The following is a 138,816-nucleotide window of genomic DNA, read 5'->3' on the forward strand; positions in this document are numbered from 1 at the left end:
GAACGGTAAAATAAACAATCAAATCATAATAAATAAAATATATTTTTCCACTTGAAAATGATAAAAAAAAAAAATTGACTATGGGGGATTCGAACCTGGGACCAGAAGTTTCGCAACTAATCACTCTATCGACTCAACCGAATCTATAAAGCAAATATAAGTAATTTTTTTACTTTATGCATAGCAAACTTTAAATAAAAATATCTCAAAAACGAAGAGTCATTTTCAAAAATCCTTTTGGGGTTTTTTGATGCTATGTATGTACTATAATTTGCACCTAGTATCGTTTCGAAATCGATGCCCACGATTGTTAAATCGCCTTTTTAGCGCAGATTGTGCAATTGCAATCAACGAACGGTAAAATAAACAATCTAACTTTTACAAATAAATTCCAACCGCGAGAAAGCATAGAACGACATTTCTTACTTGCTGGGCGGTCGACTCTGGCGCAATTTTAACTCTTACGATTCTCTAATAAGTCGAGAGTACGAGAAAAACGACTCGAAAGAATCCACCTTTCGCTTTCGCGGATATCTCGCATAGTTCCCCGGCTGGAAACTGTTGTAGTTTACGCACACGGTTGCTATAAATGATTCATTTCTGTTTCTTTCGGTGGAAAACATTTCCACGAGTTTCCACGCCGATTCATTTTACTGGTTTCTCTTTCGCGAGTTCTCGGTGGCACGAGGAATCTAGTAGATCGTTTAATTCTAGTTGCGATCCGTTATCTAGAAATATACGAGGGTGGATTAGGAGCTGAGATTAGATTGGAAGTCCACGGAGAAAGTTATGGTAATGACACAAACTTCTTGCAAACTTTTTGCAGACTTTTTGCAGTTCTAGTGGGGCAATTTCTGCAATAAATTTTAGTATGAAGATTTATATTCTAGTTAGAATTGTTTAGGATGCAAATTTTGAGAAATTGAGAATATTTTTAAGGAATTTATTCATACTTGATTTAATGTATTTTGTATTAGTTGGTTTAAAAAAATTTTTAAATGATTTCAATTTGAATGATGAAGATCCAAACTATGGTTATGATTTTTAATGCAAATTTTGAGAAATTAAGAATATTTTTAACGAATTTATTCATACTTGATTTAATGTATATTGTATTAGTTGGTTTAAAAAAATTTTTAAATGATTTCAATTTGAATGATGAAGATCCAAACTATGCTTATGATTTTTAATGCAAATTTTGAGAAATGAAGAATATTTTTAAGGAATTTATTCGTACTTGATTTAATGTATTTTGTATTAGTTGCTTTAAAAAAATTTTTAAATGATTTCAATTTGAATGATGAAGATCCAAACTATGGTTATGATTTTTAATGCAAATTTTGAGAAATTAAGAATATTTTTAAGGAATTTATTCATACTTGATTTAATGTATTTTGTATTAGTTGCTTTAAAAAATTTTTTAAATGATTTCAATTTGAATGATGAAGATCCAAACTATGGTTATGATTTTTAATGCAAGTTTCGAGAAATTAAGAATATTTTTAAGGAATTTATTCATACTTGATTTAATGTATTTTGTATTAGTTGCTCTAAAAAAATTTTTAAATGATTTCAATTTGAATGATGAAGATCCAAACTATGGTTATGATTTTTAATGCAAATTTTGAGAAATTGAGAATATTTTTAAGGAATTTATTCATACTTGATTTAATGTATTTTGGGTTTGAGTCAATCTTAGTTGCTCTAAAAAATTTTAAAAATTGTCAATGCTTGTACTATGTGTTTCCAAAATGAAAAGAAATGATTTCAATTTGAATGATGAAGATCCAAACTATGCTTATGATTTTTAATGCAAGTTTCGAGAAATTAAGAATATTTTTAAGGAATTTATTCATACTTGATTTAATGTATTTTGTGTTTAAGCAAATATTAGTTGCTCTAAAAGAATTTTTTAAACCATCAATGCTTGTATTATTTGATTCCAAAATAGAAAGAAATGATTTCAATTTGATTGATGAAATAATTAAGTAAAAGATTGTTTATTTTAAAAATGTGGTTAATTTGTACATGATCGACAAGCTCGAAAGAAAATTAAGTAAAAAATGAAGCATATTTGACTCTAAAAAATTTTAAAAATTACCAATACTTGTACTTTGTTTTTCCAAAATAGAAAGAAATGATTTCTAATTTGAGTGATGAAATAATTAACTAAACGATTGTTTATTTTAAGAATGTGGTCAATTTATACATGATCGACAAGCTCGAAAGAAAATTAAGTAAAAAATGAAGCATATTTGACTCTAAAAAAATTTTTTAAACCATCAATACTTGTACTATGTGTTTCTAAAATAGAAAGAAATGATTGCAATTTGATTAATGGAATAATTGATGAAATGATTATTTATTTCAATGATGTGGACAATTTGTAGATGATCGAAGAACTTGAAAGAAAATTAAGTAAAAAATGAAGCATATTTGACTCTAAAAAATTTTAAAAATTACCAATACTTGTACTTTGTTTTTCCAAAATAGAAAGAAATGATTTCTAATTTGATTGATGAAATAATTAACTAAACGATTGTTTATTTTAAGAATGTGGTCAATTTATACATGATCGACAAGCTCGAAAGAAAATTAAGTAAAAAATGAAGCATATTTGACTCTAAAAAATTTTTTCAAACCATCAATGCTTGTACTTTGTTTTTCCAAAATAGAAAGAAATGATTTCAATTTGATTAATGGAATAATTGATGAAATGATTATTTATTTCAATGATGTGAACAATTAGTACATGATCGACAAGTTCGAAAGAAAATTAAATAAAAAATGAAGCATATTTGACTCTAAAAAATTTTTTTAAACCATCAATGCTTATACTATGTGATACCAAAATAGAAAGAAATGATTTCAATTTGATTAATGGAATAATTGATGAAATGATTATTTATTTCAATGATGTGGACAATTTGTAGATGATCGACAAGCTCGAAAGAAAATTAAGTAAAAAATGAAGCATATTTGACTCTAAAAAAATTTTTTTAAACCATCAATACTTGTACTATATGTTTCTAAAATAGAAAGAAATGATTTCAATTTGATTAATGGAATAATTGATGAAATGATTATTTATTTCAATGATGTAGTCAATTAGTACATGATCGACAAGTTCGAAAGAAAATTAAATAAAAAATGAAGCATATTTGACTCTAAAAAATTTTTTTAAACCATCAATGCTTATACTATGTGATACCAAAATAGAAAGAAATGATTTCAATTTGATTAATGGAATAATTGATGAAATGATTATTTATTTCAATGATGTGGACAATTTGTAGATGATCGAAGAACTTGAAAGAAAATTAAGTAAAAAATGAAGCATATTTGACTCTAAAAAATTTTAAAAATTACCAATACTTGTACTTTGTTTTTCCAAAATAGAAAGAAATGATTTCTAATTTGATTGATGAAATAATTAACTAAACGATTGTTTATTTTAAGAATGTGGTCAATTTATACATGATCGACAAGCTCGAAAGAAAATTAAGTAAAAAATGAAGCATATTTGACTCTAAAAAAATTTTTTAAACCATCAATACTTGTACTATGTGTTTCTAAAATAGAAAGAAATGATTGCAATTTGATTAATGGAATAATTGATGAAATGATTATTTATTTCAATGATGTGGACAATTTGTAGATGATCGAAGAACTTGAAAGAAAATTAAGTAAAAAATGAAGCATATTTGACTCTAAAAAATTTTAAAAATTACCAATGCTTGTACTTTGTTTTTCCAAAATAGAAAGAAATGATTTCAATTTGATTGATGAAGTAATTAACTAAACGATTGTTTATTTCAAAGATGTGAACAATTAGTACATGATCGACAAGCTCGAAAGAAAATTAAGTAAAAAATGAAGCATATTTGACTTTAAAAAAATTTTTTAAACCATCAATACTTGTACTATGTGTTTCTAAAATAGAAAGAAATGATTTCAATTTGATTAATGGAATAATTGATGAAATGATTATTTATTTCAATGGTGTGGTCAATTTGTACATGATCGACAAGCTCGAAAGAAAATTAAGTAAAAAATGAAGCATATTTGACTCTAAAAAAATTTTTTAAACCATCAATACTTGTATTCTGTGTTTCTAAAATAGAAAGAAATGATTTCAATTTGATTGATGGAATAATTGATGAAATGATTATTTATTTCAATGATGTGAACAATTAGTACATGATCGACAAGCTCGAAAGAAAATTAAGTAAAAAATGAAGCATATTTGACTCTAAAAAAATTTTTTAAACCATCAATACTTGTACTATGTGTTTCTAAAATAGAAAGAAATGATTTCAATTTGATTAATGGAATAATTGATGAAATGATTATTTATTTCAATGATGTGAACAATTAGTACATGATCGACAAGTTCGAATGAAAATTAAGTAAAAAATGAAGCATATTTGACTCTAAAAAATTTTTTTAAACCATCAATACTTGTACTATGTGTTTCTAAAATAGAAAAAAATGATTGCAATTTGATTAATGGAATAATTGATGAAATGATTGTTTATTTTGAAGGTGTGGGCAATTTGTAGAACATAGATGGAATCAAAATGCATGTTCGTCCGTCAAAAAGATTGTTTTATGAATGTAGTATTTTGTTAAGGGCTGTCTAGTTCAGATTATGGAGACGTTTTGAAACGGTGTAGAGTCAACTTAGGATTATTAGGTATTTAGCTAATTTGGCTGGTATTTGTAGTGTGAAAACGGTGAACGGATTGGCGTGAATCAGCCAGCCCCCGCGGAGCCAGATGGTCCGACTTGGCCCATTAGTTTGGCCCTTGTTTCCGATAATTTTAAGGCGACCGACCATTCCGTGCTCTGATATACGATCAGACATCGGTTTCTCCCTCCTTTGAAAATTATCCGTTTCAAACAGCGTCGGTCGTAAAATATAGCCACGCGCCTCCCACGTTTCTACAAAAAAAAACACGCCTAGAACCATCTCTTTCTTACCATTTTGGCTTCTTTGAAAATAAAATAACATATTTGCTTATGTCGAGTCTCCATAAAAATTGGTGTAATATTTAATTCAAAATTTACAACTATTTCTTTAGTTTAGATTTTTTGACACAGCAATAAAACAAAATATTGAATTGAATTTGGAAATAATATATTTGCTTCCATTGAGTTCCCATAAAAATTAGTATAATATTTGAGTCATCATCTAAAACTATATCTTCATTTTTAATTTTTTGACACAGCAATGAAACAAAATGTCGAATTGAATTTGGAAATAACATATTTGCTTATATCGAGTCTCCATAAAAATTGGTGTAATATTTAATTCAAAATTTACAACTATTTCTTTAGTTTAGATTTTTTGACACAGCAATGAAACAAAATATTGAATTGAATTTGGAAATAATATATTTGTTTCCATTGAGTTCCCATAAAAATTAGTATAATATTTGAGTCATCATCTGAAACTATCTCTTCATTTTTAATTTTTTGACACAGTAATGAAACAAAATGTCGAATTGAATTTGGAAATAACATATTTGCTTATATCGAGTCTCCATAAAAATTGGTGTAATATTTAATTCAAAATTTACAACTATTTCTTTAGTTTAGATTTTTTGACACAGCAATGAAACAAAATATTGAATTGAATTTGGAAATAATATATTTGCTTCCATTGAGTTCCCATAAAAATTAGTATAATATTTGAGTCATCATCTAAAACTATATCTTCATTTTTAATTTTTTGACACAGCAATGAAACAAAATATTGAATTCAATTTGGAAATAAAATATTTGCTTGAATTTTCCTCAACAAGATCATATTAAAAATTCAATTAATGAAATAAACTTGGAATTTTGAAACTATTACTCAGAATTTCTATGCAAATAACTATAGAAATAACTATTAATTTAAATTTTTATTATAATCTAGTCTAATTTCGATTAAAATGAGTGAAATATTTAATAATATCTAATTCAATATCTAAACTCATCTTTTCTTTTTTAATTTAGATTTTCTTGACACAACAATAATAAAAAGTAGCCTCAATTTGGGAAATAAAATAAAATATTTGCTTATATCGAGTCTCCATAAAAATTACTATAATATTTAATTTCATTTTTTCACCATTTGGATGCAAATAACTCTGAAAATAATTATTAACTTGAATTTTCCTCTACAAGACAATATTAAAAATTCAATTTATGAAATAAACTTGTAATTTTGAAACTATTACTCAGAATTTCTATGCAAATAACTATAGAAATAACTATTAATTTAAATTCTTATTATAACCTAGTCTAATTTCGATTAAAATGAGTGAAATATTTAATAATATCTAATTCAATATCTAAACTCATCTTTTCTTTTTCATTTTAGATTTTCTTGGCACAGAAATAATACAAAATATCGAATTGAATTTGATAATAAAATAAAATATTTGCTTACATCGAGTCTCCATAAAAATTACTATAATATTTAATTTCATTTTTTCACCATTTGGATGCAAATAGCTGTGAAAATTATTAACTTGAATTTTCCTCAACAAGACCATATTAAAAATTCAATTAATGAAATAAACTTGGAATTTTGAAATTATTACTGAGAATTTCTATGCAACTAACTATAGAAATAACTATTAATTTAAATTTTTATTCTAATCCAGTCTAATTTCGATTAAAATGAGTGAAATATTTAATAATATCTAATTCAATATCTAAACACATCTTTTCTTTTTCATTTTAGATTTTCTTGACACAACAATAATAAAAAGTAACCTCAATTTGGGAAATGAAATAAAATATTTGCTTACATCGAGTCTCCATAAAAATTACTATAATATTTAATTTCATTTTTTCACCATTTGGATGCAAATAACTGTGAAAATTATTAACTTGAATTTTCCTCAACAAGACCATATTAAAAATTCAATTTATGAAATAATCTTGTAATTTTGAAACTATTACTCAGAATTTCTATGCAAATAACTATAGAAGTAATTATTAATTTAAATTTGTATTCTAATCCAGTCTAGTTTCGATTAAAATGAGTAAAATATTTAATAATATCTAATTCAATATCTAAACTCATCTTTTCTTTTTCATTTTAAATTTTCTTGGCACAGAAATAATACAAAATATCGAATTGAATTTGGAAATAAAATAAAATATTTGCTTCCATCCAGTTTCTATAGAAATTAGTATAATAATTAATTCAATATCTAAACCTATCTCTTCGTTTTAGATTGTTTTGACACAGCAATGAAACAAAATGTCGAATTGAATTTAAAAATAAAATATTTGCCTCCATCGAGTCTCCATAAAAATTACCATAATATTAAATTCACCATAAAACAAATAATCAAATTGAATTTGGGAATAAAATATTTGCTTCCATCGAGTAAAACATTGTTTAAATTTAGGAATGAATTCCCCTGATATTCACATTCCAATAAATTTTCTATTTCAACGAATAGTGTTTCTAGGTGCCCCCCAAAAAAATATTAAAAATTATTAACACTAGTACTAGGTGTCTGGAGAAATTGTTAAAATTTTGCTGGTCTTTGAAACTATTGAGATTAAAAACGTAGATTGCATCGATCTTTTCGCGTGGATCTTGCACGAGATCGACGCTCAGGGGCGAAGAAATTACTCGAAAAGTTATCGGCCCCGATTCGAGTTTCGGGAAAAGATTCACGCCTCGAATGCTAATTTCGGGGATCGATAGATCGTAGATCGCCACGGTTCGCGTCTCTAACTAGCGACGAGAGGGTGGGTCGAGGAGATCGGTGGCCGCGATACGACACTGTTTTCAATTTTGAAAACAGACCTTTCGCTATATGTATATCCTTTCGATCGTGATAAAGCTTTGGCCTTAATGAGCTCCAGAGCTGTCTCGTTAACGTTCTCACCGCGTGCATCTTCGTGATATAGATCTGCAATTGTCTCGAATGTAAGTAGATTTTTCCAAATTATTATTTCAACTGAGAAATTTCATTCGCGAGAAACGAATTTGGAGAATAATTTTTTCGGGGGCTGTCGATGGATTTTTTGGGGGAAATATTACGTTATAAAGTTCAGAGATGTATTATAAAATGAAATATGACGTTATAAATTTCAGAGATATATTATAAGATACAGACAATTAATTTATTTTAATCATAAAATAAATGTATTTAGAGATATTCAATTCTCAAGAAATGAGTTTGAAGATTAATTTTTTCGGGGACTGTCGATGGATTTTTTTGGGGGAAATATTACGTTATAAAGTTCAGAGATGTATTATAAAATGAAATATGACGTTATAAATTTCAGAGATATATTATAAGATACAGACAATTAATTTGTTTTAATCATAAAATAAATGTATTTAGAGATATTCAATTCTCAAGAAATGAGTTTGAAGATTAATTTTTTCGGGGGCTGTCGATGGATTTTTTTGGGGGAAATATTACGTTATAAAGTTCAGAGATGTATTATAAAATGCGAGCAATTAATTTGTTGTTATTAATCGCGAAACAACAGCTTCGAGAAAAAGAATTGAAATGCAAAGGAAAGTAGATTTTTGGGAATTAGTAATTTCAGAGAATAATTTTTCCATGAGCTGTTGATGGATTTTTAGAACAAAATATAACATTATAAATTTCAGAGATATATTATAAAATGCTGAATATTAATTCGTTGTCATTAATAGCGAAACAACAGCTTCGAAAGAAAGAATTGAAATGCAAAGGAAAGTAGATTTTTAGAAATTATTATTTCACGCAAGAATAATTTTTCCAAGGGCTATTGATGGATTTTTAGAACGAAATATAACGTTATAAATTTCAGAAATATATATTATAAAATACTGACAATTAATTTGCTGTCACTAATCGCGAAACAACAGCTTCGAGAAAAAGAATTGAAATGCAAAGGAAAGTAGATTTTTAGAAATTATTATTTCACGCAAGAATAATTTTTCCACGGACTGTCAATGAATTTTTAGAACGAAATATAACGTTATAAATTTCAGAAATATATTATAAAATAGTGACAATTAATTCGTTGTCACTAATCGTGAAACAACAGCTTCGAGAAAAAGATTTGAAATGCAAAGGAAAGTAGATTTTTAGAAATTATTATTTTCAAAGAATAATTTTTCCACGGACTGTCAATGGATTTTTAGAACGAAATATAACGTTATAAATTTCAGAATTATATTATAAAATACTGACAACTAATTTGTTGTCATTAATCGTGAAACAACAGCTTCGAAAGAAAGAATTGAAATGCAAAGGAAAGTAGATTCTTGGAAATTATTATTTCACGCAAGAATAATTTTTCCAAGAGCTGTTGATGGATTTTTAGAACGAAATATAACGTTATAAATTTTAGAAGTATATTATAAAATACTGACAATTAATTTGCTGTCACTAATCGCGAAACAACAGCTTCGAAAGAAAGAATTGAAATACAAAGGAAAGTAGATTATTGGAAATTATTATTTTCAAAGAATAATTTTTCCACGGACTGTCAATGAATTTTTAGAACGAAATATAACGTTATAAATTTCAGAAATATATTATAAAATAGTGACAATTAATTCGTTGTCACTAATCGTGAAACAACAGCTTCGAAAGAAAGAATTGAAATACAAAGGAATGTAGATTATTGGAAATTATTATTTTCAAAGAATAATTTTTCCACGGACTGTCAATGAATTTTGGGAACGAAATATAACGTTATAAATTTCAGAAATATATATTATAAAATACTGACAATTAATTTGTTGTCATTTATCACGAAACAACAGCTTCAAAAGAAAGAATTGAAATGCAAAGGAAAGTAGATTTTTAGAAATAATTATTTCACGCAAGAATAATTTTTCCAAGGGCTATTGATGGATTTTTAGAACGAAATATAACTTTATAAATTTCAGAAATATATATTATAAAATACTGACACTTAATTTGTTGTCATTTATCACGAAACAACAGCTTCAAAAGAAAGAATTGAAATGCAAAGGAAAGTAGATTTTTAGAAATAATTATTTCACGCAAGAATAATTTTTCCAAGGGCTATTGATGGATTTTTAGAACGAAATATAACGTTATAAATTTCAGAAATATATATTATAAAATACTGACAATTAATTTGTTGTCATTTATCACGAAACAACAGCTTCGAGAAAGAAAATTGAAATGCAAAGGAATCTAAATATTTGGAAATTATTATTTTCAAAGAATAATTTTTCTACGGGCTGTCAATGAATTTTGGGAACGAAATATAACGTTATAAATTTCAGAAATATATATTATAAAATACTGACAATTAATTTGTTGTCATTTATCACGAAACAACAGCTTCAAAAGAAAGAATTGAAATGCAAAGGAAAGTAGATTTTTAGAAATTATTATTTTCAAAGAATAATTTTTCCAAGGGCTATTGATGGATTTCTAGAACGAAATATAACGTTATAAATTTCAGAAATATATATTATAAAATACTGACACTTAATTTGTTGTCATTTATCACGAAACAACAGGTTCGAGAAAGAAAATTGAAATGCAAAGGAATCTAAATATTTGGAAATTATTATTTTCAAAGAATAATTTTTCCACGGGCTGTCGATGGGGTTTTTAGGACCATAAATTTCAGAGATATGCTGTGAACCACTGATAATTAGTTTGCTGTCATTAATTGCGAAACAACAGCTTCGAGAAAAAGAATTGAAATGCAAAGGAAAGTAAATTTTTAGAAATTATTATTTTCAAAGAATAATTTTTCCAAGGGCTATTAATGGATTTCTAGAACGGAATATAACGTTATAAATGTCAGAAATATATATTATAAAATACTGACACTTAATTTGTTGTCATTTATCACGAAACAACAGCTTCGAGAAAGAAAATTGAAATGCAAAGGAATCTAAATATTTGGAAATTATTATTTTCAAAGAATAATTTTTCCACGGGCTGTCGATGGGGTTTTTAGGACCATAAATTTCAGAGATATGCTGTGAACCACTGATAATTAGTTTGCTGTCATTAATCGCGAAACAACAGCTTCGAGAAAAAGAATTGAAATGCAAAGGAAAGTAGATTATTGGAAATTATTATTTTGTAAGAATAATTTTTCCACGGACTGTCAATGAATTTTCAGAACGAAATATAACGTTATAAATTTCAGAAATATATATTATAAAATACTGACACTTAATTTGTTGTCATTTATCACGAAACAACAGGTTCGAGAAAGAAAATTGAAATGCAAAGGAAAGTAGATTATTGGAAATTATTATTTTCAAACAATATTTTTTCTACGGACTGTCAATGGATTTTTAGAACGAAATATAACGTTATAAATTTCAGAAATATATATTATAAAATACTGACACTTAATTTGTTGTCATTTATCACGAAACAACAGGTTCGAGAAAGAAAATTGAAATGCAAAGGAATCTAAATATTTGGAAATTATTATTTTCAAAGAATAATTTTTCCACGGGCTGTCGATGGGGTTTTTAGGACCATAAATTTCAGAGATATGCTGTGAACCACTGATAATTAGTTTGCTGTCATTAATTGCGAAACAACAGCTTCGAAAGAAAGAATTGAAATGCAAAGGAAAGTAGATTTTTGGAAATAATTATTTCACGCAAGAATAATTTTTCCAAGGGCTATTGATGGATTTTTAGAACGAAATATAACGTTATAAATTTCAGAAATATATATTATAAAATACTGACACTTAATTTGTTGTCATTTATCACGAAACAACAGGTTCGAGAAAGAAAATTGAAATGCAAAGGAATCTAAATATTTGGAAATTATTATTTTCAAAGAATAATTTTTCCACGGGCTGTCGATGGGGTTTTTAGGACCATAAATTTCAGAGATATGCTGTGAACCACTGATAATTAGTTTGCTGTCATTAATCGCGAAACAACAGCTTCGAGAAAAAAGGTTTAGGTGCAAAGGAAAGGAGGATCTTGGCCCGAGGTTCTTTTGGAAAGAAATTGGTCCAAACCTCGTTGATTGCATGGGTGGGTAGCAAATCTGTAATTGCAGTAGCGTCTAGAGAAACCGAGGAGCCCGTATTTGAAACAGAAAATATAACAATATTAGAATAAATTCAACTAAAATAATTATTTGGAGATCGATGAAATAAATTGATATTTAAATCGAAGTTAAATTCTATTTCTACAGTTCTTAATTATGGATTAAATATTTTCATTGGAGGAGAAAAATTTTAAATGAAAATTATATTCTCTTAGGAGTTTGAATTAGAGACTATTTTTTTATTCACATGTCAATCTTTTACTATTTCTTGAAAATCACTGAAATTAGTGGCAAATTATTTTGTAAAATATTCAAACACTATTCTTTGCTCGAAATTTTGAAATTATTAGCGTTTGGCAATAGTTAGCAAATAACTGGGGGAACTAATTGATGATTTGAATTTTTAATATGGTCTTCTTGAGGAAAATTACATCTTGAAGATTGAAATTTTGAAACTATTACCTATCATTCGATGTTAGTAATTTAATAATTATTAATTGTTTTAGATGGGAACAATTAACTTGAATTTTTAATATGATCTTGTGGAAGAAAATTATATTTAGGATGTTAATTGAAATTTTGGAATTGTTACTCGGTATTAGGATGCAAATAACTGTGAAAATAATTATTGACTTGAATTTTTATTATGGTCTTGTCGAGGAAAATTAAATTTAACAAATAAATTGCAATTTTGAAACTACTAATCACCATTTGGATGCGAATAACTGTGGGAACAATTATTAATTTAACTTTCTAATATAATCTAGTCAAGGAAAATTAAATTTGGAAAATAAATTAAAATTTTTAAACTATTATTTAAATTTATAATTATAATTAAATTATTATTAAATAATAGCTTCAAAATTTCAATTCATTTCCTAAATTTAATTTTCCTAGATTAGATTATATTACAAATTTAAACTAATAATAATTTCTAATCAAGAAAAACTAAATTCAAGAAACTAATAATTATTTCTAAGCAAGGAAAACTAAATTTAAAAAACTAATAATTATTTCTAATCAAGGAAAACTAAATTCAAAAGACTAATAATTATTTCTAATCAAGGAAAACTAAATTTAGGAAATGAATTAAAATTTTGAAACAATTATTTAGCACTTGGATGCAAATAACTGTGAAAATAATTATTAACATAAACTTTAAATAACAATCCAGCCAAAAAGAAATAAAATTTAGTAAATTAATTAAAATTTTGAAACGATTACTCAACATTAGAATACAAATAACTGTAAAAATAATAACTAACTCAAATTTTAAATATAATCCAGTCAAAGAAAAATAAAATTCAGTAAATAAACAAGGAAAATAATTAATTTCAATGTTTAATATGATCTGGAGCCAAATTAAATTTAGGAAATAAGTTCTAATCGACGTTCTAATGCCTTTCGACACTTTTAGGTCGAAATGGTGGTAAATTTTCCTGCTTTGTCTCGCGATAGAATCTTTCGATACGCCCCTGGAGATGATCCTGCATTGTACGCGGTCGAACCACGTCTCTGACGAAAGTATAGGATGCTCGACGCTCCTTAAATTTCAAATCGCGGCTATCCTTTGGTTTGTTTTAAATTAACACCTACCCATGCGCGCTCGCGGCACGCTTTAACACCTTTTTAAAAGGTGTCTGCTCACCGAGAGGCCCGGTTCTTTCCACGGGCCCCGGTAATTACGGGTTTCGGAAACGAGCTGCGTCGACATCGACGCGATACTCGTTACAAGTTCCTTCGTGGCCACTTTCGTACCAGTTTCCATTTTTTTCTTATTCTTTTCGACTGGTCTATGATCTTTCTGCGACCTACATTCTCAGCCAAATCGACAGTGCAAGCTACCTTTACTTTTCATACGATTTTATATTGAAAATGATTATATTGGGAGATTGAAATATCAAAATTTATAAGTCAATAGAGAATTTGTTCTGTTTAGAATCTATTTAACTTTTTTTTTTATTGTTTTTGACTGGTTTATGGTCTTTTTGTGACCTACATTCTCAGCCAAATAGACAGTGCAAGCTACCTTTAGTTTTTATACGATTTTATATTCAAAATGATTATATTGGGAGATTGAAATATCAAAATTTATATGTCAATGGAGAATTTGTTCTGTTTAGAATTTATTTAACTTTTTTTTTTATTGTTTCTGACTGGTTTATGGTCTTTTTGTGACCTACATTCTCAGCCAAATAGACAGTGCAAGCTACCTTTAGTTTTTATACGATTTTATATTCAAAATGATTATATTGGGAGATCGAAATATCAAAATTTATAAGTGAATACAGAATTTGTTCTGTTTAGAATTTATTTAGCTTTTTTCTTATTCTTTTTGACTGGTTTCTGCGACCTACATTCTCAGCCAAATCGACAGTGCAAGCTACTTTTAGTTTCTATACGATTTTATATTGAAATTGATAATATTGGGAGATTGAAATATCAAAATTTATAAGTGAATACAGAATTTGATCTATTTAGAATCTATTTAATTTTTTTCTTATTCTTTTTGACTGGTTTATGGTCTTTCTTCGACCTACATTCTCAGCCAAATAGACAGTGCAAACTACTTTTAGTTTCTATACGATTTTAAATTGAAATTGATAATAATGGGAGATCGAAATATCAAAATTTATATGTCAATGGAGAATTTGTTCTCTTTAGAATTTATTTAGCTTTTTTTTTTATTGTTTTTGACTGGTTTATGGTCTTTTTGTGACCTACATTCTCAGCCAAATAGACAGTGCAAGCTACCTTTAGTTTCCATACGATTTTATATTGGAAATGATAATATTGGGAGATCGAAATATCAAAATTTATATGTCAATACAGAATTTGTTTTGATTAGAATTTATTTAACTATTTTCTTATTCTTTTTGACTGGTTTCTACGACCTACATTCTCAGCCAAATCGACAGTGCAAGCTACCTTTAGTTTCTATACGATTTTAAATTGAAAATGATAATATTGGGAGATCGAAATATCAAAATTTATATGTCAATAGAGAATTTGTTCTGTTTAGAATTTATTTAACTTTTTTCTTATTCTTTTTGACTGGTTTTTGCGACCTACATTCTCAGCCAAATCGACAGTGCAAGCTACCTTTAGTTTCCATACGATTTTATAACCCAAATAACAATATTGTAGATTGAAATATCAAAATTTATATGTGAATACAGAATTTGATCTATTTAGAATCTATTTAATTTTTTTCTTATTCTTTTTGACTGGTTTATGGTCTTTCTTCGACCTACATTCTCAGCCAAATCGACAGTGCAAGCTACCTTCACTTTCCATACCATTTTATATTGAAATTGATAATATTGGGAGATTGAAATATCAAAATTTATAAGTCAATAGAGAATTTGTTCTGTTTGGAATTTATTTAACTTTTCCCTCCTATTACATTATTGTGGATTAACAATTTTAAAGCTTGCAACAGTGCAAGTATATGCATAAACAAAAAATTGTATTTTAATTATGTTTAGTATATGTAAACGTATAAATAGAAAATACAATTTTCTATTAAATACAATTCTTTTTTTCTTTTTTCTATTGAAATACAATTTTCTATTTATCTACTTGCACTGTTGGGTGTTTTATCAACTTTCAGACCATCAAAACTTACACTTATTAATCTACAATAATGGAACACAGAAGGGGAAAATTAAATAGAAAAAATTCTGGACTTACAGAAACAAAAGTATGAGTTATTGAATGAAATTAGTTGAAATAACGAAAAGTGATCCTTTCGAGGGAATGGAATTCAAATCTGAGGGATTCTTGGAAGTAGAGGAAACGAATCTCTTAGTGCCATCTGTGAAGACTTGGTCTCATCAGTGAATTCTGAGCAAGGCCACAACGTTCGCCGATATGTTTGAAGTTCAGAACCACAGACGAGGTACACGAGTAGACCTTTCACCTTATGGACTGAAAGTGGCCCAATCTGACTGCCATACCGACCTGAAAATTCGGAGATGATTTCAGCGTCCTCTTCTCACGGATGGCGATCAGTTGAGAAACTATTCACTGAATTAATATTGAAATAAACAGCTCTATTATTGCGTAAATACAAGTGACTTGACTATGGAAGAGATTAAAATAAATTTCTGAATCTGTTGGTAACGTTGCGAATGACACGAAAATGGTAATGGGGGTTCGAGACCCCATAAAAATGAGTGAAAGATCTACACGTATACCTCGTCTCTGACAATACTCTAGGATCTTTGATGAATCAAAACTAACCTAGCGAAGAAGCTCTATATTTATGCTGACCTATGCAAAGCGGATCGCAGCCAATTTGCTAATATTATTTAGTCTTTAATTAATAATTGCATTAGCTAAGAGCGATACGATTATTAATTAAACGTTAAATAATATTACCCAGGTCTCACCGCGAGGAGGTTGCTGCGAATGGAGACCCGAAAGGAAATAAATGAGCAGTGACCTAAAAATTGGAAAAGGTGGACTTTTCGATAAAATTAAAAAATTTCAAATCGTTTTAGAAAAATTATACTCAATTGTGGGGGTTAATTACAATCATTTTTGGTCATTAGACATACCCCCGAATTCCTACGCAATTTCGAGAAAAAAATTGGAGAAGGTGGACGGATTTTTCGATAAAATTAAAAAATTTCAAATCATTCTGGAAAAATTATACTCGATTTTGGGGGGTAATTGCAATCATTTTTGGTCATTAGACATACCCCCGAATTCCCACGCATTTTCGAGGAAAAAATTCTTTACCGAAACTACAATGCCTGACCCAAAATGATTCCCTGAAATGTCATGCAAATCTTTAAAATGCCATAACTCCTGAACGAATTGAAGGATTTTAATTTTCAAAAAAGCAAACGATGCGTATTTTTCTATAGAATATGTACAAATCGCAAAAATATTCGAAAAGTTGATCCTTGACCCCGAAAAATGAGAAAACCCCCATAAAAGTGGTCCAATTTTCAAACAGCCATAACTTCTACAATAGTGAATATATTTCAATGAAACTTTTTTCTGAAGTAGAGCTTACGAGTACCTACAAAAAAGTATTAGACAACTTTTCTGTAGGACGTCAAACAAATTTATTAACAATCAAAAACTAATTTTTAAGAAAAATCGACAGGGGGTAGGTGCCTAAATTTTTCGACGAAAACAAAAAATTTCAAATCGCTCTAAAAAAATTATTTTTAATTGCGGGGGTCAATTACAATCATTTTTGGTCATTAGACATACCCCCGAATTCCTACGCAATTTCGAGAAAAAAATTGGAGAAGGTGGACAAATTTTTCGATAAAATTAAAAAATTTCTAATCATTCTGGAAAAATTATACTCGATTTTGGGGGTCAATTACAATCATTTTTGGTCATTAGACATACCCTCGAAATCCCACGCATTTTCGAGGAAAAAATTCTTTACCGAAACTACAATGCCTGACCCAAAATGATTCCCTGAAATGTCATGCATATCTCTAAAACGTCATAACTACTGAACAGATTGGATGATTTTAATGTTTAACAATGCAAACAACGCGTATTTTAATGAACAATATGTAGAAATTCCGAAAATATTGGAAAAGTACACATCCTTAGCCTAAAGGAGTTTAAAAAACCATTATTTTATACTAAAAGATTATCGAGGGTTTAGAAAATAATTGTTACAATTACAAGGGTTCTACACTGTGATGATTTTGAGTAATATCAATCTTCAATTAGTATATTCTGCTGCATATAGTAGTTGAACTGACAGTACTGCACTTATGCATTCTTAGCCCGAGGGATTCAAGAGTTTGAAAAGCCATTGTAGTTTGACGAACATACTCCATTGTAAATTTAGGCGAACAACCACGATAAAATCTGATGTTTCACGAAGCAATAGGCCTCGAGAAGTTGGGAGACTGACCACACGCTTCTTAAATTGGGGGATTCGAGAGTTTAGAAGGTCTTTCTAATTTAATGAGCAGTGATCTTCTGCGGTAACAATGCACGAAAATTAATACAACTTACAGAGTTACAATTTTCTCTGATATCTCGATAAGCTATTTTAAATTCGCAGCCATTAGCTCGGTGGTACCCACGATAGAAGAGTGTTTCTATCGTGGGTAACACCGATTACCAGGTCTCACCACGAGGAGGTTGCTGCGATTGGAGACCCGAAGGGAGATAGATGGAATCCAAGTTCCATCGATCTCCCTTTTACATTCTTACAAGCTAGATTACTAAACTAGAGAGATAGAAGGAAGCAATGTTCCTTCGATCTTCTAGTTTAGTTGTACCAAGTAATTATTTCGTTTAAAAAGGGATGAAGCTAAATTGTGGGAGACGCGACGCGACGCGATGCTGAACCGTGCAGCGGATCTTCGGATCGAATCGACACTGCCCTTGGTAGATTGATTTCTATTTCTAGAAATCGATCTATCATTGGCAGGCGACTAGATCTTTCGGACAAACTGGACGGTCGATCACATGTTTCGTTCGACGAAACAGTGGTGACCGAAGCAAGAAACGAGAGAACGAGTCGAGAGAAGCTACTTGCTAAATAATTACTTGGTAACATTGGGAGACGCATGCAATAGGGACTTAAAATTAACGTCGAAGCTCGAGTCTGGTCAAGTTGAAGCTAAAATTCGGACGATAGAAGGAAACAAAGTTCCTTGGATGTTAGTTCTACCAAGCAATTATGTGGTTAAAAAGAGGGATGAAGCTAAATCGTGGGATACGCGACGCGACGCGAGGCTGAACCGTGCAGCGGATCCGAGGATCGAACCTACTGCCCTTGCTAACTCGATCTCAACAAGAAAACAGAGAACTGCAACCCCGAATCGAGGTCTCCATTTCTCCAACGCACCCCGCCGGGAGCCCGAAGGACCCGACTTAGGCTGTCTGACAAAGAGAGAGTACCTGAGACAGGGTCGACTTCCGCTGGAAGGTGTGCGTTTCCGCAGAATACGGAAACTCCACACCTTCCAGCGAAGTGCCGTTTTCCCTCAATCAAGCTTACCAAGGGAAGGCGATTAGATCTTTAGGACCAGATACACGGCCGATCACATGTTTCAATCGATGAAACAGCGGTGATCGAAGCTAGGAACGGGGGAACGAGCGAGAGTGAAGCTACTTATTGAATAATTGCTTGGTAGAACGCGGAGTTACGCGCAATAAAGAACTCTTCGACGTTAATTTTAAGATTCGCGACGAAGCTTAAAGCTAACTGACTTAGAATTAAATGTCCCTCGGTGGTTGTTGGCGTCTTCCCTCGATGTCCTTGCGATTAATCTAACTTTAAGCTGGAACAAAAATTGGCACGTTTATTAGTAACATATTAAAGAAATTTAATAAACACCGTGCATTCCATGGACTATTAAGTAGCGGAATGTTGCGTTGATGTATGGAAAATCTCCGAATATTACACAAAACGAAACGCAAATAGAGAAATAAAAGTCCATTTATATCGAATAGTATTACATCACGAATCTCTTAATATGACACATACTAAACATTTTACAAGAAGTTCTGAAACAACGTCGAAATAGAAACTTTCGAACCAAGTATTCTACTTGTACCGGAACAACGAGAGACCAGAATTTCTGGAAATAACGCCAAAATAGAAATGATTGAACCAAGTATTCTACTTGTACCGGAACAACGAGAGACAAGAATTTCCGAAATAACGCCAAAATAGAAATGTTCGAACCAAGTATTCCGCCCATACCGTTGCAATGAGAGACAGAAATTCCCAAAATAATGCGAAAGTAAAATAACAGATGGTTATAAAAATGATTGAACACCTAGCTGAAGGCCCATACAAATTTTAGAAACGAACGGAAACAGAAATTGAGCAAATAAACATTCATAATAATCAAATAAAACCGGATAAATGGACAAAGTTGAATTAACACCAATCAAATAAAATCGACAAGTTGAATTCTGTAGTAATAATATTAGACTTACTTTAATAATGTACACTTACTACTCGCTGTCTGTACATAGGTAGTTACCAGTGGGTCATCTGTAAAGTAAAGAAACATTTCTATTGTAACACGTGTATTCAGGCAGTTCAGTCAAGTCAAATTGAGGACAAACAACAAAATAGAAGTGGGGAGAGGATTTTTGAACAGTTCTTACCGTTGGTCATCACGGTCCGGCACTGGTCAATAGTGGTCACTAGTGGTCAGTTCTGGTCAGTAGCGGGCAGCACTGGGCAGCAGTGGTCAGCAGTGGTCAGTCCTGGCCAGTGGTGGTCAGCAGAGGTCGCCAGTGGTCAGCCGCGGTCAGCACCCCTCGGAGACTCCCCTCTGGCCACGAGTACACTCCCGAAATCGCGACGAGACTGAAGGATGACATCAGCAGCGAGGCTACGCGAGCCCTCTCTGCGATGTTGGAAGGGTGGGGAGACTCATGATCAAAGCCAAAGGCAAAGTCAACGGTTAGGATCGTCTGATCTACAGAACTATTTCGATTGGTTCCACCTCTTGGCTATTCCTGATCCTTCACTGGACAGTAAACCTCACTATTGACCATCAATTTCGAGCAACAATTAACAAAGACAAATTGTTGCTAAATGGATAGATTGTAATAAATCTATTTAATAAAACTCTTCGTTATAAGTTACTAGAAACTCTGGACGATGTTTTCTGATAATGATGGCTATAATTCGATATTGAATTTACGATACGGTTCGAAGGTTTTCTTGCATTCCTTTCTCAATTGCTAAATATCGACATTTGAAAACTTGTTTTTCCCTTATTTTCTTCAGAATGTTTTCACTGAGTTGTCAATATATACGACACAGCTGACATGTTTCGTTCGATTTATTTCTGATTTATCTAACATCGTTCTAAAAACTGTCAGTAATGTTTATATCCACGTTTCTAAAAGGCACAAAGACAACTGAAATAAATTGCTCGAGAAAAGCAGCCACAGAATTCTCTGAAAAATATTTTCTAGTGACAGAATATTATTTTTAGAAATAATTAAACGTTTAATACAATATTGAATGCAATTATTTTCCTCCAAATGGTTTATTCAGTTTCATAATTCCGTGCAATCGATTATGAAAACACGACAACTCGGTTGTCGTTAAAATTTAATTATATAATAACACGACAGAGTATTATATATTAAATACGATACAGTTATACTACTTAATATTTTACATTGAATTAGATCTGTAATTTTTTAATATCCCTCGAGAAATTTACTTCGAAATTTCGTATTATTCCTGACAAATTATTCTTTCACGTGCTGGACACAAATATTTTGCTTACAAAACTCTCGTACATATTTTTCTGTTTCTTTTTCCACGTTTCAACACCACTGATGAAACGAATAATTCCAATCGAGGCAAAAACGCGTAAACGTTAAAATTTTATCCCAGAATCGCTTTCGGCGTAAACAAAAAACATTCGTTTTTCTATTGGAATTTTAATAGCAACTGGGGCGAGAATGCAGAATTATATTTTTGCTTTTTCCTTTTTCATACAGTTGTTCAATTAATTGTTCGCGACATAATTTCGTGATAAATTCGTTTCAGAAACGAAGAGTTCGCATTCAGTATCGTTTATTCTCTTTTAAACAATACTTTGTCCGGGAAAAAGTGAGTAAAAATTCGTTTCGATATTGTTGATATTCATAATTATCTATTGTGTTCTTTTTTTGATTTAATTAGGCTTTGTGTGCTCCAAATTTTCAGTATAATTTTTATATAATATTAGTAAATTTATTTGCCTAGAAAGAAAGTGAATGAAAATTTGTTTCAACTTTGGAATGAATTTTGTTGATATTGTGTTCTTCTTTTTTTAATTTAATTAGGCTTTGTGTGCTCCAAATTTTCAATACAATTTTTCTATAGTATTAATGAATTTATTTGTCTATTAAAAAGTGAATAAAAATTTGTATCAACTTTATTTTGTTGATATTAAATTTATCTCAACTTTAGATTGAATTTTTTTAAATTCAACAATATTTTGTGTGCTCCAAATTTTCAATATAATTTTTATAATTTACTGTAAAACAAGTTAAACAATTGGGTGGTTACTTAACGAAATTTCACACGACTTTGGCTTTTACAATTGGATTCTGCACGCTCGCTTTCACGTTTCGCAATAAATTCCGTTTAATTCGCGTTGTTCTCTCTTTTTTTTCCTCTATCACGCACATGCTACTGTACTCAGTAATTTAGTTGGCACTCGTGCAATGTTGACTCGTGCTGTTTACCACGAACGCCAATATAAATCCCATAAAAATAAATTTAAACTACTTTCTTGATAGTGTACAAATAATACATGTCAAAATAATACGTTTCAATTATACAATCTTGTTTCAGATGTCTCTTAATTTGTTTTACAAAATATTTTATTAGTATTTAGATTAGTTTTAGTTCTAAAAATATTTTAATTTTCACACTTTTTTCTGTGCTATTTTCTTTATTATTAAGAATTTTCAAAAGTTACAATCTAACATTAATTTCAGAGCTAATTTATCAATATTTAAATTAATTTCTAATATTTTAATTTTCACACATTCTATGCAATTTTTTATTATTAAAAATTTTCTAATGTCACAATCTAACATTAATTTCGAGGCTAATTTATCAATATTTAAATCAATTTTGAATATTTTAATTTTCACACTTTCTATCCATGCAATTTTTTATTATCAAAAATTTTCTAATGTCGTAATCTAACATTAATTTCGAGGCTAATTTATCAATATTTAAATTAATATTTAATATTTTAATCTTCACAATTTCTATGCAATTTTTTATTGCCAAAAATTTTCAAAAGTCATAATTTAACATTAATTTCGAGGCTTTTCTATATTAGAATTTCAAAAGACTTTCTATGCATTCATCTATACTTTTGTTGTAAAAATATGACCCTAATTTATCAATATTTAAATTGATTTGGAATATTTTAATTTTCACACTTTCTATCCCTGCAATTTTTTATAATAAATAATTTTCTAATGTCACAATCTAACATTAATTTCAAAGCTAATTTATCAATATTTAAATTAATTTTGAATATTTTAAATTTCACACTTTCAATTCATGCAATTTTTTATTATCAAAAATTTTCTAATGTCGCAATCTAACATTAATTTCGAGGCTAATTTATCAATAGTTAAATTAATTTTGAATATTTTAAATTTCACACTTTCTATCGATGCAATTTTTTATTATCAAAAATATTTAAAAGTCACAATCTAACATTAATTTCAAAGCTAATTTATCAATATTTAAATTAATTTTGAATATTTTAAATTTCACACTTTCTATCGATGCAATTTTTTATTATTAAAAATTTTCAAAAGTCATAATCTATCATTAATTTTGAGACTTTTCTATGTGACAATTTCAAAAGACTTTCTATGCATTCATCTATACTTTTGTTGTAAAAATATGTCCCTAATTGATCAATATTTAAATTAATTTCGAATGTTTTAATTTTCACACTTTCTATCCATGCAATTTTTTATTATTAAAAATTTTCAAAAGTCACGATCTAACATTAATTTCGAGGCTTTTCTATATTAGAATTTCAAAAGATTTTCTATGCATTCATCTATACTTTTGTTGTAAAAATATGTCCCTAATTTATCAATATTTAAATTAATTTTGAATATTTTAAATTTTACACTTTCAATTCATGCAATTTTTTATTATCAAAAATTTTCAAAAGTCACAATCTAACATTAATTTTGAGGTTTTTCTATATTATAATTTCAAAAGACTTTCTATGCATTCATCTATACTTTTGTTGTAAAAATATGTCCCTAATTGATCAATATTTAAATTAATTTTGAATATTTCTATTTTCACACTTTCTATCCATGCAGTTTTTTATTATTAAAAATTTTCAAAACTCACAATCTAACATTAATTTTGAGGTTTTTCTATATTAGAATTTCAAAAGACTTTCTATACATTGTTTGTAAAAATATACTTCATCAAGAAACTGCACCGTGAATGCCTTTTCCTTGGTTCAGTATTATTTACCCAGCTGATACAATATCGAATGATACATATGATTGACCACGTGTTTTCATTGAAACGTCAGAGCAACATAGTAATTTATAAATTATTTGCCTGGATGCTTAATGTGAAAGTGTATAGTGAGGTATATATTGAAACGAAAAATTTCGAAAGAAGCAAATTAACAATGTTATTTGAGCTTTCAGGGACAAATTAAGACTGAATAACATTCTTCGACAATTTTTTAACGAAAAATCAAAGATTCTTAGAAAAAATACGGAGGGGAAAGTTATTAAACGAGAACGAGTTTACTATTTGAAATTTATGACTTCTTTTTATATTTTTATGTGACATTGTGCTTGCAATGTGAAAATGCACATGCTTGAGGCTACGTATTAAAAATAAAAAGCAAATATGAGAACAGAGACTCTCATAACTCAATGCAAGGGAACATTTAAACTACTGTATACGACACTCATGCAATTAATTGTTTATAATATAGATGTGCAGAGGCAAACGAAACTCGCCTATGTTTACTCGTGTTAATTAAACATGACAGGCTAAACAGTATGCTGAATGTAAACAATGTAGGTTCGAACTATACGCAATTTCGAATAGATATAAACGTGCTTGCACTAAAATTCTCATCAGTTTTCGCGAATATATTTTCGAAAGAATAAGATCAAGATGTCGCGTCTTTTTCTTATTCTGTTCGCCATTTTGACCATTTTCTCCGTCTGTAAGTAACAAGATTTAAACTTTATCGATTGTACGGAGTATTTAAAAAATTTTCTTTCAAAATTGATGAAAATTATAGCTGAATAGTCTTTGATAATTTTAATATTTTCCATCATACTTGTAACGAGTTTTAGTATTTATTAGAATATGTGTGTTGATTTCTGCTTTCACTTTGATAATGAAATTCAAAATTGACGTTGGATTCATTTTTTAGTTAGATTTAGTTAGATTAGGTTTGGTTTTTTTATAAAATAAATATATTTAGAACCACACTAATGTGGAGTTAGATTTATTAGAATATTTAAATTTTCTGCTTCTAGTTTGGTCAGTGAAATTAAAAATTCATAAAATAAATATGTATAGAGTCACACTAATAACAATTTTTTTAATATCATTCATAGTTAGATTTATTAGAATAATTAAGTTTTCTGCTTCTATTTTCGTCAGTGAAATTAAAAATTAGTTTCAATTTTTCATAAAATAAATATATTTAGAACCATACTAACAACAATTTTTTTAAATACTATTCATAGTTAGATTTATTAGAATATTTAAGTTTTTTGCTTCTAGTTTGGTCAGTGAAATTAAAAATTCATAAAATAAATATGTATAGAGTCACACTAATAACAATTTTTTTAATATCATTCATAGTTAGATTTATTAGAATATTTAACTTTTCTGCTTCTACTTTGGTCAGTGAAATTAAAAATTCATAAAATAAATATGTATAGAGTCATACTAACAACAATTTTTTTAAATACTATTCATAGTTAGATTTATTAGAATATTTAAGTTTTCTGCTTCTATTTTCGTCAGTGAAATTAAAAATTAGTTTCAATTTTTCATAAAATAAATATATTTAGAACCAGACTAATAACAATTTGTTTAATACTATTCATAGGTAGATTTATTAGAATATTTAAATTTTCTGCTTCTACTTTCGTCAGTGAAATTAAAAATTGGTTTCAATTTTTCATAAAATAAATATATTTAGAATCACACTAATAACAATTTGTTTAATACTATTCATAGTTAGATTTATTAGAATAATTAAGTTTTCTGCTTCTACTTTGGGCAGTGAAATTAAAAATTCATAAAATAAATATATTTAGAACCACACTAATAACGATTTTTTAAATACTATTCATAGTTAGATTTATTAGAATATTTAAATTTTCTGCTTCTACTTTAGTCAGTGAAATTAAAAATTGATAAAATAAATATGTATAGAGTCACACTAATAACAAGTTTTTTAATATCATTCATAGTTAGATTTATTAGAATATTTAAGTTTTCTGTTTCTACTTTAGTCAATGAAATTAAAAATTGGTTTCAATTTTTCATAAAATAAATATATTTAGAATCACACTAATAACAATTTGTTTAATACTATTCATAGTTAGATTTATTAGAATAATTAAGTTTTTTGCTTCTATTTTGGTCAGTGAAATTAAAAATTGGTTTCGATTTTTCATAAAATAAATATATTTAGAACCAGACTAATAACAATTTGTTTAATACTATTCATAGTTAGATTTATTACAATATTTAAGTTTTCTGCTTCTACTTTGGTCAGTCGAATTAAAAATTAATAAAATAAATACTTGTATAAAGTTTTATACAAAACAACGAATTTTTAATAATTTTAGCTGCCCAAAGCACGAGATTTGGATGCCCAAAGCACGAAATTTGGAATGACTGTGGTACTTCGTGCCCACCCACTTGTGAGAACCCTAGACCTGAAATCTGTAACATGGTTAGTGCATAAATATCCACATATTAATAACTATTTGAATTAAATTCGTACTGTCAAATATTCTAAACAGAAATTTTTCTCCACATGGTCCATTCTGTGTTAAATTTTTGTAATTAAAATTTTTCTATTTCAGATGTGCAGAGAAGGCTGTGAATGTAGACCAGGTTTCCTAAGAAATAAGGATGGACAATGTGTCCATAGATTCAAGTGTTAATATTTTCTATAACTCGTCAAAAATTTATGTTTTTCAGTGCTGGCCTATTTCAATGTTCTCTAAAAAATGACTATTGTATATAAAGATTGTATTCCCTATGTTAAAAACGATTGAATAAACATTTCCACTGCATTGTAATTTTATAATAATATTTTTCAATAACTATTTATTCCTAATTACATAGATAAAATTAAACGAATTTATAATATGGAAAACTACTTGATTTTCATTTGATTCCTAATAAATTGTTTATAAATGGAATTAAACAAATTTATAATATGGAAAACTACTTGATTTTCAATATAATTCCTAATAAATTGTTTATATTATATAAAGGGAATTAAACAAATTTATAATATGGAAAACAACTTGATTTCCAATGTAATTCCTAATAAATTGTTTATAAATGGAATTAAACAAATTTATAATATGAAAAACAACTTGATTTCCAATGTAATTCCTAATAAATTGTTTATAAATGGAATTAAACAAATTTATAATATGAAAAACAACTTGATTTCCAATGTAATTCCTAATAAATTGTTTATAAATGGAATTAAACAAATTTATAATATGAAAAACAACTTGATTTTCAATGTAATTCCTAATAAATTGTTTACGTTATATAAATGGAATTAAACGAATTTATAATATGAAAAACAACTTGATTTTCAATGTGATTCCTAATAAATTGTTTATAAATGGAATTAAACAAATTTATAATATGAAAAACAACTTGATTTCCAATGTAATTCCTAATAAATTGTTTATAAATGGAATTAAACAAATTTCTAATATGAAAAACAACTTGATTTTCAATATAATTCCTAATAAATTGTTTATAAATGGAATTAAACAAATTTATAATATGAAAAACAACTTGATTTCCAATATAATTCCTAATAAATTGTTTATACATAGAATTAAACAAATTTATAATATGAAAAACAACTTGATTTTCAATATAATTCCTAATAAATTGTTTATAAATAGAATTAAACAAATTTATAATATGGAAAACTACTTGATTTTCAATATAATTCCTAATAAATTGTTTATATTATATAAAGGGAATTAAACGAATTTATAATATGAAAAACAACTTGATTTTCAATGTGATTCCTAATAAATTGTTTATAAATAGAATTAAACAAATTTATAATATGGAAAACAACTTGATTTCCAATGTAATTCCTAATAAATTGTTTATAAATGGAATTAAACAAATTTATAATATGAAAAACAACTTGATTTTCAATGTAATTTCTAATAAATTGTTTACGTTATATAAATAGAATTAAACAAATTTATAATATGAAAAACAACTTGATTTTCAATGTAATTCCTAATAAATTGTTTATAAATGGAATTAAACAAATTTATAATATGAAAAACAACTTGATTTCCAATATAATTTCTAATAAATTGTTTATATTATATAAAGGGAATTAAACAAATTTATAATATGGAAAACAACTTGATTTTCAAAGTAAAAACCTGAGAATTTTAAACTGTGTCGACAAAGATTAAAATAGATTTTATTATATATTTTATTATTCTATTATGTTTCATGTTATACTTTGTGTATTGTTATTTTTATTATATTCCATACTTTTGTTTCATTCCTCTTTCACTGAAGATTTTATGCATTGTAAGAATCTATCGAACAGAGAATCAAGCTTGTAGAGTTTAACAAAGGATATTAAACCTTGCTTGTTAGAGGGATTGACAAGCGACTCCATTATTATGTTTCTAAGTTAAATGCTTCAGACCAAACCACTAATAATATCTTAATTCCCCAATATGATTTTACTTAAGACTAACAAACTAAGCCAGGTACAGAATTGCAAATACCTAAAGAGATTATTAGTAATTATTAATAATTGGTACGTTGATAATCTTGAATCAATTGTTAGTATGCATTAATTATTGTTGTGAATTTACATTCATTGCAACGGTAATTTTACGTTTAAAAAATTAACGAGTACTATGCATTCTAAAAATTAATCTTTTCTTATCACCCTGTATATAATTAAAAAATCACGTTTTTATAATTCCATCACCATTAATTAAACTGATTAATTAAAGTTTCACTGGCTTCTTTCTACAATTTTTGAAATATTGCTTTAAGTTTTAGTATAAATAATAATATTAAAAAATTAATAATGGAGCAAGAATACTCGTAACTCGATGCAACATGTAAAAGCTATTATATATGACAGTTATGCAATTAATTCTGCATAATTTAGACGGACTAATATTTATGAATTTATCTATATTGACTCACGTTAATTAAACATGATAGATAGTTTAGTATGCCAAATTAATTCATCGAGTGCAAACGATATACGTAATTTCGAGTGCATATAAAAGTGTTTGCACTAAAATTTTCATCAGTTTCAGTGGAAACATTCTAGAAGGAACATATAGAATCAAAATGGCGCGTCTTTTTACTATTTTGTTCGCTATTTTGACAATTTTCACCGTCTGTAAGTAACAAAATATGAATATGAACTAAAAACTTAATTTCTATTATTCAAACTTAATATATTCGTATTCAAACGTAATATTTTCCATTGTACTCGTAATAATTTTGTTGATAATATTTATATGTATTTCTTTTATGAAAAATCTAACACCAAGCATTAATTGAACTTTGATTTTTAATTTCGCTAATTAAATTGAATATTCTGATAAATATAGAATATTTAGAATTAGACTCAAAGAATTAAATCAAGAATTTAGAATTAGATATTCTGATAATTGTAGAATATTTAGAATTAGACTCAAAGAATTAAATGAAGAATTTAGAATTAGATATTTTAATAAATGTAGAATATTTAGAATTAGAATTACAGAATTAAATGAAGAATTTAGAATTAAATATTCTAATAAATGTAGAATATTTAGAATTAGACTCGAAGAATTAAATGAAGAATTTAGAATTAAATATCCTAATAAATGTAGAATATTTAGAATTAGAATTACAAAATTAAATGAAGAATTTAGAATTAAATATTCTAATAAATGTAGAATATTTAGAATTAGAATTACAAAATTAAATGAAGAATTTAGAATTAAATATTCTAATAAATATAGAATATTTAGAATTAGACTCAAAGAATTAAATGAAGAATTTAGAATTAAATATTCTAATAAATATAGAATATTTAGAATTAGACTCAAAGAATTAAATGAAGAACTTAGAATTAAATATTCTAATAAATGTGGAATATTTAGAATTAGAATTACAAAATTAAATGAAGAATTTAGAATTAAATATTCTAATAAATGTAGAATATTTAGAATTAGACTCGAAGAATTAAATGAAGAATTTAGAATTAAATATTCTAATAAATGTGGAATATTTAGAATTAGAATTACAAAATTAAATGAAGAATTTAGAATTAAATATTCTAATAAATGTAGAATATTTAGAATTAGACTCGAAGAATTAAACGAAGAATTTAGAATTCAATATTCTAATAAATATAGAATATTTAGAATTAGAATTACAAAATTAAATGAAGAATTTAGAATTAAATATACTAATAAATATAGAATATTTAGAATTAAATGAAGAATTTAGAATTAAATATTCTAATGAACATAGAATATTTAGAACATTTAATTTAATTTCTCCTTTTATATTTTGGTGTTTGATTTTTCTTGAAATGATTATATTATTATAACTAAATAGTAATTTCAGTCAGTAAATATTAAACGTGACGCTTTATTGGTCGTTGGAATTTTCCCCAGAAATATATATAGAATTTTATATAAAATAATGAGTGTAAATATTTATTACAGCGTCCTTGGCATGCTCAACAAATGAAGTATGGAAAGAATGTGGCTCTTCGTGTGAACCAACTTGTGAAAATCCAGCACCCCAAATTTGTCAAGAGGTTTGTATTTTAATTACAATATTAACATAATAATATTACACTCTATTGAATATATTAGTTCTCCATTAAAATTCACAATTTTGGTATTAAATATTTTTAATTTTCAGTGCTTATGCAAAAAAAAGTTTAAATTGCATAGTTATAACTCATTATACAATACTAATATAATAATATTTCACTCTATTGAATATATTAATTTTTTTCTCAATTAAAATTCACAATTTTGGTATTAAATATTTTTAATTTTCAGTGCTTATGCAAAAAAAAATTTAAATTGCATAGTTATGACTCATTATACAATACTAATATAATAATATTTCACTCTATTGAATATATTAATATTTTTCTGACGATTAAAATTCATAATTTTGGTATTAAGTATTTTTAATTTTCAGTGTTTCTTAAAAAAAAGTTTAAATTGCATAGTTATGACTCATTATACAATACTAATATAATAATATCTCACTCTGTTGAATATATTAATATTTTTCTGGATTAAAATTCACAATTTTGGTATTAAATATTTTTAATTTTCAGTGCTTATGCAAAAAAAATTTAAATTGCATAGTTATAACTCATTATACAATACCAATATAATAATATCTCACGTTATTGAATATATTAATATTTTTCTTGATTAAAATTCACAATTTTGGTATTAAATATTTTTAATTTTCATTGCTTCTTAAAAAAAAGTTTAAATTGCATAGTTATGGCTCATTATACAATACTAATATAATAATATCTCACTCTATTGAATATATTAATTTTTTTCTCAATTAAAATTCACAATTTTGGTATTAACTATTTTTAATTTTCAGTGCTTATGCAAAAAAAAGTTTAAATTGCATAGTTATAACTCATTATACAATACCAATATAATAATATCTCACGTTATTGAATATATTAATATTTTTCTTGATTAAAATTCATAATTTCAAGTTTAAATATTTTTAATTTTCAGTGCTCCTTAAAAAAAAGTTTAAATTTCATAGTTATGACTCATTATACAATACCAATATAATAATATTACACTTTATTGAATATATTAATTTTTTTTCTCGATTAAAATTCACAATTTTGGTATTAAATATTTCTAATTTTCAGTGCTTCTTAAAAAAAAATTTAAATTGCATAGTTATGTCTCATTATACAATATTAATATAATAATATCTCACTCTATTGAATATATTAATATTTTTCTTGATTAAAATTCACAATTTCAGTATTAAATATTTTTAATTTTCAGTGTTTCTTAAAAAAAAGTTTAAATTGCATAGTTATGACTCAATATACAATACTAATATAATAATATCTCACTTTATTGAATATATTAATATTTTTCTGGCTCAAAATTCACAATTTCAAGTTTAAATATTTTTAATTTTCAGTGCTTCTTAAAAAAAAGTTTAAATTTCATAGTTATGACTCATTATACAATACCAATATAATAATATTACACTTTATTGAATATATTAATTTTTTTTCTCGATTAAAATTCACAATTTTGGTATTAAATATTTCTAATTTTCAGTGCTTCTTAAAAAAAAGTTTAAATTACATAGTTATGACTCAATATACAATACTAATATAATAATATCTCACTCTATTGAATATATTAATTTTTTTCTCAATTAAAATTCACAATTTTGGTATTAAATATTTTTAATTTTCAGTGCTTATGAAACAAAGTTTAAATTACATAGTTATGACTCAATATACAATACTAATATAATAATATCTCACTCTATTGAATATATTAATTTTTTTCTCAATTAAAATTCACAATTTTGGTATTAAATATTTTTAATTTTCAGTGCTTATGCAAAAAAAAGTTTAAATTGCATAGTTATGACTCATTATACAATACCAATATAATAATATTACACTTTATTGAATATATTAAAATTTTTCTGACAATTAAAATTCACAATTTCGGTAATAAATATTTTTAATTTTCAGTGCTTATGTAAAAAAGTTAAAATTGCATAGTTATGACTCATTATACAATACTAATATAATAATATCTCACTTTATTGAATATATTAATATTTTTCTGACGATTAAAATTCATAATTTTGGTATTAAATATTTTTAATTTTCAGTGCTTCTTAAAAAAAATTTAAAATTGATAGTTATGTCTCATTATACAATAGTAATATAATAATATTACACTTTATTGAATATATTAATATTTTTCTGACGATTAAAATTCACAATTTTGGTATTAAATATTTTTAATTTTCAGTGCTTTTTAAAAAAAAGTTTAAATTGCATAGTTATGACTCATTATACAATAGTAATATAATAATATCTCACTTTATTGAATATATTAATATTTTTCTGGATTAAAATTCACAATTTTGGTATTAAATATTTTTAATTTTCAGTGCTTATGAAAAAAAGTTAAAATTGCATAGTTATGACTCATTATACAATACTAATATAATAATATTACACTTTATTGAATATATTAATATTTTTCTTGATTAAAATTCACATATTCAAGTTTAAATATTTGCAAAGTGTTCACGAAAAAGAGTATAAATTGCATAATTATGAATCATACGTTTTCTGTATTCTCAGATGTGCGTGATGGGCTGTGGTTGCAAACCAGATTTCTACAGAAACATGTTTGGACAGTGTGTCTCTAAGGATAAATGCTAATTCTCTCTACGACTCGTCAAGAATTGATTTCTTTCGGGCTATTTCAATGTTTTCTTAAAAATGAATATATTTAAAGATTGTACTTCCAAAGTTGCTATGTTAAAAATTATCGAATAAACATTTTCACTGCATAACCATTCCTAATAAATTGTCTACCACAGAGAAAATTACCCAGAAATATTTAATTGTACAGGGAAAATGATAGATTCTAAAAAGATCGTTACGAAATTATTATGCAGTATTATTTTCACACTCAGACAGCATTCTCGAATTTCTCCATATTTACTCATATTAATTAAACACCAGAGAGACGTGCAAATTCGCTAATCAAATGTAAATAAGATAGGGTGAATTACAAGCAATTCAGAACGCATATAAAAATACTTGCATTAAAATTTTTTTATCAGTTTTTGCGGAAAGGTTTTACGATAAACATACAAAATCAAAATGGCGCGTCTCTTCATCGCTTTATTCGCTCTCTTAGCAATTTTCTCTATCGGTGAGTATTAAATTTAATTTCAGATTCATTTTATTCTTAATTATATTCCTCTTCTATTAAACACTTTCTGAGATATGTAATTTTATTTATAGAATTAAATAAATATTACTGATATCGAAATTAATTAGATAGATACTCGAAGAAATTTATAATCCTTTGGGAAATAAATGTTTAGTCGTAATTTCGTAAATTTTTTAGAAAATTTCTTTTGAAATTAATCAATAAAGAATAACTAATTAATAAAGATATGATAATTAATTTCTGATGTGATATACAGGGTGTTCAACCACTCTTAGGAAGAATTTTAATGGGGTTAGAGCCCAAAATAAGACGAAAATCAAGAATACCAATTTGTTGATGGGGGCTTCGTTAAATAGTTATTAACAATTAAATTCAAAAATTTCAAATCGTTCTGGAAAAATTATTTCCGATTGCAAGGGTCGATTATAATCATTTTTGATGAATAGATATATTCCGGAAATCCCACCCAGTTTGGAGAAAAAAATTCGAGAAGGTGTGAAATTTTTCAACAAAAATTAAAAAATTTTAAATCGTTCTAAAAAAAATATTTTTGTTTGCAGGGACCAATTATAATAATTTTTGGTCATTACACATACCCTCGAAATCCTAACCATTTTGGAGAAAAAAATTCCTTAGCGAAAATATAATTTCAGGCCCAGAAATTTTCATGCGAATCTTTAAAACACCATAACTTCTGAACGAATTGGACGATTTTAATGTTCAAAAAGCCAAACGCCGCATATTTTAGCGTAGAATATGTAGCAATTATAAAAATATTCAAACAGTTGTTCCTTGAGCCCGAAAAATGTGAAAAACCCCATAAAAATGGTCCAATTTTCAAACAGCCATAACTCCTATAATAGTGAATATATTTCAATGAAACTTTTTTCTGAAGTAGAATCCATGGGTACCTACAAAAAAGTATTAGACAACTTCTCTGTAGGACGGCAAGCGAAATTACTAAAAATCAAAAACGAATTTTTAAGGAAAATCGAGAGAGGTAGGTGCTTAAATTTTTCGGCGAAAAAAAAAATTTCAAATCATTCTAAAAAAATTATTTTTAGTTTCAGTGGTTAATTACAATCATTTTTGGTAAATAGACATATCCCCGAAATACTACGCATTTCCGAAATAAAAATTCAGGAAAGGGGACGAATTTTTCGACAAAATTAAAAAATTTCAAATCATTCTAAAAAAATTATTTTTGACTGCAGGGACCAATTATAATAATTTTTGGTCATTACACATACCCCCGAAATCCTAACCATTTTCGAGAAAAAAATTCCTTAGCGAAAATATAATTTCAGGCCCAGAAATGCTTCCTTAAACATGCGAATCTTTAAAACACCATAACTTCTGAACGGATTGACGGATTTTAATGTTCAAAAAGCCAAACGCCGCGTATTTTAGCGTAGAATATGTTGCAATTATAAAAATATTCAAAAAGTTGTTCCTTGAGCCCGAAAAATAAGAAAAACCCCATAAAAATGGTTCAATTTTCAAACTGCCATAACTCCTACAATAGTTAATATATTTCAATGAAACTTTTTTCTAAAGTAGAACCCATAGGTACCTATAAAAAAGTATTAAACAATTTTTCTGTAGGACGTCAAATGAAATTACTAAAAATCAAAAACTAATTTTTAAGAAAAATCAAGAGAGGGTAGGTGCTGAAATTTTTTGACGAAAAAAAAAAATTTCAAATTATTTTAAAAAAATTATTTTTAGTTTCAGAGGTTAATTACAATCATTTTTGGTAAATAGACATATCCCCGAAATCCTACGCATTTCCGAAATAAAAATTCAGGAAAGGGGACGAATTTTTCGACAAAATTAAAAAATTTCAAATCATTCTAAAAAAAATATTTTTGACTGCGGGGACCAATTATAATAATTTTTGGTCATTACACGTACCCTCGAAATCCTAACCATTTTCGAGAAAAAAATTCAGGAAAGGGGACGAATTTTTCGATAAAATTAAAAAATTTCAAATCATTCTAAAAAAATTATTTTTGACTGCAGGGACCAATTATAATCATTTTTGGTCAATAGACATACCCTTGAAATCTTAACCACTTTCTAGAAAAAAATTCAGTAATGGCGGAACTTTAAATATTAATAACTTTTTAACGAAATCTCCATTAACAAATTAATATTCTTGATTTTCGTCTTATTTTGGGCTCTAGAATCCCCCATTAAAATTTTCCCCAGGGGTGGCTGAACACCCTGTATATATAGAATAAAAAATGAATTTTTAAAAATTCCAGCGACCTTGGCGTGTCCAAAAAATGAGGTTTGGAACGATTGTGGCTCTTCGTGTCCACCTACTTGTGCAAATCCTGACCCTAAAATTTGCGTTAAGGTTTGTATTTAAAAATTAATTTTAATCATGAATATCAATCATTAATCATACCACTATAAAATTAAATTTAAAAAGTTACTTATGTTTGTTTCTTTATGTTGATTTGAAACTTTAAATATCTTCTTCTATCTAAATTCTTTAACATCGAACCACGAATTTGAAAATTTTCATTGCTAATAATAAAAGTTTACTCGTAATTTCGTAAATTTTTGAAAATCTAGTCGAGTGAATTTTTTAAAATATTCGTTAAGGTTTGTATTTAAAAATTCAAATATATTGTACGATATTGATTGAATATTTTTGATTTTTTTATTATGTATTTCATGAAATATATTTTATTCATATTTGTTTTTTGTAATTATGAAACAATTTTTATTTCAGATGTGTAAACCAGGATGTACTTGCAAAGCAGGTTTAGTGAGGAACAAATCTGGACAGTGTGTTCTCCAACGCGATTGCTGAATTTGGAAAATGGTTTCTCAAAAATCGACAATGTTCTACGATTGGCTAACCATTTGAAAATTTTTGTAAAATTGATCTTGCTTTGTGATGTGTCTAATTTCAGATTATCTAAATTCTATGCTATTCAAAATTGAATAAACTGTTTTTACTATATTCTGTGTTGTTAATACCATGTCTGAGAAATTATCTGCGTTATATTTTAGGAATTTTTAAAATTATACAAAACTAGAAACCTTATAATGATTATAATCTAATTCTTCTAATTTCTTGTGGAGTTTCTATGCTAATAAAAATTGAATAAATTGTTTTTACTATATTCTGTGTTGTTAATACCATGTCTGAGAAATTATCTGCGTTATATTATAGGAATTATTTAAATTATACAAAACTAAAAACCTTTGAAAACCTTCAAAAACATTTGAAATTTTTTAATTTGACCGATTTTTACTGAATTTTTTTCTCGAAAGTGGGTAAGATTTCGAAGGTATATCTATTCACAAAAAATGATTGTAATTGATCCCCCTAGCTAAAAATAATTTTTTTAGAACGGTTTGAAATTTTTTTTTTTCGACGAAAAATTTTAGCACCTACCCCCTGCCAATTTTTCTTAAAAATTCGTTTTTGATTTTTAATCATTTTGTTTGACGTCCTACAAAAAAGTTGTCTAATACTTTTTTGTAGGTACCCATGAGCTCTACTGCAGAAAAAAGTTTCATTGAAATATATTCACTATTATAGGAGTTATGGCTGTTTGAAAATTGGACCATTTTTATGGGGTTTTTCTCAGTTTACGGGGTCAAGAAACAACTTTTCGAATATTTTTGCAATTTCTACATATTCTACACTAAAATACGCGACGTTTGGCTTTTTGAACATTAAAATCCGTCAATCCGTTCCGGAGTTATGACATTTTAAAGATTCGCATGAAAATTTGGGCAGACATTTCTGGCCATAAATTATATTTTCGATTAGGAATTTTTTTCTCGAAAATGCGTAAGAATTCGGGGGTATGTCTACTGACCAAACATGATTATAATTAATCCCTGCAAGCAAAAATAATTTTTTTAGAACGATTTGAAAATTTTTAATTCTGTCGAAAAATTTCGCACCTTCTCGAATTTTTTTCTCCAAACTGGGAAGGAATTCGGGGGTATATCTATTCATAAAAAATAATTATAATCGACCCCCGCAACTGAAAATAATTTTTCCAGAACGATTTGAAATTTTTGAATTTAATTGTTAATAACTTTTTAACGAAGCCTCACTTAAGAAATTAGTACTCTTGATTTTCGTCTGTATTTTCGTATTCTCGATACCATACCTAAAAAATTCTACAACATATTGAAAATGAAAAAAATTCTACAAAACTAAAGACTTTATCGTTATTTTAAATTTCTAATTTCTATGTTACTAAGTATTAAATAAACATTCATCACTATATATTTGTGTTCTCAATACCATACCTAAAAAATTCTACAACATATTGAAAATGAAAACAATTGCACAAAACTAAAGACTTTATCGTTATTCTAAATTTCTAATTTCTATGTTACTAAAAATTAAATAAACATTCATCACTATATTTTTGTTTTCTCAATACCATACCTAAAAAATTCTACAACATATTGAAAATGAAAACAATTGCACAAAACTAAAGACTTTATCGTTATTCTAAATTTCTAATTTCTATGTTACTAAAAATTAAATAAATATTCATCACTATATTTTTGTGTTCTCAATACCATACCTAAAAAATTCTACAACATATTGGAAATTAAAACAATTGCACAAAACTAAAGACTTTATCGTTATTCTAAATTTCTAATTTTTATGTTACTAAAAATTAAATAAACATTCATCACTATATTTTTGTGTTCTCAATACCATACCTAAAAAATTCTACAACATATTGAAAATGAAAACAATTGCACAAAACTAAAGACTTTATCGTTATTCTAAATTTCTAATTTCTATGTTACTAAAAATTAAATAAACATTCATCACTATATATTTGTGTTCTCAATACCATACCTAAAAAATTCTACAACATATTGAAAATGAAAACAATTGCACAAAACTAAAGACTTTATCGTTATTCTAAATTTCTAATTTCTATGTTACTAAAAATTAAATAAACATTCATCACTATATTTTTGTTTTCTCAATACCATACCTAAAGAATTATCTGTTCTAAGTATTGGGAATTTAAAAACATCATTCAAATTAAAAACTTCGTGACTATTATGGTCTACTTCCACTAATTTGTCGCGGAGTTAGTGAAATTCGTGTCAGCTCGAATTCGAGGCGTTCCCGAACATCCTTAATGATATGCTGAACAGCAATGCTCCAAGAAATTGATTAAAGGTGTCCCGACAGTGATCCAAGGAGCTCGTTAAATATGCATCGTAGAAGATGAGAAACTTCGCGTTCACTTTGCGAACTAATGACACACCTACGCTATTCCAGCAAATGGAACTTCCACTATCGCGTGCAATTACGCTTTGCTGGGTGCTTACAATACCGAGGAGGAACAATTTCTTTATTTCTTCGTCGATGCTACGTAACATCGAAAAACAAAACGAAGGATTCGTGGAAAATGACGGAAACGGAAATTTTTCTGAATTTTAATTTTTTATTTATCGAGTTCCTTATCTCTGCAGATAATTTTACGTCGAAAAGTAAGTCAGAAGTATGGAATAAATATTTACCACACGAGACCAAGAAATGAAATTGAAAAACTAAATAAAATAAATGATTTTGTTTGGAAAGGAATGAAAAGCAATTTTCGAGCTTTCGAGAGTGTAAATAAATGTATAATTTATTAAAAATATAAGATTTTTTTCAAATTATAGTATAACAAAGAGAATTATTCAATAATTAAATTATTTTTTAGTATTTCGAGTGGCAGTTACAGTGATTAGAAAATATGTAAGTATCAAGGTTTATTTATTCTAATTTGAAAACACAATTTATTTATTCTAATTATGGCATAATAAATAGAATTATTCAATAGTTGAATTATTTTTTAGTATTTCGAGTGGCAGTTACAGTGATTAGAAAATTGTAAGTATCAAGGTTTATTTATTCTAATTTAAAAACACAATTTATTTATTCTAATTATGGCATAATAAATAGAATTATTCAATAGTTAAATTATTTTTTAGTATTTCGAGTGGCAGTTACAGTGATTAGAAAATATGTAAGTATCAAGGTTTATTTATTCTAATTTAAAAACACAATTTATTTATTCTAATTATGGCATAATAAATAGAATTATTCAATAGTTAAATTATTTTTTAGTATTTCGAGTGGCAGTTACAGTGATTAGAAAATATGTAAGTATCAAGGTTTATTCTAATTTAAAATGATAAATCTATATAAAATTCGAATTTTACAAAGATTTACTCAACTGATAAAAATGACACGATCTCGTACATGATTTATAGCGATACTTCGTCAGTAATCGAACGACATAAATGAGTATAATTCAAAGAGATATGGATGAAAACGAAAGAGAAATCCAGATAAATAGAATCGTTATATTCAGAATAAGAAAAGAAAAATAATCGAGTTATGATTGCAAAAACACTTCAAGATATACTGTGTAATTCTGCAATGAAAATAAAATCTCTTATCAACCATGTCAAATACCCTAAAATACAATAATTTCAATTTTATATTAGAATTAGACATGAACTAAGCAATGGAAAAATTTATTTTCACAAATCTAATATCAAAGAAATATTTTCCCCCTTTTTAAATAAACTTTCCTCTAATCAACCATGTTAAATACCCTAAATTGCAGTAATTTCAATTTCATATTAGAATTAGACATCAACTAAGCAATGGAAAAATTTATTTTCACAAATCTAATATCAAAGAAATATTTTCCCTCTTTTTAAATAAAATGTCGTCCTAACAAGCATGTTAAATTCTCTAAAATACAATAATTTCAATTTTATATTAGAATTAGACATCAAATAAGCAATGAGGAAATTTATTTTCACAAATCTAATATCAAAGAAATATTTTCCCCCTTTTTAAATAAACTTTCCTCTAATCAACCATGTTAAATACTCTAAAATGCAATAAATTCAATTTTATATTAGAATTAGACATGAACTAAGCAATGGAAAAATTTATTTTCACAAATCTAATATCAAAGAAATATTTTCCCCCTTTTTAAATAAACTTTCCTCTAATCAACCATGTTAAATACTCTAAAATGCAATAATTTCAATTTCATATTAGAATTAGACATCAACTAAGCAATGGAAAAATTTATTTTCACAAATCTAATACCAAAGAAATATTTTTAAATAAACTTTCCTCTAATCAACCATTTTAAATACTCTAAAATACAATAAATTCAATTTTATATTAGAATTAGACATCAAATAAACAATGGAAAAATTTATTTTCTCAAATCTAATATCAAATATAATAATTGGCAAACCGACGATGAGATAAATGCAAGCAAAACGATTTTTCTTTTATCATCCATTTGTTTGTTATCTGCAATTGTGTACTTGATTTAAACCGAGCGTAAACACGGTCGAAGCATAAACACGAGAATCCATACGAGTATAAAAGCAGTTTCACGGTGGCTGTCATCAGGTTTAATAAAAACAAGTGTATAAAAATCAAGATGTTCAACCGTCTACTTATTTTGTTCGCCATATTGGCAATTTTCTCTGTCTGTAAGTAATCTACAAAGAAATTTTTATGTTCACAAATTTACACCTATTCGAAATGTTATTTCTGATATTATTTTTCTAAATGTGGTACTTTTTTTAAATATTTAATTTAAGTTTGAAGAATGAACTAATATTTTGTTCGTTTTCTTGGCAATTTTTTCTGTCTATAAATAAGCAATTAAAGACATTTTTACATTCACTATATGAATTTTTACACCTATTCGAAATGTTATTTCTGATATTAGTTTTCTAAACGTGGTACTTTTTTTTAAATATTTAATTTAACTTTGAAGAATGAACTAATATTTTGTTCGTCTTCTTGGCAATTTTTTTTGTCTATAAATAAGCAATTAAAGACATTTTTACATTCACTGTATGAATTTTTACAGCTATTCGAAATGTTATTTCTGATATTATTTTTCTAAACGTGGTACTTTTTTTTAAATATTTAATTTAACTTTGAAGAATGAACTAATATTTTGTTCGTCTTCTTGGCAATTTTTTTTGTCTATAAATAAGCAATTAAAGACATTTTTACATTCACTGTATGAATTTTTACAGCTATTCGAAATGTTATTTCTGATATTATTTTTCTAAACGTGGTACTTTTTTTGAAATATTTAATTTAACTTTGAAAAATGAACTAATATTTTGTTCGTCTTCTTGGCAATTTTTTCTGTCTATAAATAAGCAATTAAAGACATTTTTACATTCACTATATAAATTTTTACAGCTGTTCGAAAGTAATTTCTAATATTATTAACTATTTCTCTAAACATGGTATTCTTTTAAATATCTAATTTAAGTTTGAAAATATTATTTCGAGCAAAGTGTGATTTCCATATTTGTTAGTAAAATAAACAAATGTTTTGTTCACCATCTTAATAATTCTTTTTGCCTATAAATAATCGACAAAGAAATTTACAAATTCACTGTATGAATTTTTACAGCTGTTCGAAAGTAATTTCTAATATTTTTCTAAACGTGATATTCGTTTTAAATATTTAATTTAGTTTTGACAATATAATATTTCGAGCAAAGAGTGATTTTCATATTTATTATTATTATTTTATAAAACTTCGTTCACGATTTTTTGTATACAGTTATGCACGACTGTGATACAAATTTTAATAAACTATTTACGATTAAAAACAGCAGTTGTGAGTGGCTGCCCAAAAGATGAAGTGTGGGATGAGTGTGGCACTGCCTGTCCACCAACTTGCAAAAACCCTGATCCTAAACTTTGCACTATGGTTAGTATTTCAATCATAAAATTTCAATTTTAAAAATTTCATTTGAAAAATTATGTTCTATAATCAAAAGAAATTTTATCTACGATATTTCAATTCATTTTTCAATTGAAAATTAAAAATCGTTATCAAATATATATTATAATGAATATTTCACCAGTAGTATTTGATAATTATAATAATTTGTGTTTCAGTAATGTGTTATTGACGATGTGAAAATATTTCAATTCATTTTTCAATTGAAAATTGAAAATCGTTGTCAAATATATATTATAATGAATATTTCATCATTAATATTTGACAATTATAATAATTTGGGTTTCAAAAAAGGGTTATTCACGATGTGAAAATGTTTCAATTCATTTTTCAATTGAAAATTGAAAATCGTTGTCAAATATATATTATAATGAATATTTCATCATTAATATTTGACAATTATAATAATTTGTGTCTCAGCAATGTATCATTGACTGTCGATATGAAAATATTTTAATTGAAAATTGAAAATCGTTATCAAATAAATATTATAATGAATATTTCACCATTAATATTTGACAATTATTACAATTTATGTTTCAGCAATGTGTTATTCACGATGTGAAAATATTTCAATTCATTTTTCAATTGAAAATTGGAAATCGTTATCAAATAAATATTATAATGAATATTTCACCATTAATATTTGACAATTATTTCAATTTGTGTTTCAGCAAGTGTTATTGACTGTCAATATGAAAATATTTTAATTGAAAATTGAAATTCGTTATCAAATAAATATTATAATGAATATTTCACCATTAATATTTGACAATTATTACAATTTGTGTCTCAGCAAAGTGTTATTCACGATGTGAAAATATTTCAATTCATTTTTCAATTGAAAATTGAAAATCGTTATCAAACAAATATTTTAATGAATATTTCACCATTAATATTTGACAATTATAATAATTTGTGTCTCAGCAATGTGTTATTGACTGTCGATATGAAAATATTTTAATTGAAAATTGAAAATCGTTATCAAATAAATATTATAATGAATATTTCATCATTAATATTTGACAATTAGAATAATTTGTGTCTCAACAATGTGTTATTGACTGTCGATATGAAAATATTTTAATTGAAAATTGAAAATCGTTATCAAATAAATATTATAATGAATATTTCACCATTAATATTTGACAATTATTACAATTTGTGTTTCAGCAATGTGTTATTGGCTGTCGATGTGAAAAGGGACTTGTGAGAAACGATAAAGGAGATTGTGTCCCTAAATCCAGATGTTAATTACTTTCCCAAAGGATCATTTACCACTGAGGTTAACCGATTATGGCAACTATTTCTTCAAAACTATTTTATTATCCTTTTCTGGAAAAATTAAATTTCTTTCTGTACTATGAATTTGTAAAAAAAAATAAACATTTCAACTGGCACATATTTCCAAGTTTCTATTTTAAAATGAAATAAAAAGAATAAAAATTTCTATAAATATAATGGACATACAATTGTTAATTTATAGAGTCTTAAAGATTCTTAATTTTTAAAAATGTTTCAAATTTTAAATTTGCAATTACAAAATTCTACACAGAAAATATTTTACTTCTTTTATTATTTCGATAAAAGCAACCAGCACTTTCTGAATTTGTTTAAATTTAAATTTGTGATCAAAAATTATTCCAAAAGCTGTAAAGGACAAATATTTTACTCCTTTCATAATTTCGATAAAAGAAACCAACACTGAATTTTTTAAAATTTAGTATTCGTTATCAAAAATTCTACCAAAAGTTTTGTAATTATTATTTCGATGACCAGCAATGAAAAAGACATTAAACGAAGATTGAAAATTATTTTTATACATGATATTACCCCGACAGAAACAATTTTGTTATTCTGGAGCACGAACAATTAATATATCACGATTCCAATTTAGTTAAGGAGCACTTTTCGCTCTTATCTGGATACACCCATCCACCCACGCACCGAGTAGAATTGAATCTCGCCGTAATGGCGACTTCAGCACAGTGCTACGTGGAAACAATTGCCAAAATCGTTATCCAATTACTGTGAAACGTTCTTACTCGTGAGATTTCGTGAATAACGCGCTTTCATACGCGTAGGTGGACATCGTTTTCCTATAAGAATACGACTCGAAGAGACCTGAGACTCGTTCGTGACTAAAACCCCATTTCCCTGACAAATACCTCGCGTGAGCTTGCGCATAAATTAGAAGGTTTTGGTTTGGAAGGTCTGAAAAGAAAGAAATGAATTAATTTTGTTGGAAATTATGCTGGAATAAAATTTAAATAAATCTGAATATTAAAATTTGATGAGACTCATTATTAATTTGTGAAGATTTAGAAAAAGTAAAATTATTAGCGTATGAGTCTGAGAATAAATTGAATTTTGGTTTGGAGGGTCTGAAAAGAATTAATTTTATTGGAAATTACAGTAGAATAAAATTTAAATAAATCTGAATATTAAAATTTGACGAGACTCATTATTAATTTGTGAAGATTTAGAAAAAGTAAAATGTAAAATGAGAATGAATTAAATTTTGATTTGAAGGGAAACTATAGTAGAATTTTGTTGGAAATTATGGTAGAATTTTTGTTGGACATTATAGTAGAATAAAATTTAAATAAATCTGAATATTAAAATTTGACGAGACTCATTATTAATTTGTGAAGATTTAGAAAAAGTAAAATGTAAAATGAGAATGAATTAAATTTTGATTTGAAGGGAAACTATAGTAGAATTTTGTTGGAAATTATGGTAGAATTTTTGTTGGAAATTATAGTAGAATAAAATTTAAATAAATCTGAATATTAAAATTTGATGAGACTCATTATTAATTTGGGAAGATTTAGAAAAAGTAAAATGTAAAATGAGAATGAATTAAATTTTGATTTGAAGGGAAACTATAGTAGAATTTTGTTGGAAATTATAGTAGAATTTTTGTTGGAAATTATAGTAGAATAAAATTTAAATAAATCTGAATATTAAAATGTGATGAGACTCGATATTAATTTGGGAAGATTTAAAGAAAGTAAAATGTAAAATGAGAAATTGAATTTTGGTTTGGAGGGTCTGAAAAGAATTAATTTTGTTGGAAATTGTAGTAGAATACAATTTAAATAAATTTGGATATTAAAATTTAATGTGACTCGATATTAATTTGGAAAGATTTAAAAAAAGTAAAATGTAAAATGAGAATAAATTACATTTTGGTTTGAAAGGAAATTATAGTAGAATTTTGTTGGAAATTATAGTAGAATTTTTGTTGGAAATTATAGTAGAATAAAATTTAAATAAATCTGAATATTAAAATTTGATGAGACTCATTATTAATTTATAAAGATTTAGAAAAAAGAAAATTATTATCGTATGAGTCTGAGAGTAAATTGAATTTTGGTTTGAAGGGTGTAAAAAGAGAGAAAAGAATTAATTTTGTTGGAAATTATAGTAGAAAAAAATTTAAATAAATCTGAATATTAAAATATGATAAACTCAATATTAATTTGAGAAGATTTAAAAAAAGTATAATGTAAAATGAGAATAAATTAAATTTTGGTTTGGAGGGTCTGAAAAGAATTAATTTTGTTGGAAATTATAGTAGAATAAAATTTAAATAAATCTGAATATTAAAATATGATAAACTCATTATTAATGTGGGAAGATTTAAAAAAAAGTAAAATGTAAAATGAGAAATTAAATTTTGGTTTGCAGGGTCTGAAAAGAATTAATTTTGTTGGAAATTATAGTAGAATAAAATTTAAATAAATCTGAATATTAAAATATGTTGGACTCAATATTAATTTGTGAAAATTTAGAAAAACTTTATTATATTGTTATATCACTCAGGGTGGTTATACTTGCAATAACAATGAAAGCTTCAACCCTTTCGGGTTATAATGACGTGCCAGGCACGTCGATGATTGTTTGTTTCAGAAACGAGAATGACGTGCATGGCACCTTTAGTGACTTTGTTGTTTGAACGTAGTATGTCGTGAAATAAACGAGCTATGCACCCTAAGTTTAAACACAATCACAAATTACAAAAATATCTAATTTTGAAAGCTATATGATTCAAAAATTCAATTAGAATTTCAATATTTTGTTATTTCTAATTTATCGAATTAATAATAGCATGTCAAACTTATTTCTAATAATATTTTGGGATAGAACTATAGAATCTAAGTTTAAACAAACTCACAAATTACAAAAATATCCAATTTTGAAAGCTATATGATTCAAAAATTCAATTAGAATTTCAATATTTTGTTATTTCTAATTTATCGAATTAATAATAGCATGTCAAACTTATTTCTAATAATATTTTGGGATAGAACTATAGAATCTAAGTTTAAATAAACTCACAAATTACAAAAATATCCAATTTTGAAAGCTATATGATTCAAAAATTCTAATTGAATTTCATTATTTTGTTATTTCTAATTTATCTAATTAATTATTAGAAAGAAATTCTAATTGAATTTCATTATTTTGTTATTTCTAATTTATCTACTTAATTATTAGAAAGAAATTCTAATTTGTTATTTCTAATTTATCTAATTAATTATTAGAAAGAAATTCTAATTGAATTTCATTATTTTGTTATTTCTAATTTATCGAATTAATCATTGGAAAGAAATTCTAATTGAATTTTAATATTTTGTTATTTCTAATTTATCGAATTAATTATTAGAAAGAAATTCTAATTGAATTTCATTATTTTGTTATTTCTAATTTATCTAATTAATTATTAGAAAGAAATTCTAATTGAATTTCAATATTTTATTTCTAATTTATCAAATTAATAATAGCATGTCAAACTTGTTTCTAATAATATTTTGGGATAGAACTATACAACCTAAATTTAAACAAACTCAAAAATTACAAAAATATCCAATTTTGAAGCCTACATAATTCAAAAATTCTAATTGAATTTCATTATTTTGTTATTTCTAATTTATCGAATTAATTATTAGAAAGAAATTCTAATTGAATTTCATTACTTTGTTATTTCTAATTTATCTAATTAATTATTAGAAAGAAATTCTAATTGAATTTCAATATTTTGTTATTTCTAATTTATCAAATTAATAATAGCATGTTAAACTTGTTTCTAATAATATTTTGGGATAGAACTATACAACCTAAGTTTAAACAAACTCACAAATTACAAAAATGCCCAATTTTGAAACCTACATGATTAAAAAATTCTAATTGAATTTCATTATTTTGTTATTTCTTATTTATCTAATTAATTATTAGAAAGAAATTCTAATTGAATTTCATTATTTTCTTATTTCTAATTTATCTAATTAATTATTAGAAAGAAATTCTAATTGAATTTCATTATTTTGTTATTTCTAATTTATCGAATTAATTATTAGAAAGAAATTCTAATTGAATTTCAATATTTTGTTATTTCTAATTTATCAAATTAATAATAGCATGTCAAACTTGTTTCTAATAATATTTTGGAATAGAACTATACAACCTAAGTTTAAACAAACTCAAAAATTACAAAAATATTCAATTTTGAAGCCTACATAATTCAAAAATTCTAATTGAATTTCAATATTTTATTATTTCTAACTTATCAAATTAATAACTGCACGTCAAACTTCTTTCTAACGACATTTTGGGGGATTAAGCTTTGTCAAATGCAGTCTAAATAATTAAATTAGAACCTCATTAGGAGTATAATTACTCAGCAAGGAATGAAGTTGGAAGTGGAAGTGTAAAATTGGTTCTAATCATTGTTAGTGGATACATTGTACTCTGAAAACGAGGCTTTTTATTATATTAGCTGTCTCAATCATTTTGTTTATTTAACATGTGCCTTCTACATACATTCACTGTACAATGTTAATTGAAAACAAAAAGATTTAACAGAATTTAAACTGCTTTAAAATTGCACATTCGAGTACGAAACTGATATATTATTTTTAAATTATAATATATTTATTGTGACAGTGCTCGATATATTTTTAATTTTTATATTAATATTAATTTAATTCCACAAACACGTATCATTTCAACTACTCCGTTTTCGTATAAACTCGATTTTTGAATTATTTATGAGAAAATACCTCTCTCACTTGGGAATGACATAACTTATACAATCTCTTCGAGTTTTGTTGAAAAGAATACTTTTCAAAGAGAACTCGTTATCGGGGGAAAGTCATACGGTGAATGGGAAATGGTGGAAAGTTTACCAATGGCATCGCAAAATAAAGCAAATAAGCGAGACTTATGCTCTTTTAAAGAGATCCACGTTTCAAAATTGAATAACACGAATTTGAAAATCTTCACAATAATTACGAAGTTAAATATTTGACAGTTAGGTGAAATTATAGATCTCTAGATTTTAATACTCAATCATTAATCATAACACTGTAAAATTAAACAATTATGTTTATTTGAAACTTTAGAAATTTCAAATGTTATTCTTATAATATAACAATTTAACAATTTTCATTGCTAATAATTGTGAAATTAAATCTTTAATAGTTGTTAAATAAAGTTAATGATCTTGACTATATTTTAATACTCAATTATTAATCATACCACTATAAAATTAAAAAACTATGTTTATTTGAAACTTTAGAAATTTCAAATGTTGTTCTTATAATATAACAATTTAACAATTTTCATTGCTAATAATTTTGAAATTAAATCTTTAACAGTTGTTAAATAAAGTTAATGATCTTGACTATATTTTAATACTCAATTATTAATCATACCACTGTAAAATTAAAAAATTATGTTTATTTGAAACTTTAGAAATTTCAAATATCGTTCTTATAACATAACAATTTAACAATTTTCATTGATAATAATTGTGAAATTAAGTCTTTAACAATTAAATAAATGAAATGAAATGAATGAGAATTAAATTAAAAAATTAATTTACGTTTGTTACTTTAAGTTTATTTGAAATTTTAATCTCAGAATAGATTTTCCACCATTTAAATTCTATTCTATCAAATCATACTATATTCTGCAAACGAAAACTATATTCCACTAGTGAAGTAATAAACCTTACTAAACTAAAGACATATAGATAGTGAAACACCAGTTGTTGAACATTTCAAACTTCGATTCGGTGCGAAATTAGGATGTCAACAGCAGTATCCTTCACCCAAGACTAAAAGTTACTTCCACGAACGTTTCAGGAGATTAACATTCCGACGGACGCGTCGCGACGTTTATATTCTGTGTTTGGAAACGAGTATACAAATTCAAGCCAGAAATAATTCCAAATGAACGCGTAACCTTAGCCATAGTACCTCAAAAATTATATAACTAAAAATTAAAATGAGAAATAAAGTAATAGAAAAATATTTGGAGATTTTTTTATTAAAAATTACCCAGTAGCAATAAATAAAATGAGAAATGGAACAATATAAAAATATTTAGAGGCTTGTTTATTAAAAGTTACCCAGTAGCAATAAATAAAATGAGAAATGGAACAATATAAAAATATTTAGAGGCTTGTTTATTAAAAGTTACACAGTAGCATTAAATAAAATGAGAAATAAGGTAATAGAAATATATTTAGAGGCTTTTTTATTAAAAATTACCCAGTTGCAAAAAATAAAATGAGAAATAGAACAATACAAAAATATTTAGAGGCTGGTCTATTAAAAATTATGCAGTAACAAATACTAAAATGAGAAATAAAGTAATAGAAATATATTTAGAGGCTTTTTTATTAAAAGTTACACAGTAGCAATAAATAAAATGAGAACTAAAGTAATAGAAAGATATTTGGAGACTTTTTTATTAAAAATTATCCAGTAGCAAAAATTAAAATGAGAAATGGAATAATATAAAAATATTTAGAGGCTTGTTTATTAAAAATTATCCAGTAGCAATAAATAAAATTAGAAAAAAAATAATTCAATAATATTTAGAGATTTGTCTATTAAAAATTACCCAGTAGCAATAAATAAAATGAGAACTAAAGTAATAGAAAGATATTTGGAGACTTTTTTATTAAAAATTATCCAGTAGCAAAAATTAAAATGAGAAATGGAATAATATAAAAATATTTAGAGGCTTGTTTATTAAAAATTATCCAGTAGCAATAAATAAAATTAGAAAAAAAATAATTCAATAATATTTAGAGATTTGTCTATTAAAAATTACCCAGTAGCAATAAATAAAATGAGAAATAAAGTAATAGAAATATATTTAGAGGCTTTTTTATTAAAAATTATCCAGTAGCAAAAAATAAAATGAGAAATGGAACAATATAAAAATATTTAGAGACTTGTTTATTAAAAATTATCCAGTAACAAATACTAAAATGAGAAATAAAACAATATAAAAATATTTAGAGACCTTTCTATTCAAAATTACCCAGTAACAAATACTAAAATTAGAAATAAAACAATGTAAAAATATTTAGAAACTCTTCTATTAAAAGTTACCCAGTAGCAATGAATAAAATGAGAAATAAAACAATATAAAAATATTTAGACACTTGTCTATTAAAAATTATCCAGTAACAAACACTAAAATGAGAAATAAAACAATATAAAAATATTTAGAGACTTGTCTATTAAAAATTACCCAGCTGCAATAAATAAAATAATACGAAAATATTTAGAGACTTTTCTATTAAAAATTACCCAGTAACAAATACTAAAATTAGAAAAAAAGTAATTCAAAAATATTTAGAGACTTGTCTATTAAAAATTATCCAGTAAAAAATACTAAAATTAGAAATAAAATAATACAAAAATATTTAGAAACTTGTCTATTAAAAATTATCCAATAACAAATAATAAAATTAGAAAAAAAATAATTCAAAAATATTTAGAGACTTGTCTATTAAAAATTATCCAGTAGCAATAAATAAAATGAGAAATAAAGTAATAGAAATATATTTAGAGGCTTTTTTATTAAAAATTACCCAGTAGCAATAAATAAAATGAGAAATGGAACAATATAAAAATATTTAGAGGCTTGTTTATTAAAAGTTAGCCAGTAACAAATACTAAAATTAGAAAAAAAATAATTCAAAAATATTTAGAGACTTTTCTATTAAAAAAACTATTTAGAGACTTGTTTATTAAAAATTACCCAGTAATAAATACTAAAATGAATAATAAAACAATACAAAAATATTTTAGAGACCTTTCTATTAAAAATTACCCAGTAGCAATAAATAAAATGGGAAATGGAACAATATAAAATTATTTAGACACTTGTCTATTAAAAATTATCCAGTAACAAATACTAAAATAAGAAATAAAACAATATAAAAATATTTAGAGACCTTTCTATTCAAAATTACCCAGTAACAAATACTAAAATTAGAAATAAAATAATAGAAAAATATTTAGAAACTTTTCTATTAAAAGTTTCCCAGTAACAAATACTAAAATGAGAAATAAAACAATATAAAAATATTTAAAGACCTTTCTATTAAAAATTACCCAGTAACAAATACTAAAATGAGAAATAAAACAATATAAAAATATTTAGAGACCCTTCTATTAAAAATGACCCAGTAACAAATACTAAAATGAGAAATAAAACAATATAAAAATATTTAGAAACTTTTCCATTAAAAATTACTCAGCAGCAATAAATAAAACAATACAAAAATATTTAGAAACTTGTCTATTAAAAATTATCCAGTAATACATGGGAAGCCTACGAAATTTTACATAAAATCTGTCATTATAAAAATTTCCAAATTTCACTACAATAAAAATTCTACCAAGCTGAAATTTTGGAGACCATCTGAACTCCAAAATAATTTTTAATGCCCAACAAATTGTCCAAAATTAATTCTATATTATTTAAACGATCTTCTACAAATTTATCATAAATATCACCTATTTCACTATCGGTTGTTTAAATTATTCGAGTCGAAGCACCGTGGGGAGCAACTTCTTGCATCGATCCCAAGCGAATCGCGTATCGAAATGGACTGTCAGATGAATTTCTCCGGATCAAACGTATCCCACGGAATCGATCAATTCCCCTAAACTTTACTCGTTACCAGTTTGCTTATTATAATTTTCCACGACAGTCCACGGAGCATCGGAGTTTTCACGAGAGCCATATCGACTCCTCGACGCGTGGGAGTGCGCATCAACAAGTTAGACTCGCCTGGATTCCAGTTTCAGTCGAAGCTAAATATAATAATTCGCGTTTCACTCTAGAAACGAATCTGATTTGCGATCCACGCGAAATCTCCGATGACGTTCGATGATTCGACTAAAAATTCGTGATCTGCACCGCGATCAATCGTCAAGCATACTGATTATAGTTTATCTGTTCCTATTTCACGTACACATTTGTCATAAGACCGAACAATATTGTGTGTTTCAATAGCTCGCTGATTAGCTATTGTTCACGCACACATGCAGACACAAACGACAGTGATGGACAGGATTGGTTCAATATACGATCAAACACACATGCGATACGTGTCTTCTATTTTTAGCAAAACATTTCAGACACGTTTTCTAATTTTAATTTGTGAAAATTCTAGCACTGGAATTTTTTGATGGTTATGCATCGTTGAGTGAGACTATTTTCGCCAAAGGGTCGATAAATAATTGGAGAATCTTATATTTTGCGAGCTTCCTGTCTTTGCATAACATTGTCATTTAGTATTCCTATGCTGTAGGTACACTGACACTCTATTCCACTTTAGTCGAGTTCCGTCTTGCCGACTGAAACGATAAACTTGCTCCATTCCGGTGTCGCGGGATTAAAATGCCTGCTTTGCATGAGAAACGTTTTAACGGAAACAAGGGACCTTTAAGCCCGCGAATTTCTCATGCGAAAAATGAAATTAATCGTGTTCGTCGTCGCTGATGCCCCCCCTGTACATTTCGTCGAAACATGTCGATTTATTGAAATTAAAAGACAACTGTGGAACGAAGGAACTTTATAATCAATCCTCTCTAAATAAAAATTTCAATTTTAGCGAAAGATATTTCCTCTGAAAATATCAAAAATTACACGAACGTTGGAGAAATTGTTTGCACTGGGAGCAAGGGGAAACATGGACAATGTAAAATGCCTTCGTTTCATAACATGGGGGTGTATTTTCGTTGTGTGATCTGAAAATGTTAGAGAATTAAGATAGCTAAACTATTATCTCTTCGTTACGATGCACGGTAACTGCACTTTGTTTACTAAAAATGTTAGTTATATTGAGACTGAATTGTTAAAACTTCTTTGGGTATGTAGAGTCAAAGTAAATGTCAAAATAAACATAGAAGAGAGCATAAATTATAGTAGATGATATGGTCAGTAGATAGGGGATGAGATACCCTTTAAAATGAGCGTTTGTGAGAGTCGATAGCTTTATTAGTTCCGGAGATATGACGATTTTAGTTTCGAGTCGATGCGGTGGCTAGTTCCGTTTGTTTACATTTTTACTACGGCCTAGTCAAGGTCGTTGACCGTACGTGACTCGTAGTAAGTAGTAAACGTGACGTCACTCATTCATTCGGTCAGTCGGTCAACGTGCGACAAGGAGGTCCCACGCGACGCGTCAGACGAAGACAGCGATAGTCGAATTAAGAAAAATTACCTTTTACATAAATTACGATATCTCGAAAACGGAAAGTCCGATCGACAAAAACCAAAAACCAATTTCAAAGAGGAAGCTTCACCGCCGCTAATGGCGGTTTAATTTTGAATAAAGGACCAGTGGTTTTGGAATTGCACGTATTCAAAGTTTTCGTAATTTTAATACGCGTCAGTAGGCTGCTGTAGCACGGGAAGCGCCATAAGAGAATTTTTCTAAAATTACGCTTTCATTTAAATTACGATATCTCGAAAACGGGAAGTCAGATCGACAAAAACCAAAAAGCAATTTTAAAGAGGAAGCTTTACCGCAGTTAATGGTGATTTAATTTTGAATAAAGCACCAGTAGTTTTGGAATTACAGGCGTGTAAAGTTTTAGAATTTTTAATACGCGTTAGTATCACCATAGAAGAATTTTTCGAAAATTACGCTTTCATTTAAATTACGATATCTTCGAAACGGGAAGTCAGATCGAAAAAAACCAAAAAGCAATTTTAAAGAGGAAGCTTTGCCGCAACTAATGGTGGTTTAATTTTGAATAACGCACCAGTAGTTTTGGAATTACAAGCGTGTAAAGTTTTAGAATTTTTAATACGCATTAGTAGCGCCATAAGAGAATTTTTCGAAAATTACGTTCTTATATAAATTACGATATCTCGAAAACGGGAAGTCAGATCGACAAAAACCAAAAAGCAATTTTAAAGAGGAAGCTTTGCCACAGCTAATGGTGGTTTAATTTTGAATAAAGCACCAGTAGTTTTGGAATTACAGGCGTGTAAAGTTTTAGAATTTTTAATACGCGTTAGTAGCGCCATAGGAGAATTTTTCGAAAATTACGCTTTCATTTAAATTACGATATCTCGAAACCGGGAAGTCAGATCGACAAAAACCAAAAACCAATTTCAAAGAGGAAGCTTCACCGCCGCTAATGGTGGTTTAATTTTGAATAACGCACCAGTAGTTTTGGAATTACAGGCGTGTAAAGTTTTAGAATTTTTAATAAGCGTTAGTATCGCCATAAGAGAATTTTTCGAAAATTACGCTTTCATTTAAATTACGATATCTTCGAAACGGGAAGTCGTATCGAGAAAAACCAAAAAGCAATTTTAAAGAGGAAGCTTTACCGCAGTTAATGGTGGTTTAATTTTGAATAACGCACCAGTAGTTTTGGAATTACAGGCGTGTGAAGTTTTAGAATTTTTAATAAGCGTTAGTAGCGCCATAAGAGAATTTTTCGAAAATTACGCTTTCATTTAAATTACGATATCTCGAAAACGGGAAGTCAGATTGAGAAAAACCAAAAAGCAATTTTAAAGAGGAAGCTTTACCGCAGCTAATGGTGGTTTAATTTTGAACAAAGCATCAGTAGTTTTGGAATTACAGGCGTGCAAAATTTTAGAATTTTTAATACGCGTTAGTAGCGCCATAAGAGAATCTTTCGAAAATTACGCTTTTATTTAAATTACGATATCTTCGAAACGGGAAGTCAGATCGAGAAAAACCAAAAAGCAATTTTAAAGAGGAAGCTTTACCGCAGTTAATGGTGGTTTAATTTTGAATAAAGCATCAGTAGTTTTGGAATTGCACCCGTGTAAAGTGATCGAATTTTTTCCTGTGTCTATATTCCTCAAAAAGGAAAGTCGTGCTCATAAACCGTAATTCATAACAGTTTTCTCAAGGAATTTGTAATATCATTGCACCGACACAGGATGTGGAATTATAACTATTCGAAAGCTGCAGCTTCATTGTTGAGGGATGCTTCTAAAGAAAATTGTATTAACTCGTGTTTGAAGCTAACTCGATGTTACGTGGATATATGAAAGAAAAATAATTTAAACGAAATACTTCGATTCCTTCGAGCGTCTTGCTTTATACAATTTATCATGCAGATTCTGCTCAAATAAACTGAAGAGATATTTAAGAAGCTACGAACGTGACAGAAGTGGCTATTTGTAATAAATTATTCAATTTTCGTAATAATGCTTTGTGTTTCTTTCGAAACAAAATTCCTCGTTCCTCATACAATAATCCATTTTCGAAGATAGGAACTGGTTGAACTTAATTAAAAGCCCCTTTCGATGGAAACAACTTCCTAATCCGATCCCACCTATTTCCTGTCGATGAAATTGATTTGCACGCCTGCGCGCGATGGAACATCGAATTTCCTAACTCATGGCTTTTCTTGTTTCACTACCTTGAACTTTCGCGCGAAACTCACCTGACGAAGGTTCTTGCGATGCAGTCAGTGTGTCCAGAGATTCGATGCACGTTCTAGTTTACAAACATAACAAAATCAAACAACAACTGCAAACAAAACAATAGTTTGAATGGATTAGAAGCACATATTACATCTGGTGGGTAAAGGAGAACGAAAAAATCATTTTACCAAATGAATTATTTAAAAATTATACAGGGAGTTCAGCCATTCTGAAAAAAAATGTAACGACAGATTTTGGGGGCCAAAATAAGACGAAAATGAAGAATACCAATTTGTCGATGGAGGCTTCGTTTAAAAGTTATTAACGTTTAAAGTTGAAGTGTGCAGATTGCAGTCTCACACGAACTTTAAACGTTAATAACTTTTTAATGAAGCTTCAATTAACGAATTGGTATTCTTCATTTTCGTCTTATTTTGGGCTCTAGAATCTCCCAATAAAATTAATATAATAGAATTTTGCGAAATGTTGAATCTGTACTTACTTGGGAACCTAGAAAACGTGAATAAGTGTGGTGGTGCAACAGTAAAATCATAAAGTCAGCATCTGCACAAAACAATAAGTTTCAAACATATAGTAACGTAATAAAAGTTGCTAATAATTGTAAATAAAAATAAATTATTTTACATGGACATATTTATTCATTGAAATTCTCAATTTTTAAAATATTCTCTCAATTTTTGATCAATTGCTTTTAGAATTAGAAAATTTTCGAACAAATATGTGCATAGGAATGGGTCAGTATTCAATCAAATCCTAATCACCCATTTTCGTACATTTATTATTCTCTATTTATAGATGAATATCTCCTTTTATTCGATAACAAATACTCTCTACAATTTTTATTCGTTATTACTACGGCTTAGGAATTCAGTTTATCGAATTTCTTACAACTAACTGCAAGTCGACAATTCAAATTCGCATTTTATAATTAAGCAACGATATTGCCCCTGTATAAAAACGTTGGTCGAAAGGAAACGCTACGAACAAATTAAAAAAATATCAAAGCATTGTTTATTAGCTCTACGAGTCATTCTTTCCAACAGAAATTAATAAAAAACATGTCTTTCACGTCGATTTAAGAATTTTTCAAGGCTCGATATTGGAGCATGAAACTTTTTAGCGATCCCTATAAACGAAATGATCTTTTCATCATAGTTTGTATTCCTTTGTTGTCACACTTTAATTCCGGGTTATGAAATATAAAAATTCCATTACCTTTCCCATCGCGAAAGAAAGCTGAGCTGCTCGGTGGATGGTTGGACTTTACAGAGCGGTGTTAAAAACTAAAACAACGTAATAATTTTTAGTTTTACGAGGGAAATCGATCCCCCCGAAACGTTTCGACTCGGAGAGTTAATAAAAAGAATTCGATTAGTCTCCGTTGTGCCTTGGGACGTTGAAGTACGTGTTTTCACATTTTCTGTTTCGAATTATGTGCACGTTGCTATCAGCCGTACAGGAAATTGAGATCGCGGGACGATCTCGATGAGCAAGACTGTGGATCGTAATTCGCGAGACGTTGCTCGTTTTTAGGCAAAGTGACCCTGTCGTTGGACGATTGCCAAGATATTTTTAAGAAAAAGTCATCGTGTTTGTTACCAGTTTGCAGCAGCATTACGTTTGGTCGCGAAATATCGCTGCAGGGAACGTTCGACCTATACTAGACGCGATCTTCCTCCTCCAGAAGCCTCACCACCTCTGTAAACGAAATTATACTGAAATCAGGTTAATTAGATTCTACACAACAATTAAACGAGTATTTTTAGGGGAATTCTTGTGTGAGGATTACTATTATACACGAAGAGTTTTAATAGTAGAAATAACGATAATTATAGTGTGTGGAAAGGATAGATAGGTGAAGAAATGCATGATGTAATAGAAGTAAGTTTTCACTTGTTTTCTTAAGAAAAATTATGGAGTTTCAAATATTTAGTGGAGTAAGTTTTTTACAAGTTTTGTTGGAAATTACGAATAATTTCGACCACTTTGGTAGTTCTAGTGTTTTTGTTTGTGTATTGTTATGATATGCAAACGCATTTTGAAACGAAATGCATCGAATCGTTCATATTGCATATGCAAAACTAGAATAGTGGGGTATTGTTTTGCTGGCGTGTTCTTTTTTCTAGGTCAGCTAATATCGGTGATATAGATGACTTTATTACGTTATATATTGTTTCGATTATTAAAAGCTACCTTTTCCAATTTGGATTTGAATCTTTTTTTTTGAAGGAAAAATAGGACATCTGGAACATCGATTTATTTTTATTTCGTGTAACGATTTAGTTTTATGGGGGAAATTAATTCTCAGATGCAGAATAATGAATTAGATAAATATTAACAACTAAATTTCTCTTGTAAAATATTTGAATACTCGAAAATCAAAAATGATTATTAAATTTTCGTTATAAATAGGACATCTATAAGATCGATTTATTTTTATTTCGTGTAACGATTTAGTTTTATGGGGGAAATGAATTCTCAGATGCAGAATAATGAATTAGATAAATATTAACAACTAAATTTCTCTAGTAAAATATTTGAATACTCGAAAATCAAAAATGATTATTAAATTTTCGTTATAAATGGATCATCTATAAGATCGATTTATTTTTATTTCGTGTAACGATTTAGTTTTATGGGGGAAATGAATTCTCAGATGCAGAATAATGAATTAGATAAATATTAACAACTAAATTTCTCTTGTAAAATATTTGAATACTCGAAAATCAAAAATGATTATTAAATTTTTGTTATAAATGGATCATCTGGAACATCGATTTATTTTTATTTCGTGTAACGATTTAGTTTTATGGGGAAAATGAATTCTCGGATGCAGAATAATGAATTAGATAAATATTAACAACTAAATTTCTCTTGTAAAATATTTGAATACTCGAAAATCAAAAATGATTATTAAATTTTCGTTATAAATGGATCATCTATAACATCGATTTATTTTTATTTCGTGTTACGATTTGCTTTTATAGTAAAAGTGAATCCTTAAAGGAAATGTAAAATAATAGGGTCAGTTGGCCTAATATGTAATACGTTCCTAATTTGAATTATTGTAATTGACCCCTGCAATTGAAAATAATTTTTCGAGAACGATTTGAAATTTTTTAATTTTGTCAAAAAATTTCACACTTCTCGAATTTTTTTTCTAGGAAATGAGTAGGATTTCGGGAATATGTTTCTTCACCAAAAATGATTCTTTTTTGCCCCTGCAACTAGATATAATTTTTTTAGAATGATTTGAAATTTTTTTTTTCGTCAAAAAATTTAGGCAGCTACCCCCTGTCGATTTTTCTTAGAAACTCGTTTTTCATTTTTAGTAATTTTATTTGACGCTATACAGGAAAGTTGTGTAATACTTTTTTATAGGTACTCATGAGCTCTACTTCAGAAAAAAGTTTCAATCCAATCTATTCATTATTGTAGGAGTTATGGTTGTTTCAAAATTGGACCATTTCTAAGTGGTTTTTCTCATTTTTCGGGGTGAAGAATCAACTTTTCGAATATTGTCAGAATTTCTACATATTCTCCACTAAAATACGCGTTGTTTGCTTTTTTGAAAATGGAAATCCTTCAATCCGTTCAGGAGTTATGATGTTTTAAAGATTCACATGAAATTTCAGTGAAACATATCGACGGTATGGTCAGACATTATATTTTCGGAAAAGAATTTTTTTCTCGAAAATGCGTAGGAATTCGTGGGTATGTGTAATGACAAAAAATGATTGTAATCGACTCGTGCAACCGAAAATAATTTTTCCAGAACGATTTGAAATTTTTTAATTTAATTGTTAATAAATTTTTAATGAAGCCTCAATCAACAAATTGCTATTCTTGATTTTCGTCTTATTTTATTAAAATTTTTCCCAGGGTTGGTCGAACACTCTGTATATGAGCCCAATATGGAAAGTGAGAAAATGAGAAATAAAACAGTATAAAAACACAAAAATATTTACAGGCTTCTTTAGCAAGAAATAAAGTATGAAAAAAAAATACTACAAAAATATTTAAATATCTTATTAGTAAAAATTATCCAGAATCAAAGAATAAAATGAGAAATAAAACGATATAAAAATATTTAGAAAGTGAGGATCTCAGTAAAAAAAAAATAAACATTTCCTAATCATTATATTTTTAAATTTACCTGTCAAAGAAGCATAAAATTTACTATAAATTCCTAATATTTAAGTATGAGCACTATGAGCCTACTATAGAAAGTCAGAACCTCAGTAGAAAAAAAGTAAACATTTCCTAAACATTTCCTAATTATTATATTCTAAATTTTACCTGTCAAAGAAGCATAAAATTTACTATACATTCCTAATATTTAAGTATGAGCACTATGAGCCTACTATGAAATGTCAGAGCCTCAGTAAAAAAAAGTAAACATTCCCTAAACATTCCCTAATTATTATATTCTAAATTTTACCTGTCAAAGAAGCATAAAATTTACTATAAATTCCTAATATTTAAATATGAGCACTATGAGCCTACTATAGAATGTCACAACCTCAGCAAAAAAAGGTAATCATTCCCTAAACCATTTTCAAATTTTAAATTTTAAATTTAATTTGAAGTTTCAATAAAAGTTCCACGAATGAAACACTATAAAAATATCGTCTCATATTAGAAGAACTGGCCCTCAGACAAATAGATAGAAAAATTGAGCAAACCCTAATTATTATATTCTAAATTTTACCTGTCAAAGAAGCATAATATTTCCTAAAAATTCATAATATCTAAATATGAGCACTGTGAGCCTAATATGAAATGTCAGAACCTCAGTAAAAAGAGTAAACACTCTCTAAACATTCCCTAATTATTATATTCTAAATTTTACCTGTCAACAAAGCATAAAATTTACTATAAACTCTTAATATTTAAATATGAGCACTATGAGCCTAATATGAAATGTCAAATCCTCAGTAAAAAAAAGTAAACACTTTCTAAACAATCCCTAATTATTATATTCTAAATTTTACCTATCAGAAGAGCATAAAATTTCCTATAAATTCCTAATATTTAAGTATGAGCACTATGAGCCTACTATGAAATGTCAGAACCTCAGTAAAAAAAAGTAAACACTCTCTAAACATTTCCTAATTATTATATTCTAAATTTTACCTGTCAAAGAAGCATAAAATTTACTATAAATTCCTAATATTTAAGTATGAGCACTATGAGCCTATTATGAAATGTCAGAACCTCAGTAAAAAAAAAGGTAAACATTCCCTAATTATTATATTCTAAATTTTACCTGTCAAAGAAGCATAGAATATCCTATAAACTCCTAATCTCTAAATATGAGCACTATGAGCCTACTATAGAATGTCACAACCTCAATAAAAAAAGGTAAACATTCCCTAAACCATTTTCAAATTTAAAATTTTAAATTTAATTTGAAGTTTTAATAAAAGTCCCACAAATGAAACACTATAAAAATATCGTCTCATATTAGGAGAACTGACCCTCAGACAAATAGTTAGAAAAATTGAGTTTAAGTACCGGATCTGGCGACGAGGGAAGCTTTGCCAAGGTAAACCGTGGACTCGTTCCCGCTCAGTTCGCTGTTGTTCGCACCCTGCATCGCGTTCCTCGTGGACGTCATGGCCACGTCGCTGTTCCTGCACCCGACTCTGTAATTTGTTTCTCGTTTTGCCACGTAAATTTCACGCAAGGTCGCGATTCGAACGTACCTCCAACAACGATGGCAGCCAAAGAGGCCGAGGAACGCCTGACGAAACTTTCTGTTCATGAAGCAGTAGGTGATGGGGTTGCAGCAACTGGAGACGTAGGCTAGCAGCTGCACGAGGATGATCCCTGTGCTCCCGACCACGGAATACACCAACTTCGGGGCGAAAAGGTACCACGTATTGATCACGTGCAGCGGCGCCCAGCAGATGAAAAACTCGAGCACGATCACGAACAACATTCTGATCACCTGAAATCAACGCGACGCGATCAACGTACTTAATTGTTCTCGACTGACTAGGCCAATGCTGGAGAGACCGCAAGAAGGGATCCATCCCTACCAATCGTACGCAGGTAGGAGACCTGTGGTCTCTGCTACGTGATTTTAATATGGTCTCTTTGATAATAGTTTACGGTAGTGTTTCGTGAAATGAACACTTTTACACGCCATGTATAGATGACTTTGTTACTATAGAGGTAAGATAATCGAATCTCGAGTCGAAATGACGAGAATTTTAGAGTGTATTTTACGATTTTGTGAATTTTTTTGTAGTTTAATTTTATTCTGGTTCATTTTGAAAAGCTAGGTAATAGTGAAAATTGCAAAATGAAATTTTGTAAGAAACTTTGAAATTAAATATAGTTATAATTAAAATAAATAAAATATAAATTTAATATTGCTATGACTTGGTTACTATAGAGCTAAAATAATCGAATCTCGAGTTGAATTGTTGAGAAAATAGGATTCGAGAATTTTGGAGTGTATTTTACGATTTTGTACATTTTTTTGTACTTTAATTTTATTCTGGTTTATTTTGAGAAGTTAGGTAATAGTGAAAATTGCAAAATGAAATTTTTTAAGGAACTTTGAAATTAAATATAATTAATAAAACAAATATAAAATATAAAATATAAAATATAAATTTAATATTGCTATGACTTGGTTACTATAGAGCTAAAATAATCGAATTTCGAGTCAAAATGTTGAGAAAATGGAATTCGAGAATTTTGGAATACATTTTACGATTTTGTGAATTTTTTTGTAGTTTAATTTTATTCTGGTTCATTTTGAAAAGTTAGGTACTGGTGAAAATTGCAAAGTGAAATTTTTCAAGAAACTTTGAAATTAAATATAATTATAATTAAAATAAATTTAATATTGCTATGACTTGGTTATTATAGAGCTAAAATAATCGAATCTCGAGTCGAAATGACGAGAATTTTAGAGTGTATTTTACGATTTTGTGAATTTTTTTGTAGTTTAATTTTATTCTAGTTTATTTTGAGAAGTAATGGTGAAAATTGCAAAGTGAAATTTTTTAAGGAACATTGAAATTAAATATAGTTATAATTAAAATAAATAAAATGTAAATTTAATATTGCTATGACTTGGTTACTATAGAGCTAAAATAATCGAATTTCGAGTCGAAATGTTGAGAAAATGGAATTCGAGAATTTTGGAATATATTTTACGATTTTGTGAATTTTTTTGTAGTTTAATTTTATTCTGGTTTATTTTGAGAAGTAATGGTGAAAATTGCAAAATGAAATTTTTTAAGAAACTTTGAAATTAAATATAGTTATAATTAAAATAAATTTAATATTGCTATGACTTTGTTACTATAGAGCTAAAATAATCGAATTTCGAGTCGAAATGTTAAGAAAATGGGATTCGAGAATTTTGGAGTATATTTTACGATTTCGTAAATTTTTTTGTAGTTTAATTTTATTCTGGTTTATGTGTTTTGAGAATTGTGTAATAGTGAAAATTGCAAAATGAAATTTTTCTAGAAACTTTGAAATTAAATATAGTTATAATTAAAATAAATAAAATATGATTAATAAAACAAATATAAATTTAATATTGCTATGACTTGGTTACTATAGAGCTAAAGTAATCGAATCTCGCGTCGAAATGTCGAGAATTTTAGAATGTATTTTACGATTTTGTGAATTTTTTTGTAGTTTAATTTTATTCTAGTTCATTTTGAAAAGTTAGGTAATAGTGAAAATTGCAAACTGAAATTTTTTAAGAAACTTTGAAATTAAATATAATTATAATTAAAATAAATAAAATATAAATTTAATATTGCTATGACTTGGTTACTATAGAGCTAAAATAATCGAATTTCGAGTCGAAATGTCGAGAAAATGGAATTCGAGAATTTTGGAGTATATTTTACGATTTCGTAAATTTTTTTGTACTTTAATTTTATTCTGATTTATGTGTTTTGAGAATTGTGTAATAGTGAAAATTGCAAAATGAAATTTTTTAAGGAACTTTGAAATTAAATATAGTTATAATTAAAATAAATTTAATATTGCTATGACTTGGTTATTATAGAGCTAAAATAATCGAATCTCGAGTCGAAATGTCGAGAATTTTAGAGTTTTTTTTATTACGATTTTGTGAATTTTTTTGTAGTTTAATTTTATTCTAGTTTATTTTGAGAAGTAATGGTGAAAATTGCAAAGTGAAATTTTTTAAGGAACTTTGAAATTAAATATAGTTATAATTAAAATAAATTTAATATTGCTATGACTTGGTTACTATAGAACTAAAATAATCGAATTTCGAGTCGAAATGTTGAGAAAATGGGATTCGAGAATTTTGAAGTGTATTTTACGATTTTCTACATTTTTTTGTACTTTAATTTTATTCTGGTTTATTTTGAGAAGTAATGGTGAAAATTGCAAAGTGAAATTTTTTAAGGAACTTTGAAATTAAATATAGTTATAATTAAAATAAATAAAATATAATTAATAAAACAAATATAAAATATAAAATATAAAGAATATCGAGTCGAAATGTTGAGAAAATGGGTTTCGAGAATTTTGGAATATATTTTACGATTTTGTGAATTTTTTTGTACTTTAATTTTATTCTGCTTTATTTTGAGAAGTAATGGTGAAAATTGCAAAGTGAAATTTTTTAAGAAACTTTGAAATTAGTAAACAAATTAATAAACGTCATTCGAAAGAATAAATGTAATTGAAGTCTGTGAAAAATTTTGTATGGAATTAAAAAATGTTAGAAGAAAGATTAGATATGTTTTGGGGTGTGTGAAAAATATTTAAACGAGTTAATAAATATCGTAGTAGGGAAATTCGTGTGTCGTGAATAATAGATAATATTTTTGTGGAACTTTTCAACGCGTGGATACCTTTTTTTTAGCTTCGATGCTTTTGCCAACGTAATTACTGCGTATCGCGTGTTGCCTGCCAAATGGACATTCTTGTTGATCCTCGCTAATATCCTTCGAATCCTTGGCCGAGTAATTACTCCCGTTGGACCGAATCTGTATTCGCGATTCATGGGGGAAATCCGATCTTTGACATTTCCCGGAGAGAATCCTGGAGAGCCTTGTTCGCTGGACGCGTACCTTGTTAGAAAAAACATGACGGTACATCGTTAAATCGAAAAGTTGACGCCATATCAAACCAGTCGAAAACCAGAAAAAGATTTCGACGAAGAAAAATATTGCACGAGAATGTTAACATCCACTGATAACACCAGAATTATTAATAGATGTTTTGGATTATAAGAAATTAAATAATTCTGCAAAATCTATGTGACTTATATTTTAATTTCAATTTACATTTTAATTTATGTTTGTATTTACATTTTAATTTATGTTTGTATTTTAATTTTAATTTATGTTTGTATTATAATTTTAATTTATATTTTAATTTCAATCTCCTTCGAAGAATTCATGTAATATTAACAAAAACTGCAAAACAGAATTTTTCACGATACTTTGAAATTAAATATAATTATGACTGATAACGTCTATGCAATATTGCAATACTTTGGTTGGAAAAATGTACGTCTACATTGAAGTATCTTTGTAATTTAACTGGAAACTAATTTAATAAACACAGGATTAATAGTACTTTAAAATTATTTCTGTAGAATCTACGTAATTTTTTATGTATTTTAATAACATTCTATTTTACGTGTTTGAAAAACTTGTATATTGGAAAAAATTTCGAAATATTCTTCATTCTTCAGAATTGAACAAATGTAATTATAACTGAGTAATATCTACGCAGTAATAATGAAATCCTTTGGTTGGAAAAATACATGTTCCTTTGATAATTGTAATAAAGTTTAATCATTCTCCCTCGATAATATAATATTAAAAATTGCACACCACGTGTTAAGACTCATTTATTTGCAATATATTTATTTGTAGAAATAATATTAATAATTTTTTATCGATCGATACGGAATTATTAATATTTCAGTGTAAGTATTCTTAGGTTTAATAATGCATAGGAATGTTTTTTACGCAACAAAGAGCTTGCAAGTTCGAAGGCAATGTTAATAAAGATGAAATTCCCGTGCTTAAGACTGCAAGGAAAAGTTTAGTAAGGAAAGAACAGAGCTTTTGGCAACAGAAATATAATAGACGGTAAACTGGTGAAACAAAGTTTTGATTGTTTTGGGGGAAACTATGTCGAAAAACAGCAAGTTTCGACCGGAAAGTTTCATCAAACTACGGTATATTCTTTGAGGATGATTTTCAAATGGATTTTATAATCTACTTTTTTGTTGCTACTTTCGAACATCTATGTATGGTTAAACTTTGTCAATTTTTCTTAGAGATTAAATGATCGTATTAAAGTTATCAGTTTCACTAATTTTTAGCTCCACAGTTTATGAGTTCTGACTCATTCATGGAAATGGAATGAAATTTATTGAATTGAAATGAAAACTATTGATTTGAAATAAAATCTATTGATTTGAAATGGAATCTATTGATTTGAAATGAAATCTATTAATTTGAAATGAAATCTATTGATTTGAAATGAAATCTATTGATTTGAAATGAAATCTATTGATTTAAAATAAAATGAAATCTATTGTTTTAAAATGGAATGAAATCTATTGATTTGGAATGGAATGAAATCTATTGATTTCAAATGGAATGAAATCTATTGATTTGAAATAAAATGAAATCTATTGATTTGGAATGGAATGAAATCTATTGATTTCAAATGGAATGAAATCTATTGATTTGAAATAAAATGAAATCTATTGATTTGGAATGGAATGAAATCTATTGATTTCAAATGGAATGAAATCTATTGATTTGAAATAAAATGAAATCTATTGATTTGGAATGGAATGAAATCTATTGATTTCAAATGGAATGAAATCTATTGATTTGAAATGAAAACTATTGATTTGAAATGAAAAGAAATCTATAGATTTAAAATGGAATAAAATCCATCGATTTGAAATGAAAACTATTGATTTGAAATAAAATCTATTGATTTGAAATGAAATCTATTGATTTGAAATGAAATCTATTAATTTGAAATGAAATCTATTGATTTGAAATGAAATCTATTGATTTAAAATAAAATGAAATCTATTGTTTTAAAATGGAATGAAATCTATTGATTTGAAATAAAATGAAATCTATTGATTTGGAATGGAATGAAATCTATTGATTTGGAATGGAATGAAATCTATTGATTTGAAATGAAAACTATTGATTTGAAATGAAAAGAAATCTATAGATTTAAAATGGAATAAAATCCATCGATTTGAAATGAAAACTATTGATTTGAAATAAAATCTATTGATTTGAAATGAAATCTATTAATTTGAAATGAAATCTATTGATTTGAAATGAAATCTATTGATTTGAAATGAATTCTATTAATTTGAAATGAAATTATTGATTTGAAATGAAATGAAATCTATTGATTTGAAATGAAATAAAATCTGTCGATTTGAAATGAAGACTATTGATTTAAAATGGAATGAAATCTATTGATTTGAAATGAAAACTATTGATTTGAAATGAAAAGAAATCTATAGATTTAAAATGGAATAAAATCCATCGATTTGAAATGAAAACTATTGATTTGAAATAAAATCTATTGATTTGAAATGGAATCTATTGATTTGAAATGAATTCTATTAATTTGAAATGAAATTATTGATTTGAAATGAAATGAAATCTATTGATTTGAAATGAAATAAAATCTATCGATTTGAAATAAAAACTATTGATTTGAAATAAAATCTATTGATTTGAAATGAAAAGAAATCTATTGATATGAGAACAAATATCATCGTTTTTTGTTTATTTGATATTGTTTTACAGACTGTCGAGAATACGTGTGATATATTTGTATAGAAAATATTGTTATTAATTTAATCGTAAATAGCCACTGTACTCTGTGTACCCATTTTTAATCACAGGTAATAAAGACCAAGCATCGATCAATTATATTTCACACTTAATTTACAAAGGGTTTTAGATTCATATTCATGCTATTCATTCGAATGAATAATTGAGGAAACAACGTAAAGCGTCGTATTCAAAGTAAGAAAAGAAAACGATGCACTAGTTGACATTAAACAACACTTTGATTACACTTATTCATTGTCTTCATATTCTACAAATTAACTAGATTTCAGTGACGAACCATTTATAATTATAAAATCAAGTTTCTAAATTTCTGTGTGTTCTTTTTAAATTGAATAATTTATCAAAATTACTAAAATACCTCGATCCTTTTCTAATATCAATTTTTATTCAACTAATATTTCAATCTTTCTGATCATTCTTTTTAAATTAAATGATTTATCTAACAATACTAAAATACTTCGATACTTTTTCTAAATACTTTTTCGATACGATTTCTAATCAATAGATTTAATAATAATATTTCAAACTTTCTAATTATTCTTTTTAAATTAAATGATTTGTCCAACAATACTAAAATACTTCGATACTTTTTCTAAATACTTTTTCGATACGATTTCTAATCAATAGATTTAATAATAATATTTCAAATTATCTAATTATTCTTTTTAAATTAAATGATTTGTCCAACAATTCTAAAATACTTCGATATTTTTCTAATATTTCAAACTTTCTAATTATTCTTTTTAAATTAGATAATTTATCCAACAATACTAAAATACTTCGATACTTTTCTAATATTTCAAACTTTCTAATTATTCTTTTTAAATTAGATAATTGATCAAAAATACTAAAATACTTCGATACTTTTCTAACTAATACTTCAAACTTTCTAATTATTCTTTTTAAATTAAATGGTTTATCAAAAATACTAAAATACTTCGATACTTTTCTAATTAATATTTCAAACTTTCTAATTATTCTTTTTAAATTAGATAATTTATCTAACAATACTAAAATACTTCGATACTTTTCTAACTAATATTTCAAACTTTCTAATTATTCTTTTTAAATTAGGTAATTTATCTAACAATACTAAAATACTTCGATACTTTTCTAATATTTCAAACTTTCTAATTATTCTTTTTAAATTAGATAATTTATCCAACAATACTAAAACACCTCGACCCTTTTCTAATATAAATTCATATTTAACTAACATCTTAAGCCATCGTTTTGAGAATGGGTGCTCAATTTTTCTAGTAAATATATAAAATTGAAGTACAACGAGGCACAGACTCGAAAACTAATATTTCAAGTCCATCATCTTGAGATATTCGATTTTTCTTGTTTTAAAAAATAAAGAGGAATATTAAAAATGTAATAACTTAGTTAATTGCCAGGTGTCTTTAATTTTTACTAGGAAAATGGCTATTCAGAAACTCTTGCACTCAATATACTGTATGTATATCAGTTTCCAACCACAGTCTCTCATCCTGTCATCCCACGCGTTTAGCCAGTATCTGTTGGCCTATTGATTGATGACTCTGGCTAGTGGTTCCTAGACGAAAGGCACCTCACTTTTTCCTATTCCCTCCCCCCTTTCTGCGGTTGCACTCATGTTACATACCGTGAAACCAGCCTTAACAAACATTGCCAAACGCCAAGGTCTGTTTTTCAAAACTTAGCTACTCCACAAGATGCAAAAACAGTTCGAGAGATAATTAAAATTACTTTATTGATCAGCTAAAAACGTTAGTAAAATCTAAAATAATTCATCTGAAAGTTCCAATCGATTCTAATATTCTGGGACCGCAGAATAAATCTCGACTACTTCGAGAAAGTAATTTCCCTGTAATCTGGTTCCACGGCGAGCAATCCTTTCCGCCTTTCAAGGGATCGAGTGATGCTACTCTGCAACGCTAAAGCCACTCTGGGTCTTTATACTGCGCGAACTTTGTTGCTTCTGTCTTTATGTTTCAGCCTGGAACTTTATGGAGCTTCAGTATCGAACGGAGCCCTGAGGTGTGCAAATATAATATTCCCAGTCAACCTTACGGGGTCACTTCTGACCAGTTATAGTAGTTAAAAGGTTCAGATTGGAATGAAAAATTATATCTCGAGTCACTCATTTTGGGGGGCACTTTTGACCCATTGTATACGTTAGTCGTGAGGGTGAGATCAAAATAAAAAATTATGATAGTTTGAATCACTGTTCTGGGTCACTTTTGACCCCTTATACACGTAGTTAGAAGGTTGTGATAGCAACGAAAAATTATAATATTTCTAGTCAGAATTTTGGGTCACTTTCGACCTACTTGCTATATTCAATTAAAAGGTTGCAATCGAAATGAAAAATTATGATACTTTGAGTCACTCTTGTGGGTCACTTTTGACCCGAGTCTTACGTGCGATTAACAGGTTCCAATCAAACTGGAAAATTATAATATTTTGGGTCACTTTTGACCCCTTGTACACGTAGTTAGAAGGTTGTGATAGCAACGAAAAATTATAATATTTCTAGTCAGAATTTTGGGTCACTTTCGACCTACTTGCTATATTCAATTAAAAGGTTGCAATCGAAATGAAAAATTATGATACTTTGAGTCACTCTTGTGGGTCACTTTTGACCCGAGTCTTACGTGCGATTAACAGGTTCCAATCAAACTGGAAAATTATAATATTTTGGGTCACTTTTGACCCCTTGTACACGTAGTTAGAAGGTTGTGATAGCAACGAAAAATTATAATATTTCTAGTCAGAATTTTGGGTCACTTTCGACCCACTTGCAATATTCAATTAAAAGGTTGCAATTAAACTGAAAAATTATGATACTTCGAGTCACTCTTTTGGGTCACTTTCGACCCCTTACATACACAATTAGAAGATTGCAATCAAAATAAAAAATTATAATGTTTAAAGTCAATCTATTGGGTCACTTTTGACCCACTTCCTATATTCAATTAAAAGTTTTCAAACAAAATAAAAAATTGATACTTCGAGTCACTCTTTTAGGTCACTTTTGACCCGTTGCATACACAATTAGAAGATTGCAATCAAAATAAAAAATTATAATATTTCTAGTCAGACTTTTGGGTCACTTTCGACCCACTTCCTATATTCAATTAAAAGGTTGCAATCAAAATAAAAAATTGATACTTCGAGTCACTCTTTTGGGTCACTTTTGACCCGTTACATAGACAATTAGAAGATTGCAATCAAAATAAAAAATTATAATACTTCTAGTCACTCTATTGGGTCACTTTCGACCCACTTCCTATATTCAATTAAAAAGTTGCAATCAAAATAAAAAATTATGATACTTCGAGTCACTCTTTTGGGTCACTTTCGACCCCTTACATACACAATTAGAAGATTGCAATCAAAATAAAAAATTATGATACTTTGAGTCACTCTTTTGGGTCACTTTCGACCCCTTACATACACAATTAGAAGATTGCAATCAAAATAAAAAATTATAATGTTTCAAGTCACTCTATTGGGTCACTTTCGACCCTTTACATACACAATTAGAAGATTGTAATCAAAATAAAAAATTATAATATTTCAAGTCACTCTATTGGGTCACTTTTGACCCGTTACATACACAATTAGAAGATTCCAATCAAAATGAAAAATTATAATACTTCTAGTCACTCTATTGGGTCACTTTCGACCCACTTCCTATATTTAATTAAAAGGTTGCAATCAAAATAAAAAATTGATACTTCGAGTCACTCTTTTGGGTCACTTTCGACCCCTTACATACACAATTAGAAGATTGCAATCAAAATAAAAAATTATAATGTTTCAAGTCACTCTATTGGGTCACTTTTGACCCGTTATATACACAATTAGAAGATTGCAATCAAAATAAAAAATTATAATGTTTCAAGACACTCTATTGGGTCACTTTTGACCCGTTACATACATAATTAGAAGATTGCAATCATAATAAAAAAATTATAATGTTTCTAGTCACACTCTTGGGTCACTTTCGACCCACTTCCTATATTCAATTAAAAGGTTGCAAACAAAATAAAAAATTGATACTTTGAGTGACTCTTTTGGGTCACTTTTGACCCGTTACATACACAATTAGAAGATTGCAATCAAAATAAAAAAATTATAATGTTTCTAGTCACTCTTTTGGGTCACTTTTGACCCGTTACATACACAATTAGAAGATTCCAATCAAAATAAAAAATTATAATACTTCTAGTCACTCTGTTGGGTCACTTTCGACCCATTATAATCGTAGTCAGAGCATTGCAAACGAAATAAAAAATTATCAAGCAGATGAGCAATGCTAAGAATTTAATTTTAACAGTTTTGGTTCGATAAACGATTAAAAATGGCCATTCCTCTTACGAGAAAATCTGTTCCATTTTCTCGGTGATTTCACTTTCTCACCCTGGATGGCATCTCCTGCTGATCGCCTTGCAAGTATCCATGCGCGTTGGAAAATCCTTGCTTTAATCTCGAGGATGCACCGCAATCGTTTAGGACAACCGTCCTACCGGATCCTCCATCATTCTTCTCGTACGACGAATTCCTCAGAATTCCGCTGCATTCGGTCCTTTCGACTGTAATGCGGATTTGTAACTTGTTACTGTCAGATTTGCACTGACAACGCTGCCAAAGCTCGTGTTGCATAGTCTGAATTATCAGTGGGGAAACATATGCACCAAATACGCCCACGGGTGTTTGGGCAAATGGTTCCAAACCGGAACAAATTTACATTTCCGTTCGCTGTCGACCCTCTGTAAACTACACGGTTGATTTTACGATCTTTTTTAAGATATACCGTACAGCGGGCAAACAAATAAACTATCACTGTGTTTGCACGTGTCTGTGTATGTTTGCAATCGAACAACGGAGTTTGAAAAAATTCGTGTCACTCTGAGCGACTTCTAAATCGTGACAAAAATTCAAATGTTACTGGTATTAGGTACTAATGTTAGAACAAATTAATTGGCACAGTCTTTGAATATGTTTATACATGTTGTACTTAAAAACTAGAATTCTTTTAAATTTATACAACTCTGAGTGGCTTTAAAATCGTTTAAAAAATTCAGATGTGAGTGATATTAGTTGCTAATATTAGAACAAATTAATTATCACAGTCTTTGAACATGTCTGTACATGTTGAACTTAAAGACTAGAATTTTTTAAAATTCATACAACTCTGAGTGGCTTTAAAATCGTTTAATAAATTCTGATATGACTGATATTAAGTACTAATATTAGAACAAATTAATTGTCACAGTGTTTGAACATGTCTGTACATGTTGTACTTAAAGACTAGAATCTTTTAAAATTTATACAACTCTGAGTGACTTTAAAATCGTTTAAAAAATTCAGATATGACTGATATTAGTTACTAATATTAGAACAAATAAATTATCATAGTGTTTGAACATGTTTATACATGTTATACTCAAAAACTAGAATTTTTAAAAATTTATACAACTCTGAATGACTGTAAAATCTTGTAAAACATTCAGATATGACTGATATTAGTTACTAATATTAGAACAAATAAATTATAACAGTGTTTGAACATGTTTATACATGTTATACTCAGAAACTAGAATTTTAAAGAATTCATACGACTCTGAATGACTTTGAAATATTGTAAAAAATTCAGATATGACTGATATTAGTTACTAATGTTAGAACAAATAAATTATCACAGTGTTTGAACATGTCTGTACATGTTGTACTTAAAGACTAGAATTTTTTAAAATTCATACAACTCTGAGTGGCTTTAAAATCGTTTAATAAATTCTGATATGACTGATATTAGGTACTAATATTAGAACAAATTAATTGTCACAGTGTTTCAACATGTTTGTACATGTTTTACTCAGAAACTAGAATTTTAAAGAAGTCATACAACTCTGAATGACTTTGAAATATTGTAAAACATTCAGATATGACTGATATTAGTTACTAATATTAGAACAAATTAATTATCACAGTGTTTGAACACGTTTGCACATGTTATACTCAGAAACTAGAATTTTTAAGAATTCATACGACTCTGAATGACTGTAAAATCTTGTAAAACATTCAGATATGACTGATATTAGTTACTAATATTAGAACAAATTAATTATCACAGTGTTTCAACATGTGTGTACATGTTTTACTCAGAAACTAGAATTTTAAAGAATTCATACAACTCTGAATGACTTCGAAATATTGTAAAAAATTCAGATATGACTGATATTAGTTACTAATGTTAGAACAAATTAATTATCACAGTGTTTGAACACGTTTGCACATGTTGTACTCAGAAACTAGAATTTTAAAGAATTCATACGACTCTGAATGACTGTAAAATCTTGTAAAACATTCAGATATGACTGATATTAGTTACTAATATTAGAACAAATAAATTATCACAGTGTTTGAACACGTTTGCACATGTTGTATTCACAGACTAGTATTTTAAAGAATTTATACAACTCTGAATGACTTTAAAATCGTTTAAAAAATTCAGGTATGACTGATATTAGTTACTAATATTAGAACAAATTAATTGTCACAGTGTTTGAACACGTTTGCACATGTTGTATTCACAGACTAGTATTTTAAAAAATTCATACAACTCTGAATGACTTTAGAAACCTACAAAAAATTTCTCGACAGGATGTATAATAATATTAATCGTGTAATAAATGTTTTTAAATCGTTTGAAACTTACGACGTCGTTGACAGTTGGACGATTGGCGCATTTCTTGTCGCAATCCGCGCCAAAGTTCCGCCGCGATTAACGAATAAGCCAGGCTCATTACTATCAAAGGAACCAGAAGCAACATTCCGTCTAAGAAGAGGTTGTAAGCTCTTTCTGTACCGACACCTGGCCACTCTTCTCGACACTTGTGTCTACCTGAAGCAAAACACCAAACTGTCATTAAAATGATCTTAAAATTTATTTACTCCAATTTTATATAAATCAATTTCAATTTTACATAAAACTTACTACGTTTCAGTAATTAAATAGAATACTTTAATGACGTTCCAGCAACGTCCAATTTGTAACACTGCAACTTTTAATGTTTCGTGAAAATATTTAAAAAACAGTCTCTTTTATTTCTTTTAATTCGAACTATAGACACTCAAATCGAAGATAAAATTTCTCCCACTGTGTGTTGATTATTGCGAAAAACGATAAAAGTAGTGCAATCAAATATTTAAATCCACTAAATCTGCAGGGTGAGACAAAAACTCTGCTTGAAATTATTACTATTATTATAAATTACTAATATTGTATAAACATGTTGTACAATAGAAAAGGGAACAATCTAATTTTTTTAAACGTTAACCTACAATGTTTTGTATAATAATTTGTTAAATTTGTTTAAATAACTGCTCCATTGAAAATACAAAACGATGAGATTTAAAATGATGAAAATTGATTATGAAATATTTTCTATATATTTTTTCTTTTGCTCTAGAGATATTTCAGAGTTTTCGTTTGACCTTGCGTGTACCAAAAGGAGGCTGATGCATCGAAAGCTGTCAAATCAAATATTCATATCCGCGGGATAATATTTTCCTGCTCCATTTGGCTGCAATCTAGAAATATTAAAAGCCAATAAAAGAAATAATCCTAGATTTGCCCGAGGGCGCATGCAGGTCACCGACGATGTTCGATGAGCAAAATTGAACCGCCGTTTTTATATCTCTCGTAGCGTAAACAAAATTTTAATAGCATCTGCGAACATATATACATCGTGTGAAAATAAAACTTTTCGATTTCGTAAACTGACAATAAATAGAAACAAAAATTATACAATTAAAATTAAAATATTAAATTCCAATATTTCTAATCTCGATATAATTATATTATACAATTATATTATATCGAGATTAGAAATATTGGAATTTAATATTTTGAAATTTTAAATGAACCGTGGATTTTTTTGTTTCATTGGTTTTGCATATAAATTCGATTCTTATAAATGGAACGCAAATATTTATGCATTTATGGGAAATTTAAATTTTTGGAAAACTATGGAAACCATTTAATATGCAAAAATATAAAAAAATGCTTCGAGTCAGGAATTATTATATTTAAGGGTTGATCTCTAAAAATCTGTTATTAAAATATGAATTTTCAATTGAGAAGTCTAGCAATAAATAATTTCAGGCTTATTTTTGAAAATAGTAATGTTTTCTTTGAATTTGAATAATTTTTACAGGAATTAAATATTCTTATTTCTTTCGAAATTTATTTCCTTTTTATTATTACGTATTTATTTTTTAATAATAGGAAAGATAAGAATTGTTAAATACAATCCTTTCTTCGAGACTTCTTCCAGTAGATTTTAACCCCCGACGTATTTAAGCTTTGCCTGACATTTTACTCGAGTTCTAAATAATCATCCATCGAAAGGAAGCAGCTTACGTTCCAACCTATTTTCAATATATCAAACGCTTGACATATTTACCAGCATATATTGCGTGGACGTTCAATTTCAACAGTACAATAAGTAGCAGGTATCTAAAATTAATAGATGCAAGCAAGCACGTCGAATCGACGACAAAACACGGATTAGAGAAACAAGAAATACGGAGGAGAATATAAAATGTAAAATAAATATAAAATAAGTGAAATTGCACGCCTCATAACTCGAGTCGCTCTTTTGGGTCACTCTTGACCCATCGTAAATGCAGTCACTAGGTTCAGATCAAAATGAAAAATTATAATAACTCCTGTCATTATTCTGGGTCACTTTTGACCCGTTTATTATACACAATTAGAAGGTTGTAATTAGAATGTAATATTATAATATTTCAAGCTACTCTTTTGGGTCACCTTTGACCCATCATAAATGCAAACACAAGATTGAGATCAAAATGAAAAATTATAATAATTCCAGTCACTATTCCGGGTCACTTTTGACCCATCATAAATGCAGTCACTAGGTTCAGATCAAAATGAAAAATTATAATAATTCCAGTCATTATTCCGGGTCACTTTTGACCCGGTTCTAATACATAATTAGAAGGTTGCAATCAAAATGAAATATTACAATATTTCGAGTCACTTTTTTGGGGTCACTTCTGACCCATCGTAAATGCAGTCACAAGATTGAGATCAAAATGAAAAATTATAATAATTCCAGTCATTATTCCGGGTCACTTTAGACCCGTTTCTTATACACAATTGGAAGGTTGCAATCAAAATAGAAAATTATACTTCAAGTTACTCTTTTGGGTCACCTTTGACCCATCATAAATGCAGTCACTAGGTTCAGATCAAAATGAAAAATTATAATAATTCCAGTCATTATTCTGGGTCACTTTAGACCCGGTTTTTATACACAATTGGAAGGTTGCAAACAAAATAGAAAATTATATTTCAAATTACTCTTTTGGGTCACCTTTGACCCATTATAAAGGCAGTTACAAGATTCAGATCAAAATCAAAAATTATATTTCACTATTCTGGGTCACTTTTGACCCGGTTCTAATACATAATTAGAAGGTTGCAATCAAAATGGAAAATTATAATATTTCAAGTTACTCTTTTGGGTCACTTTTGACCCGGTTCTAATACACAATTAGAAGGTTGCAATCAAAATGAAAAATTATAATAATTCCAGTCATTATTCTGGGTCACTTTAGACCCGGTTTTTAAACACAATTAGAAGGTTGCAATCAAAATAGAAAATTACAATATTTCAAGTTACTCTTTTGGGTCACCTTTGACCCATTATAAATGCAGTCACAAGGTTCAGATCAAAATGAAAAATGATATTTCATTATTCTGGGTCACTTTAGACCCGGTTTTTACACACAATTAGAAGGTTGCAATCAAAATGAAATATTACAATATTTCGAGTCACTTTTTTGGGGTCACTTCTGACCCATCGTAAATGCAGTCACAAGATTGAGATCAAAATGAAAAATTATAATAATTCCAGTCATTATTCTGGGTCACTTTTGACCCGGTTCTAATACACAATTAGAAGGTTGCAAACCAAATAGAAAATTATATTTCAAATTACTCTTTTGGGTCACCTTTGACCCATTATAAATGCAGTCACAAGATTCAGATCAAAATCAAAAATTATATTTCACTATTCTGGGTCACTTTTGACCCGATTCTTACACACAATTAGAAGGTTGCAAACAAAATAGAAAATTATATTTCAAATTACTCTTTTGGGTCACTTTTGACCCGGTTCTAATACACAATTAAAAGGTTGCAATCAAAATGAAAAATTATAATAATTCCAGTCATTATTCTGGGTCACTTTAGACCCGATTCTAATACACAATTAGAAGGTTGCAAACAAAATAGAAAATTATATTTCAAATTACTCTTTTGGGTCACCTTTGACCCATCATAAATGCAATCACAAGATTGAAATCAAAATGAAAAGTTATATTTCGAGTCATTATTTTGCAAGTTTCAAAGAAAAGGTATTTAAAATCAATATATGCAAGCACATCGAATGAAAACGTATTAGAGAACACAAGGAATACGAAGGAGAATGTAAACTAAATGTGAAATAATTAAATTTGCACAATTTTTACCTCCACCTATACTTTGAAGCCGTGAAACTACAAGGATTGGCGCGTTCCACGTGAGACTCGTGGTCCAAACCACGGCGATCATTTTGTAAGCATGAAACTGGGTTTGCCACCGTCTTGACTTTAGTGGTCTACAAATGGCGAAGTAACGCTCCAGAGAAATAGCCACGAGAGTCCATACACCGACAGACACGGACACAGCTGGACAAACGAAAGAAATAGTTAATGGAAAATCTCATTAATATCTTCCTTATATAGAATTATTCGTTATTGTCATCGTAATGGTGGGGCTCGAGAGTGCTGTGAATAATTATTTAAATTTCTCAGAATAATTAATGACAAATGACCTTATAATTCCATCTTAAATATTTTCAAACTTCGAAGTTTAATTAATACCATTTATTAATAATTTTCTTTCCCATAACATGTTTACATTTCCAATTTGATTTCTCCTGCCATCTTGAATCATTTTAAAATATCTTCTCTTTTAATATTCTGTGTGATTACTTTGCAAAAGTAAATTTGACATAAATAATTCCCTAACAAAAGATGTATTTCAAGGAAGGTTGGGTACTTGATAAATAATCTATAATTTACTTTTTAATTAAACTTCGAAGCTTTGTCAGACCGTTTTGATTTCCAATTTAATTTCTTCCAGCATATTTTTTAAAATATCTGATGTCTTTTATTTAACATTTTATATAATTAATTATCCTTCAAATTCGTCATAAATAATTCTGGATGCTCTCTTATGATCGTTGTGTTAATAAATTTCCTAACAAAAGATGCATTTTAAGAAAGATTGATTACTTGATAAATAATCTATAATTTACTTTTTAATTCAATTCTGAAGTTTGCTTTGTCATATGTTTTGGTTTCCAATTTAATTTCTTCCAGCATTTAAACTATTTTTTAAAATATCTGAAGCCTTTTATTCGACATTTTATATAATTAATTATCCTTCAAATTCGTCATAAATAATTCTGGATGCTCTCTTATGATCGTTGTGTTAATAAATTTCCTAACAAAAGATGCATTTCAAGAAAGGTTGGGTACTTAATAAATAATCTATAATTTACTTTTTAATTCAATTGTGAAGTTTGCTTTGTCATATGTTTTGGTTTCCAATTTAATTTCTTCCAGCATCTAAACTATTTTTTAAAATATCTGAAGCCTTTTATTCGACATTTTATATAATTAATTATCCTTCAAATTCGTCATAAATAATTCTGGATGCTCTCTTATGATCGTTGTGTTAATAAATTTCCTAACAAAAGATGCATTTCAAGAAAGGTTGAGTACTTGATAAATAATCTATAATTTATTTTTTAATTAAACTTCGAAGCTTTGTCATATGTTTTAGTTTCCAATTTAATTTCTTCCAGCATCTTGAATATTTTTAAAATATCCTTTTATTTAACATTTTATATAATTAATTATTCTTCAAATTCGTCATAAATAATTTTTGGTGTTCCCTTATGATCGTTGTGTTAATCCAACTTTGAGAAAGCGTAAAGTTACTGAAACGAGCGTAACTGTTAGTACATTTAGCCTTTGAATCGAATCGCGGATAAATCTTAGGGATCTGTCTGTACGTGCTGAGTCCTGTGGGAAGTACTTTCATGTAGACCTTTTTGGAGCTCGAGAGATTCGCGCTTCATTGCACCGTAGCTTTATGCTCTCGATCGTAAATGCCAAACGAAAGAATGGCGGATTCTCTTCCTCTTAAAATTAACTGCACCCCCAAGGAAACGAAGATTTCACCAATTTAAAAAATGTCTGATAGCAAGCACAGACTGATGATTCAAACTTTCTCATACAAAATGCTATTATTATCAAACACTCTCAACTGTTTCTGTGAATTCATTTTTTCAAATTGAAATCTCGAAATGATTCAAACTTTCTTATACAAAATGCAATTATTATCAAAACACTCTCAACTGTTTCTGTGAATTTGTTTTTTAAAATTGAAATTTAGAAATGATTTTAATTTTTTTATAGAAAATACAATTATTATCTCAACTGTTTCTGTGAATTTATTTCTTAAAATTGAAATTTAGAAATGATTCAAACTTTCTTATACAAAATGCAATTATTATCAAACACTCGAGTCAACTATTTCTGTGAATCTATTTTTTAAAATTGAAATTTAGAAATGATTCAAACTTTCTAATACAAAATGCAATTATCATCAAAACACTCTCAACTGTTTCTGTGAATTCATTTTTTCAAATTGAAATCTCGAAATGATTCAAACTTTCTAATATAAAATGCAATTATTATCAAAACACTCTCAACTGTTTCTGTGAATTTATTTTTTAAAATTTAAATTTAGAAATGATTTTAATTTTCTTATACAAAATGCAATTATTATCAAACACTTTCAACTGTTTCTGTGAATTTATTTCTTAAAATTGAAATTTAGAAATGATTTTAATTTTCTTATACAAAATGCAGTTATTATCAAACACTCGAGTCAACTGTTTCTGTGAATTTATTTTTTAAAATTGAAATTTAGAAATGATTTTAATTTTTTTATAGAAAATACAATTATTATCAAACACTCGAGTCAACTGTTTCTGTGAATTTATTTTTTAAAATTGAAATTTCGAAATGATTTTAATTTTCTTATACAAAATGCAATTATCATCAAACACTCTCAACTGTTTCTGTGAATTTATTTTTTAAAATTGAAATTTCGAAATGATTTTAATTTTTTTATAGAAAATGCAATTATCACCAAACACTCTCAACTGTTTCTGTGAATTTATTTTTTAAAATTGAAATTTAGAAATGATTTTAATTTTCTTATACAAAATGCAGTTATTATCGAACACTCGTGTCAACTGTTTCTGTGAATTTATTTCTTAAAATTGAAATTTAGAAATGATTCAAACTTTCTAATATAAAATGCAATTATTATCAAAACACTCTCAACTGTTTCTGTGAATTTATTTTTTAAAATTGAAATTTCGAAATGATTTTAATTTTCTAATACAAAATGCAATTATCATCAAAACACTCGTGTCAACTATTTCTGTGAATTTATTTCTTAAAATTGAAATTTAGAAATGATTCAAACTTTCTAATACAAAATGCAATTATCATCAAAACACTCGTGTCAACTGTTTCTGTGAATTTATTTTTTCAAATTGAAATTTCGAAATGATTTTAATTTTCATATAGAATTAATTTTGTAAATAACTTTTACATCTTTGCAAATTGAATAAAAATAAAACCTAGTATTAGTTCGTGATTAATTATTCTAAGATCATGAGAATTAATTTTATAAATAACTTTTATACCACTGCAAATTGAATAAAAATAGAACCTACTATAAGATCGTGACAATAATTTTGTTATTTATGTGAGAATAAGAATTTGTCATAAATAATTCTGTATTATATTTCCTATAAAATATTCTAAGCCACTAAAATTAATTTTACACCTCCAAAAATTAAATAAAAATAAAACCTACTATCAGATGGTGACAATAATTTTGTTATTTGAGTGGGAATAAAAATTTGACATAAATAATTCTGTTTAATATTTCCTATAAAATATTCTAAGCAATTGAAATTAATTTTACACCCCCACAAATTAAATAAAAATAAAACCTACTATCAGATGGTGACAATAATTTTGTTATTTATGTGAGAATAAGAATTTAACATAAATAATTTTGTTTGACATATTTTAAGCCACTGAAATTAATTTTACATTTCCACAAATTAAATAAGAATAAAACCTAGTATCAGATCGTGACAATAATTTTGTTATTTATGTGAGAATAAAAATTTGACATAAATAATTCTGTATTATATTTCCTATAAAATATTCTAAGCCACTAAAATTAATTTTACACCCCAAATTAATTTAATACACAAATTAAATAAAAATAAAACCTACTATCAGATCGTGACAATAATTTTGTTATTTGAGTGAGAATAAGAATCTAACATAAATAATTTTATTTGATGCTTCCTATAAAATATTCTTAAGCCACTGAAATTAATTTTACACCCCCACAAATTAAATAAAAATAAAACCTACTATCAGATGGTGACAATAATTTTGTTATTTATTTGAGAATAAGAATTTAACATAAATAATTTTGTTTGACATATTCTAAGCCACTGAAATTAATTTTACACCCCCACAAATTAAATAAAAATAAAACCTACTATTAGATGGTGACAATAATTTTGTTATTTATTTGAGAATAAGAATTTAACATAAATAATTTTGTTTGACATATTCTAAGCCACTGAAATTAATTTTACACCCCCACAAATTAAATAAAAATAAAACCTACTATCAGATCGTGTCAATAATTTTGTTATTTATGTGAGAATAAAAATTTGACATAAATAATTCTGTATTATATTTCCTATAAAATATTCTAAGCCACTAAAATTAATTTTACACCCCCACAAATTAAATAAAAATAAAACCTACTATCAGATGGTAACAATAATTTTATTTATCTGAGAATAAGAATTTAACATAAATAATTTTGTTTGATATTTCCTACAAAATATTCTAAGCTATTGAAATTAATTTTACGATTCACTTTCCTACCACTGCAAATTGAATAAAAATAAAACCGCTAGTTCGTGACAATAGTTTTATTATTTGCGTGAGCACTTGGCGTAAATAATTCGTCGTATCGGTGGTTAACAAATCAATAACTGCCTAACGTTCGATGCAAACGATGCCTGTTGAGCTCCCACGGTTTCGAAATTTGTTAACCACCAGAGCACGTACCGCGTATATGGGGAACGTAAACTCTTTTTCTTGCTCCTTGTGAATAATGCAAACTCGCGGAAATGTCTATCGCGAATCCTCGTATTTCCTGCTTGATCAATTCTGGAATTCATTCCACTAGCAGATTTGGTTCTCGGTAAGCCAGAGTAGAAAATATCGTTTCGTGGAAGCCTCCAATCTGCTCAGAAATGTCTATTACACGATTCGTCACGAAAACTCCATTTTCATAGTTAATCGACCGTATAACTCTTTTATTAGCATCATTTTTCCATCCCTTTTTGTAAAAAATTATTTTATGAGAGTTATCAATCAAGGCTGGGGCTATTTTGGGACTATTCCTATGCTAAAATTTTTATATTGAGTTTTTTTTCTTGTTATTATCTAAATATTTTTAAATTTTATTAGTGTCAGGACTATTTCAACTACTAATAGGACTATTTGTTTCTATTTTGAAATTTTTACATTGAGTTTTTTCACTCGTTATTATCTAAATATTTTTAAATTTTATTAGTGTCAGGACTATTTTAACTACTAGAGGACTATTTGTTTCTATTTTGAAATTTGTATATTGAGTTTTTTCTCTCATTATTATCTAAATATTTTAAAATTTTATTAATGACATTTTTTAGGAGTATTCGATGAAAGTTTGTTTAAAGAAGATTGTTAATTAAGGCTGAGACTATTTTGGGACTATTTCTATTCTAAAATTTTTATATTGCTATTTTTCTCTCGTTATTATCTAAATATTTTTAAGTTTTATTAGTGTCAGGACTATTTTGACAACTAGAGGACTATTTGTTTCTGTTTTGAAATTTTTATATTGAGTTTTTTCTCTCGTTATTATCTAAATATTTTTAAGTTTTATTAGTGTCATTTTTTAGGAGCATTCGATGAAAGTTTGTTTAAAAAGGATTGTTAATTAGGGCTGAGACTATTTTAGAACTGTTTCTGTTTTGAAATTTTTATATTGGTATTTTTCTCTCGTTATTATCTAAATATTTCTAAGTTTTATTAGTGTCAGGACTATTTTAACTACTAATAGGACTATTTGTTTCTGTTTTGAAGTTTTTATATTGAGTTTTTTCTCTCGTTATTATTTAAATATTTTTAAGTTTTATTAGAGCCATTTTTTAGGAGCATTCGATGAAAGTTTGATTGAAGAGGGTTGTTAATTAGGGATGAGACTATTTTAGGACTGTTCCTGTCTTGGAGGTTTTATATTGAGTTTTTTTTCACGTTATTATCTAAATATTTTTAACAAAATGAAGAAATCCGAGGCTCAGTCGAGCTTGAAAATTTAGGAAACGCAGTTTTGCATATTTACGAGAAACTTCAAAGGCATGCAAATGGCTGTTAGATTGTGACATGTACCTAGTATCTAGAGATTACTGATGAGAATTTAATAGCAGAGCCTTCTGATAGAGAGATTATGGTAATTGTGTTGGGAAGAAAGGGTTAAGAAAAATTAAAAAATTAATATTTTCAACATACTTTCGATAAAGAATTTTTTTCTCGGAAATGCTTAGAATTTCGGGGATATGTCTCTTCACCAAAAATGATTGCAATTGACCCCTGAAACTAAGAATAATTTTTTCAGAACGATTTGAAATTTTTTAATTTTGTCGAAAAATTTGTCCCCTTTCTTGAATTTTTTTCTCGGAAATGCGTAGGATTTCGAGGATACGTCTATTCACTAAAAATGATTGTAATCGACCCCTGAAACTAAGAATAATTTTTTTAGATTGATTTGAAATTTTTTTTTTCATCGAAAAATTTAGGCACCTACCCCCTGTCGATTTTTCTTAAAAACTCGTTTTTCATTTTTAGTAATTTTGTTTGACGCCCTACAGAAAAGTTGTCTAATACTTTTTTGTAGGTACCCATAAGCTCTACTTCAGAAAAAAGTTTCATTGAAATATATACACTATTGTAGGAATTATGGCTGTTTGAAATTTGGATCATTTTTATGGGGTTTTTCTCATTTTTCGGGGTCAAGGAACAACTTTTTCAATATTGTCAGAATTTCTACATATTCTCCACTAAAATACGCGTTGTTTGCTTTTTTGAAAATGGAAATCCTTCAATCCGTTCAGAAGTTATGACATTTTAAAGATTCATATGAAAATTCAGTGAAACATATCGACGGTATGGTCAGACATTATATTTTCGGAAAAGAATTTTTTTCTCGAAAGTGCGTTGAATTTCGGGTGTATGTCTAATGACCAAAAATGATTATAATCGACCCCTGCAACTAACCATAATTTTTTTAAAACCATTTAAAATATTTTAATTTTTCCAACTATTTTACACCTACTCGAATTTTTTTCTCAAAAGTGGATAGTATTTCGGGTGTATATCTAATGACCAAAAATGATTATAATCGACCCCTGCAACTAACCATAATTTTTTTAAAATGATTTAAAATTTTTTAATTTTGTCGAAAAATTTGCCCCCCTTTCTGAATTTTTTTCTCGAAAATGAGTAAGATTTCTAGGGTATGTCTGTTCACAAAAAATAATTGTAATCGATTCCTCTAGCTAAAAACAATTTTTCCAGAATGATTTGAAATTTTTTAATTCACTTCTTTAATAACATTTTATCCATAATCAAGAAATTGATATTCTTTTCGTTTTATTCCTAGAATCTCCCATTAAAATCTTTCCCATTACTCGGTCGAACACCCTGTATAAATTGCACGTCTATATGACTAAACACGAGAAACTCGTTTATTTTATTTTTTATAATTTTTCTCCAATTTTACAAAGTTATCCATTCAATAAAGAATTAATTCAAAACTGTAGCAGAGACAATACTACGTAAATTGAGTGTCTCTGTAACAAGATGGCCGAGCAATTGGTTAATTAGAACCCGCATTCCATTCAGATGGCAGCTTCTGATCGGTCATCTTTAGAACGAAAGGGATCGATGAGTATTTTAGGGATGAAGATGGGGTTGGAATGTGTGAAAGAAGCTAGAAGGTGGATAGTTGGGAATGGGGAAGAATGTAAAAGAAAACTACTAAGGAAATTTACAGGAAAAGATGACTGGGGAAGCGGGAGATGATTTAAAAGAGTCGAGAAAGACGAGATAGAAAGTGGGGATGCATTGGATGGCGAGGGTGTTCGAGGAAAGCTTCGAATTTGGGGAGCAGATTGAATAGTTTAGGCGGGAAAGAGAGTTTCTGCATTCGATAAACTCGGGAAACGCGGAACCTTCCCCAAACTAGAGTTTCAGCAACGGGTGTGCAACAAATATCGAGAACAGCTTTAAAGATTTCTTCGATACCTCTGTTTTTACATTGGTAGAACTGCAAAAGTGAGTTCGAAACGAAAAATTGCAGAGAAATTCACGAGAGAAAGAAAAAATAAAGATTAAAAATTTTTAAGATTTTTCTTTGCATTCAAAACACCATATACGATTTCAAAATTTAATTATAGAAGAGATTTGACGTTCTCGAATTCGAATATATTCTTTACGTCTCAAAATTTCGAATAAATTGAGTCTGAGATATTATTATGGACATAATAGTTCTATTTTTATTATTTACTAGGTTCTTCTTGTTCAAATACAATGAAATATAAATAAATTACTTACCAATTTAATTTTAGAAAATATGTGGTGTTTTCGAATTAGAATAAATTATTTTTTACTTCTCAAAATTTCGAATAAATTGAGTCTGAGTTATTATTATGGACAAAATAGTTCTATTTTTATTATTTAAATGTCGAATATAACTATTTTTCCAACCACTAGGTTCTTCTTGTTCAAATACAATAAAATCTAAATAAATTATTTACAAATTTACTATGGTTTTCTGTGAGTTTGGAAATTTAATTCTAGAAAATATGTGGCGTTTTCGAATTAGAATAAATTATTTTTTACTTCTCAAAATTTCGAATACACTGAATCTCTAATATTATTAATATTTCAATTATTAAAATATCGAATATAAATATTTTGTGCTGTTTTTCCAATTAATAGGATCTCGTTCAAATGAAATAAAAATTTGGCATAAATAATTTTGTTTGATATTTCCTATAAAATATTCTAAGCCACTGAAATTAATTTTACACCTCCACAAATTAAATCAAAATAAAACCTACTATCAATTCGAATAAATTCAAATCAACTAGAATTAGAATAAATTATTTTTTACTTCACAAAATTTCGAATACACTGAATCTTTAATATTATTAATATTTCAATTATTAAAATATCGAATCTAAATATTTTGTGCTATTTTTCCAATTAATAGGATCGCGTTCAAATGAAATAAAAATTTGGCATAAATAATTTTGTTTGATATTTCCTATAAAATATTCTAAGCCACTGAAATTAATTTTACACCTCCACAAATTAAATCAAAATAAAACCTACTATCAATTCGAATAAATTCAAATCAACTAGAATTAGAATAAATTATTTTTTACTTCTCAAAATTTCGAATACACTGAATCTCTAATATTATTAATATTTCAATTATTAAAATATCGAATCTAAATATTTTTTGCTATTTTTCCAATTAATAGAATCTCGTCCAAATGAAATAAAATCTAAACAAACGAATACACTTCCCACGTATAATTGTTTTCATGAAATAATTGCAAAATGAAATTTACTCGACTGGATTTTGACTTTACCATGGTTTTTTATAGGTTTGGAAATTTAATTCTAGAAAATATGTGGTGTTTTCGAATTAGAATAAATTATTTTTTACTTCTTAAAATTTCGAATACACTGAATCTCTAATATTATTAATATTTCAATTATTAAAATATCGAATCTAAATATTTTGTGCTATTTTTCCAATTAATAGAATCTCGTTAAAATGAAATAAAATCTAAACAAACGAATACACTTCCCACGTATAATTGTTTTCATGAAATAATTGCAAAATGAAATTTACTCGACTGGATTTTGACTTTACTATGGTTTTTTATAGGTTTGGAAATTTAATTCTAGAAAATAGGTGGTGTTTTCAAATTAGAATAAATTATTTTTTACTTCTCAAAATTTCGAATACACTGAATCTCTAATATTATTAATAATTCTATTATTAAAATATCGAATCTAAATATTTTGTGCTATTTTTCCAATTAATAGGATCTCGTTCAAATGAAATAAAATCTAAACAAATGAATACACTTCCCCCGTATAATTGTTTTCATGAAATAATTGCAAACTGAAATTTACTCGACTGGATTTTGACTTTACTATGGTTTTTTATAGGTTTGGAAATTTAATTCTAGAAAATAGGTGGTGTTTTCAAATTAGAATAAATTATTTTTTACTTCACAAAATTTCGAATACACTGAATCTCTAATATTATTAATATTTCAATTATTAAAATATCGAATCTAAATATTTTGTGCTATTTTTCCAATTAATAGAATCTCGTTCAAATGAAATAAAATCTAAACAAACGAATACACTTCCCACGTGTAATTGTTTTCATGAAATAATTGCAAAATGAAATTTACTCGACTGGATTTTGACTTTACTATGGTTTTTTTTAGGTTTGGAGATTTAATTCTAGAATTTTTTACGTCCTACTGTTCGAATTTCAGCCACGTTCAAGAAACCCCTAAAATTTTTACGATTCTTCTATATTATTGATCTGCATAATTTTCTCGAATGAAATACTCTTTTCTGTAAGTGAAGGTGACATGGTCACTTCGTTCTGCATGACCTGACAGTCATTGTTACGGGTCTTCATTCTGCTAGAACACTTTTTCGAAGGGAAACTTAACTTGGACTGCGGAGTTCCGAACTCTGACGATTCGGACACGTTTCCTTTCTTCTCTCTTTTTTCTCTTGATTTCTTTCTCGACAACCGTACAAGTGGAACAGTCGACCAATTCTCAGTGAAACTTTTTCTAATTTTAGGAGAGACTGATTTACAGGGAAACGAAATTTCTTGTTCCCTGAACTTAATCTGAGGATTAAGGAATAAATTGAGTATTTATTTTTAGTCGAAAGCTAAGAAACGAAGAAAAGAAATTTTTCTAATTTTGGGAGGCTCTAATTTCTAAATCAGTTACTAGAATTAGTTAATAGAGTCACTCTCTAGAGTAACTAAATCTCTCTGTTTTGTAAAGTTAATCTGAGGATTAATTTCAAATAAATCGAGTATTTATTTTTAGACGAAAACAAAGAAACGAAGAAAAGAGATTTTTCTAATTTTAGAAGACTCTGATTTGGTGAGTAACTAAATTTCTTGTTCACTAAACTTAATCTGAGGATTAATTTTAAATGAATGAAGTATTTATTTTTCGTCGAATCGAAAGCAAAAAAACAAAGAAAAGAGATTTTTCTAATTTTAAGAGACTAATTTCTAAATCAATTACTAGAGTTAGTTAATAAAATTACTGTCTAGAGTATCTAAATCTCTTGTTTCGTAAAGTTAATCTGAGAATTAATTTTAAATAAATCGAGTATTTACTTTAAATTGAATTGGAATCAAAGAAACGAAGAATGGAGATTTTTCTAATTTTAGAAGACTCTGATTTGGTGAGTAACTAAATTTCTTGTTCACTAAACTTAATCTGAGGATCAATTTTAAATGATTGAAGTATTTATTTTTAGTCGAATCGAAAACAAAAAACAAAGAAAAGAGATTTTTCTAATTTTGGGAGGCTCTAATTTCTAAATCAGTTACTAGAGTTAGTTAATAGAGTTTCTCTCTAGAATTACTAAATAAATCTCTTGTTTCTTAAAGTTAATCTGAGAATTAATTTTAAATAAATCGAGTATTTAGTTTTAATTGAATTGGAATCAAAGAAACGAAAAATAGAGATTTTTCTAATTTTAGGAGACTCTGATTTAGAGTAACTAAATTTCTTGTTCACTAACCTTAATCTGAGGATCAATTTTAAATGAATGAAGTATTTATTTTTAGTCGAATCGAAAACAAAAAACAAAGAAAAGAGATTTTTCTAATTTTAAGAGACTCTGATTTCTAAATCAGTTACTAGAGTTAGTTAATAGAGTCACTCTCTAGAATTACTAAATCTCTCTGTTTTGTAAAGTTAATCTGAGAATTAATTTTAAATAAATCGAGTATTTAGTTTTAATTGAATTGGAATCAAAGAAACGAAGAATAGAGATTTTTCTAATTTTAGAAGACTCTGATTTGGTGACTAACTAAATTTCTTGTTCACTAAACTTAATCTGAGGATTAATTTTAAATGAAGTATTTATTTTTAGTCGAATCGAAAGCAAAAAAACAAAGAAAAGAGATTTTTCTAATTTTAAGAGACTCTAATTTCTAAATCAATTACTGGAGTTAGTTAATAAAATGACTGTCTAGAGTACCTAAATCTCTTGTTTCGTAAAGTTAATCTGAGAATTAATTTTAAATAAATCGAGCATTTAGTTTTAATTGAATTGGAATCAAAGAAACGAAGAAAAGAGATTTTTCTAATTTTAAGAGACTCTGATTTCTAAATCAGTTACTAGAGTTAGTTAATAGAGTTTCTCTCTAGAATTACTAAATAAATCTCTTTGTTTTGTAAAGTTAATCTGAGAATTAATTTTAAATAAATCGAGCATTTAGTTTTAATTGAATTGGAATCAAAGAAACGAAGAAAAAAGATTTTTCTAATTTTAGGAGGCTCTAATTTCTAAATCAGTTACTAGAGTTAGTTAATAGAGTTTCTCTCTAGAATTACTAAATAAATCTCTTGTTTCGTAAAGTTAATCTGAGAATTAATTTTAAATAAATCGAGTATTTACTTTAAATTGAATTGGAATCAAAGAAACGAAGAATAGAGATTTTTCTAATTTTAGAAGACTCTGATTTCTAAATCAGTTACTAGAGTTAGTTAATAGAGTCACTCTCTAGAGTAACTAAGAGAATTAATTTCAAATAAATCGAGCATTTAGATTCAATTGAATTGGAATGAAAGAAACGAAGAAAAAATATTTTTCTAATTTTAAGGGACTCTAATTTCTAAATCAGTTACTAGAGTTAGTTAATAGAGTCACTCTCTAGAGTAACTAAATCTCTAAACTTATTCTGAGAATTAATTTTAAATAAATCGAGCATTTATTTTTAATAAAATTGTAATCAAAGAAACGAAGAATGGAGATTTTTCTAATTTTAAGAGACTCTAATTTCTAAATCAATTACTAGAATTAGAGTTTCTCTCTAGGATTACTAAATCTCTTGTTTCGTGAACTTAATCTGAGAATTAATTTCAAATAAATTGACTATTTATATTTAGTCGAAAACAAAGAAACGAAGAAAAGAGATTTTTCTAATTTTAGGAGACACTGATTTAGAGAATAACTAAATGAATCGAATATTTATTTTTGGTCGAATCGAAAGCAAAGAAAGGAAGAAAATAGGTCGAGAATCGTAAGAATCGCTGTTTCAAGGTTTGGTATTATACGATGAACATTGCATAAGCTACTAGTAGCCATTCAAAATGAAGTTTGCTCGGATCTATAACACAGTATGCTAGAATTTTCTCTTCTTTCCTACTTAACATGGATTCACTGACTCATTCTTCTTTCCATTGGGGGTGGCCCATTAATTTCCTCCTTAATGTTATTCAGGGAAACCTATTCTTCTCGCTGGAAACGTGTACCGTGTGTTTGTGAATACAATGCCCCTGAATTGGATTTATTGATCTTTTTATGGCCAAGAAAATACACTTAACTTAAGTAAACACGAGTATTATGAGAAACGAACACTATCGAAACGCCAATCTACTGGTGAAAATATGCAACTAAATTTATTCTGGCCATAAACAAACGATACTCGTAATTGCTAATCAAAATTATTAAAAATCAATATCATAGATGTGAGAAATGATCATTGTCGATTGAAAACTCCAATCTACTGGTGAAAATATGCAACTAAATTTATTCTGACTATAAACAAACGATATTCATGTTCTCAGATATTTATTAACACTAGAACTACCAAAATAATCAAAATGACTAATTCATAAATTCTAATAAAAATTGTAAAAGATTTACTCGACTGGATTTTGTGCTAATTAAAAATTAAATTATTAAAAATCAATATTATAGATGTGAGAAATGATCATTGTCGATTGAAAACTCCAATCTACTAGTGAAAATATGCAACTAAATTTATTCTGACTATAAATAAACGATATTCATGTTCTCAGATATTTATTAACACTAGAACTACCAAAATAATCAAAATGACTAATTCATAAATTCTAATAAAAATTGTAAAAGATTTACTCGACTGGATTTTGTGCTAATTAAAAATTAAATTATTAAAAATCAATATTATAGATGTGAGAAATGATCATTGTCGATTGAAAACTCCAATCTACTAGTGAAAATATGCAACTAAATTTATTCTGACTATAAACAAACGATATTCATGTTCTCAGATATTTATTAACACTAGAACTACCAAAATAATCAAAATGACTAATTCATAAATTCTAATAAAAATTGTAAAAGATTTACTCGACTGGATTTTGTGCTAATTAAAAATTAAGTTATTAAAAATCAATATTATAGATGTGAGAAATGATCATTGTCGATTGAAAACTCCAATCTACTAGTGAAAATATGCAACTAAATTTATTCTGACTATAAACAAACGATATTCATGTTCTCAGATATTTATTAACACTAGAACTACCAAAATAATCAAAATGACTAATTCATAAATTCTAATAAAAATTGTAAAAGATTTACTCGACTGGATTTTGTGCTAATTAAAAATTAAGTTATTAAAAATCAATATTATAGATGTGAGAAATGATCATTGTCGATTGAAAACTCCAATCTACTAGTGAAAATATGCAACTAAATTTATTCTGACTATAAACAAACGATATTCATGTTCTCAGATATTTATTAACACTAGAACTACCAAAATAATCAAAATGACTAATTCATAAATTCTAATAAAAATTGTAAAAGATTTACTCGACTGGATTTTGTGCAAATTTACTGTAGTTTTCCATTGTTCTTTTTATATTCACATAAAAATACTTAACTGAAATAAACACAAATATTATAAAAAATAAATACTATCTATCGAAGACTCCAATTTACTAGAAAATTTTCATTCAAACTAATTCATAAATTCTAATAAAAATTGTAAAAAATTGACTGGATTTTGTGCAAACCATAAAAGAACGAATAAACATTTCTCCAACAATCTATCGTTTAAATGTTCTTCATATTCATTCCAAAACTTAATTAAAAAAATTGAATTCAATTTACAATTACAAAAATTATTCTCACAATTTGGTACAAATAAATGCACCATAATTGTCGGTAGCCCTAATGTTAAACAAGAAAAAGTATTCATCTAAATAATAAGAAAGATTTAATAAACGAATAAATTTTTTTTTGCAATTCAGATTTTCCTCGCCTGATTTTCGATCCACTTAGTTTCATTACTATTCCCTTTCTCCTATTTCGTGATATATAAAAACTACATTTCCGGTCTCGTAAAACACTGATACCAGGGAAAAAAGAATTATATTCGTCTCGAAACACGGCTGCGGAAATAAAATTTTTATAACCCTCATAAACTATTTGCATTTTATTATTTCTTCTAATGTACATACTCTACGATAAGTGACGTTTATGGGTTTAAATCACGAAGACTTTTGTTATTAAATCGAAACATTTACAAACTTTCAATTTTTCAACGTGCAACGCAGAAGTTTGCAAAGCAGAAAATATCGTGACCCAATTAAAACGGACACAATCGCAGAAAAAACTCCGCAATTAATACATAATTGGAGAAAATTGCGAGAAAAAAATATTTGGCTGGAGAAATTCCAGAAAAATTTCACACGATTGCTCGAAAGCAGTTCCTTTACGTGGAAAAGCTTTTAAAGCTGAGCCTCCGTATTTCGAGATATGCTTTTCTTTCTGGAGTTCTACGTTTTCTCTTCTGTTTTTGCAAAACTCGAAACTTCGTTACTTTTTCGCCCTCGATTTTCTGGGAATATCAGTTTGATACTTCAGTGAACAGGCGAAATTATCGTATTGCGTATTTAATTGCTCCAAACCATGCAAATCTCGAGTTATATCGCATTCCAGCGTGGCTCGTACGCGTTGTTGTATAAATTATCTTTGGTAACTAAACTCGAGAACAAACTGAAATGGGAACGATACGAGATACGAGATATATCGAAGAATTTCCAGCTGGAATTTTAAATTTTTAATACGCTGAATCTGTGATATTATCGATATAATTGTTATATTGAATATATTGGAATTTATAAGGAAGTAGAAATGAATATAAAATTGTTTAGTATTGACTTCGAAATCTCCTCTGTTATTAGAAAAGAAAAATTTATGATGCACAGTGTGCCCCTGTAAATTGAATAATTTTTGTGGAAAACTTTTTCTAATTATACCAAAAATTGTACTTAAATGTAACAACCTGTAGATATAATATTTAGTTCTGTATTAGTACTTGTAATTATGGAACTATAATTAGTATAATATAATAATTAGTTCCAATATGTAACTAAATATTGTACTAATTATATTTAGTTCTAATATAGAACTATTATCTATAGATCTATAGAGATCTATATAGAACAATTTAGTTCTACATTAGAATTAAATGTAACAACCTGTAGATATAATATTTAGTTATATATTAGAACTTGTAATTATAGAATTATAATTAGTATAATATAACATTTATTTCTAATATATAACTAAATATTATACTAATTATAGTTCTAATTTAGAACTATTATCTATAGAGAATATTATCTATAGATCTATAGAAATCTATATAGAACAATTTAGTTCTATATTAGAACTAAATATATTAGAATTAAAGATAAAATAATAAATGAATAAAATAAATGAAATAAATGAATATGCAGAAAACTAAATAGTATTGTTATAATAGACATATTATTAGTATAATATTTAGTTCTGTTTCTATTAATAAAATATCGAAAATAAATATAAAATTTTATGCTATTTTTGCAAATAAAGGAACCTTCCATTAGAATTATACTAATTATATTTAGTTCTAATATAGAACTATTATCTATAGATCTATGGAAATCTATATAGAACAATTTAGTTCTATATTAGAACTAAAGATAAAATAATAAATGAATAAAATGAATATAATAAATGAAATAAATGAATATGCAGAAAACTAAATAGTATTGTTATAATAGACATATTATTAGTATAATATTTAGTTCTGTTTCTATTAATAAAATATCGAAAATAAATCAATTTTATGCTATTTTTGCAAATAATGGAATCTTCCATTAGAATTAGACTAATTATATTTAGTTCTAATATAGAACTATTATCTATAGAACTATAGAGATCTATGTAGAACAATTTAGTTGTATATTAGAACTAAATATATTAGAACTAAAGATAAAATAATAAATGAATAAAATAAATGAATATGCAGAGAACTAAATAGTATTAGTATAATATTTAGTACTGTTTCTATTAATAAAATATCGAAAATAAATCAATTTTATGCTATTTTTGCAAATAATGGAATCATCCATTAGAATTAGACTAATTATATTTAGTTCTAATATAGAACTATTATCTATAGAACTATAGAGATCTATGTAGAACAATTTAGTTGTACATTAGAACTAAATATATTAGAACTAAAGATAAAATAATAAATGAATAAAATAAATGAATATGCAGAGAACTAAATAGTATTAGCATAATATTTAGTTCTGTTTCTATTAATAAAATATCGAAAATAAATAAATTTTATGCTATTTTTGCAAATAATGGAATCTTCCATTTGAATTAGACTAATTATATTTAGTTCTAATATAGAACAATTTAGTTTTACATTAGAACTAAATGCAACAACCTGTAGACATAATATTTAGTTCTAATATATTTCCATTCCTAATTTAAATCCTATGTTTTCTTCTCAACAAACATAAAATTATTAAATGTACTGATAAATCATTTTTCCTGTACAATTCCTCGAGTAATCCTACGTATATAAAATCGACGATATTGTACATTAATTTGTAGAGAAACTTAATTGTTGCATTGTACGATTTTCCTACTTTTAGTCAATTTGTTCTAATTCTTTGGAGCTTCCCAGGAGAATAAGTGGGCGGTAGCAGACTATATTTTGTACATAACCGAGAAAAATCGAGAATGGGATGGCCACGGTATTGCGTTTCATGTGCAGAACCCATTTCTCGCTCGTGAGTTTGTCTCGGATAATTTTTCACGATGCATGCCTCACGTGATAGCATTTTAACTAGGTATAGTTACGATCGATAGAGCGTTCTAAATCCTACTGTTTGCAATTAATATTCCCAATAGACTTTCAAAACCGGTGATTGAAAATTTCCAATGAATCGTTTATTAAGAAATTAAAAGACAGAATAATCCATGGTTTCGAGAAATTATTTTTCCCTTGCAAAATGGAATCATCTTCGTCGCTCTTTCTCGCAAACAACACGTCGACTGGTGTGATTTCCCTTGTGTGGAAAAATAAAATACGTTGGGATTTAATAAATCCAATAATGATAATTAAAATTTCTATGTTTCGTGTTGGAACCTCGTAAAATAATTGTCAAACTCCATTTGGAGAAGAATATTCTACTGTGATCATAAAAATTAATGCAATGGAGCAGAGTATCGTTATTTGTTTATGTTCTTAGAAAATGAATTATTATTCCTTAAGTAATGAGAGTAGAAATTATTATTTCAATTTTCAAATGCTAAAATCGTCTTTTAGTTGGACAATTTTTGTAAAAAGTTGTACCTTCTTTGCTTCGTGAAATGAGATTTTGAAAAATGAGATGATTAAAGTTTTGAATTATTTCTTTCGCGCAGAATAATATTCATAATTTGGGTTCCACGTTTTGCTGTAAAAGATAGATGAAATTACAGTTATAAAATTGTACTAGTTTTTACTAATATTTGTGCAAGTAAAGCGGGTTGAATAATTGATTTCAGTGAAGATTCAAAGTCAACAGAGTAATGATAGGACTCCAACGGTTGATGAAACCTAATTAACAAAATACGTACCTTGGAAGTACGGTATAAGTTTGCACATCGTAATACCGAAGACGAAGTTCTTCAGTATCTGGCCGAGAAGTGTGAAGGGTATGCAGAAGACACCCAGCAGTAAATCCGAGACTGCCTGGAAGTTGAGAAAATAAATTTCAAACTTCTGGTCAATCAACACAGATTTAAATCGTTTGACATTTCGATTTAACAGGGACCCCTAGTGTGAAGATTTTCTTAGACTTTCTTGGCGAATTTTTTTTAAACAAACTATGAGATCTATTGCAGTCAAATTTACAGGGTTTATTTATATATATTTCAGTGATATTTCAAAATTTTTTGGGCGCAAGAAAGTTAAAATTGGTGGCACTGTATGTCTTCAAACATAGTCGCTTTTAAAATGCACTAGTACGAAGTGTATTTTTTGAGTCTTTCTTAAGGAATTTTTCATAAACAAACTATGAGACCTTTTGCAGTAAAATTTATAGGATTTATTTACATATATTTCAGTGATATTTTAGAATTTTTTGAGCGAGGTAAAGTTAAAATTGATGACACTGTATATTATTAAACATACCAGTGCATTGCATACTAGTTCAGTTGTTTAGACTTTTTTGGGGAATTTTTTTTAAACAAACTAAGAGACCTATTGCAGTCAAATTTACAGGGTTTATTTATATATACTTCGATGATATTTCAAAATTTTTTGGGTGCAAGAAAGTTAAAATTAGCGACACTGTATATTTTCAAACATACCAGTGCATTGCATACTAGTTCATTTGTTTAGACTTTCTTGGGGAATTTTTTTTAAACAAACTAGGAGACCTATTGCAGTCAAATTTATAGGGTTTATTTATACATACTTCGATGATATTTCAAAATTTTTTGGGCGAAAGAAAGTTAAAATTAGCGACACTGTATATTTTCAAACATACCAGTGCATTGCATACTAGTTTATTTGTTTAGACTTTCTTGGGGAATTTTTTTTAAACAAACTAAGAGACCTATTGCAGTAAAATTTACAGGGTTTATTTATATATACTTCGATGATATTTCAAAATTTTTTGGGCGAAAGAAAGTTAAAATTAGCGACACTGTATATTTTCAAACATACCAGTGCATTGCATACTAGTTCATTTGTTTAGACTTTCTTGGGGAATTTTTTTTAAACAAACTAAGAGACCTATTGCAGTAAAATTTACAGGGTTTATTTATATATACTTCGATGATATTTCAAAATTTTTTGGGCGAAAGAAAGTTAAATTAGCGACACTGTATATTTTCAAACATACCAGTGCATTGCATACTAGTTTATTTGTTTAGACTTTCTTGAGGAATTTTTTGTAAACAAACTATGAAACTTTTCGTAGTCAAATTTGCAGGGAATATTTATATATATTTCAATGATATTTTAGAATTTTTTGGGCGAGGGAAAGTTAAAATTAGCGACACTGTATATTTTCAAACATAGTCGGTTTTAAAATGCACTGGTATGAAGTGTATTTTTTTTAGACTTTCTTAAGGAATTTTTTGTAAACAAACTATGAGGCCTTTTGCAGTAAAATTTACAGGATTTATTTATATATACTTTAGTAATATTTCAGAATTTTTTGAACCCAAAAATGTTAAAATTGATGACACTGTATATTCTGAAACATACTAGTGCATTTCATACTATTGCATTTTTTGAGACTTCCTTGAGGAATTTTTTGTAAACAAACTATGAGACCTTTTGCAATCAAATTTACAGGATCTATTTATATATATTTCAGTGATATTTTTGAATTTTTTGAGCGAGGGAAAGTTAAAATTGATGACACTGTATATTATCAAATATAGTTGCTTTTAAAATAGTATTAATTGCATTTTTTTAGACTTTCTTGGGGAATTTTTTGTGAATAAACTATGAGACCTTTTGCAGTAAAATTTTCAAAGTTTATTTATATATACTTTTTTGATATTTCAAAATTTTTTGAACCCAAAAAGGTTAAAATTGATGACACTGTATATTCTCAAATATACTATTGTATTTTTGTAGACTTTGTTGTGGAATTTTTTGTAAATAAACTATGAGACATTTTACAGTAAAATTTTCAGAGTTTATTTATATATACTTCAGTGATATTTCAAAATTTTTTACGCGAAAAAAATTGAAAATTGGAGACACTGTACAATCATAATTTAAATGAAAACTAAGTATCAGTACTGTTTCAATATTATCCCAGTGCTAATTATTTACGTTTATCCTTTGAAATAAATTTATAAACAGTGAAATATAAATTTGATACAATTTTAATATCTTTTTGGTGTCACAGCTGCAAAGTCTCTCGAACGAATTAAGTTTTAAAATTCTCCTTTCATCGATTCGTGACTCAATTTATTAATAACATTTTTATTTTCTGTATAAAACCATGTGTAATCTTTGAATGAGCAATTTATTTGGAGTACATGCTTCATTTATTTAATTACCTCATTACATTATTAACATCGAATTATCGAACACCCTCGTTAATATTGTTAAGCTTTTCACATGCCAATATTTCATTATCCATAATTAAGATAATGTTGACAGGGAACGTTGCTTTTAAAATGTAGTGCATCGTTAAAATGAATACAAATTTATTTAATTTTAATAATACGCTCCGATGATCTGTATAGAATATATCTGGCGTACGTAAAGAATTTCTCTCGATAAATGTGTCGCCTGTTTTATTCCAACGAACAATTATTACAATCTGAACGATCGAATATCATCTCCATATTTCGAAAGAATTGCCTACAGTCGCGAATAATATTATTACGAGAATATTCGTATCGAAATTATATACAATAAATAAAATTAAACAGGTCTAATAGCGTGAATTTAAATGGGAATATATTATTCATAATATTAATATTAAAATTTTGGTTATAATTATATATGTCCAAAACTTCCTACGGTTTAACGAATATATTATTGTTCGCGATCGTAACCAGATACTCCATAGTTTAATAAACACCGATTTAACAAAACTCAAACTGTAGCAGTGCGTGACACATGCGATATATTATTACAGTTGCCACGAAAACTGAGTTTAAATCATTCGAAAAGTGCGTTTTACTGCTTGGATGTAACATAGAATATTAATGGATTAGTCGAACTTGCAATAGTGTATATATATTGTAATTAATTTAGTAAACAAAGGGCGATTTCGTGTTCGTCGTTATTGATTTAAGAAACAGAGTGGACAACGCATTGAAATAGGAATATCTATGGGTATTGTTTGTTATGCTGATCCTACGTGCAGAAACCGGATACTACGCACGATGGAAATGCAGGATATCCATCATTTGAACTGTACATACCAAACACAGTTACTCGCGCAATTAATCCTAACGTTCATAATAAAAGCTTCAGGAGAAACTAATTATTTACACTCGTATTTAAGGGGCTATTAAGTACAATTTTTGTTGACTTGAAGAATTTTTTGTGAAGAAACTATGAGAGCTTTTGTAATCAAATTTACAGGGTTTATTTGTGTATATTTTAGTGACATTTTAGAATTTTTTGAGCGAAAGAAAGTTAAAATTAGCGACACTGTATATTCTCAAACATAGTCGGCTTTAAAATGCACTTGTACGAAGTGTATTTTTTTTAGACTTTCTTAAGGAATTTTTTGTAAACAAACTATGACACTTATTGCAGTAAAATTTATAGGATTTATTTATATATATTTCAGTGATATTTTAGAATTTTTTGAGCGAGGGAAAGTTAGAATTGTTAACACTGTTTATTATCAAACATAATAGTGCATTTTATACCAGTGCATTTTTATAGACTTGCTTCAGGAATTTTTTGTAAACAAACTATGAGACTTATTGCAATTAAATTTATAGGATTTATTTATATATATTTCAGTGATATTTTAGAATTTTTTGAGCGAGGTAAAGTTAAAATTGGTGACACTGTATATTATTAAACATACCAGTGCATTGCATACTAGTTCATTTGTTTAGACTTTCTTGAGGAATTTTTTGTGAACGAACTATGAGACTTTTTGCCGTCAAATTTACAGGGTTTACTTATATATATTTCAGTGATTTTTGAAAATTTTTTGGGTGAAAAAAAGTTGAAATTGATGATACTGTGTATTATCAAACATACTGGTGTATTTCATACCAGTGCATTTTTATAGACTTTCTTCAGGAATTTTTTTTAAACAAACTATGAGACCTTTTGCAATCAAATTTACAGAGATTATTTATATATATTTCAGTGATATTTTAGAATTTTTTGAGCCAGGGACAGTTAAAATTGGTGTCCGTGTATATTATCAAACATAATAGTGCATTTTATACCAGTGCATTTTTATAGACTTTCTTCAGGAATTTTTTGTAAACAAACTATGACACCTTTTGCAATCAAATTTGCAGAGATTATTTATATATATTTCAGTGATATTTTAGAATATTTTGAGCCAGGGACAGTTAAAATTGGTGTCGCTGTATATTATCAAACATAATAGTGCATTTTATACCAGTGCATTTATATAGACTTTCTTGAGGAATTTTTTGTAAACAAACTATGAGACTTTTTGTAGTCAATTTTGCAGGAATTATTTATATATATTTCAGTAATATTTAAGAATTTTTTGAGCGAGGAAAAGTTAAAATTGATGACACTGTATATTCTCAAATACAGTCGCTTTTAAAATAGTATTAATTGCATTTTTTTAGACTTTCTTGGAGAATTTTTTGTAAACAAACTATGATACCTTTTGCAATCAAATTTACAGGTTTTATTTATATATATTTCAGTGATATTTTAGAATTTTTTGGACGAGGAAAAGTTAAAATTGATGACACTGTATATTCTCAAATACAGTCGCTTTTAAAATAGTATTAATTGCATTTTTTTAGACTTTCTTCGAGAATTTTTTCTGAACAAATTATGAGACCTTTCCCAATCAAATTTACAGGGTTTATTCATGTATATTTCAGTAATATTTTAGAATTTTTTGGGCGAGAGAAAGTTAAAATTGTTTTAATTATAACGTTTTACAATGTAATGTTTCCATCATCAAAAAGAGATACGAATTTCTAGTAATTATTTAAATTTCATTATCGTACCAATTAAATAAAGAAATAGTACCAATATTAGATATCTACTTAGAACAAATCTTCAGTCTCGAAACAGAGAAACCGAAAAAATTACTGAGAAAGATAAATATCGAATAAAACACAAGAGTAAACAGAGAAGATATATTAATTAAAAAATTCCCAAAGAAAACTTTTATTCCACTTCCCATATTTCAAAAAAATATTTCACTGAAATGTATTCCCCTCTTTTTTAAAGTTCACTCATATCCACTTCCGTTCTTTCGACTGTTAACGAGAACTTTAACCATTTTTCCAGTTTACTTTTCCGAAAACAAGCACTCGTAAACGCACGTTTTCACGAGTGAAATTCAATTTCAACTTCTCTGCGTCATGTAATCATGTCCCTTTGCATATTTAATAGCTCTGGTATTTCAAAATAACTCCATCGTTTTTCTCCGCAGTACGCAACAAGTGGCTGTTGGTCGGAAAACGCATTTCTTTTCTCTTTTTGCCACTTAAGGAAATGAATGCTTATACTTTAATACCGGAGCGTGGAACTGACGTATAACCAACTTCCACTTGAAATTAAAACAAAATAGGAGCCAGTTTATTCGTCCAAATTGAAAGATAATTTCATAAACTAATTTTTTAAATAAATACCATCGCCCCATAATTTATTAAATCATTGATTAAATATGGAAAATATAATAATGAAAACAATTGATTCAAATCGTTCCTTCCATCTGTTTACGTCTTTATTTATTTAAATTTCGATCGTTATAGCTAATTAAAAATATTTTATACATGATACGAGTCCCCAGTTTGATCATTGAAATTGAAGAATAATTTTATTACGGTCGGATAATTCACGAACTAATTTTTCAAAATAAATAACATCGTCATTCATTAATTAAATCATTGATTAAACGATATAGAGAATATAATAATGAAAATAATTAATTCAAATCATTCTTTCCATCTGTTTACGTCTTTATTTATTTAAATTTCGATCGCTATAGCTAATTAAAAATATTTTATACATGATACGAGTCCCCAGTTTGATCATTGAAATTGAAGAATAATTTTATTACGGACGAATAATTCACGAACTAATTTTTTAAAATAAATAACATCGTCATTCATTAAATCACTGATTAATGCAATATGGAAAATATAATAATGAAAATAATTGATTAAAATCATTCTTTCCATCTGTTTACGTCTTTATTTACTTAAATTTTGATCGCTATAGCTAATTAAAAATATTTTATACATGATACGAGTCCCCAGTTTGATCATTGAAATTGAAGAATAATTTTATTACGGACGGATAATTCATGAACTAATTTTTTAAAATAAATAACATCGTCATTCATTAAATCACTGATGAATGCAATATGGAAAATATAATAATGAAAATAATTGATTAAAATCGTTCCTTTCATCTGTTTACGTCTTTATTTACTTAAATTTCGATCGCTATAGCTAATTAAAAATATTTTATACACAATACGAGTCCTCAGTTTATTCATTGAAATTGAAGAATAATTTTATTACGGACGGATAATTCATGAACTAATTTTCAAAATAAATAACATCGTCATTCATTAATTAAATCATTGATTAAACGATATAGAGAATATAATAGTGAAAATAATTGATTAAAATCGTTCCTTCCATCTGTTTACGTCTTTATTTATTTAAATTTCGATCGTTATAGCTAAAAATATTTTATACCTAATACGAGTCCCCAGTTTGATCATCCAAATAGAAAAATTTCATAATTAATACACCCTGTCGACAGTTGTTCACGACTTAATTAATTTAAATTACATTGGCCAAAGTAGCAAATTAAACATTTGTGTGTTTTCCTTTTAAATTTTGAAATGGCCGTCCCGTTCGACTGAGAATTAAAATCACGCGTTTTATATCGTTTGTCGAAAGCTTTGCTCGCACCCACGCGCCAATATGCACTCGAAACAATCCCGTGGAGATTAAAAAGCGCTGTTAGAAACAGTTGTTCGTACAAAGCGTTTAATGAAACGCGAAGTTCAACAATCGCGCAACGAGTTTTAATATGAACGTTCCCGCAGAGAAAAACGGGGCGTAAGTCGTCGAAAAGAAGCGAAATGGACAGTTCAATGATACCGTATCGATAAAAAGTCAACGGTGTCGGGAAACGGAACAACGCACCTTCCGTTCTGCTTTATTTTCTTCCGCGTTTCCCGGCGAAACGAGCGATCCGAGTGGAAATCAAACGGGTAAAAGTTGCGGAATAATACTTTTCGCGAGTCATTAATTCGGAGAGTTTAATGCGGAATATAAACCGTGGAAGCATGAAAGGCGCTATAAATAGTCGGAAACAAAGTGCACAGTGGCGTTTCGACGATCACGTACGGCGAAAACGACCAAAGGAAACTTGCTGGCCCCAAAAATTTGCTCCAAATGTTATTCTCTTTGGCACTTTCTGTGTTCCCGCCAAATTTTGGCTTCGAGTGTGGAATACTTTGAGCGAAATTTCTTTGTAAAATGTCTTTTGCGCGGGGAAAAATATTTGTAATGGAAGGTGTGTGGTGGTGTAATTTGTTTTGTGTTATTTGGAATGTTTTTTATGGGGTGGATGATGTTTTTAAAATTTTTATGAAGCTTTGAGTTGAAATATGAGATTAATGATTACTGAAATATTCAAATGAATTGGTTTGAAACCATATAGTATCGTTGTATGTGTATCTACTCTGATTTTTATTAATAATATGTGCTTTGAAGCACTTTGGAATAGAATCTAATATTTCTAAAATTTTTATGGAGCTTACAATTGAAATTAGAAATTAATGATTACTAAAATATTGAAATGAATTGGTTTGAAACCATATAGTATCGATGTATGTGTATCTACTCTGATTTTTATTAATAATATGTGCTTTGAAGCACTTTGGAATAGAATCTAATATTTCTAAAATTTTTATGGAGCTTACAATTGAAATTAGAAATTAATGACTACTAAAATATTGAAATGAATTGGTTTGAAACCATATAATATCGATGTATGTGTATCTACTCTGATTTTTATTAATAATATGTGCTTTGGAGCAGTCTGGAATAGAATCTAATATTTCTAAAATTTTTGTGGAGCTTTGAATTGAAATATGAAATTAATGATTACTAAACTATTGAAATGAATTGGTTTGAAACCACACAGTATCGATGTATGTGTATCTACTCTGATTTTTAATAACAATATGTGCTTTGGAATAGAATCTAATATTTCTAAAATTTTTATGAAGCTTTGAATTGAAATATGAGATTAATGATTACTGAAATATTCAAATGAATTGATTTGAAACCATATAGTATCGATGTATATGTATCTACTCTGATTTTTATTAATAATATGTGCTTTGAAGCACTTTGGAATAGAATCTAATATTTCTAAAATTTTTATGGAGTTTTGAATTGAAATATGAGATTAATGATTACTAAAATATTGAAATGAATTGGTTTAAAACTTCATAGTGTCGATGTATGTGTATCTACTCTGATTTTTATTAACAATATGTGCTTTGGAGCAGTCTGGAATAGAATCTAATATTTCTAAAATTTTTATGGAGCTTTGAATTGAAATATGAGATTAATGATTACTAAAATATTGAAATAAATTGGTCTAAAACTTCACAGTGTTGATGTAAATGTATTTATTCTAATTTTTATTAATAATATGTGCTTTGGAGCAGTCTGGAATAGAATCTAATATTTCTAAAATTTTTATGGAGCTTTGAATTGAAATATGAAATTAATGATTACTAAAATGTTGAAATAAATTGGTCTAAAACTTCACAGTGTTGATGTAAGTGTATTTATTCTAATTTTTATTAATAATATCTGCTTTGGAGCAGTCTGGAATAGAATCTAATGTTTTCTAAATTTTTATGGAGCTTCAAATTGAAATATAAAATTAATAAACACTGAAATACTAGAAAATATTTCGAACAAAAGCTGCATGATTTTCAGGGGGCCTGTAATTAATTGTAATTAATTGTAATTAATTGCTATTGCTTCTAATGTTTTTGATGAGATGTCTAATGTTTCTAAAATTTTTATGAACCTTTGAATTGAAATATGAAATTAATGATTACTAAAATATTGAAATGAATTGGTTTGAAACCACACAGTGTTGATGTAAGTGTATCTATTTTAATTTTTATTAACAATATGTGCTTTGGAGCACTTTGGAATAGAATCTAATATTTCTAAAATTTTTATGAAGCTTCAAATTGAAATATAAAATTAACGAAAAATTAAAAAAATGGTACAAAACCAAACACTGTTGATGTAAGTGTATTTATTCTAATTTTTATCAATATTATGTGTTTTGGAACACTTTGGAATAGAATCTAATATTTCTAAAATTTCTATGAAGCTTCAAATTGAAATATAAAATTAAAGATTATCGAAATATTAAAATAAGTTGCTCCAAACCCATACAAAGTGGATGTTAATGTATCTATCTTAATTTTTATCAACAATATGTGCTTTGAAGAAATTTAGAATATAATCTAATATATCTAAATTTTTTAAAGCTCCAAATTGAAATATAGAATTAATAAAATATTACGATAAATTAGTCCCAACCACACAGTGTCAATGCAAGTGTACCAACTTTAATTTTTATCAAAAATATGTGTCTCTAAACGTTGGGAATGTAATCTAATATTTCTAAATTTTAGAAAGCTCCAAATTGAAATATAGAATTAATAAAATATTAAAATAAATTAGTCCCAAACACACAGTGTCAATGTAAATGTACCAACTTTAATTTTGATAAAAAATATATGTCTCTAAACGTTGGGAATGTAATCTAATATTTCTAAATCTTTGAAAGCTCCAAATTGAAATATAAAATTAATAAAATATTAAAATAAATTAATCCCAACCACTCAGTGTCAACATAAATGTACCAACTTTAATTTTTATCGAAAATATGTGTCTCTAAACGTTGGGAATGTAATCTAATATTTCTAAATTTTAGAAAGCTCCAAATTGAAATACAAAATTAATAAAATATTAAAATAAATTAGTCCTAACCACACAGTGTCAATATAAATGTACCAAGTTTAATTTTTATCAAAAATATGTGTCTCTAAACGTTGGGAATGTAATCTAATATTTCTAAATTTTTGAAAGCTCCAAATTGAAATATAAAATTAATAAAATATTAAAATAAATTAGTCCTAACCACACAGTGTCAACATAAATGTACCAAGTTTAATTTTGATAAAAAATATGTGTCTCTAAACGTTGAGAATATAATCTAATATTTCTAAATTTTAGAAAGCTCCAAATTGAAATATAAAATTAATAAAATATTAAAATAAATTAGTCCCAACCACACAGTGTCAACGTAAATGTACCAACTTTAATTTATATAAGCAATATGCGCTTGGAATCAGTTTAGAATGAAATCTATTGCATTCCAGATTTCATTTTGATCTCCGAGGCGCGTCTTTCATGCTCTTCCATTCCTCCTTTTGTCGTCGACGATTGCCAGCACACACTTCTCGAGCCACTGTTCCCACAAATCGCATATTTTTGAAGTGGAAACCACAATAAAATTCGAGAATAAGTCGAATTCGTGGGATACAAATTTTCTGTTGACAACGTCCACGGAGATACGAAGCTACGATTTCGAGCACAACGTGTTTGCTAACCCATAAACTATCTGAAGCGGATTTCAATTGCACGACGTACACCGAAATCGGTGTGTCACTCGATCCGTAAAGGAACTATCTGCTATACTACTGGAACGTCGAAACAATTTTCTCGAAGGATACGACTCTCACTCGAAAGCTTCGACCAATATCAACTGTCATATTGAAAATATAAAAAGAAAGTTTGCACCGCCGGGATTTCCAGCGAAATTTGATAACCAGCTGACATAACCGATTTTTCCACGTGTCAGAAAATTAGCAAAATATTGTAAGAAAGTGAGAGTATATCTTAAACAATTTTTTATTTGAAATAAATGATAATTTTCAATTTTTAAATCAAGTCAAATTAGGAAAATATTGTGACAAAGAATGTGAGAATATGCATTACTCTTTTTTATTTGGAAGGAAGATTAATTTCTAAATATAATTTTGAAATAAAATCAATTTTTTCAAGTGTAGCCTTGCTATAAAAAAATGAATTGAAAATTAGGAAAATATTGTGACAAAGAATGTGAAAGTATGAATTACACTCCTTTTTATTTGGAACGAAGAATAATTTTTGAATATAATTTTTAAATGTAATTAATTTTTTCAAGTATAGCCTTGCTATAAAAAAATGAATTGAAAATTAGGAAAATATTGTGACAAAGAATGTGAGAGTATGCATTACATTCCTTTTTATTTGGAAGGAAGATTAATTTTTGAATATAATTTTGAAATGAAATCAATTTTTTCAAGTATAACCTTGCTATAAAAAAATGAATTGAAAATTAGGAAAATATTGTGACAAAGAATGTGAGAGTATGAATTACACTCTTTTTTATTTGAAAGGAAGATTAATTTTTGAATATAATTTTGAAATGAAATCAATTTTTTCAAGTATAGCCTTGCTATAAAAAAATGAATTGAAGATTAGGAAAATATTGTGACAAAGAATGTGAGAGTATGAATTACACTCTTTTTTATTTGGAAGGAAGATTAATTTTTGAATATAATTTTTAAATGAAATCAATTTTTTCAAGTATAGCCTTGCTATAAAAAAATGAATTGAAAATTAGGAAAATAGTGTGAGGGTGTGTGTTGGACTAATTATTTTCTTTGAAGAATCAATTAGATCACTAGCAGCTTTGTTACAACAAAATTAATGTTGTCTAATTTAATTCTATCCAGTCGACGATAATTATTTGAAATTAAATGGGACCATTGCGTGCAGCATTTGTGGTTGGAAGTTGAGTTAAATTTGTCAGAGCACTTCCATTACTCCTGGACGTTAAATGAGCCAAACTGGGGAAACTCGGAGTTTTATACAGAAATAACAGAAATGGCGGAAGAAATTGTTACGAGCCTGGACGAAAGGACAACGTAACTATTTTTTGTACGAATCTTAGAACCAACCTGTTTCGTTAACCGTGCGCGACTAAATGATTAACAGAAACGAATAATACTTTTCCTGGCTTTAATTCGAAATAGTAAATATTAAACAGAACAATGAAATTGTTCTCTATTCTTATAAGAAGTCTCCAATCTTACTTGTTTACGAACTAAAGTTGATGAAATCGTTAATGCATGCTTTGAAATTTATAAATAAATATTTAAAGAAAACAATATATTCATTATGGGGTGTTCGGTCACCCCTGGGAAAAATTCTAATGGGAGATTCTAGAGGCCAAAATAAGACGAAAATCAAGAATACTAATTTGTTGATGGAGGCTTTGTTAAGAAGTTATTAATGTTTAAAGTTTCGCCAATACTGAATTTTTTTCGCGAAAGTGGGTAGGATTTCGGGGGTATGTCTATTCACCAAAAATGATTGTAATTGACCTCCACAGCTAACAATATTTTTTCAGAATGATTTGAAATTTTTTTTTTCTTTGAAAAATTTAGGCAGCTACCCCCAGTCGATTTTCCTTAAAAATTCGTTTTTCATTTTTAATAATTTCGCTTGACGTCCTACAGAAAAGTTGTCTAATACTTTTTTGTAGGTACCTAAGGGCTCTACTTTGAAAAAAAGTTTCATTGAAATATATTCACAATTATAGGAGTTATGGCTGTTTGAAAATTGGACCATTTTTATGGGGTTTTTCTCATTTTGCGGGGTCAAGCATCAACTTTTCGAATATTTTTGCAATTTCTATATATTCTTCATCTAAATACGCGTCGTTTGGCTTTTTGAACATTAAAATCGTCCAATCCGTTCAGGAGTTATGACATTTTAAAGATTCGCATGAAATTTTCAGGCAACATTCCTGGCCATAAATTACAATTTCGATTAGGAATTTTTTTCTCGAAAATGATTAGGATTTCCAGGGTATGTCTATTCACCTAAAATGATTGTAATTGACCCCCACAGCTAACAATATTTTTTTCAGAACGATTTGAAATATTTTAATTTTGTCGAAAAATTTCACACCTTCTCGAATTTTTTTTTAGAAAGTTGGTAGGATTTCGAGGGTATGTCTATTCACCAAAAATGATTGTAATTGACCCCCACAGCTAACAATATTTTTTTCAGAACGATTTGAAATTTTTTAATTTTGTCGAAAAATTCAGGCACCTACCCCCTGTCGATTTTCCTTAAAAATTCGTTTTTCATTTTTAGTAATTTTGTTTGACATCCTATAGAAAAGTTTTCTAATACTTCTTTGTAGGTATCTATGAGCTCTACTTCAGAGAAAAGTTTCATTAAAATATATTCACTATTGTAAGAGTTATGGCTGTTTGAATATTGGACCATTTTTATGGGGTTCTTCTCATTTTTCGGAGTCAAGGAACAACTTTTTCAATATTGTCAGAATTTCTACATATTCTACGTTAAAATACGCGTTGTTTGCTTTTTTGAAAATGGAAATCCTTCAACCCGTTCAGGAATTATGATGTTTTAAAGATATGCATGAAAATTCAGTGAAACATATCAATGATATGGTCAGACATTATATTTTTGGAAAAGAATTTTTTTCTCGAAAATGGTTAGGATTTCGGGTGTATGTCTGATGACCAAAAATGATTATAATCGACCCCTGCAACTAACCATAATTTTTTTAAAACGATTTAAAATTTTTTAATTTTGTCGAAAAATTTGTCCCCCTTTCTGAATTCTTCTTATTTTTCGGGGTCAAGGATCAACTTTTCGAATATTTTTGTAATTTCTACATATTCTGCGTCAAAATACGCGTCGTTTGCATTTTTGAAACCTAAAATCCTTCAATCCGTTCAGGAGTTATGACATTTTAAAGATTCGCATGAAATTTCAGGGGAGCATTTCTGGCCATAAATTACATTTTCGATTAGGAATTTTTTTCTCGAAAATGGTTAGGATTTCGAGGGTATATCTATTCACCAAAAATGATTGTAATCGACACTCTCAACCAAAACTAATTTTTCCAGAATGATTCGAAACTTTTCAATTTGTGAAAACCTTTCAATAAACAATTTGTCATAAAAAATTCATCACATTAAATGAATAACACAAAATGTCTACGAATTTTTCTACAGCACATACATGTATTACACATCATCATAAACAATATAATAAAATAAGAAAGACACAAATAAAAGTGAAATTTGTGAAAACCTTTCAATAAACAATTTGCCCCAAAAATTCTTCACATTAAATGAATAAGATAAAATGTCCACGAATTTTTCTATAGAATATACATGTATATAATAAAATAAGAAAAACACAAACACAAATGAAATTAGCGAAAACATCAATGAAAAAGTCAAAAGTAAAAATATCTAAAAATTGTTTTACAGCATATACATGAAAAAGAACATAATAAAATAAGAAATGGACAAGTACAAGTGAAATTAGTGAAACAGTGAACTAAAAGGAGGTTTACCTACCAAATTCAACAGGTAAACGTTGGTGACAGTCCTCATCCTCTTGTTACGTGCCAAAGTGATCAACACCAACGAATTGCCAACCACGGAAAGTAAAAATATCGTCCCGTACAAAGGTATAATTAAGTTTTCCAAGATATTTGCTTGGCCAGGCTTCGCGATTGTGGACGAAGTGACGTTCACAACAATGGAAGTCATCGTGGAAAGCAAGAATACGCCGCTAAGAAACGTTTGGTCCGTATCAATATTGCCAAAATAATCGAGGGATATTGCATTATCGGACACGTTGTAATCTACCACCGTCATTTTCGATCCTGTCCCTCCGTTTTACATCACACTTTACGTTACATAAATACTCCGAGTAAAGTCCCGTTAAAATAGAATTAATTAAAACGATTCACACTTTGTATTTACACTCGACGAAACACATAATTGCTTTCGTTGCTCCCTCAGCTTAAAACTCATTCCAGTGGGCACTTGTGAAATCTGGAACGGTGGTTTCGCCGGACCTGGAAAATAAGAAAATATATTAGAGAAGTGAACGAAATTTTATTGTAATTTAAATGTGTAATAATATTACCAGCACGAATATTTTACTTAGAAAAGAAAGTTGAAGGAAATGTTAAACTTTGCCAAGAATGGTAGAAATATATTAAATTTAGTAATCATTGAAAATTATTGTGATTGAAATCTGTGAGAATATTTTACTTCTTGCAAAAGAAAATCTAAATAAAATATTAAACTGCACCAAAAATGGAAAAACGAATTAAATTTAGTAATAAAAATTATTGCATCTTAAACGTGTGAGAATATTTTACTTGTTGCAAAAGAAAACTAAAGAAAATGTTAAACTTTACCAAAAATGGAGAAATAAATTAAATTTAATAATTATTGAAAATTATTGTGATTGAAATGTGTGAGAATATTTTACTTCTTGCAAAAGAAATCTAAATAAAATATTAAACTGCACCAAAAATGGAAAAACGAATTAAATTTAGTAATAAAAATTATTGTAATTTAAACATGTGAGAATATTTTACTTGTTGCAAAAGAAAACTAAATAAAATGTTAAACTTTACCAAAAATGGAGAAATAAATTAAATTTAGTAATTATTGAAAATTATTGTGATTGAAATCTGAGAGAATATTTTACTTCTTGCAAAAGAAAATCTAAATAAATATTAAATTGTATCAAAAATGGAAAAATGAATTAAATTTAGTGATAAAAATAATTGTAATTTAAACGTGTGAGAATATTTTTCTTCTTGCAAAAGAAAACTAAAGACAATGTTAAGATTTATCGAAAATGATAGAAATAAATTAAATTTAGTAATCATTGAAAATTATTGTGATTGAAATCTGTGAGAATATTTTACTTCTTGCAATAGAAAATCTAAATTATCTTTGATATTATATTATATTTGCTTTTTAATATACTATAATATAATATAATATAATATTAAAGATAATTTATACCTGATTTATTTTGATAATTTTCAGAAAGCAAATATAATATAATATAATATCAAAGATAATTTATACCTCATTTATTTTGATTATTTTCAAATGCAAATATAATATCAAAGATAATTTATACCTGATTTATTTCAATAATTTTGAAAAAGCAAATATAATATGGTATATAATATAATATATTATAATATAATATAATTGCTTTTTATATAATTTATTATAATATAATTTTGAAAAAGCAAATATAATATGGAATATAATATAATATATTATAATATAATATAATTGCTTTTTGAAATAAATCAGGTATAAATTATCTTTGATATTATATTATATTATATTTGCTTTCTGAAAATTATCAAAATAAATCAGGTATAAATTATCTTTGATATTATATTATATTATATTTAATATTATATTTGCTCTTTGAGAATTATCAAAATAAATCAGGTATAAATTGTCTTTAATATTATATTATAATATATTATATGATATTATACTATTATATTATAATATATTAAAAAGCAAATATAATATAATGTCAAAGATAATTTATACCTGATTTATTTCAATAATTTTGAAAAAGCAATTATATTATATTATAATATATTATATTATATTCCATATTATATTTGCTTTCTGAAAATTATCAAAATAAATCAGGTATAAATTATCTTTGATATTATATTATATTATCTTTGATATTATATTTGCTTTTTGAGAATTATCAAAATAAATCAGGTATAAATTATCTTTAATATTATAATATATTATATTTGCTTTTTGAAAATTATCGAAATAAATCAAGTATAAATTATCTTTAATATCATATTATATTATCTTTGACATTATATTTCTATTTGAAAATGATCAAAATAAAAAATTGTATCAAGAATGGAAAAATAAATTAAATTCAGTAATAAAAATAATTGTAATTAATAAAAGTATTAAATTTCACCAAAACTGGGAAGAATTAATCGCAAAATGTTATCGTAAAATATTTCATAATAAATACAAGCATCTTGAATTTTCCTGTTTTAAAATATCGACGAATTCGATGAATAATGTTTAAAACAAATTCGTTAATCGGATAAAGAGGCACGACGACGACAAAAACAGTAAATTGGGGCCAACGAGTGCAATTTTATCGGGAACAACAATATCTCGAGCAGTATTATAAAATATGCAACGTGGTAAATAATTGAATGGGTTATTCTCTGATCCTGTCGAGCAAAATTCGACTAAAATTTCAGGTTAGACCACGATAAATTGCTAACGTAATTAATTCGATTACACGTTACTCTATGTGTGTGTAAACGATTGCTTGAAGACATAATTCCTATTCGTAACAGTTTCATTCTGTGCAGACTGCTCTAACTGAGTTTATACATGCAAAATAGGGAATTCATTAGCCGTCTGCCCTCAGCAAAGATGTGATCCTTGGATTACAGTAATTTCATAACGAGAATATTCCATTCTTCGAATGTTCGCGTAACACGAGACCATTCAAACAAATACCGAAAGCATATTCTTTAATAATTCGATTGTTATTCGAATCTCTTGGCAAACGAAGCATATTTTCTCCTGTAATCAATAATTATCAGCTCGTTTTGTCTATTATTAAATTTAAAATTCAAAATTTCAAGAAAGAAATTTGCAAATTCGATTTCTAAATAATCTGCAGGTAATGAGATTTTTATTCTGTATTTTATAAATTTTATTTTTATTAATCGAAGCTGGGGCGATCGTTCGAATAACTGGACACATTATTCGCGGAATATTCAGGCGAGAATCGATTAACCTAAAATGAAATATCGTTGGAATTGCGTCGATGAGAAGCAACACCATCTATAGAAATGCTCGCTCACCGATATGGCTAGTGATTCGTCGTTAAAAGCGTCGTAGCTTCCGTCATCTTGGTCCTCGCACGAGTGTACGAACTACCGAAGAATATACACTTTTTAAGGAAATATTTCACCGCGATAAAATCACCATGCTCGACGATATTAAAACAGTCCATGGTTGAAAATCTCTCACATTTATTCCCTGCTAAACGTTCTCTATTTCAAGACAATTACATATGTACACAACTTTCTCAATGCATTCTATACATTTTTACCCGTAAATTATTCTCTGTATAATACACACTTAGATTATTAAATTACTAAATACAGTATAAGAGTTTTCCTTCTAATGGTGTTTGAAATTAGTTGTAATGGTATAATTTAAATGTCCTCTGGCATTAAATTTAATAATATTGTCATTGCTTTTTCGAAAATTATCGAAATAAATCAGGTATAAATATCTTTGATATTATACTATATTATATTTGATATTATATTATATTATCTTTGATATTATATTATATTATATTATCTTTGATATTATATTATATTATCTTTGATATTATATTATATTATATTATATTATATTTGATATTATATTTGCTGTTCGAACATTATCGAAATAAATCAGGTATAAATTATCTTTGATATTATATTATATTATCATTGATATTATATTATATTATCTTTGATATTATATTATATTATCTTTGATATTATATTATATTATATTCGATATTATATTATATTATCTTTGATATTATATTATATTTATCTTTGATATTATATTATATTATATTATCTTTGATATTATATTATATTATATTATATTATATTTGATATTATATTTGCTGTTCGAACATTATCGAAATAAATCAGGTATAAATTATCTTTGATATTATATTATATTATCTTTGATATTATATTATATTATCATTGATATTATATTATATTATCATTGATATTATATTATATTATCTTTGATATTATATTATATTATCATTGATATTATATTATATTATCTTTGATATTATATTATATTATCTTTGATATTATATTATATTATCTTTGATATTATATTATATTTATCTTTGATATTGTATTATATTATATTTGTATTTGAAAATTATCAAAATAAATCAGGTATAAATTATCTTTAATATTATATTATATTATCTTTGATATTATATTTGCTTTCTGAAAATTATCAAAATAAAAAATTATCAACGTTGTCAGTGCAATTTCAGTCAACCAAATTGATTCATTTGTGTGTAATCATGCAATTAATAAAAGTCATAACTAAAACCATTAATTTCTTTTTTTTTTAATTAGCCTGAAGAAAAATTGTGTCTAATTTTCTAATTTCCAAAAGTGTGAATATAATTTCTAAGCATTTTGCTTTCCAATGAATTTACTGCACTTTTGGTTTCGAGATAGTTCGAGTTCTTGAAACGGAAACGCGACCAAGGAAACATTACGGAACGTCCATTAAAAGTTTCTCTTCCGCTTATGAATCGATTAAAAATTACCGATGCGTTCCCATCTGTAATCAAACAGGTTCCCAGATCGCCAGAAACGTTCCAAGCTTTTGACAAATCGAAAGAAAGTTGACTCTCGACGAAGATCGTTCACGTTGATAAAATAAACGATTGCATTTTTTAACGCGAGTTTTCGATTTTCGACGATGATTAAGGACCCTGTTATCTCGTGGTTTTAACAAAGTACAATTTAAATTGTCGAGGGAACGCGAAAGAGTTGCAAACTTCCGTTACTCCCGTTAAATAAGCGATCTTTTTTTGAAAGATAAAGGATGTCGAGTAATGGCAAATGTTTTCTTTGGAAAATGTGCTCTAATACATTGGAAGTTTACTCGACGATCATAATGGATATTTCTTGTACGATATTTGCTATAATAATTTCGAACTTTGTTGTCGAGAAATTAATAATCAATTATAGAAACGTAAGTTGATATTTGAAATTGTAAATTTTTTAATTCCATCGACAAGTTAGTTGACTTCCAAGTTCGATAATTTTGGAAATGATAATATTTTTAAGAAATTTAAGATTTACGATATTTCGTTTCAGGATTCTTAAGTTACAAATGGACGATTCAAATTTTATTTTAAAACACGTTTCGTAGAAATGATAATTAATTAAACTGTACGAGAAAAATAATATTTTTTATTGTGTGACGTCGGACAATGAAACAATCAATCGACGTATAGAAATTTGAATTTTATTTTTCAATGTAATAAAATTCTAATCGATAAAGCTACGTGATTTGTGCCTCGATGCAAATAAATATCAAAGAACAATTTATGAAATCACGATTTCGTAAATAAACATTCTTCAACTTTAATTTCTTAGGCTGAATTGCACGTGACAGTGATGAAACAATTTTAGGGGATTAAAAACACTTTTAATGCAATTACATAAAATAAAACGAAACACTATGACTGTCAACGAAATATTCACTTAGAAATTTAGACTGTTTCCAACTGTTTCAGACAGTTTTTAATGTATTTTTACAGTTTTGATTGAGCCAGAATAATTTATCAAAAAGAGTTAATTTAAGTAATAAAATAAAACAAATAACACTATGACTGTAAAAACAAAATTCACTTAGAAATTTAGACTGTTTCCAACTGTTTCAGACAGTTTTTAATGTACTTAAGAATTTTGATCGAGTCAGAATAATTTAGCAAAATAATTAATTTAAAGATAAAATAAAACAAATGGAAGATTGACTGTCGAGAAAATAGATATTCACATAGAAATTCAGACTGTTTCCAACTGTTTGAGACAGTTTTTAATGCACTTGATAGTTTTAATTGAGTCAGAATAATTTAAGAATAAAATAAAACAAATAACAGTACGACTGTCAACAAGAAACTGTGCCTGTTTCCAACTGATTGAAACAGTTTTTAATGTACTTGAGAATTTTGATTGAACCAAAATAATTAATTTAAAAATAAAATAAAACAAATGGAAGATTGACTGTCGAAAAAATAGATATTCACTTGGAAATTCAGACTGTTTCCAACTGTTTGAGACAGTTTTTAATGCACTTGATAGTTTTAATTGAGTCAGAATAATTTAAGAATAAAATAAAACAAATAACAGTACGACTGTCAACAAAATATTCACTTAAAAATTCAGTCTGTTTCCAACTGTTTCAGTTTTTAATGTACTTGATAGTTTTAATTGAGTCAGAATAATTTAAGAATAAAATAAAACAAATAACAGTACGACTGTCAACAAAATATTCACTTAAAAATTCAGTCTGTTTCCAACTGTTTGAGACAGTTTTTATTATACTTAAGAATTTTGATTGAGTCAGAATAATTTAGCAAAATAATTAATTTAAAAATAAAATAAAACAAATGGAACATTGACTGTCGAGAAAATAGATATTCACTTGGAAATTCAGTCTGTTTCCAACTGTTTGAGACAGTTTTTAATGTACTTAAGAATTTTGATTGAACCAAAATAATTAATGTAAAAATAAAATAAAACAAGTGGAAGATTGACTGTCGAGAAAATAGATATTCACTTGGAAATTCAGTCTGTTTCCAACTGTTTGAGACAGTTTTTAATGTACTTGAGAATTTTGATTGAACCAAAATAATTAATTTAAAAATAAAATAAAACAAGTGGAAGATTGACTGTCGAGAAAATAGATATTCACTTGGAAGTTTAGTCTGTTTCCAACTGTTTGAGACAGTTTTTAATGTACTTAAGAATTTTCATTGAACCAAAATAATTAATTTAAAAATAAAATAAAACTTGACTGTCGAGAAAATAGATATTCACTTGGAAGTTTAGTCTGTTTTTAACTGTTTGGGACAGTTCGTTTTTAATTAACTCGTCAGTTCCGATCGAGGGGGAGTATTTAGGAGTTTAAAGTGATAACACTGGATAATTAGAGCGACGCAAGTAGTGACGGTGGACGCGCGATGCGACCAGGAGAAATGACGAAGCGCACGCGACGGATCCTGGCCGACAACTGAACCTAGGACCAGTTTCGTAGCGGTTCGGGCCAGCGCTCACGTCTCTAGCATAACGAATCGTTTTTCTGCTTCCATCGTTTCCAACCTTGGACAGCGAACATACCTATCGACGCTGTTAATAATCTCAAATCGTTCGTCCTCTCCTCGAAAACGTAAACAGAGTCCACCGAAAGTCTCCTAAATACCACTGTTCTCAACTCAAGGATACGAAACACGGTAATTTCGTTCATTTTATCAAATGAAATTACATAATAACTGGCCATAATTTTGTTTGTTATTTTCTTGGTGAAATAATGGGGGTCCCTTTTTCAATTTTGTGGATTTTATAACACAAAATTTGGGAGTTCGACATTTTTGATTTTCTTAAATTTTTATTAATTAGTAACAGTCCATAGTGGTATTATTTTTTGTTTTGTATGTTTCTCTTCGAGTTTGTGGATTTTGTAATATAAAAATTTAGAGATATTTCATGTTTTGGCAAGAAATAATAATTTTGTTCATTTTCTCAAATGTAATTAATTAGTAACAGTCTATAGTGGTATTATTATTTCTTTTGTATGTATTTCTCTTCGAGTTTGTGGATTTTGTAATATAAGAATTTAGAAATATTTCATGTTTTATGAAGAAACAGTAATTTCGTTCATTTTATCACATGGAATTGCATAATAACTGGCCATAATTTTGTTTGTTATTCTCTTGGTGAAATAATGGGAGACCCTTTTTCAATTTTGTGAATTTTATAACTTTTTGGGAGTCAGACATTTTTGATTTTCTTTAATTTTAATTAGTAACAGTCCATAGTGGTATTATTATTTTTTGTTATGTGTTTTTCCTCGAGTTTGTGGGTTTTGTAATATAAGAATTTAGAAATATTTCATGTTTTATGAAGAAACAGTAATTTCGTTCATTTTATCACATGGAATTGCATAATAACTGGCCATAATTTTGTTTGTTATTTTCTTGGTGAAATAATGGGAGACCCTTTTTCAATTTTGTGAATTTTATAACTTTTTGGGAGTCAGACATTTTTGATTTTCTTTAATTTTAATTAGTAACAGTCCATAGTGGTATTATTATTTTTTGTTATGTGTTTTTCCTCGAGTTTGTGGGTTTTGTAATATAAGAATTTAGAAATATTTCATGTTTTATGAAGAAACAGTAATTTCGTTCATTTTATCACATGGAATTGCATAATAACTGGCCATAATTTTGTTTGTTATTTTCTTGGTGAAATAATGGGAGTTCCTTGTTCAATTTTGTGGATTTTATAACTTTTTAGGAGTCAGACATTTTTGATTTTCTTAAAATTTAATTAATAACAGTCCATAGTGGTATTATTTTTTGTTTTGTATGTTTCTCTTCGAGTTTGTGGATTTTGTAATATAAGAACTTAGAAATATTTCATGTTTTATGAAGAAACAGTAATTTCGTTCATTTTCTCAAATGTAATTAATTAGTAACAGTCCATAGTGATATTATTATTCTTTTTATGTGTTTCTCTTCACGTTTGTGGATTTTGTAACATAAGAATTTAGAAAAATTTCAAATTTTGGCAAGAAACATTAATTTTATCCATTTTCTCAAGTGTAATTAAATAATAACAGTCCATAGTGATATTATTATTTTTTTTTATGTGTTTCTCTTCGAGTTTGTGGATTTTGTAACATAAGAATTTAGAAATATTTCAAATTTTGACAAGAAACATTAATTTTATCCATTTTCTCAAGTGTAATTAAATAATAACAGTCCATAGTGGTATTATTATTTTTTTTTATGTGTTTCTCTTCGAGTTTGTGAATTTTGTAACATAAGAATTTAGAAATATTTCAAATTTCATCAAGAAACATTAATTTTATCCATTTTCTCAAGTGTAATTAATTAGTAACAGTCCATATTGGTATTATTATTTTTTTTTATGTGTTTCTCTTCGAGTTTGTGGATTTTGTAACATAAGAATTTAGAAATATTCTAAATTTTATCAAGAAACAGTAATTTTGTTCATTTTCTCAAATGTAATTAATTAGTAACAATCCATAGTGATATTATTATTCTTTTTGTGTGTTTCTCTTCACGTTTGTGGATTTTGTAACATAAGAATTTAGAAAAATTTCAAATTTTGGCAAGAAACAGTAAGTTTATCCATTTTCTCAAGTGTAATTAATTAGTAACAGTCCATAGTGGTATTATTTTTTGTTTTATATGTGTTTCTCTTCGAGTTTGTGGATTTTGTAACATAAGAATTTAGAAATATTCTAAATTTTATCAAGAAACAGTAATTTTGTTCATTTTCTCAAATGTAATTAATTAGTAACAATCCATAGTGATATTATTATTCTTTTTATGTGTTTCTCTTCACGTTTGTGGACTTTGTAACATAAGAATTTAGAAATATTTCAAATTTCATCAAGAAACATTAATTTTGTTCATTTTCTCAAGTGTAATTAATTAGTAACAGTCCATAGTAGTATTATTATTTTTTTTAATGTGTTTCTCTTCGAGTTTGTGGATTTTGTAACATAAGAATTTAGAAATATTTCAAATTTCATCAAGAAACATTAATTTTATCCATTTTCTCAAACATAATTAAACAATAACAGCCCATAGTAATATTATAATTTTTCTTACGTGTGTTCCTTTCCAAATTTGTTTAGATTTTCTAACATAACAGTTTAGAAGTTCGTCACATTTTGTGATTGTCAGAAACACTGCAAAACATACAAGCCACAGTAATTGTGTCCCCTCTCTCAAATGCAATTAAATAATGAGAAACGACTGCTTCATTTCGACCAGGAAATTCAAACGCTCGTTTAAGGTTTATCGCGTATCGAAACTTAAACTTCAATTTCACATTGAGATTATCGTCGTCGAAATCTCGGATCGTGCCCGTTGCGTAAATAGAAGCGATGCCCCTGATTAACGATACTATTGCTAGAACATTTTGAGTTCAAAGGATGAGTACATACAAACATTCCTGGCAGTTTAATGAGTTTCGTAACCTTTGGTCATTTCGATCGAATAGTATAGTTTCTTGCTCAACGTGATCCGAAAATTACTATATACAGTATACACGATCGTAGTACAACAGAGAATTAATTAATTCTCCCTTGCAAAAGCAAATCGAACAAATCAGTAATTTGTGATCATAAACGATTATTACATTTGCATATTTACTATTGCAATTATTATTCGATTAAACGTTCTCTATTTTACATAAGTATGTCCTGTATTTTGAAACTATTGTTTATCTAATAAATTTATCATTCTAATAATTATTGAATAAAACGTTTAAAACTATAGTTTTATTTTTAAAAAAATAATACTTGCATATTAATGTAAATAAGTTCTGTATTTTGAAACTAATCTTTGTTTATCTAATAAATTTATCATTCTAATAATTATTGAATAAAACGTGTAAAACGAGAGTTACAACAGACATTAATAATGAAACAATTTTTCTTATTATTATTAATTTAATTTTACCTAGAATTTTAATTTTAAATACTGATTCTATAAAAATAGTAATAATTTAATCGTATATAATTCAAACGTCTCTATTATTATTGATAATAATAACATACGTTAAATTATTTATGTATAATAATTATGTTCTGTATTTTGAAACTAATCTTTGTTTATCTAACAAATTTATCATTATAATAATTATTGAATAAAACGTTTAAAACGAGAGTTACAATAGACATCAATAATGAAACAATTTTTCTTATTATTATTAATTTAATTTTACCCAGAATTTTAATTTTAAATACTGATTCTATAAAAATAGTAATAATTTAATCGTATATGATTCAAACATCTCTATTATTATTGATAATAATAACATACGTTAAATTATTTATGTATAATAATTATGTTCTGTATTTTCAAACTATTGTTTATCTAATAAATTTATCATTCTAATAATTATTGAATAAAACGTTTAAAACGAGAGTTACAACAGACATTAATAATGAAACATATTTTCTTATTATTATTAATTTAATTTTACCTAGAATTTTAGTTTTAAATACTGATTCTATAAAAATAGTAATAATTTAAACGTATATAATTCAAACATCTCTATTATTATTGATAATAATAACATACGTTAAATTATTTATGTATAATAATTATGTTCTGTATTTTGAAACTAATCTTTGTTTATCTAACAAATTTATCATTCTAATAATTATTGGATAAAACGTTTAAAACGAGAGTTACAACAGACATTAATAATGAAACAATTTTTCTTATTATTATTAATTCAATTTTACCTAGAATTTTAATTTTAAATACTGATTCTATAAAAATAGTAATAATTTAATCGTGTATAATTCAAACATGTCTATTATTATTGATAATAACAACATACTTTAAATTATTTATATATAATAACTAAGTTCTGTATTTTAAAACTAATCTTTGTTTATCTAACAAATTTATCATTCTAATAATTATTGAATAAAACGTTTGAAACTGTAATTATATTTAAAAAAAAATAATACTTGCATATAACAGTAAATAAGTAAGTATTTTAAAACTATTCTTTGTTTATGTAATAAATTTACCACTCTAATAATTATTGGATAAAACGTAATATTTTAAAGAAACTAAACAAATAAATAAAATTTCTATTGCAATAATCATTGAATAAACCATTCGAAACAAGATATTACAAAAAGAAAACCAATATTTACACATTAAATTAAACAAGTAATTTGTCCAGTATTTTAAAACTATTATCTATGTGATAAATAATATTAAAAAAAAAACTTTTTCATCTAAATAATCATGAGAAATTAATTCAGAAAAATGGCTCCACATTTCTGCAAAATTGTAACCGTTCCAACGTTCTTTTAACAAAGCATTTTTTTCTAAATGGCGTGCTAGGAAGCGTTGTTTCATATTTTCGCGACAAAAGATAATTAAATAATGTCTGTCGGACAAGCTCGTTTAGGAACGAAGCTTGTAAAACAGAAACAATTACCGACACCGAATCTTGTGCAACGGAGAGTCCAAGATTTTTATTATTATTGTTCCTAGTTTTCCAATAAATTTGAATTAAACAGGTGTTACGAGAAATTTCGAATATTTGTCGAGGTCTGCCACGAAATAGTTGAGAATCACGCGGTCGTGGGAACTTCGACGGCTGCAATTTATGTTAAATGCCTGACAAACTATTTTCGAAAAACATTTCGTCAAATATAGTTCGCTAGAAACACAACGAGGGATGTTGCAAACTCGAAATAAATGGAACGTGTTCTCGATCCTGTTCCATGGCTAACCACGATCATCACTTTGACGAAAAACGAACAAAAAATGGCTCTTACGACACGCTATCGGTTTGAGCATCCTTTGATGGAAGAATCGAGTTATTTATTTTTTAATAAATAGTTTCGAAGCAAATCTGCGGCTCGGGGACGTTCGAGCTCGTTTGAAATCCGTCAACGATGGAAAATTATTTTGTTTCGACGAACGAATGAAACAGGTAATTCACGGATACGCGTTTTAAAGTGGCTGGAGCAATGGTGTGTACTGTGAAGCGATTTCGCGTGGAATTTGTGAAATTCCGGATTTTATTCTGATTTAGAAGAACGCGAGCTATGTCATTTGTTGATATTGCCCAATGCACCCCTATTGCTTTATATTCAAAACAATGAATACTTGTGTTGCTCTCGAGTACGCAATAACGCGAAAAAAGAATGTAATTTTGTTTGGATAAAATGTGCTGTTTCAATGCATTGTCCAGAATTACTTTTAAAAACAGAAAAAACCATATTTAATCAAAAACGGAATAATGTAATGTTTGAAGAATATATTTTGGAGATCATTTGGAGCTTTCGAGAATTAGTGATGGGGGGAAAAAATGATTAGAAAGTGTGGGTGGAATTATATTGTTCCACCCCTTAATGAAAGACACGATAATATGAATAAATGATATAATATTTGAATAAAATGTACTGGGGACCAGTTAAAATTGTCGAGAATTAGTAATGAAACAAAATTATTAGAAAGTGAAATGCAACGTGTGGGTGGAATTATATTGTTCCACCCCTTAACGAAAGGCAGGATAATATGAACAAATGATATAATATTTGAATTAAATGTATTGCGGAACATTTAAAATTACTAATGAAAGCTGAACAATGATCAGAGAATAAAATACAACGTGTGGGTGGAGTTATATTGTTCCACCCCTTAACGAAAGACATAATAATATGAACAAATGATACAATATTTGAATAAAATATATTGGAGATCATTTAAAATTATTAATGAAAGCTGGAGAATGATGAAAGAGTAAATTGCAAGTGGAAATTTTTAAAAAATTATCTCCATAAAATTAATTAAAATATTCCAAAACTTTGCAATGAAATTTGACTGTAAAAGTCGATTTAAAAATTGTGAAAATGCAACTAGTGGACTGTGTGTCCATATTTTTCCACTCAACGAAAAATATAATAACATGAAAAAAGAATATTTGAATAAAATATGTTGGAGTTCACTTAAAATTATTAATGAGGGCTGAACAATTATCAAAGAGTAAATTGCAAGTGGAAATTGTTAAAAAATTAGCTCCACAAAATGAATTAAAATATTCCAAAAATTTGCAATGAAATTTGACTGAAAAGTCGATTTAAAAATTGTGAAAATGCAACTAATGGATTGTGTCTCCATATTTTTTCACTCAACAAAATATACAATAACATGAAAGAAGAATATTTGAATAAAATATATTAGAAATCATTTAAAATTGCTAATGGAAGCTGGATTAAAGAGTAAATTGCAAATGGATATTTTTAAAAAATTATCTCCACAAAATGAATTAAAATATTCCAAAACTTTGCAATGAAATTTGACTGCAAAAGTCGATTTAAAAATTGTGAAAATGCAACTAATGGATTGTGTCTCCATATTTTTTCACTCCTCAATGAAAAATGCAATAACATGAAAAAAGAATATAATATTTGAATAAAATATGTTGGAAATCTTTAAAATTGACAATGATCAAAGAGTAAATTGCAAGTGAGTGGAAATTTTTAAAATTATCTCCACAAAATTGATTAATACAATAACATGAAAAAGGAATATTTCAATAATATATATTGGAGATCATTTAATATTAGTAATGAAAGCTGGAGAATGATCAAAGAATAAATTGCAAGTGGAAATTGTTAAAATATAATCTCTACAAAATTAATTAAAATTTTCCAAAAATTTGCAATGAAATTTGACTGCAAAAGTCGATTATAAAAATTGTGAAAATGCAACTAATGGATTGTGTCTCCATATTTTTCCATTCCTCAATGAAAAATACAATAACATGAACAAATGATATAATATTTGAATAAAATATATTGGAGATCACTTAAAATTATTAATGAAAGCTGGAAGATGATCAAAGAGTAAATTGCAAGTGGAAATTGTTAAAAAATTAGCTCCACCAGATGAATTAAAATTTTTCAAAAATTTGCAATGAAATTTGACTGCAAAAGTCGATTATAAAAATTGTGAAAATGCAACTAATGGATTGTATCTCCATATTTTTCCATTCCTCAATGAAAAATACAATAACATGAAAAAAGAATATTTGAATAAAATATGTTGGAGATCACTTAAAATTATTAATGAAAGCTGGATCAAAGAATAAATAGCAAGTGAGTGGATATTTTTAAAAAATTATCTCCACAAAATTAATTGAAACTTTTTTCTAACAATTATTTGCAACGTTTGACTGCAAAAGTCAGTTTAAAAATTGTGAAAATGTAACTAATGATTATGTGTCCATATTTTTCCACTCAACAAAATATACAATAACATGAAAGAAGAATATTTGAATAAAATATATTAGAAATCATTTAAAATTGCTAATGAAAGCTGGATCAAAGAGTAAATTGCAAATGGATATTTTTAAAATATAATCTCCACAAAATTAATTAAAATTTCCTAAAATGTATTTCCAATGAAATTTTACTGCAAAAGTCGATTTAAAAATTGTGAAAATGCATCTAATAGATTGTGTCTCCATATTTTTTCACTCCTCAATGAAAAATGCATTAACATGAAAAAAGAATATAATATTTGAATAAAATATGTTGGAAATCTTTAAAATTGACAATGAAAGCTGGATCAAAGAGTAAATTGCAAATGGATATTTTAAAAAAATTATCTCCACAAAATTGATTAAAATTTTCTAACAATTATTTGCAACGTTTGACTGGAAAAATCAATAGAAAAATTGTGAGATTTTTGATGTGAAGGAACCTTTAAAATATTCAATGCCTCCTGCGTTTCTAGTTCACAAAAAAACAAGGAACAGTCGTTCCGCCATTGCTGGTTACGACTGAAAAAAGAAATCGCCCTAACATCGATTTCAACGAGGTAGGAATCATTTTTTCCCCAATCATAATGTCGTAAAACTATTACGTAGAACTATCATTGGCGCGTTTTATGAAATTCTATACAAAAGTGACACAACCTGGCAAATGTACCGAGATCTATAAAAATATTTCGAGGGATGATCGACGTTTGACGCCATCTAAGGAACCTAAGGATAAAAGTAGCTACGATTACGAACGGACCTTCGATTCCGGAGAACTTTTTACGATTCTGTTCATAGATGAAAAAGATTGACGTTCGACGATCGTATTTCGAGGTAACAAGGCAACTTACGAGCTGACTTTTAAGGGCTGTCACCCTCTATAAGAGCACTTCGCGAGATAATTGGCTCTTTTCTCATCATTACAGCGCTTAATTTACAATCAATTCGGAAATTTTCAACAAATATGTGAAAGTAAACACAGAAATTGAAATTTGTATTTAGTACTACAGTAATAACCACAAATTTTGTGTGAATAATATTGTTAAGAATTCTAGAGAATATGAAAAAATAATGTAGAGTTAATTAATTTTTAAAACTATCATTGCTAATATTGCAAAAGAAATGGTTATTATTGTTCTGTAAGATTTTACAAATTTTGTATAAATATTGTTAGGAATCCTGAAGGATATGGAAAAATAATTACAACAAAAAAGTAACGTACGGTTAATTAATATTCTAAACTTTCAAGTAACTAATATTATAAAAATTCTCGTTGAAATTAATTTTCTATTATAATTGTACTCCCACAAATTTCGTATAAATAATATCCTTGAGGATCCTAAAGAATATGAAAAAATAAACATTATACGATATTATAAAATTTTTAAAACTGTAATATAACTGTTAAAAAAATGATTCCTTGCTTATGCTAATCTCCAGAATTAAACGAGGCGTTGGAAGTGCTTTGTTCGGAGTTTGAAACTAATATTCTGTTATAGTTTTGCAAGTTTTTGCGCTGTAACGAGTAAATGGCTCCGTGTAATAAATCAATCGAAACGTGACGTCGCGAGAGAATCAATTTCTACGAAGGGTAGCTGTGTTTCGTAAATTCTTGCTGCACATCGTCCATAAAATTCTGAGAAATCGCCAGGATGGAAGTGGCAAACACTGATCGTTCAATTCACGAAGCCATATCGCAGGATTCAGTGAGTCATATTCACTCCACACAGCTTATTCACTCGTCTCAGCTTTCACCTTGTTTTCCAATATTCTCGTTGCTTGCAAAGCATTGAAAATACAGAGACAAGAATTCTATAACATATTGCAGAATAGTGCATTGAAACATGACAAGTTACGAGTCCATCTGTGACAGTTTTATTAAATTTTAAATATTTACATTTCAAATTCTTTCTCTATCATTTCACAACCAGAAATAAATTATATGTAAAGAAATAGTAATCGACGTATGTTCTTTTGCTTATTTCGGTTCGATAGTAGTATAGAATGTAATTTATTCGTGTCAATAAATATACTATATGCACACTTATGATTGATTGTAACAATTGGACGGATATTTATGCATTTATTAGGATATTTCAATTTTCAAGAAATTATAAAATGCACTTGACGTACAGAAATATAAATTATTATATTTATGGGGTGAGATAACCCTCTACAAAGCTTCCATTTATTAATAAAAATATTAATTTGCATAAAGATCCTCAGTCTAGTAATATGATATAACCATATTTATTTTAGAATTTTTGCAATATGCAATTTTTTATTATCTATCTAAAAATCAAAACATTTTTTAATTAAATTATCGAGTAATAATATAATTGCATTTTAGAATGTTTTCAATACGCAAGTTTTGAGATATTTATCTATCTAAAAATTAAAACATTTTTTAATTAATTGGAACGATGAAATTATCGAGTAATAATATAATTGCATTTTAGAATGTTTTCAATACGCAAGTTTTGAGATATTTATCTATCTAAAAATTAAATCATTTTTTAATTAATTGGAACGATGAAATTATCGAGTAATAATATAATTGCATTTTAGAATTTTTTCAATACGCAAGTTTTGAGATATTTATCTATCTAAAAATTAAAACATTTTTTAATTAATTGGAACGATGAAATTATCGAGTAATAATATAATTGCATTTTAGAATTTTTTCAATACGCAATTTTTGAGATATTTATCTATCTAAAAATTAATTTTGGAATGTGAAATTTTAATTTAGGGGGTTAGAAGAGAAGCAACATCGAACGATGAAATAATCAGTCTGGCAAGTCCTTTGGAAAAGCAGCAGAAAGTAATTAAAGATTCAAGACCAATGGCAGTTGGTACCTCGAGTAAGTGAATTAATACACGAAAATTAAATCTCACGTTGCTGTCAATTACTAAAGAAACAGCTGACGCTTTCGAAAAAGAAGTAATTAACGCGATAAGCGTAAAAAATCTCACTTAAGAAGCCATTATCTCAAACTACATTTAATTCATGTTTTCAGTTTATTTAAGAAAATTAAATAGAAGCAATATTCGATAATCCTGGGTGCAATAATTTTGATATTGTTTACACGAAATGAATTTTCTGCATTATTTAACGAATCGATAAAAAATTACTAAAATCTTGCAATTATATTATATTTTACAATAGTGATAATTTTTCATCATCGTCAATAATAATAATAATACTTCTCTGTCTCAATATAATATTCTGATTACGATTCGACAATAATAAAATAAAAATGGAGATCTATTCTATAATTAAAGATAAATAGTATTATGAATGTAATTTTAGATAAGTCGATAGTAATTTTAATAAAGGACGATTTGAATCCACGTACCTTGTGTGGGCCGTTTTACAACAGCCACAATCGCGAAAGGTTAATGGAAAGAGAAAAGCGATTTCAATTTGTTTGGGTTAGGATCGGATAAAGGAAACGCCGTCTCAAAAGGAAAAAAGGAATCGACGGAATTAACAGAGAGAATGTCTAGGATCGAAACGGTCAGGCAGGACGCCAGGAAATTGAAGACCACCACGCTTAATAAAATGGGGAAAATGTTTAAACAACGATCTCAAACACCTGTTTTGGAAAAACCACCCCTAAACGTAAATGGTAGCATGGTGAGCGAATTATAATACTGGAAAGAAAGACAGTCGCCATTCATTCGAAAGAATCCTATTCATAGACTTTATTAGCATACTGGAATATTTTGTTGAGCTTTAAAAATTATTAAAAATTATATTCGAAAGTCTCAAGGATTCTTTTTAATATTCTGGATTTTTATCCACGAGAAATGTTGAGATTGAAGGTATTTAATATGGCCTACTAAAAATTAAAAATCTTCATATCAATGTAACATATTTGAATATTTTGTTGGGCTTTAAAAATTATTAAAAATTATATTCGAAAGTCTCAGTGATTCTTTTTAATATTCTGGATTTTTATCCACGAGAAATGTTGAGATTGAAGATATTTAATATGGCCTAGTAAAAATTAAAAATCTTCATATCAATGTAACATATTTGAATATTTTGTTGGGCTTTAAAAATTATTAAAAATTATATTCGAAAGTCTCAAGGATTCTTTTTAATATTCTGGATTTTTATCCACGAGAAATGTTAAGATTGAAGGTATTTAGTATGGCCTAGTAAAAATTAAAGATCTTCATATCAATTTTAGAAGATTTGAATATTTTGTTAGGCTTTAAAAATGATTAAAAATTATATTCATAAGTCTCAAGGATTCTTTTTAATATTCTGGATTTTTATCCTCGAAAAATGTTGAGATTGAAGATATTTAATATGGCCTAATTAAAATTAAAGATCTTCATATCGATTTTAGCATATTTGAATATTTTATTAGGCGTTAAAAATTATTAAAAATTATATTCGAAAGTCTCAGTGATTCTTTTTAATATTCTGGATTTTTATCCACGAGAAATGTTAAGATTGAAGATATTTAGTAGTGCCTAGCAAAAATTAAAGATCTTCATATCGATTTTAGCATATTTGAATATTTTGTTGGGCTTTAAAAATTATTAAAAATTATATTCGAATGTCTCAGTGATTCTTTTTAATATTCTGGATTTTTATCCACGAAAAATGTTAAGATTGAAGGTATTTAATATGGCCTACTAAAAATTAAAGATCTTCATATCGATTTTAGCATATTTGAATATTTTGTTAGGCTTTAAAAATTATTAAAAACTATATTCCAAAGTCTCAGTGATTCTTTTTAATATTCTGAATTTTTATCCACGAGAAATGTTAAGATTGAAGGTATTTAATATAGCCTAATAAAAATTAAACATCTTCATATTAATTTTAGAAGATTTGAATATTTTGTTGGACTTTAAAAATTATTAAAAACTATATTCGAAAGTCTCAGTGATTCTTGTTAATATTCTGGATTTTTATCCACGAGAAATGTTGAGATTGAAGATATTTAATATGGCCTAATAAAAATTAAAAATCTTCATCTTGAATATTTTGTTGGGCTTTAAAAGTTATTAAAAACTATATTCATAAGTCTCAGTGATTTTTTTTAAACTAATTTTAAATTGTACTGTTTTTATACCGTTCTAAATTTTTTTACTGTTTTCCACGATGAATATGTATTAAGTGTGGAATACCTAATATGGCCTAGTAAAAAATGAATAATTACAAATTATTAATTATACATTTTTAATAGATGCTCGTGCATTCACTGCTCGGTACTTTTATACAATTATTCAGGAAGCATATTAAAAGTAAAAATACCCTAATAAAGCCTAACAAAAATAAAAATATTTACATCGATTAAATTGCTCGAGTACATTATTAATTACATATTTTTAATAAACACTCCTTGGCTTAATACCCATATTAGGTACTTTTATTTAATTTTCTATTAGAACATGACAAAATCAGTGGAGAATTACAGCGACGAAACTACGAAAAAGGACAAAGAGAAGAGCAATTCTTTAGGAAGAATGCTGAAGTTGGTGGACAAGGATGGCTCACCAAAGAAGATGTTCCATCCTCGAACAGGATCCCTCAGTCGTATTTTACGTCGACAACCTACCAACGAAAATATCGACGAGAAAAAACCACCAGAGGACAATTCACCTGGAATTTTATCAAGAATGATAAGCCAGCTAAGAGGAAAGTAACAAACATTACATAAACAAAATATATTCTCTCGAATTATCTCTTTCTTCCTTTCCAATGGGCTTACACACTAACAAACTATTATTCTCGTAGCAATAAATTTACATTCATTAAGTCACATAAAGTTTGAATTTATAATTATCAATTAAAAAATTAAAGAAACTATTGCAATTTTACTTTCAAACAACAACAAAAGCTCGAGAATAATACTTTTAATGAAATCAAATACTTCTGCTTATTATTCATACGGTGAATTTTCCATGTTGTTCTCCGGAAACAACAGTATCCATTATTCATAGCTCGCTGGAATTATACATAGTCGGATTATATACCGTATTGTAAATTAATTTAATGTTTATATTTACGTTGCACAGGACGTCCACACAGTGGAAGCCAGACGACTGAACCGAATATAAAAACGCGCGGGAAAATGAACTCGTTGCCACCGAAGGTGCCATTGAATTTGAGGTCGCGTAATTTATCTTCGTCAACGTCTCCCACGCAAGAGACGGAGTCGCTGAAGAAACTGTCAAACTTCGAATATTCCGTTTAAGGCTGTTAACAATAGTCTTACAATGAAAAGTAACGTATACGAAAGTTTAAACATTTTCAAAAAATTTGTTATTTTTTTTAAGTATTTATTTTGGAAAAAAAATTTCTCTTTCCAGGTACGAAATTCATATGTATATAAAAACTCGGAAACGAGAAATAAAATTCTTTCGTCAAGACGCTTTGAAAATCGTTTTAAACGTGTTCGGAGAGAATTTTTAATAATTTAGTAATTCCTTTGCAAATTGTTCTATACTTGTATACAGTTACTCGTACATTAATTAAAAATAAAAATTGACAATGGTGTTGCTACGTTGGAAACGATGGTTCTTGGTTGATCATCGAAGTGCAGCATCATTTGGTCGCGTGCAGTGGAGGATGGGTGACCGTTTGAGTTGCTTCACGTATTTGTTGACTTTTACAGTGTTTATATTATTAGATATAACTCTGTATTGGTTTTCTAATTGTAATAAATTGTTAAAAGTGTAAATGGGAAAGAATTTAGAAAAAGAGAAGCTCCTTTCCATTGATAGTGATAACAAACACAACAAAATTACACAGTATAATAAATAAATTTGGTAAATAATAAATGGGGAAGAATTTAGAAAAAAAGAAGCTCCTTTCCATTGATAGTGATAACAAACACAACAAAATTACACAGTATAATAAATAAATTTGGTAAATAATAAATGGGGAAGAATTTAGAAAAAAAGAAGCTCCTTTCCATTGATAGTGATAACAAACACAACAAAATTACTGTATAAATAGAAACAAAAACACAGTATAATAAATAAATTTAGTAAATGGGGAAGAATTTAGAAAAAAAGAAGCTCCTTTCCATTCGTAGTTATAACAAACATAAATAGAAACAAAAACACAGTATAATAAATAAATTTGGTAAATAATGAATGTGGAATAATTAATAAAGAAATAACCCATGCAAAGTGTAGGAATACGAGTGGGAGTGACTGTGTGTAATAAGAAAATTATGATTTATATCCACATTAATGTCGAGAAGAGTGAATTATTTTTACAGATGAAAATATAGAACGTACTTAATATTTCTCTATTAAATTGTTACATGAGACTTCTTTATATTGAATGTAAAACTTTTTGAAAGTTGGGGAAAAAAGTGGAACGATGATATAATCGTTCAATTTTTTTCTGGACTTTAGTTCGTCTTCGTTCCCCTGACACCATAAATCCACCCGTGACGTGCAATTATGATGAATCGGATTTTCATTGATCGAGCTTTTATGGTAAAACGTGGTCCAACATTTTGCATGAAATTTCTGTGACACTACTGTTTCGAATTTAGAAAGTCTAATGTCTAATACAAAAACGAAAGTCAAGAAATTATTGAAATACAATAAAACACTAATATTTCTAATATTATATTACAAATTATGGATCCTATAATTTATTAATATATTTTATAATATATATATTTATTAATATATATATTTATTAATATATATATTTTATTATAAATAGAAAATTTTGTTTTTTAACACCTTTGATAGAAATAGTGTTACGAACAAAGTACAACTTCTAAACACGTTTTAGAAAAACAAATACAATAAAAAGGAAGAAATATTAACACTAATATTCCGACCAGGTGTATTTTGACTGTGGAAATAATTGTTGGAGAAAAAATATTTGTATAAATTCGAAAAAATAAATGATGGATCCAAGAAAATAAATAGAAAATTTTGTTTTTTGATAGAAATGGTGTTACGAACAAAGTACAACTTCTAAACACGTTTTAGAAAAACAAATACAATAAAAAGGAAGAAATATTAACACTAATATTCCGACCCGATGTATTTTGACTGTGGAAATAATTGTTGGAAAAAGAATATTTTTATAAATTCGAAAAAATAAATAGAAAATTTTGTCTTTTGATAAAAATGATGTTACGAACAAAGTACAACTTCTAAACACAGTTTAGAAAAACATGCAGTATCGAAATGCTTTTTTCTTGTAAATTTTATAAACATCGCTGATTAATTCGACACAATTTTATTGGAAGAACCATCTTTATTATGCACGCATATTTCGTCTTCTTTCCTTTTTTTTTTTGCGAGACAGCCCGTGTCCCTTCGTGCTTCGCACGCTGTACAATTCTTCAGATACATACTAACATGTTTTATAATATTAATACGACAAATGCGGTTCAGACGGTTTCGCGAATCACAGCGAGCTTAATTCCGTAATTCGTGAAAGCATCTCAACGAATCAGCTGTCGTTGCAGCTGGTATAAAACTGTGTATTTACAAAATAAAACTAAACTTAAATGGTACGCATGATTCCCTCGCGCAAATTTCAGCAAATAAATTTCGTGGTCCAACTTATTTATAATAACGAAATTTCTATTGTAATACCTTGTGTACTAAAATTTTGTCGAATAAACAGTTTTTTAAGAAGATTCAAGGATTTTTTAAATAAACGTCTCGTAAATAATTTCGTATCATTTTAAATTAAATTTTTTTTGCTCGTAACGCGTACAAAAAGCACGATTTATGTTTTATACCAAATACTTTCACAGTTCTCTTCCGCGTTGGATATTTTCAAATTGATCGCAGGCATTATCGTAAAGCACGCTTCGCGAGGATTAACATTAATGTTTTAAGCGCGCCGTTTAAAAAATATATACGTACTTTCCATTCTAAATACCGTAATTATGTACAACATATCGCAATATCGTGCGTTCTGTTCCTTAGAATTTAATTTTATCGTACAACAATATCCCTATTTTGACATCGCGTATCTCTGTTTAATTAATCGACTAAAAACAATTGGCACGAAACCGATAACTGATGGAAATTAATTGATCATCCACGTGTATTAAAACCCATTCGACATGCGTCAATTTTGCACCCCTCGTTCGAGGGTAAGTGATCTATCACAGAGTAAAAAAGAATCGCAATTTTTCACGTTACGTGTCCTCCCGTGCTCGATTTTCCTAATAATAAACAAAATATTTTTCGCCAAACTCACCAAATTGTCTCAATTTTAACACGCAAATGCATTCATATCCACTTTTATTAAAATCGGGCACCTTGTAAATGAAAATAATTATCCCTCCATTTTTACAGTTTTGTTTACAGTTTCAAGCTTTCATATCAGTCGTTTGATTATATCTATCATGTGTATATACTCAAAATCATCGTACTCTAAGACCAATAAAAGAATTTATAATCGTTCTTGTTCGACGACAGAATGTAAAATTATTTTTACGCAAGTTTTGTTCAAACGAAGCAACTTTTTTCCAAGCTCTGATCGAAGATTAATTTCATTTGATCCTTTGAGCATATTTCGTAGAAAATCAATGATTCTGCAAAACGAGCTGTTAATACTGGAAATCTATCTAAACAAAATGTAAGGAAAAATAGAGGAAGATAGTTTTCAGATTAATATTCCCAACAGGATAATGTATATTATTTGTCAGAGTTTACTAAACCAAACTGTGTTTTGTTATTCGAGCAAAAACCTCGACTGTTCTGCTACAGAATGCCCCATTTGTCAGAACTTGGATCGTTTTTACTTTACCATAATCCTTGTATCTGCAAAAACATCTTCAGAGATTATCAAAATTTGTTAATAACGATTTTAAAACGATAGAGAATAGTTAATTTAATATTTATCATTATCTAAAATTGTGATATCCCATTTAAATACCCATTTCTGTTCGGTAAAGTATAATCGATTTTTGAAAATATTAAATTTTGCAAAAGACAATATTCATGAATTTTAATGAAATCAATATTCCAGAAATCTAAACTGCAGAAATGAAATTTTGATGCTCTAAAAATACCCATTTCTGTTCAATCGATTTTTGAAAATATTAAATTTTGCAAAAGACAATATTCACGAATTTTAATAAAATCAATATTCCAGAAATCTAAAATGCAGAAATGAAATTTTGATGCTCTAAAAATACCCATTTCTGTTCAATCGATTTTTGAAAATACTAAATTTTGCAAAAGACAATATTCACGAATTTTAATAAAATCAATATTCCAGAAATATAAACTGCAGAAATGAAATTTTGATGCTCTAAAAATACGCATTTCTGTTCAATCGATTTTTGAAAATACTAAATTTTGCAAAAGACAATATTCACGAATTTTAATAAAATCAATATTCCAGAAATCGAAAATGCAGAAATGAAATTTTGATGCTCTAAAAATACCCATTTCTGTTCAATCGATTTTTGAAAATACTAAATTTTGCAAAAGACAATATTCACGAATTTTAATAAAATCAATATTCCAGAAATCTAAAATGCAGAAATAAAATTTTGATGCTCTAAAAATACCCATTTCTGTTCAATCGATTTTTGAAAATATTAAATTTTGCAAAAGACAATATTCACGAATTTTAATAAAATCAATATTCCAGAAATCTAAACTGCAGAAATGAAATTTTGATGCTATAAAAATACCCATTTCTGTTCAATCGATTTTTGAAAATATTAAATTTTGCAAAAGACAATATTCACGAATTTTAATAAAATCAATATTCCAGAAATCTAAAATGCAGAAATGAAATTTTGATGCTCTAAAAATACGCATTTCTGTTCAATCGATTTTTGAAAATATTAAATTTGGCAAAAAGCAATATTCACGAATTTTAATAAAATCAATATTCCAGAAATCTAAAATGCAGAAATGAAATTTTGATGCTCTAAAAATACCCATTTCTGTTCAATCGATTTTTGAAAATACTAAATTTTGTAAAAAACAATATTCACGAATTTTAATAAAATCAATATTCCAGAAATCTAAAATGCAGAAATGAAATTTTGATGTTCTAAAAATACCCATTTTTGTTCAATCGATTTTTTAAAATATTAAATTTTGCAAAAGACAATATTCACGAATTTTAATAAAATCAATATTCCAGAAATATAAACTGCAGAAATGAAATTTTGATGCTCTAAAAATACGCATTTCTGTTCAATCGATTTTTTAAAATATTAAATTTTGCAAAAGACAATATTCACGAATTTTAATAAAGTCAATATTCCAGAAATCTAAAATGCAGAAATGAAATTTTGATGCTCTAAAAATACCCATTTTTGTTCTGTAAAGTATAATCGATTTTTGAAAATATTAAATTTTGCAAAAGACAATATTCACGAATTTTAATAAAATCAATATTCCAGAAATCTAAAATGCAGAAATGAAATTTTGATGCTCTAAAAATACGCATTTCTGTTCAATCGATTTTTGAAAATATTAAATTTTGCAAAAGACAATATTCACGAATTTTA

General features: G+C 27.3%; 3 protein-coding genes and 1 pseudogene across 6 annotated transcripts; 3 read left to right on the plus strand and 1 right to left on the minus strand.

Annotated features, from left to right (window-relative positions):
- Positions 1-24,679: 24,679 nt before the first annotated feature.
- LOC143349546 (chymotrypsin inhibitor-like) lies at positions 24,680-26,831 on the plus strand. Its single transcript, XM_076780890.1, has 3 exons — positions 24,680-24,736; positions 26,385-26,491; positions 26,625-26,831. The coding sequence occupies exons 1-3, from the start codon at positions 24,685-24,687 to the stop codon at positions 26,703-26,705; spliced, it is 240 nt and encodes a 79-aa protein (XP_076637005.1). The 5' UTR covers positions 24,680-24,684; the 3' UTR covers positions 26,706-26,831.
- A 2,293-nt stretch (positions 26,832-29,124) lies between these two features.
- On the plus strand, positions 29,125-33,277 carry LOC143349575 (chymotrypsin inhibitor pseudogene; annotated as a pseudogene). The gene is made up of 3 exons (XR_013080947.1): positions 29,125-29,194; positions 30,516-30,610; positions 33,197-33,277. The product of XR_013080947.1 is annotated as a chymotrypsin inhibitor pseudogene (transcript).
- Positions 33,278-33,693: 416 nt separating this feature from the next.
- Positions 33,694-36,669, plus strand: LOC143349545 (chymotrypsin inhibitor-like). Its single transcript, XM_076780889.1, has 3 exons — positions 33,694-33,776; positions 36,065-36,159; positions 36,541-36,669. The coding sequence occupies exons 1-3, from the start codon at positions 33,725-33,727 to the stop codon at positions 36,619-36,621; spliced, it is 228 nt and encodes a 75-aa protein (XP_076637004.1). The 5' UTR covers positions 33,694-33,724; the 3' UTR covers positions 36,622-36,669.
- Positions 36,670-57,116: 20,447 nt separating this feature from the next.
- On the minus strand, positions 57,117-119,397 carry LOC143349297 (cholecystokinin receptor type A). Of its 3 annotated transcripts, XM_076780432.1 has the most exons (11): positions 119,306-119,397; positions 115,517-115,708; positions 112,179-112,684; positions 97,573-97,687; positions 78,790-78,987; positions 74,945-75,130; positions 72,646-72,818; positions 65,230-65,448; positions 62,071-62,315; positions 61,880-62,010; positions 57,117-58,060 (listed from the first exon to the last, which is right to left on the minus strand). In XM_076780432.1, the coding sequence occupies exons 3-11, from the start codon at positions 112,479-112,481 to the stop codon at positions 58,023-58,025; spliced, it is 1,608 nt and encodes a 535-aa protein (XP_076636547.1). In that variant the 5' UTR covers positions 112,482-112,684; positions 115,517-115,708; positions 119,306-119,397; the 3' UTR covers positions 57,117-58,022. The 3 variants fall into 3 exon arrangements, with proteins under 3 accessions (XP_076636547.1, XP_076636545.1, XP_076636546.1); XM_076780430.1 differs by having other exon boundaries at positions 61,880-62,315; XM_076780431.1 differs by having other exon boundaries at positions 61,880-62,315; positions 115,517-115,781; positions 119,306-119,389.
- Between the last annotated feature and the right edge of the window lie 19,419 nt (positions 119,398-138,816).

Source organism: Colletes latitarsis, chromosome 13 (genome assembly GCF_051014445.1).
Source record: "Colletes latitarsis isolate SP2378_abdomen chromosome 13, iyColLati1, whole genome shotgun sequence".
In the NCBI taxonomy this organism is placed as follows: domain Eukaryota; kingdom Metazoa; phylum Arthropoda; class Insecta; order Hymenoptera; family Colletidae; genus Colletes; species Colletes latitarsis.

Coding starts and splice junctions, on each gene's coding strand:
- LOC143349546 (XM_076780890.1), top strand. CDS start 24,685: ATGTCGCGTCTTTTTCTTATTCTGTTCGCCATTTTGACCATTTTCTCC. Junction 24,737..26,384: donor TTTGACCATTTTCTCCGTCT/GTAAGTAACAAG, acceptor TAATAATTTTAG/CTGCCCAAAGCACGAGATTT. Junction 26,492..26,624: donor GACCTGAAATCTGTAACATG/GTTAGTGCATAA, acceptor TTTCTATTTCAG/ATGTGCAGAGAAGGCTGTGA.
- LOC143349545 (XM_076780889.1), top strand. CDS start 33,725: ATGGCGCGTCTCTTCATCGCTTTATTCGCTCTCTTAGCAATTTTCTCT. Junction 33,777..36,064: donor CTTAGCAATTTTCTCTATCG/GTGAGTATTAAA, acceptor TAAAAATTCCAG/CGACCTTGGCGTGTCCAAAA. Junction 36,160..36,540: donor ACCCTAAAATTTGCGTTAAG/GTTTGTATTTAA, acceptor TTTTTATTTCAG/ATGTGTAAACCAGGATGTAC.
- LOC143349297 (XM_076780430.1), bottom strand. CDS start 112,481: ATGACGGTGGTAGATTACAACGTGTCCGATAATGCAATATCCCTCGAT. Junction 75,131..78,789: donor GCTTCAAAGTATAGGTGGAG/GTAAAAATTGTG, acceptor GTTTTGCTTCAG/GTAGACACAAGTGTCGAGAA. Junction 58,061..61,879: donor TTCCCTCGTCGCCAGATCCG/GTACTTAAACTC, acceptor TTTCGTTTACAG/AGGTGGTGAGGCTTCTGGAG.